Consider the following 144179-nt stretch of genomic DNA (forward strand, 5'->3'; position numbering starts at 1 on the left):
GCTTCCGTTGAACGAGGCTAGATTGCCCGACACAATATGCCCATAGTTCAAATGCTTTAATTTGATAATATTATAAACACAGAATAATTCTAAAACATCACGATAAAATACGCAGGTAGATCTTTCTACTACTTAAAATATATATTTTTTAATAATTTAATATTTTCATATATTTTATAGGATTATGAAATGGCATTATTAATATAGCTAGATATAAGATTTCCATCTGGCACATGAATAGAATGAGCGGAAACATTTTTTGGCTTATTTGAGTTGGAATGCTCAATTTTAAATAGTCCTTATTTCTTACATAAAAGACTTCTTACATAAATTTTTTTATTTAACTTTTTTCACTTCTATTCCGCATTTTTGTGCACATCTATGTATTTTTATTTTGACTTATTCTTTGTCTGATTTCTTTTCGTTATTTCAAAATAAGGGATGTATTGCATTGCACTACCCCTGCATACATTCTGGAAAAAAATCTTATTTTTACTATAAAGCTTTACGTTACAAGAATGATAAGCATAAAAATAATAACATTTTGATTGTTTTGTAATTCTTTTGTGAAGGTTACAAATAATTCTTATTAGAAACAATTTCTTTGAAAATTGTTCATGTTCCGCATTTTTTTTAAATTTTATTTTAGGTACAGAAATCGTGGAGATTATTATAATTTTACTGGTCTTCCATTAAAAGCCTTAGCTTGTGGATGGAAGAAGAGTTAACATTTCACATATTATGTACAAATAAAGTCACGTGTACAGTTAATACAATGCAGTTGATACAGTTAATACATTTTATATGATTACAATTACTATTTACTATAATCATGTATTTCAATATATATGTATGTGTAGGTAATATAGACACATGGCAATCAGACCCGTTAACTAAAATATGTAAACATATATGTATTCAGTAAGAAGAAAAACAAGTAAGATTTTTAGTGTGACATTCTCTAAAATACTTTTTGATGGAGTTCAACAATTGAATTTTGTTCCTAATGCTTCTGATTTCTATTGGTAGGTTATTGAAAAAGAATTTTCCTTGGTGAGTATAATGGTGTTGTGCAAAAGAAGTGTTTAATTTGGGGCACACAAATACATATTTAAGTCTAGTACGATTTTCAGTTATGAATGCGTATTTATCTTTTTCTTTTATAATTTGTATAATTGAATTTTTTATAAATAAGTTTTTAAATGTTGGAACTTTGAATTCTTCGAATATGCTGTCAGTTGGGAAGTCTGGAGGTTTTTTTAGTATAATTTTTATTATTAGTTTTTGAACAATTTCTATGGGGGTCAGATTAGTTTTGTAAGCTGCTCCCCAACTGATAATGGCATACTGAAGAATAGACTGTACTAATGCGTAGTATATTGAGTATAGGTTTTTCGTTGATAAAAAGTTTCGTATCCGTAAGAATATATGAATTAACTTCCTAACTCTTTTTATTGTATGGTCGATGTGATCTTTCCATTTTAGGTTTTTATCTATGATTATTCCAAGATATGTAATTTTATCCGCTATTTTCAGAAGTGAACATTTTTGTTGGCAGTGATTAGTATCGTGTTGTGCGAGAGAATGATTATGTAAGAATATTTGAAGATTTGGAGGTACAATGTTAGTGTTAATTTCGAAAGGAATGACATATGTTTTATCACTATTTAACGACAAGAGGTTATTGTCAAACCATATTTTTAGATTATTTATGTCTTCTGTAGCTTTTAGATTAATTTTTTCCCAAGTTTTTTCTTTTATTATAAGGACTGTATCATCAGCGTAAGAGATAATTTGGCCATGCAATGGTTGAATAAATATGTCATTTACATACAAAATGAACAATATTGGTCCAAGTACGGTGCCCTGTGGGATACCAAAATTTGATGTTTCTTGGTCGCTAGTTTGGTCATTTATTTTAACAAATTGTGCACGATTGTTCAAATAACTTTCTATCCATTGGACGGCTTTATCATTGATGTTATTTAATTTCAGTTTTTTGATAAGCTTTGCGTGTGAGATACTATCGAATGCTTTTCTTAGGTCTATGAATATTCCTGCGCATTTATTTCCTTCATCAAGTGCAGAGTATATAAATGATGTTACATTTGCTATTGCATCTTGTGTGCTTTTTGTTTTTAAGAATCCGAATTGATTGGAATGTAATATTTTATTGTTTTCTAGAAAATCAACAACCCCTTTTTTCACAATCTTTTCAAATATTTTGAAAACATTGTGAAAAAAAGGTTGTATTGTATTTTCATTTTAAATGGGCTATATCATTAAAATTTCATTTTCCACACACGCATTCTTTCCTACGATATAAAATATATTTAAATAAAATTATTTTTTTTATATTTTATACAATAAAATTGTTAATTAAATTATTATATTAAAATGCACGTCCCCGCAGAGTTAATTTGTCGATGGATTCGTGATTTTCTCGATAATGAAAGCATCAGTCCATGTGTCACTAAATAAAGCATATTTTTGTGCGCAGATATTGTCAAGGTTTATTATACGTAAATATAAAGCCAATTACATAATGTGGTAAACAGTATTGTTAAATAGCAGTGTTTGGCTTTTCCGTCGGATAATATTTGTATTGTGGTTTAAACGCGTGAAAAATCATGCGACTTGCAAATAAATATTTTTTAATGTATTTTCTACCTAATTTACGCCAATTTTCCAAATAATATGCCATGTATTATAATGTTTTGTGTTAAAAAAATTACATTGGACAAAACTCAATACTCAAGCGCCCATGAGAACTTAATTACAAGGAGGCCCAAGATCGAACTTAAATCCATTGGGTTTGACTATAAAATTTTAATGCTTAGCTTGGAATCGATAACACTGATGATAATGATAAATATCAATGATATATCTTCATAATAAATACGCATTATCATTCTTAGAGACAGAAGCCATTCAAAATTATTTTTGAATAACCTTATGAGTAAAATCTCAAATTGTAATATTTTATCATTTAAGAAAATATTTGCTACTATCAAATAAAAATTTGAAACAGAAAAATGTGAAAAGATACGATTGCATCTAAGAATTGAACCCAGGACCCCAGCTTTACCGGGGCTCTGCTCTAACTACTAAGCTAATTCGATTAATTCGAATTAATGTTCTCATATTTAACTATTTCATCCTTCGACTAATATCTACCAACATTATCTTTATTTATGAACATACATATCTCAAACAAAAATTTGAAACAGATAAAGATGGCCGCATCTAGAAATTAAACCCAGGACCTTATCTTTGCTCCAACCATTGCGCTAATTCGACCCTATTCCCTTCGGTCATATTTAACTATAACACATTTTTTTGGTAGTAAGCAGTCACTTTGTGGATAGATATATGAATGAAATAAAACAATAATAACTTTGTACAAAGCGACGAATTTATTTAATTTACTACGACCGACCGGTTTAACACAAACATCATCGGGAGACAAAATTAAACCAAAAATAACTATTTTGATTTTTTTTAATGCTTACCGGTTTTCTTGACCAAATAATTTTACGTACCTACATAAATAGTCTAGGCAAATCAGTCTATCTTAAACGTGTTACTGTAGACTTGATTGAGCTTATTTTTTTTACATGAAACTTATTATAAACATAGCTTGCTATTGAATTATAACATAATTACCTTTGTATTATATTAAATAATTAAGAGCTTGTTTTATTATATATTTCAACCTATCAGAGATGAGCTTAGACCATCTTTCATACATTTGTATATAAAAATATCAATTATAAAAAAATATAACATCTTAACACAAATGCATTCATTCCTTCTGTGTTGACATTTTTACGACCAATCAACCACTAGTAGTTATAGTTAATTACTAGCTATAAAACAATCCACTTCTGTTACATTCGTCCATCAGGGCCGCCTCGCTTCGAGGTACCTAGATACTTAATTTATTTGGATATAAAATATATCAGAAGGCCGATAATTTGATAGTGGCAATAAAACACCCCATAAAGTGGACGACTGAAAGAAATTTGAACGACTGGAATGAGCAAAGTAGACGGTTTGAAGACCTCCCAAGACAGGGAACAGACCTCTGAGCTCAGACCTCCGATAAGAGACGTTAGACTGTATTTAGAGGGTTGTGGTGCATTAGACGGGGTGACCAAACTTCACCAATTGAGACGTAATAGAATTTATTTTTTTGTGTGGCGATTTCAACATTATTTTTTTATTTTTGTCATTTTATTTAATAGTTTTTTCTGATTAACTTATTCTTTTATCGCATATAGAGTGATTTCATATAAAATTTTACGTATATAAACTAATAAGTACAATCTACATGGTTACATTTCGTTGTTTATAAAATTATATTTTTGAAGTGAACATAACATTTTTTCTTAAATAAATTCATTCTTCAGACGTTCGGGCATTTCATCATACATCTTGGATCCATTATACATTAAGCAATTCTGTGATTCTGTTTTTTTTCATATGCGGCAATCTAATTCTATTAACATTTCTGGTTTCAAAATTATGAATATTTTTGCAAAAATACTATTTCATCCTTAAAATAGGCATTTAGTTATTCATAATTTTATTTGCAAAAATCAAAAAATTATATAGCAGTCTCTTTTTTATTGCAATCATATTCAGCTCCTATCTAATTTAATTAACCTTTGCATTTTTGCTTTTCCTTAAAATACATCTCATTGCTATATTTTGAATAACTTCCAGCTTGTTAAGGTTTCCTTCGTTGGCCAATTGTGCTATTTTCCTAAAATATTTTTCACGCCAGGGGGAAAACGGTTGGTTCAATTGCATTCTTACCCAGGGGAGGGCTGTTACGGTTCTAGTAATGGATATAATTAAAGAACTGTCCTTAACATTAAACTTAAGGACTTTTTCGATATCTTCCGAGATAACAGGAATCGCAGTTAAAGTCGAACTCCTTGTTATTTTTTAGGTTAAGGACAATTCCTTATCCTTAAGTAGAATCTTAATCTTCATCTGGTCCATACAGTATTGTCTCAAATGTTGAAAACTCTCCGCAACCGCGTATCTAATGAACATGTTTGACTAATCCATACAGGTCTGTGCCTATACCATGTGAGATGGAACAAAGATTGTAACGTTCTGAAAATAATATGAGTCCTATTGCAATATTCTCATACGATGGGGGATGATGGATGGGGGGTGGTTAGTTTGTTTAGACACGCTGAGTGAATGTAAGCAGAATAAAGTTTCAGGATGCTACATAGAAGGTATCATAACTCAATGCATAATAAATCGGAGATGTCCCAGAAAGTCAAGCCACAATCAAGAGAATGAACTAAGATTATGAAAGATGTATGAATGTGGGTTAAGCAAGGAGTATGTGCCAAGCAATAATTGGCATAACTTCTATCGGTGACCGGATAAATCATCAAAATGATAATTCATCACATCTTTAAAAAGTTATATAAAGTCATGGAAAGTGATGAAACAAAAACCTAACTTAACTTATTTATTAACTGAGTTAAGTAGGTTAGGTTAGGTAAGGTTAGGTTTAATTTTTTTTTTATCTTTTCTTATGACTTTATATCACTTTTTAAAAGTGTGTTGAATTGTTGATGTGTTGATTTATCATGGAACCATCGTTTATCGGTCTATCCCTGTCAAGAAATGACATCATATATTATAATCGATAGTTTGATACTTTGGATAGTCTATACTATATCTATGATATTAAAATTCTCATCAACGACATAAATCACAACTTAATAAATATTGAAACTCCAGGAAATGAGCGTGATCTATTGATGGTAGGTTGAACAGCAAAACGCCTGGTCACAGCGCTATATTACTTGTGACGATATCAGACAACAGAGCGAGAACGGAGTAACGGCCCGTTAGTCTGTCATGGAGGCCGTTAGCGGCTGGTAACGCCCGTTAAAATGGAACACAACGGAAGTCACTCATTTTTGAACAACGGAAATGTGCTAAGATACTAACATGAAAATTATCTGTAATATTGTTCCAGAATAACGAAGAAAATTAGGTATAGGATATTATAATTAAAGTTAGGAGCAACATATTTGAAGGTCACTTTTGAAAGGTTAAATGATATATTTTATTTTTTAAATCAGAACAAACTCTAAAGAATGGTGTCTAGTATTACACTGTATGCAGAGGTACTGCTAACTTTAAGCAATGCAATGGTTGATAAAGTTTCAACAGGATGAAATAAACAGACAATGACTGAATTACTTCGGGTGTATTAACTGTAAGACAATGGAACGTAGAAAACAAGGAAAAGCTTATAAAGCACCTTATCCTGTAGTCCATAGACTACGGATAATAGTCTAATAACTCATTATACAGCTTACTGACTTTATATGTAATGGTAATATGCATAATGTAGCCTCCTATTCTCTAAAGTCGGAAGCATACATAACAAGTAGGTACCTAATATTGAAATTACAAAGTGGAAGTATAATTTATTTATGGGGGAGCGAAATTTTTAAACCGAGTTCAGTGGACACCTTGGAAGGCACTAAAATACATTTAAAAATGCAAATTGCTTGCGATAAATCTAATACTTATCTCGAATTTAAGAGAGAAAATTCTATTAATTTTGGAATAAATTTGCGATTTTGTCAGCATTAATATCTGACCTATATAAAAAAATGTTCAAGACTCCGTGAATTGTTTCGGTTTCTTCATTGCCGTAACTTTTTATGAAGTCATTACTGCCAACTCTAGAGCAATTTTAATTTAAATACTTTGTATTTTTCAAAATAATGTGTTCATTCATAAATCACCAAAAGGACCCATATATTATCAACCTCAATTATCTTAGCTTCTTTTACATATAAAATGTATTTAGTTTTTAAAATGCATAGCCGTTGTTTTACAAAAACTTCTCCGAAAGGGTTTTCTTTAAGGGCAACATTTCTTGTGCATACTATAAAAATGTTTATTTATTTTATTTATTTATTTGTTAAGACATACACAGTACAATAAGATACAGTTAGATATTTATATAAAAGGAAGGAAGTGTATGGATAGATAATAATAAAGTTTATAATAATATTAGTTTCATATAAAATTGTATTTACATTGTGTTTGTACATATTGTGAGATTTGAATACTACTCTTCCATAGAAGCATTCGCTTGTGGTTGTAAGAGGAGTGTATACTACATTATTGTAGTTATTTAAAAGTAATTAATAATATGTTAGATAAATTTATTTTGAGATGAAATATGTTAGATAAGAGTAAAGTCCATCTAGTATTATTTTTTTAAAAGCCGTTACGAGACGCCTGGCAGATGTGAAACATCGAAAATGATTTTATAAAAGGAAGGGAAAATTAAAGTGACAAAGTTTTTATATTCTTGATAACAAAACAATTATTTCATTGTTATTAAAATATACACAAAGAAATATATTACAATTAAAATTTTATCTTCAGAATTATTATTATTGAACATTACAGATATACATTAGCGTGAAATCAAATTGAACTAACTTTACCAACAAAATGGTTATGTATTGTGTTTATTATAACAAAGAAAACCGGTAAATCATGCAAACAAGTTGCCTTGTGGCGACTTTTATTAAAACTCAAGTAATATCCATTTTTATAATGAAAATATTAAATAAATAAAAATAATGCATTGCCAAATTCAGGGAAAATAACAAATATACCGCACAGAGTTTTGATGGCCGGGCGGAAAGAGCCTACGAGTCACAAGGCAGGCAGAATGAAGCATCTTCCCGTCCGAGAGCGTCGTCCCGTCTACGCAAGAGACTTTTTTTATAAGAATAATAGTAATACTTATTACTATAATAATAGTAATGATTTACACATTCCTATATCCTTACAACATTGACAAAAGGATCACTACTCAGCTTTACATACAACAGACGGAATACAAAAAATTCTTATCAGTGCCTCAAAACCAAATAAACTATTTATTATATACAATACGAGTTTTATCTTAAAACAATACATTATTGGCTTGGTCTTCTATGCAACTCTGACGCAGTGTTCAACTGGGGCGAACCGATCATAAATACCTTCATCTGCAACAGAATAAACCCATCAATAATACCTACACGGCCTCCCTGACTGACTAATCGCTCCGTAGTTTACTTAAGCCCCATGAATTAACGCACTAATAGTCGCTGATATTTACATTAAGCTAATTGATCGCCCTTACCAACGCTAACAATTTCTAGAATATTTATCCAAACAGAAGGATAAATTATTCAGTACTAGTGCTCTGGAATCCGTACAGGGTACTCGCGGGTCGTTAATATCAAAAGACATCGGGACGAGGCATTTACGGTGTGTTTATGATGATGATCTTGTACAACTTGGGAGTCTGATTTAGCCTCTTCAATTTGTTATATACAGTTTGTACTTTAATGGGACGATAAAACAGTGGTCGAAATTAACAAATTTCGACAGAAAAATAAAATCCGATTAAAAAAAAATCGTCGAAAAGATGAAGAAAATTCAAAAAGAAGAAAAAGATTTTTTGAAAAGGATATTGCAAATACAAATGTTAGATGGCAGTGCGCTAATATAAAAAAAACGATTATAATTAATAGGCGTAAGCGAAAATATTGAATAAAGCATGACTTATGTAAAATAGAGCAAAAATCGCGCAAGAAATATCTAAGCGTCATTTAAAGAAACACGGTTAATTTTTCATACATTTAACATGAACACCTCAGCCAAGATCACCCCAAATGGTTCGCTACGTTTGGTGACTTGGCAGGAATTCCCAGGTTCATCGGGTGAGGATTATTTAGGACTTGGAGGCGGATGCGTTTGCCCACCGGCTGTGCCAGACTCCCTTGCAACGCAGTGTGAATTCAAACGTCCGTCACTTCTGGACAAGCTGACTACCAGATTACTACCCATCCCTCTTACCCCTTTCTTTCCCAGGTCTTCCTCTCCTTCATTTTATAAACCTCCACACAGCATACCTGGTTGTGCGGAACTCTTTCGTACGCAATTGTGCGGGGGGTTGCGGTAATGCGGATGCGATATAGACTAAGACAAATAAAAACGAATTGAATTGCCTTAGTGTTTTGCAAGAGGAAAATGAGTAGGAAAGGCCAAAAGACTTACCCCGGTCTCGTTCTCCTTAAGCCGCTGGTTCTGCTCTCTTATCAGTTTGCATACAATTAACATTAACACTTAACACAAAACAAAAAACACAGTGAAATTCACTGCGGCGGGTAAAACTGTTTCACTGGACGATTGTGCTCCAAAATGATCACAGCCGAGTTCAACATATGCGGGTTTTTTTTTTGACACGAAATGTTCGCGGGTAAGATGCAACGATAACAACTGATAACAATACTCCTTGTCTCTGGGCCCGGATCAAGGAAAGGGGACAAGGGGCAAAGGGGGGTGAAGGGTACACATTTAAGGCTATTCAATTTTAAACCTCACGCGCAACTATCCCCCCCGCCTTGAAAGGGTGCGAAATCACCCCTTTTAAAACCGCATTGTCATGGCATTTATCATATAAATAAATTAACATAACCTACAGTTATCCTAAATTTCCTAACCTACATTGACTAAACCTAATGCTACTAGACTACTATTGAGTTGGCAAAGGGTATAGCCGTATTACTGGGCGAATATAAGATCCCAGCACTGTTCTGACACGAGCAACACGAATTACTCCATCTTTTGCGGGGAAAACTTCATCAATAATAGCTAACGGCCAATGTAATGGTGGGGCGTTTTCAGTTCCCACTATTACTACTAAGCCGACCTTTACTGGATTAGTAGGAGTATTCCATTTTGGACGTACTTGCAAAGTATGCAAGTAATCTAATCTCCATCGCTTCCAGAATGATTGAATTAATTTATCGAGTAAATCATGACGCGATAGAAGGTTCAAATTATCCTTCTCGATTTCCATGGCGGGCAGGTGTTTTAAGGGAGTTGTCGTCAAGAAGTGAGCTGGCGTTAACGCAAGGGGCTCGGAGGGGTCTGAAGAGAGCGTTCTACACAATGGCCTCGTATTCAGAATGGTTTCTACTTGTGCAAGTACTGTAGTTGCCTCTTCAAACGATAGAATCTGATCTCCTATTACCCGAAAAAGATGAGTCTTCATACTTTTAATATTGGATTCCCAATTTCCTCCAAAGTGGGGTGCTATTGGCGCATTCAAATGCCAGCTTATTCTATTATTGGCCAAAATACTTGCGAATTCTTCACCAAAATGTGAAGATGACGAAAATGCGTGCAATTCATTCAATTTTCTCTTGGCTCCTACAAAGTTAGTTCCGTTGTCTGAGTATAAATTTGACACAGGACCACGCCTAGAAAGAAATCGTTTGAATGCGTTCAGAAAACATTCGGTGCTCAAACTTGATGCCAATTCAAGGTGTATAGCTCTTGTTGTCAAACACACAAATAAACAAATATACGCCTTTTGAGAACGAATTCCACGTCCGCGTGATACAGTTACCCTTAAAGGCCCGGCAAAGTCTATACCCACATGCGTAAATGGTTTTATAGACTGAATGACACGACAATCTCTATGATCCGCCATTAAAGGTGCAATTGTTTTAGGGCGTAGCCGAAAACACGAATTGCATTTATGTACTCGATTTCGAATTAAACTACGGGCTGACAGTATCCAATATTTTTGCCTCAAAATAGACATTAATAATGCGGGACCCGAGTGACAATGAATTTTATGATAATGATCAACCAACAAATTTAAAACGTGATCCTTTCGCGGGAGAACTATGGGGTGCTTTTGATCATAATTTAAATCCGAATTGACTAAACGACCTCCCAACCTTATGATTCCGTCATTCAAGAACGGTCTCAAACGTTGAAATACGGGTTTACACGTTTTTCCTTGTTGTAGATTTATCAATTCCCCGGGAAAGTACGCTCGTTGTATTTCGCGCAATATTTTAAGCTCAACGAACTCTAAATCTGACCCACTTATATATTTTCGATATGGCAACACCTTAAGAAAACGAAATACGTAAACCAAACATCGTAATAATTTATTCCACGAGGAAAAACGCTTTGACAGGGTTAGAATATCATATTCTTCTAAACCAGAAGTCATTACTAACGAAATAGACTTCTGTTCGGGTAGTTCTGTCACCATAGTAACATCAAATGTGGTAAAAGGCCACCGATCAGGCCTAAATTTCATCCACGGTGGGCCATGAAACCATAGCGGGTGATCTAAAATTTGATTGGGGGTAAGCCCTCGTGACAGACAATCAGCGGGATTATCTGTGCCTGCTATATGATTAAAACAGGTAGCCGATAATTCAGATTGAATTTTAGCAACTCTATTACCCACGAATGTCCCCCAACGGTGCGGAGAAGACTGAATCCAACAAAGTGCTACAGTGGAATCAGTAAATGCGTATATATTTTCAATTTTCAAGCGTTTTTCTAAGGTTTCTATTACGTTATGCATTAATTTTGCAAGTATTAATGCAGCGCAAAGTTCTAATCGTGCGAGAGAAACAATTTTCACAGGAGAAACCTTCGATTTTGCACAAGCAACATGTACTGAAATTGCTTCATGATTTTGGACATGGAAATACACTATACCTCCATATGCCTTTTCGCTGGCATCTGCGAAACCAACAATGGTTACGATGCTGCTGGACGTGATGCCAGTATGACGCGGAATTTGTATTCTATTCAGTGAGGAAAGTTCCTCACAGAATTGCGTCCATATCCTTACAATATCGTCGGGAGGCTCATCATCCCAATCGCATTTGTGTAGCCACAATTGTTTAATTAAAAGCTTGGCATATAAAACGACAGGCGCGATGAAGCCCATAATATCCCATATTTTTGCGACACAAGACAATATATTTCGTTTTGTACAACCTGTTTTAGGTGTAGAAGTGACGAACGAGAATAAATCGGAATTTGGTGACCAGTATAAGCCCAATATTTTATGCATGCTTACTTCATCAAATTCCTTTATCGCTGATAAGCGATGCGAATCTGGAATAGATTCCAGAACATTTTGCGAATTGCTGGTCCACTTGACAAGGTCAAATTGGCCAGTCTTCAATAATGCGATTAACTGAGAGGACGTTTCCTTTGCACCCTCTTCAGTTTCCATACTATATACAAAATCATCCATATATAAAAATTCTTCAATAATTTTCTTAGCCTCAGGAAAAGCTTCTCCTTCATCGGAGGCCAATTGCCTGATAGTGCGTAAAGCTTGAAATGGGCTGGATGTAAGACCAAAACAAACGCGGTTAAACTCATAAGTTTTAATATCTTCGCTGGGCGAGAAGCGATACAAGATTCGTTGATATCTCCGATCACTATCTTTCACTCCTATACACAAAAACATTTTGCGTATATCAGCTGAAAGAGCTATTGGGAATACACGAAAATTCATAATTATATTAAATAAATTTCCCTGTAAATTTTCCCCACTATATAAAATATTATTCAATGACACGGAAGTGCTTGTTTTTGCGCTAGCGTCCAGGACTATTCTCAAACTGGTCGTGATTTTATCCTCTCGTACAACTCCATGGTGCGGAATTATGTATGAAGGCATCTCATTTCCTTCATTTGAAGTGCTGAGAGTCAAATAATCCTTCTCTAAATATTCATTGATAATATTATTATAAGCTTCTCTTAATTTTGGAGAGGCTTCCAATTTACGTTCAAGACATAAGAAACGTTTCTTTGCCATTGCAAATGAATCCCCAAGGGTTGAAACATCCCCTTTAAATGGCAAAGTTACTATATATCTTCCATTTTCAGGATCTCTTGTGGTTGTTCTTTGATATATTTCCTCACATTCACGATCTTCAGGACTTTTAATAGACGGTACGTTTACCTCTTCTAATTCCCAAAATCTTTTGAGACAAATATCATCTGGTTCTTCTAGCATGGCACAACAAGATACGCTAACATTATCCTCAACCCGAGTTGGTGCTGATCCCAAAATAACGTATCCTAGAACTGTTTCTAAAGCATGCAGATTATGCCTCTGAAAAGGGTCTTGAACCCTTTTTGACAACAGGAGATGCGGGAAGAGCTGGGCTCCTAGCAACATGTCAATTTCTCCTGGTTCTCCATATGACTCATCCGCCAACGGTAAGTCATTCAAATATGACAATGAAGGTACATCAACTTTGGCGGTAGGTAAGCGCTCTGTAACTTTATTCACAATCAATGAAGTAATGTTATAATTTATTGCTCGATTGAAACGAGAGTAAATTTCGGTCTGTATGGAGCCTGTAATGGGCTTAGACGATCCTCCAATACCCTTAACGGTGGAACAAGACGGGCGTTGATATTCAAAAAATCCTAATTTTCTACAACAATCCCGAGTAATAAAATTGCTCTGAGATGCGCTGTCCAATAAACACCTAACGAGATGTTCATTTCCCTGTGCGTCTATTATTCCCACTCGTGCGGTAGCCAGCAATACAGTACAATGAGTCTTTAGATTATGAGATCGCACAGTTGAAAAAGTACACAAAGCTACATCAGAATTGGAGCAGCCCGGTTTTGGATCATTCAATTGATCAGCTTTCTGGTTTTCAATTCTTTGGGCATTTTGAGAGTCTGACTGCCCCTTGTGTGATGCACCCTGTTCTTCAAAATGTAACATTGTATGATGAAACTTGTCATTACACTTATGACAATTTTGATTTGAATTGCAAGTCCTAGCCTTATGTCTATCACTAAGGCACCTAAAACAGAATCCCTTGCTTTTGATAAAATTGAACCGTTCCCTTACAGTCAATTTTTTTAAATTCTGAACATTTAAACAAATTTCCATGCGATAGATTATTGCAAAGTAAACATTTAATAGGCTGACGATTTTCCTCACTACCAGCGCTCATATAGGCTTGCGTCGATCTTTGTGACCGTTTTAACGTTTCACTTTTATTTTCCACCGATTTTCTTGAAGAACCGGTTCTTTGCAAGATCTTAATTTGTTCACGCACAAATTTCACCAAATCTTCAAACGAGGGGAATTCATTTTCCCGATTGTATGTTTCGAATCCTTTCACCGAGTCCATATCAAGTTTTTTCAATGCAATGTGTAAGAAAATAAAGTCACACAAATTATCTAAATTTACATTTTTAACGGCTGCCACAGCTGACGCAAAATGATCAATAAAGGATTCCAGATTATTAATATTTGCAACAGCAAAGGATTTAAAATCCAAAATTTGATCGATGTATGCAGAAGATATTACTCTTTTGTCGTTATATTTATCGATCAACGAGTTAAAAATAATTTCGTAATTTTCCGGCGATAAAATGATCCCGGCGAACGTTGATTTAACACGGTTACTGATTTTTCCCAACAAATAATATAACTTTTCTGAATTCGAAAGTGTATCGTTATTGTGTACGGTGTTAATAAAACTTGAATAAAATATGGGCCAATTTTTTATTTCCCCATCGAAATATGCCAATTCAATCGGTGGGAGTTTTACACTACATTTTTTCTGTTCACTAACCACCCGCGAAGTGTTTTCCCGATTTAATGATATTTTTCTTTTGATACGTCCGTACATATCGTCGAACTTGAACCATCTTTCAAAATCAGGTTCAAAGTTTGAATCGATTTCCAAATTTAATATATTTATTTGTTGAGATATGTCCTCATACTTACTTCTAGTCAAGTCTAGAGTTTCAACTAACGAAAGAAACTCCTCTAGAATACTCAAGTCGGAAATTTTATTTGATAGTTCAAATAACTTAGTAAGACGTGCATCTAACGCATCTCGCTGAGCCGTCAGTAGTTTCAACTTTTTTTCTTTAGTAGCCATTATGTATTTAGCAATAAATAATTAACCCAAATAATTAATTATAATTTAAATAACGCTATAATTTAATTAACGCTAGCGTAATTGATTAAAGTAAACAATTCTTCTGATAAGTGTTTCCAAATTAAACTCAATAACAACTGAATTATTATTATTCTTGTTTACCAACTATTATTAGCGGTCGTTAATACATACCTACGTACTTAACGCTAGCGAAGTATGTACTCGTATTATTAGAATTCAGTATTGAATACAAGTACCTACTTACACAATACGATTCCTTGCGTTAAACCAGGTACCTACATATACGATTAAATTATTGTCAACCTATAATTTGCCACGAGGAATTAAATGTAATTCGTTTTTAATATAACTATTTGACGGACTAAATTTTAACCCATTTATAATGCAAATGCCATGATTTTGGTACAAATAATGATTATAGATTGCAATTGCGAACGAAAGTAATACAATATAACCCGGTTCGAAATTGGACCAATTTGATGGTTGTGCGGAACTCTTTCGTACGCAATTGTGCGGGGGGTTGCGGTAATGCGGATGCGATATAGACTAAGACAAATAAAAACGAATTGAATTGCCTTAGTGTTTTGCAAGAGGAAAATGAGTAGGAAAGGCCAAAAGACTTACCCCGGTCTCGTTCTCCTTAAGCCGCTGGTTCTGCTCTCTTATCAGTTTGCATACAATTAACATTAACACTTAACACAAAACAAAAAACACAGTGAAATTCACTGCGGCGGGTAAAACTGTTTCACTGGACGATTGTGCTCCAAAATGATCACAGCCGAGTTCAACATATGCGGGTTTTTTTTTTGACACGAAATGTTCGCGGGTAAGATGCAACGATAACAACTGATAACAATACTCCTTGTCTCTGGGCCCGGATCAAGGAAAGGGGACAAGGGGCAAAGGGGGGTGAAGGGTACACATTTAAGGCTATTCAATTTTAAACCTCACGCGCAACTATACCCATATAGATGATATAGGTCTTGAGGGAAATTATTTTCTTCCTAATGTAAAAAATATGTTCGGTTGAAATTCGGAAAGCAGGTCTTAAAAAATATGGAACAACCGCTAATGAGTCATTTCTTATCTTTTGAGAGTTTGTTTCATAGCTCATAATAGAAAAGATGTTGCGAGTTAAAAATAGTTGGGTTGGTTTATAAAATGTAGACATTACAAGCTGTGCACTAGGATGGTTCCAAGGTATAAGGTGAAAAAATATTTTCGTCCTAATGCCGGCCTGACCCCCCTAATATTTGCCATTTGTCTAGAAAATAAGATTTGGAAAGTGTTAGCTCAATTGGATAATACTAACCTGTGCCTCATCGAGATTAAATATGAAAAAACGATTTTTTGCAATAAAAAAAAAACTCCGTTTAATCACCTTTGATCAAATTTTGTTTCCATTGAACATTATACATTATTGAACAATATAATAAACAACATCATATTTAATAAAATAATATAATAAAACATAAAACAAACTTTTTTTTCAATTTGCAATGTGTTTTGATACCAATGCGGTAAATACTGGTCGCTTCAACGGAACCTGCGTTTTGATGGAGCAATTATTAGAGAAAAATCTTAGCATGTCGCCACCATATTTTAGAAATTATTCTCAAATCAGTTTTTGATTTAAAAATGGGAACAACTACTGGACCCCACTCAAATATTTTTTTAAACTTTCAGACTGGGTGGTCGAAGCTAGACAAGACAAAATACAAAACTGCTATTGAAGATAAAAATATCAGACATAAAGTAGGGAATTCAGATGAAATATCAATTTTTCTTACAGAACAATTAAAAAACCAACAGCCAAGGGATGATTACAAAGAATTAATTCAACTTTCGTTAGTTGTGTCAGGACATACTCCCCCAAAAGATACTTTTTTCAAAATTCCTGGTGCCATTCATCAAGCTAGATTGATGGTGATTGATTTATTGTATCAAAATATATCTTTTCAGGGATCAATTTACATTGAAAAATTTAGAAAAAAATGCTATCACTGACATTTGTTTATTTTTAATAAAAATTTATGTAAAAGCATGATTTAACGCCCCCAAACCCACTTTGGCCCCCAACCAAGACCTACAATTTTTAAAATCTCTTGTAAAATATAGAGAAATCGATAAAGAACTTGCTAACAAGGCACTGTCTACAATGATTAATCATCTGTGGTACCTCAATTCTGAGCAAGTCGCAATTTCTTTCTTCGATGAAAAGTTAGAAAAAAGTGTCAAAACAAGCATGGCTGTAAAAAGTCTACAATTAGTTCCAATTGAAGAACAAACATGTGATAGGGATGTGAAAGCAAAACTCAGTCTCCATTAAGTGCATAATTTATTGGACAAAGGTATCGATTTTTTTGTTTCTCATCAAACTCAAAATTTTTTCAAAAGATTCGAAATTGATACAGAATTTTTAAATACGGATCCTGATATATGGTGTGAAAATGCACATTATTAAAAAGCAAAAAAAAATAGTGAACGGTTTCAAGGTTGTCAATGACACAACTGAAAGAGGGGTAAAATTAATCCAAGACTTCAATTCCTGTTTGACATAAGACGAAGAACAACGACAGTTTCTATTACAAGTTGTATCGGAATGTCGAAAATTTTTTCCTGACTCTTCAAAAGCCACGTTATCTAAGCTATTACGGCCTTAATCTGATAATTAACTGTAAATTTAAATAATAACTTCTTTCTTTCATAGTGCTTTCTTTTGTATATTTTAAATAATAAAACTTTGAAAATTATTTCTTCTTGTTTTTTATACCTTTTTGCATTTATTTTCTCGTAAATCCATCATTTTCAATTTGGGTTTTGCTGTATTTACTTTGAAAACAGTTTTAACTACACCCTTTTTTATCTACCAATTGAGAAAATAAATAAAGCAAAATCTGGACAGCACATGTAAATAACTCTTGCAATATTTGTTAGGTGTTTTATAAAAAAATATTTTTTTATAGAAAGTTAAACTTCAACCTTGATGAGGCACAGTTTAACCTTATCCAATTGAGCTGAAACTTCACCAATCTCATTTTTTAGCCAATTGGCAGCTTTATGGGGGGTCAGCACAAAAAATTCCAACATTGGTTTTTGTAACCACCCTACTGTGCACACAAGGACTAAGCACCAGCGCTCACCGTTCAAGAGTTATATAAGATTCAGAAAAGAGATTTCTGCTTTATAGCTAATTTTCGTTTGAAGAACAGTTTCTCACGAACAACAGAAAATGTCGCATCGATCACGAACATGATATTAACAATTTTATTTTAAAAATAACGAGGGAAATTAAAAGATAAAATTAAACAACCTTGATTTCAAAGTCAAATGAAACATTACCATAAGAACTGTACTGACACGAAGCCTCCGTATGAAATCATTGTGATAAAGAGACCATGACGTAAGATATTATTTCATTCAACAACTTAAACGGACCACTTGTAATATCAGTCATTGAAAATATTGTATGAAGTAATCCTCTTATTGTGAATTTACACCTGTGTTTACTTTAACTGAATTGGTACAATAAATGTTTCTCTGTACGAGAAAATAACCAAGCGCTTAATAATAGTCTAAGCACCTACAAAAACTCGCGTTGTGGGTTAAGATAAATTTGGTCAGGTGTCACGAATGCCAAAGTAATTGCAACTGAATTAATATTGCATGTTTACCGACGGAGGAATTTAAATTGATTGATTGAATAACCATACCAATGATATTTTCTCATTTTTTTGAACTCGCTACATTCTTCTAGAAGTCAATAAAAAATGTATGTAAATAAAGTATTATTTGGGGTTTTATGAGCGTTTTGAAAAAAAAACTATCAATCTTTACACGTTTTTGATACGTTGACGAGGCATTTCAATGGGCCATGGAATTGTTTCACACTTTCTAAATTCTGTTCACCGAAAATAAGAAATCAATTAATCGAGTACAGCAATTCGTTTCATTCGCTTCCCTCTTTTCGCCGCCTGTAAAGTTAAGTGTGTCGAGTCTTAGACGCATTTCGTGAAAGAAACTAACAGTCATCATCTGTAACCATTACAATATCTTCAAGGAAGTTTCAATAGAAGCTTAAATATTGTGTTCAATATAAGTTGAGACATCCTGTATTTGTTATATCTGCTAGTAGAATATACTATTCTACAAATAGAATATATGACGCAAATGTGAATGGTATCAGAAGTCGGGGACAAGTCGGTCAAGTGAATCAGATACTTGAGTCAGAATAACAATAGATGTATGAGACCATGAATAAATGTGAATGAGGCAAGGAGTGTGTGCCAAGACCGAGTTTGTTTGGCGGTCCGTCCTCTCTGCCTACCCCTTCGGAGAAACGGCGTGATGTTTGGTTAGTTAGTTAGTTAACATTAATAATTTATCTAAAACAACCCCTACTTTCTACCGGGAGAACCAATAATGATATTTTTATGCTTTTTAAATTACTGAAATAACTTCGTATACACTGCCCTTGTTAAAATTATCCTTGTTCCTGTTAAATCTACTTAACTCTACCATATTTTCAACTTTGACAACCATGGAACTAGGATTACTCTTTGGTGATAACCATAGCATTAACTATTCATATCACTCCCCACTGGCACGATATCATCGAACTTCCAATACATATTCAGACCTTTTCGATGTATTCAAAACCGCTCTGCCTACATCAAATCAAAAATAATTATTGTGAATAAAATATATTTACTGTGGTGATATGTATAATATTTATATTATGTGGGTACTGATATAATATATTTCTATATTATATTTCTATATTATGTAAATTTTCAACATGCATTATTATGTTTTATCAAAGCCCTGCGGCCTTTTAATAAATAAATAAATGCAGAAATGGGAGTTTTTACAGACCATTTCCACTATTCTATAATTCGATTTGCGCTGCTACGTGTTTACGCCAAAGTTATTGAACTTAAAGATTTTGTCCAACGGTTTTCCATTCTTCGAGCGATGTATCGGTACTAGGTACTGCACAAAGCCATTTTATTGTATATATTATTAATACTTTTCTGTATAGTTATTCTGTTCTGCATTATAAATAAATTAAACCATTTTTCTATGTTTGAACCACTATTTATATACGCCGATAAAAAATATAAAAAATATAGTACTTCAAACAATATATATATTGTTTCATATATATGTATTGTTTCACTGTGAATTTTTTCCAATCTCTTCATTTAATATCATAGCACGTATTTTAGCAATCTATTCTGCGATACTTTTAACCAAGATAAATCTATTTTAATTTTAGTATCTACCTACTGAAAATAAGTATGGCGCCCTTGAGGGGGGTTTTCACAAAACGGCGGTATTCAAATCATTCTATTATTGTTATTATTATTGCCAGAAAACTTTTTTTGCGTTAACTAAAGCAGAGTTATAATTTGTTATTACAGGTCTTATTACAACTATTTCGAGCCAATTATTTTTATATGTCTACACAATAGGTATACACGAAATACGTTATTTACGTTTGAACAGGGGATGTGTATTACGATATCATATATAAAAACATGTATCGATATTAAATTTATTTTATAGATGTCCTATTCTATGGAAAGGTTTGTTGGTAAGTGCAATAGTATGGAAATGCGGGATTTGTTTGCTAACATTGGCAAATATTGACCAACAGTAGGTATGTAGGTACATAATATGTAATGTCGTATTTGCCCTCCTCCCAGACATTCGCTTCACGGCTGATGGAGAAATTGAAAAAATACACTAAATAAACAATATTTTTTACTGATGAGATTCTCAGGACAAACAGTGCCGGCTGATGAATTTTTAAATGTCGAAAAGTAAAATTTTTAAATGAGATTTTCAATCTACTCTATTCAATATGAATGCTGCAGTATACTAGTCATAATCCCGGACAAACCTATAGTTGAAACGATGTCAGAAACAGTACGAAGCCTGAAAATTGTTTTATCTCGTTCCTGTGCATTATTTCGAATGCAAATTTTCAAAAAACCACGAAACGAACTCACACGAGAGAAAGATAATTTGAGCACAGATTAAAAAAACTATTCTTCTTTCTAATAAATTGTCGCTTATCAGATATAAAGATTATAACGGAATTAAGCACCATGTAATATATGCAGAGAGCACGAAGCAGAAGAGAATCATAAAAGAGTTTTGACTAAGGGTTGAAACTTTCTCCCCAATGACTGGAGCTAACAATTGAGCCAAATCCCAATTAATTAGGAGCGTCATTAATTTTGAATATTAACTGCCGTAATGTCATACATTTTCGGATAATTTAGTGATTGCCACCAAAAGTTAATAGAATGCATTATCATCGACAACAAGACTGTCTGCCGTTTTAGCTCGATCGGATGTCGAGAAGTTGGGTTAATTTCCGCTTCCAAGATATCATTTGATTCACGCATACATTCAAGAATACAAAATCGAAATTCAAGTAGATATTTTTGTAATGAAAAACTAATGTGTACGTTTTGTGCGCATAGCACAAAGAATAACATATTATTTCTTAGCAATAATTATTAGCCTGAAACACTCATCTGCGATTTAACAGACTCAATTGAAAAATCATCTGCGAAAAAAATACCGGCCGGAATTGAAGCAGCGGCCTTCTGATTACCGGTCAAGTGCTCTACCAACTGCGCTACATCGGATTATTCAAAACCCGCTAATTTATTCAATATCTGCTGGTATTTTTCATTCAACATTTATTTCTTATTAGTTTCTTTTTGTTTTTGCTGTCAGTGGCATGTATTTTTTCTTTTATTTAAATATTTTTAAATTTATGTAGGTTTTTCGGGCTAGTAATTATTGCTTAAAAATAATATGTTATCAAATAGATATATTTTAAAAGAATCAATTGAATAAAATAAGTACGGTACCTACTGTAAAAATCCTTTGATTTTACTAATCTGGACGACATTTAGGACGGATTGCTTTAGAAAATATGAATAATTCGAATGTTAATTTTCATGTTCTGTGAAAGTTCTTTTCAAGTTCTGTTATGATTTCAGTTCTGTCAAGTACCTTTAGTGATATAATAACATAACTTAAATAGGACTTTCACGGAACCCAAAAATGAACGATGAAATTTGATGAATTGTACAAATTCTAATATATCTACAAAACAAACTTAATCTATATTCACCGTCCTAAAAATAATGTTGGTCCGGCTCTATTGCAGGAAAGCCACCCCGCAATACAACAAAAATTCTGAAAGTTAACATATTGATGGCTATTTCTCAAAATTTAAATCGTTTAGTAGTTTATTCTGAGTGCGTGCAAATAACGTTAGATTACTATAACTTGGCTTGCGTACGTGTAGCGCAAAACAGAACGTCGTACATTTTAAGGTAGGTACAAGTATCTCTCACAATATGAGTACAATCAACTTCCGTTCATGGCAGTAGGTATGTGGGCTAAGTTTAAATCATTTGAACATCATGGCAAATATTGACACTGGCATTAGGTGCGATTAGCAAACTTTACAAACACAAGACCACATTGAGCGCCAAAGATTACAAGTTAACGACAAAACATACAACATGTTTTATTTGTTCAGCGATACGGCCATACTGATTTATTGGATTTTATATTAGATATGACATCTAGCGGGCGAAATAAAAGAGAAAAAGAACCGTAGTTATCTAATAAGTACATTTTTACTTTGACAATGACAGATGGACATTTTTTTAAACCTGACAATTTATTTATGTAAGTTGAATGCATGTTTTCTAAATAAGTGTACAATTGTACTTCGTTGTTATTCAGAATTTATTAAAAAATCGACTTATGTGGCTCCAAAAAATCATAAATAGTCGCTACACAAACAATATGATCCTCAGAATGTGGAAATTTGTACAAATGTATAAATACATAAATTTGATCTCAGAAATGAATTTATTATTATATGTAAAAAAATATGCTAGAGAAATGCCGAGCAACGTCCATCATGTATTGATCGCATATTGTGTAAAACAAAAGATACCGACAAATTACATTCAATTGTGAGATCGCGAACATAGATATATTTTGCTATGTAAATATATTTTTTATGTACTCATATAACATCCTGTACCCTCTTATATATATTAAATAAATAAAAAAACAAATAATATTACTGACCATCACACTTGCAACCATATACAATAAATCAATATTTAGAATGACACAATTTCAGATAGCAGTACTTCCAAAAACCTGGCAACCCGTATTAGAATCTTCATGAGCTGAAAAATGCGCAAATATTTTTGATAATATTCTCTGAAATTATATCACAATATCAACTGATATTAAAACTATAAAAATTAAAGAAAAATTCAAAAAATTAAAGCCATGGATCTCACACGGCTTAATTGTGTCTATTAGAAAAAATAGGAGTTATAACTATATTGCTTAACAGAAATATTTCCACTAGATAAAAAATAATCATATATTTAAAAAATATATACTTTTTTGTATTTCTTGGGCATTATTTATGAAACAATATCCAAACATTTTTGTTTTTGTTTTATTTTCCAATGTACATTTGATACTTAAATTTTGTTTACTTTGCTACCGGTTTCGACACAACCGTGTCATTAACTAGCAATCTTACAAAGTTTTAAGATTGCTAGTCAATGATACAACTGTGTCATTGACTAGCAATCTTACAAAGTTTTAAGATTGCTAGTCAATGACACAGTTGTGTCAAATAAAAATCAAATAAAACTCAAAAAAACAAAAACAAATTAACCTCTTTAATTAAAACGAATACAAACATTATAAAAAGAACTCTTATAAAAAGTCAATGAGTGCCAATAATTTATGCTATATCGGCACCTATACCTTCTGCTGCTATATTCTGATTTCTAGTAGTAATCTTTTAAAATTGGACAATCGAGCTAACGTCCAGGATACTGAGATATGTTCTGGGGATTCTAAAAGGATGCGAGAATAACCTATTAATTGCTACCCAATTTTTAATGCACAAATTATAATCTTGCTATGAATTAATATTTGTGCTGGAACCTACCCTGATGTATGGAAGTGGGGAATAAAACTGGCAGAGATAGGATGAAGGTAGACTGAATGCTGTTGAAATGATATCCCTGAGGCGCATGTGTGGTAAAAACATGTATGATCGTGTGATAAATATGGAGATCCGCAAAGAGTGTTAGGCTGATGTAAGCGTAATAAGTAAGATTAATAAAGGGACACATAGATGGTTTGTGCATGTAGAGCAAATGAGCGAAGAAAGGAGTGTAATGATAATATATGATGCGAATGCGAATGGTAGCAGAAGTCGGGGACGCCCGAGGAAAACATAGCACGATCAAGTGAATCAGATACTCGAGTCGAGCCATTTCAAGAGTCAGAATAATGGAAGAGTATGTATGAAACGATGTGAATGAGGCAAGATCGAGTTGTTTGGCGGTCCGTCCTCACTGCCTACCCCTGCGGGGAAACGGCGTGATGGTTAGTTAGTTAGTTGGCCTAAGGCAAATAGTAGGCAATGAATCACTCAATCGGTGCTCAGTTAAACAGAACAATTTTTACAACAAAATCTACTCTTTTTTTAATATTTTAACTACTGCAATTTTACATCTATAGATTTCTATACGAGTACCTGTTACAACAGCTTACGGTGCAAAAAATAGACCCATCTATGTATAATATTCAACTGGCAATGCTTTCGCCTGAAGTTGCAAAAGGTATACTTTATGACGTTTAATTAAGTTCCTAGCATGTTACAAAGCTGGCTCGATGCGTTTCCTAGAGCTTATTGCCTGCCGGTCACTTCCTAGTACCTATCCACTCGAGAGATTAGTGTCATATATATGTACATTTACGAAATTATTTTATTAACACCATTCCTCATAATATTAATATGGAAACATATGAAACTGCTTGCTGCATTTTGTGGACAGTGCAGAAAATGAAATTAGTAATTTGTTTACCTACTATCGATATTTCGGTGACCGGATAAATCATCACAATGATTATTATTCACATCTTTAAAAAGTTATATAAAGTCATGGAAAGTGGTGAAACAAAAACTTTATTAACTGGGTTAAGTAGGTTAGGTTAGGTTAAAAAAAAACTTCATTGTTTCCAATGACTTTATATCACCTTTTAAAAGTTTGTTGAATTGTCACTGTGTTGAGTTATCATGGAACCGATATTACTACCTATAGTACTTACTAACCAATGTTAAGAAATTAATATGAAAAAGTATTGAACATTTTTTCTAAATATTTTCACAAGCGTAGGTGCATTTCACTACCCCTCAACAATAGCACAATCTAAAAAGGTACTTTCATTATTTTTTTTACTACACAAAAACTTTTGTTGGAGAAATGAAAAAGGATGATAAAGGTTTTTTTATGTTGGCAATTACATTTTATATAACGATTTAAAATGTGTAATTTTTTATTAGTTTGTTCATGACGTTTTGATTAGCTTGTTCATGTTCACTATTCAAACGACATGTTCGGTTTTTGTTGGTGAATATGGCGTTATTGACGTCACACAGGTCAACTTCGGTGAAAGCCGTCTTACCAGACAATAGCGTTTACATAATGACGTTATAGTCAGTTGATACCGTTTCGGAATGTGCGGTTTTAGATCGTTTTTAAAATCAAAAATTATGAATGAAAATATCAAAGTTACAAATTTATTGTGCGATCGCCAGGATCAGAAATATAAACTTTAAATTAAATTTTAAAGTCCATAGTTAGTGAAAATATCCCATTCCATTACCTAGTCGTTCACTTTTCGTTTCTTGGGAAATATCAAACCAAAGGGCTTTGCAATTCATAGAGGAAAATACAACATTTCGTGTGGGATTGCACTAACCTCCCCACATTCTGGAATAAAATTATTATTATTATTTTTCGGAATTACTTTTATTGAGTAAAACCTCAAATTGTAATATTTAAATATTGAAGACAATATTAGTGATTTTTAAACGAAAATGAAATGTAAAAAAAAAAATTAAAATAAAATGTCCCAGATGTGACCGTTTCCTTTTCTGATTTTTCTGTTTCAGATTTTCGTTTAAAAATCACTAATATTGTCTTCAATATTTAAAAATTATTATTATTATTTACACTAATCTAACAAGAACATATTATTCAATTTTCACCTACTCATTGATAATAACACTTCTTTACAAGAAAAATATTAATATTTTTAGTATTTTTACCCCAAGGGCGCTTAATAAGGCTACAAAATAACCAAGAACCATTTTTAAATTTACCCAAAAAGCTTGATTCGAATGTAAAAAAAATAAGTGTTCTTTGTATTTCCATATTTCTTACTCAAATAAAACATGCATGTCGATCAAATATTATATTCGCTAAGGCTCGGTATATCAGTCAGTCCGTATCCTCGCTATGTACGATATTCCTCGCTCAAAGTAAAGGAGGCTAAATCTGCCGCTCAATCACGCTGAGGCTTTAGCAGTCACGTGTCAAACTTGACGTTTATATTAGTAATTTCATACTTCCATCTCACCGAAATTTACATAAAGTGCCTAATTTCATCAGTGTGGAGTATTACATTCATCGGGCGTTGAGGAATGTCAATGTTATTAATTGATAATCAATATATAATTGTTTGGTAAGGAATTTTAAAAATTTTGACGTCAGGACAGTTTGTTTTCGAGGGTTATTTCGTCATACTATCATGGAGAGTCCAGCAACAAGCTTTTTAAATGATATCCTCGCATACAGAACCTGATTGAAGTTGGGAAATTTATCAAAAATAACTTGTGAATGCTGCCGTCGAAGTCGTTGACATTTTTAAAGCTCGCGATCATAGGTATACTACTCTTAACAGTAGAGTGCGTAGATTTACCACTCACGTGGATCCAAAAATGATTTATATTGAAATCACAGACAACACGTGTAATATTTGTTATATCTAGGCTTATGACCTATATACGGTTTATGTTCTTAGCCGCGCTAAGCTCGACATTCCAACCAAGTCTAGTTTTAAATCGGCTGATCTACCGGGGCCAAGTGGATTACAATTTTGTTATTATTTTTTATTAAAGAAGTAAATAAATTACATATAAAATCGTGTGTACATAGGGTTTTTACATATTAAGATATTTGAATAATACTCTCATAGAAGCGTTAGCTTGTGTTTGGAGAAGGAGTGCAAACTACATTATTGTAGTTATTTATAAGGAATTAATAATATTAAGTAGGTATATTACCTACTTCATATACCTACTTAAGTGAATTTAGGTATTGACGGGCTAGTCTAGCAATGAAAATTAGGTTTGGATTTCTTATATCGTATAAGGTTTATATTCTTAGCATATCTATTGAAAACCGATAATCTATTTAACAACAACAAGTACAGCTGCTGACCGATCAATCATCAACAGAAAATAATATTGCATTATAGCAGATTAATGCGCTTGATATTACACGCAATATGACGCACTGTGCCCCGATGAAAGTTCAGTTGTATCCAAAACTAATTGACATCAGATGCAATAAAGCGGTATGGGTTCATATTAATTTCGTGATATTAAACATAGGTAATCATTTCGGTTGTCTGTGATGTGAAATATTCCTGCGTAATTAACTCAAATTAGCATAGATTTACTTAAATTTGGAACTTACGATTGTCTGAATTCAGACAAGCAATAAACTAGGTACCTACATATAAACCGAAGATTATTTTTTTTTATTTAATTAATAATACTATGTATTAAATGTGTATTGCTTATGTTTTATTTGTATTTTTGACAGATATTTTATCAAGTTTAACAAATTATTATAAGTCGCCTGAAATATCAATACAAATTGAAAATATCTTGATATGAATATTAAATACCTTATGATGTCCGGTCAGGTGCTCTACACCACTGAGCTACTTCGGCTTATTTCCAACACGCCACATAATTCAATATTTACTAGTACTTCAATCAACAATTACTGCTTATTATTTTTTTCAGCTGTAAACAACCATTTTTATTTTTGTAGGAAAGGCTTTGTTAGGGCTAAATTTCCCACTAGATGGCGTCGAGACATATTATATCTACATTTGTCGGTGAAATATTTTGACTTGTCAAATGTTATTATATTTTTAATGACAAACTAATGTTTATAAGACAAGGTTATATGACAAGATAAACTTTATTTGAGATATTTCCAATTTTTATTCTTATTTCAGGCGACTAATTATTTCTTATAATAATTTGTTATCCTTTGTGCTTTACATAAAATCTTGTCTTATAAACATTAGTTTATCGTTAAAAAAATAATTTGCTAACGATGTTCACTGGAAAGGATAATTTCTGACGTCTCTCTAGTTTGTCACCATATTATAACAGAATGCCAATATTTGTTTTTGAAAGAAAATGTGATCCTGATTCAAACATTTTATTAATACAATTGATCCTGTTAAAATAGTTATAACATACAAATTTCCTGATAAAATATTAGTAAAATATATCGAGACCACGTGTTCTTTTCTGAATAAGTATCATGACGGCCTGCGATAATATTAGTTTTCCAATATCTATAACAATATTTTTATGAACACGTGTTCCGCCGTCCTCATAAAACATTCGCTTTCAACTGATTCGTTGTTTGGAACTCTGACAATTTATTCAATAAAGGCCTGCACTCGAGTTTTTAACAGGAAAATAAATAAGTTTGACCAGGTTTTTTAAATAAATTAACCGTATTTTATATCAGTAAGTTTTCTAGGTGTACTTTCAGGTTCACAAATCTAATTATTATAATATTCCGTGATTTGTTACGGGAACCAATTTCTGTGCGAAAGTGTACAGAAAACAAGGCGATTATTTCTGTGTGACTAAACTGTGTTGTACTATGAATATGAATACTGCGTGATGCGCAGATCGCTAAGCACAAAGAGCACCATAATGCCTGTTATACACCCTGTGTAACCCAGTGGCGTGCGAGTGCATTTGCTCTATGGGCAAAGTGTTTCTTAAAGCTATGACAAGAATTTTTTTAACTCTTTAATTAACTCTTTACATTTTAGATGTTTGTTTTGGTCAGGTGAAAATATTAGCTTACAATTTGCCTTCCTAGATATACGAGTACCTATTCAATAATCCAATGACAATTTTTTTCTCCTACTGTTATATCTGCCTTACTTTGCAGATTTAAGTGTTGGGAACTCTTTGTTAAAAAGTAAAAGTTTCTACTTATAATTGTGTTTATTTACGTTACAAATAATAGGTCTGAATTTAGCTACACTGTTCATTACCCGAGGGTTGGTAATTCTCTGTCAATCTCACAAGTAATTGTTACACTCTAGCGACATCTGTCGGACTCTGGAGTAAGCTTTATGTCTAGCGCCATCTATAGCTTAAATACTCAACTTATTACCATACATCACACATATAAAAAACAAAGTCATACAAAGTTTCTGGTAAATAAATCATTTATTCTGATTTATGCGAAGTTTGGTTCATGATTTTCTTTCCTTTTTATCCTAATAACATTTTTTTTCAACCTTGGTTTTTGCCATGACCGTCTTATTAGGATTTGTTCCTGTGTCAATACAGATGAAATACTTGAGTAATTTTGTTTATGGAACTACAGATACACAACATACTTAATATTTAGTAAAACACTGAATCTGGGACAAATGTATGAAGGAAGGGAGGGATATATCAGAAGAGTGGATAACTCTCAAATAGAAAGGGCCAGATTTTAGTTGACCAGTTGCTAATCCTGTGCAAAGAAGAGCAGTCCGTCTGATTGAGAATTCGTTGTTAACATACCAATTGCCTTGTCTAATGCACATACGTAATGTAGCCATGTTAGGTTTATTCTACGGGGATTTTAATAAAAACCTGCTCTGGGGAGCTAGCAAAATTGATCCCATGTGCAACGGTGCACGTAAACGAAACTCGGCGTACAGCAGCGGAACGCCCGTTCAGAGTAGTTGATGTTGGCTTCGTGAGAACGAGTTGTTTGTTATAACCGCTTTTATGCAAGTCGGCCAGTATATAAACTGAGCTAGTATCTGTTTTTTTTCTACTTCGCTTAATTCCTTCCTGCAATCTCTACCCTAACCCGTCTCACAACGCTGCCCATCCGGTAGCGATATAGTCCACCTGTCTTTGCACTGTACAGACAGGGGGCTCTTGTGAGATGTCACATATAAAGAATTACAGAATTGAGGTGTGCACAGGTTAGAGACATGCAGATTTTCAACCTTTACGTACCGGACGCCACTGATACAACGATAACATTAGCAGCGCGGTCTATTCACGAGGCAGCCACTAAAGAAAGCCGTAACTTCATTAGTTTAGCATTCAGCCCCACAAAGCTTAGAGGGAAACTGATGGGGTGGAGATATCCCACTATATACCCCACTAGTACATTGAAAGTGCCAGACATTTAAATTCGATTTACCTTTTTACATGCATATTGCATCCAGGCATATTAAATCGCTGTGCAAATGTTTGCATAAATTAAGCATTGTAAAAGATGATAAGCATGTACTGTCTTCTTTTGACATAGTTCAAACGTATATTCAACTTGTATTTTAGTTAATACTAGCGCAGACCCGTGAAAAATCACAGATTGTTATAATTGCAGGAGACGCTTAAGGCCCCGTAGTAAGCGTTCAAAGATGATTTGAAAGGGAGATTTGTAAATATGAATGTTAGAGGGAGCGCGCTAATATTAAAAAAACTACAATAATTGAGCGAAAATGGTGATTTAATAAAACACGACTCGTTTTAAATGGAGCAAAAATCGCTCGTCAGGTGCTTTAGTTGCATTTAAAGATACACTGCGATTTTTTTCATGCCTATAACATATTAAATAACATAAAAAACGTGTTTTTAATAATTTTCGGAGCTCACTTTGCGATTTTTTTCTGTCCAGGCAATTTCATATAATTAACGTTTTGGAATAACAAATGTTTAGATATTATCATCAAAAATAACTTTATTTTGGAACTTAAAAACTTAAAGAATTGACGAGAAACTTGTTATGAATTTTTAGAAATTGGATATGCGAGGGCTTAAAGTACATATTTTTTAAATATGCGCCTCAGGGTCATTGCCATTCAAAAACAAATACATATTGCAATTTTCCATAAAATAATATTTTATTTCGTTGACAAATTAGAGAGAAGTTCAGAACTTTTCGAATGAACACCGTAAATAAACTATAAAATCATGAAATCTGTCAAAAAATTTAACAAAATAAATACATACTTCAAATATAAAAATAAAATTAAAATTAATAACTAACATTTTACACGCAGGCAAACGAAATTAGTATTTTCAATAACCTCCTATATAATATATGTATTTACTAATTACTTCCCAATTCTAATGAATATCGACCAAAAAACAGTGAAAATTTGCTCACTGATCGAGAATATTTCCTGCCTGTAGTGGAGATTTTGAAAAAAATATAGGTATGCACGTACCTATGTATATATTTTGTTGTGAAAACTTAACCGAAAGAACAAAAAATCTCTAGACATAATATTGGAAAAACGTTGTTATAATATGTGTGAGTGATTTTCTCAAATGCATAATTTGTTTAGCTTATCAGTACAATGAATAATATTTATTAAAAAAATACTAATAATTAGGCTACTAAATCAAAAATCGAATGGCAAGATGCAATTGATGAATTTTAGCCAAACTGGCATCAAACAATAATTTTGATTAAGTATTAACACCGAAAAAACGTGGTTCACCATTCATCATTCATGTTTGGGGAGTTAACACCGTACACATAAGGTATTTAAGAATATTGCATAATATCACTAATAATCGTTGAATTTCATAGTTTTTTTTATGAGAAATACCTACCATCCTTTTTATCGCCGCACAAACTAACATGAAAATGGAAAGTTGACTTATTATTATTATAGTTTGAGCTACAAAATACAGATGGCTCTAGTGTAGATAGATCTTAGAGCTTACATACTTATCCAACAGATGTCGGTAGCATATAATGTCGCCCAACCATGGTGCGTATCAAGGTCTTAGAGTGATAATTATTACTCTAAGATCAAGGCTCGGGGAACCTTAAAGTTTCGAGAATCAGAGAGAGGTTTTAAGAACATACTAGAGGAAATTTTAGCCCGTCCAGGCCGTCCCATACACTTGTTCCTGATAATAAAGATTTTTAATGTAATTAAAGACACAGTGTTGTGTTATGAAGAAGGGGTTACTACTTCAAGTATCCATTCACAACATTTTTTTTTAATATTTTTTTTTATATTAACTCCACACAGGAGGCCCTGAAGAAAATAATTTCCCTCAGGGCCTATGTCATCTTTGGGGATGCTGGGTGGAGGGTCTTTTTGTGGAGAGGAAGGAGTGAACATGGGTCTTGAAGAGTCCCATGTTGTAGGAGGGAGGAAACACAGAGGCCGGCAGTTCGTTCCACAGCCTAGCTGTTGAACTTAAGAACGAATCGTAGAAGCGACCCGTTCTCATGTGACAAATGTCAACTGTGTACAAATGTTGGGCGCGCGTTTGGCGTGTATCACGACTACGCACCGGTGTCGAAGGGATCAATGACGCTAGTTCCTCAGAGCATCTTCCATTGTAATACCGATAGAACGAAAGATATAATAAATTAACAATACTGTAGTCTTATAAAAATATAGGTATATCGCACAAGTTTTATCGACACTGCTGATAACAAAATATTCCGATATAATTTCTCCATCCAAAGTTACTTTTAGGGTGCTATCCACAGAATTGTTAATACACATTAGAAATGCCTTCCACATAGATTTGAATGGAAATCAACATCGCCACTGACTTACCTTTTGGTTTATAGCCCATTTAGCTCGCGCTCCCTCTAACTCTCGCCTGATATCGTGTATCGCCATACATTAGAATTGTAACCATTATTTAAGGCCCGATTGGCCAGACTTTTAGATCACGAAACACGCCCAAGTTGTATTTCTTCTGTTCTTCTTTATTCCATGATGTTATCGGTAGAGGGAAAGTAACATTAGTCTTCCATAAAGCGTCATATTTGATTCAAATTGACACTGGCAGAAGGGAAGTGACAGCGACGACGTCGGCATCTGACCCACCCCTCGGTGCGGTTCTGTTGGGGCCTGGATAGGGGGAGGGCGTGAGTGACACATCGGAAATTACGCCGAATCGAGTGGAGGGTGGGGTGGGTGGGTAAACTGAAAAGCTCAAAAATATCTATCTAGTTTTTAAGAGCATCATAATTTCTAAAAGATTACAAGTGGGTATATCTGTATTGTCACCATGTCAAAAATCGTAAAACATATATCACATCTATTACATTGCAAACGCAAACTTAATATTACTTTGGGGAAATTTCAGTTCAGTGCATTATTTAATTTCCAATTGAATTGAACCTTCCTACCCAGGAACTGTAGTCGACAACTCCACCATCCTCGCCAAATTCTGATGAGTTAGGACCGACATTTATTTCGTATATTAACTGCTGCGATGTCATCCAATTTCAGAAAAACGCGTGTAAATTTCCGTGTGTGTATGTTTGATTGCCACCCCAATCACAGTTGATAGAATGCATTCTCATAGAAAACGACTCTTCTGCCGAGTTTCAGCTCGACCGAATGTCGGAAAGTGGGTTTATTTCCACTTTCAATATTTGGATTCATTCATTCCCAAAAACTAAAGTGAAATTCAAATATATGTTATTGAAAATAACAATATTAGTAGGTAGCATAAATATTTAATTATTTGCTCAAAATTTCCTCGCTAGGTGTAACCTGTTCTGAGGTAGGTATGGCAGGACACAGGAAAGTACTTACAATATAAATATTTAATTGCAATGATATTAAGAGATTTAAAGTGTTAAATATAGAGAAATATGTGAATGAAAAGAATTAATTAAGTATGTAGTGAGTACAAGAAGACGAAAAGACTACATTTTTAGGTTTGGTTAAAAAAATGATTTTTTTCTGAATATTTTCAAACAAATGCCTATTACTTTATCGTTATTTTTAAGCAAGGGTTTTTCTAAGTAGGCACAGACAGATCTACAGAGCTTTATATTTAGTTTGGGACAAGACTGTTTCAAATACTTCAGTATTAAGAAAATAATTAGTTTGTTCGTCTCTTTTGCCCTCGGAATAAAAATAAGCATGACTTAATCTGTAATGCATTATTGTTTCAAATAATGCATTACACCTTACAAGTTAATAATATTATAAAAAAACAAAAGAGGAGCTCCAACACGGCATGACGCGAGAGTAAAATGAATGGATGTACTCAATATTTATTACACTTAGTTAATTACGTGCAAAATTCTTGAAATCTTTTACATGTCATTTACGTAATATTTGTGATATATTCAGTACAGCGTACGATACACATACACGTTAAAAACGCAAACATACACCACACACACAAAAATACGTCATAGACCACACACCAAAACAACGTGACATTATTGTGATTATAGCGACAAGAAACTAGAATTATTATTTTTATTTTTAAAATCCAGTGGAAGTGACACTCAACTTACCTTTTCATATATATAGGGTTTTCCAATAAGAGGTGTTATTTTGATATTCAATCGTAAAAGATCAATGGTTTCGTTGCTTGTGTGGCACGTAGCGCCGTATTGTTAAAAATAAACGTTGTCCAGATCAAAACCATCCAATTCCGGCCATAAAAAATCAATAATCATCTCTCGATAGCGCAATCCATTCACCGTAACTGTTGCTTCAGCCTCATTTTCGAAAAAGTAAGGTTCAATGACTCCGCCGGACCATATCCCGCACCAAACAGTCACACGTTGAGGATAGAGAGGCTTTTCAACAATAACTATTGGGTTTTCCGAGCCCCAGATGCGACAATTTTGCTTGTCGACGAAGCCACCGAGGTGGAAATGGGCCTCATCACTCAAGATGATTTGCATTTGATTCGCTCAAGTTAATTTTAATAATTTCAATGCGTTGTTGAAGCGTGTATCGTTCCATTTTTATTAATGGCGTAGTTTCTATTTGTCAAATGTTAAAAAATGACAGCTTCAAAAGTAACATCTACCGAAATAGCGGGCTATTCAAAATAACACCTCTTATTGGAAAACCCTGTATATATATCGTTTTGCATATTGCAGCGAGGTAGTGTGTTGTTAAAAGAATTCATAACCTGTCCTTTCATAGATGTCACTAATTTCATTATTGTATCGGTTATTCAATCCAATATTATATTTGAATGCCTTTCTTGAAAGAATTGAGTTTGCACGCAGACAAAACTTTTTTTCAGAATCATACCGTGCATGTAGGGCGCAAACAATTAACTCTCAATATCTTAAAGCATAAGTCGCGAAAGTATTTTTTTTCCTAAAATAATTCAATTAGAGACATCTATGACATAGCAGATTATGAATTCTTTCGAGAGGCCAAAGTATACTAGTATATATATGTAAAGTGATTTCGCTAATAATTCGGAATAGAAATCAAATAAAGAAACTAATACTAATTTACTTCGGTTATCTGGGACACCACTGGGTAAGAGAGAACATGCATAGATCTTATGGTTTTTTTCATAATTAACATAGCTTTTGAGGTGCTGTTTTGGAGACAGACGACTTCAAATATGCACAAAACCAGGAAAAATTAAAATATCCCTCATGCCTACTTCCGCAAATTTCTATCCGAAATCGATGCAAAACGTAACGTCGATTTATTGAGAAAGTTTTCTTGAAATATCTAGATGATCCGGCCCTGAACCAAATGGTGCCTGGCGTTAGTAAAAACCTCAAGGGCCCTTTGTAGGGTCCTTGGCTCCTTGGCGCCTTAACTTGTCTGAGTCCGGACCAAACTTTTTAGATCACAAGGCCGGGACACGCATTCAAAGCAGCCTCCTAACTTGTATGGGATTTTACAAAAAATTTCGTTTAATTTCTTTTTTCAATTTATTAAAACATCTCAAAATGTTTTAGTTAATTTAAAAAAAATAATAATAGATATTTTGAGGTTCCAAGTTAGGAGGCGGATTTGATTCAGTATCCCTGCCTTGTGATCTATAAGGTTTTGGCCCGGAGCGGCCTGAATTCATACAACATCAAAACTAAATTGAATAATCTTTTTGTACCCAAAAGCAAAAGCAATATATATCTAGTAAGCGAACGTTAACATGTAGGTACCTACCTACGTTGATTTTTGTTTTTATTTATAACACAAAGACCACACAGATTCCGATTTTTACATGATTTAGGGGCAACTTTGTCTATTATCATTTATGCCGCAAATTATTGCAAATTAGAAGTAATAAATTATAATACAATGTAAAAAAGACGTTCTCTGGGACGAAATTTGACTTCAGTGGCAACAAACTTTTATAACAACGTAAGTTCGCAAATTTGTTGTTTTTGACCTCAACAAAAAATGGCAGTTTTTAATTTGCCGTTCACAAGAGGTATAGAATCACACGTCACATAAAAATCCTTAATAGATGAATGTATTAAATAAGAGGGTGCACTAGCCAAAGATCAGATAACAAAATTCACAAATTTGTTTTGAAATGCATTTTTCATAATACGTACATTCAAATTTCAACGTCTGACGCCCATTCGTTATAATTCCAATAACTCCTCACACTCCTGTCTTCCTGTCACTTGTTTGTGAAATTAAACCTTTTACGGGGAGCTTATTGCTGATTTTATATTCACCGTATTTACATTTCTAGAGGTCTGGATGAATACATTTCATACCCCATACGTGCGGTCCCTCTCCAAATTGGAGTGGGGAATAGTGTGTGTGTGATTCATCCCTACATATTTCCCCGGCATAAATTTATATGATAATGCGACCGAGCAATCTGAATTATTCACCTATCTATCAGATGTTCTATTTAATGACTGTTTATTTGGTAGATACCTACAAATAATAATTATTATTATTGCTTGGTTAAACGTGACGCTCTATCTATTGTACGTGTTCATAGATGGCGCTAATTAATTTATTATAATTATTATATTAATTTTACAATATTGACACATTATTTGCCGATGATTCAATCCAAAATGGTATTTGTATGCTTATCTTGAAATAATTGAGTTTAATACGGACAAAACAATTTAATCATATTTATATTGCGTATGTACGGGCGCAAACAAATAATGCATTAATTTTAATATTGTAAAGCTTAAATCGTAAAAAGTTTATAACAAAATAATTCAATTAACGCCATCTATGAACTTGTATATTATAACGAACGTCGCATAATATAATAAATAAATGTCTTTGGGTACTCCCAATTGTCTCATAAAAGGGTAGGTAGGTACCTATAACAATGCATTAAATACATATACGTTTACCGTGATTTTGGCAAAGTTAAATGCCCTAAAGTTTATGTTTAGACTTACGGAATTCAATTAGTTCAATCATTTTACGTAAATGAATTCACCTTCCTATAAAAAGTGTATTTTCATAAAATATTTAAATTAACGCCATCTATGAACGCGTATAATATCACGCACGTTACTTTATGGGCTACGTAATGCTTGTTAGATGAATATTTACTAATTTTTTCTTTCAAATCTCAAATCAAATCCAAGGAAAATTGGTATAATAATACTCTCCTTCATGATTTGCGATGAAAGAAAACAATAACATCATCGGTAGCTCTTTGGATAATGTATGTATGTATATTTATATTATTCAGCTTCGATCCCACCGATATATTCTATCATAGAATTTATGAAATATAGAAACGTAGATCAATCATAATATCATTGAAGATTTGGATAATGCCATTGGTGAGAACATGCTTTCTAATCTATAGAAACCCAAAGTTGAACCGACTTTGACTTAATTCTATAGATCAACCAGCTTTAGACAAAATAATAATGTTCAAATACAATTTTCACAAAAAATTAAAATGAACAAATAATGTTATGTTGTTTATTTCGGCGCATCATCAACATGCCTCGATAGCCGTGATCGTCTAGTGGTTAGGACCCCACGTTGTGGCCGTGGTAACCCAGGTTCGACTCCTGGTCACGGCAGCGAATAATTATCGCTGTCTCGGCGGGGCTTTTTTTTTTCTTTTTTACTTTTAATTTTTTTAATACATTTGCAAAAAAAAAGTTTTTTTCCTATTATTATAAATAATAAATAATTTATTACATATTATAATGATCAACTCTATTATAAAAATAATTATAAAATAATTTGGTAGCTACCCCACATAACAACTTAAATTTTAATTTAACAACCTGTTGCCTTTGACTCCTGGTCACGGCAGCGAATAATTATCGCTGTCTCGGCGGGGCTTTTTTTTCTTTTTTACAATTAATTTTTTAGTACATTTGCAAAAAAAAAGTTTTTTTCCTATTATTATAAATAATAAATAATTTATTAAGTACATATTATAATGATCAACTCTATTATAAAAATAATTATAAAATAATTTGGTAGCTACCCCACATAACAACTTAAATTTTAATTTAACAACCTGTTGCCTTTGTTGATAAAATTTCTTCAATTCTGCCGACTGAAGTCTCGGGCCAGGAATTTTACCTGTTATTCGTTTCACCTGTGAATTGGCAGCACTGTCGGGGCATTGACCAATCAAAATAGTTTTTCAGTTCCGCCATCTTTATTATTGTGATATTTTGATCCGGCAGCAGGTCATGGTTTCTCAAATATAAACAAATCTGTTTTATCGTGTTTTTTGGCTGACCATGAATTGTAAATGTTGTGTTTTACTGTTATTATCAATTCGGTGTTGAATATTTCGTGATTTTTAAATTTATTTTCAAATTAAAAGCAATATTACCTAAGTAAAAGATCGCCGGTTAAAAAGTTGTCTTGATTTTTTGTAGTGTACGTGTTTTATTTAAAAACAGTGAGTATAATTCTTATTTTTTATAAATAACACATCAGTTTTAAATAAATATGTTATCCAAAATGGTATGCTTGCAATTTATTTATTATTAGCCTTCACAAAATGTTTCCAAATAATATAACAACTAAATTAAAATAAAATAAGTCGCCCATCTTAAACATTGAATTGCTAACTTTTTAAATTTAATTACATTTTTGTATCCTCAAATATACACCAAAACTATATTCTTTGTTTTTCACGTAACCTCGAAAGTGTATCGTTCACAAACGCATACTACCGCCACCTCTGTTACAATAGAAAAGATAGCGGAGCTTGACCACCCATGCTTGAAAAAAACGTGACCAATATAACAAACTAAATATTTTTTCTGCTAAATTTAAAAGTAAGCACCGAAATTGTTTATAATCTATCTTTTTTTCAGCGGTAACACAAAGGTATCATCATTTTTTATCCAAATCACATAAAATCGGCGGGAAGGATGGGCACTCGTGTGGGTGGCGCTTGTTGCCCGGCCATGGGGGCCGAACGGGCTGGTCTGCCGGGGCTGTTGAGGGACCTTCAGAGACTCTCAGAGGACCAGGACTCGGCTGATGTCGTCTTTCTTTTGGGGCAGCAGGAGGAAAGGGTTTACGCGCACAGGCTCATTTTATCTGCGAGGTTTGTTCATTTTATTTAGATTTTTTAAACAAACAAACATTTTATTGCTATTATCGCTAAAATTGTTTTATATTTTTTTATTGCGTAATTTTTGTGTATTTTTAAAAGCCTTCCATGTAAATTTTATTATATAAAAGTATTATCTGTGAAAATGATTTATCCGTGATTCACACTTTACCTCATAACTAAAACTGTCGCTAGGTGCTCCATGTATTTTCTTTAAAATGTTTGCTAGAATTCGGAACTGTACGAGGAACTGTCACGAACATTGTCAAGAAAGTATAGTATGTGTATGAAAATTTGTATGAAATAGTGTATGAAAATTTGTTTGGGTCTCTATAGGTACTCATATTTTGTTACAAGAAAGGTATTTTTGAAGGACAAGGGTGTTTCGATGTGAATTTTTATACCACGCGTAGTCTAATTCGCGTAGTCAAATTCGACATATAACCACTATTAGCTGCTTCAAGTACCCTATAGTGATGAGATGGTGATGAGGGACTTTATGTTACACTTGAGCCTTGGTGAAATCGAAATAATACATTATCCTATGTATAGTGCTTCTGACAGCTTATGAGCAGGATGGTGAAATACCCCGTGATTTCTATAAAATATACAAACTTTGGTGACTATTTTACTAATGTTTTTGTTTATTTATTGGTAGTTTCGAAAATCTTTTCTTACATCTTGTAAAACTACTGTTTTACAAGAGCTTTTTTTTGACAGTACAGAACAAAAGACTTTTTTTAGGTTCATTGAAAATTTGTATATAGAAAAAGATGGGAAGAAAATTGAAATTAGTTCGAATTCGGGGAGTGCTTTAATTTTTTCCAGGATATCCTTAATTAATTACGTTTCGAAGTGATTCACATTCGTACATTCATAGATCCTTAGATCGCCAATAACGGCCGGAGCGCCAAAAAAGAATTTAGGAACTTGAAAGGTGGGCGGGCCGCCCGCCGTAATGGAAAAGTTACTACAATGCCCCGCTGGTCCGGAATTACCGCCCTGAACTGTGAACCGCCCTTCGTTAGTTGAAACAAAAGATTTACAACACTTAAATAAATGTAGTTAATTCAGGAAGTTTTTCTTTATCACTCTGGTAACGTATGACATACCTACCGTTAAAACGAAACGTAAGTATGCGTGTCTATCTGTATATACATGAACGTTTCAGAGTGGAAGATACTCTCAGTATCGCCCAGGTGAAAGACCACCGTTCAGAATTGAATCGTGGCTTGAAAAGATGTAGCCGTGTTTGGTTACCAGGGTTTCGATTTTTCCATCGTAGTGTCGTCGAAGGTACATAATTACATCCGCCAAACGTCCTAAGTCATTCCACTCGAAGGTGGGCCGAACCACTCGTTGTAAGAGTGGAATGACTTCGTCGAGAATCGTGGCCCAGAAATGAATAGCCAGATTCTTCCCTACCTTCCTCTCCTCGTCTCCTTCCCTCCCCACTACCTGTATATATGAGGATGCCGCTGATATAGTTCCACCGGCTCCAAATGGTTTGGAGCAGTTCACATAAAAATACGAAAATCTTATTTTATTTTCTTAATTTATAAAAAATGGTTCAAGAGGTCTAATATATATTTATATAATGGAGCGTGTACTGGATTTGTATACACATCTACAGTATTATTCCGATTTTTATTAAATTTTGCATACTTCACCTTCAAAACAAGCAGAAGGTCACTGTCTACACCCGGTTCAGAAAAAACTGTGTGCAACGCCGGGGACTTCATCTAGAAAACCCACACATTTTTACATTTTTAGTTTCGTATTGCTTATTTTTAACATTTATTGCGCAGATGATTTTAATATTTTCCTTTAAATATGCTTTAAGTATACAAGCCAAAAAAGGTATTTTCTTATTGTATTGTATGCCACGAATATGGCATAAAATGGCTTGGCGAACGGAGTCTAGAAATGTTCGATTTAAGCGGAAAAAATTATTTTTTTTATTTATTTTGTTAATAATATTAACCTTCCAGCGGGCGCGCTGTCGTAAAATTTACGACAGACGCGCATTATAGCTTCCCCCACTCTTTCCACTTAGTTGTAAGCATCGAGCTTCGAGCTATGCTAGAGTCAAATCAAATGTCAAACATTTACCGCAAGATATAAATGTTTTTCTCAAAGTGAGTTACGGTAGGGCGGTTGAACCGATGACAGAAGAAGAAAACATAAGCTTTCCAAAACGCGGTGTTTGTCGGTTATGTGCACTGGATAAGAAAAGATCCTCAGCATCAATGAAGTATTGCCGTTGCCAGTCCTTTACATGCAAGAACCATTCTTCAGTTCAGGTGGTTTGTAACAATTGTAAGGATGGGAATATTGATTCTGACTAAATAGGTCGATAACAAATTTTGTTTTGAAATATTAAAATGTTTAGAGTGTTGCTTATTTTTTTTTAAAAGTCAAATTTTTTTTAAGTAGGTACTGCCTATTATCATTTTTCATATCCTTGAAAAAATTCCCTAACATTTGTATAAAGAAAACACCACTTACATGGAGAAAACTTGATGACGTAAAATTTACGACAAGCGCCCGCTCAAGGGAAATTTCTCAACGCGCCCGCTGGAAGGTTAAAATAATCAACGGGCTATCGTAAAAAATCTTAGCCATAAAAAAGTTTTTTCTTAAATGCTTTCATAATTTCCTAATTAAAAAAATACATTATTTAGTACTTTAAGCTTACATTTTTTTAAAAGTAATTAACAATTTTATTTTCATTCTACTTAAGCAAAACGATAGGAAAAGCTTCAATTTATCCAAATGATATATTTTTAGAATTCATAATATAAACCGATTAGTAGTACAGATTAAGAGGAAGCTACAAGCCAAAAATGTGCATATTCTTGGTATACCTTATATTGTAGGTAATAAGCATTAAAATCGCTTGAAGAACGGAGTCTAGAAACGTTAGATTTCAAGCACAAAACTGGTTTTTATTTATTTTGTAAATAATTTTATAAGAAAGCAAAAAAGTTAATCAAGTGAAACTGTCACAAATATTCTTAGCTATAAAACATTATTTTTAAAAGTTGTTTGCTTTACGCGTTCATACATTTCTGTTGAATAAATATTTTTTTTGGTAGTTTACATTTATATTTTTTATTGAGTAATTTATTTTTTTATTTGTATTATACTCTAGCGAAACAATAGGAAAACCTTCAATTTATCTAAAGTATATTTTTGGTATTCATAATGTACACCAATTCGTTATAAAGATTAATCAAAATAGTGATTTAGCATTAAGCTTCGCCTGAATCAAAAATAATGATTTCACTGATAGCTTCATCTTAAACTAAGTACATTACAGCGTAAAAAGTTCAGAACTTATTGTTTTTCTTTTTCTTGTCATTTGTATGAGGTTTTTTATCCAGTTAAGAATTTTTCCTCATAAAACTCATTAATGTAATATAAAATCAGTCAAGTAAATACAACCATCAGATGGTAATAGTAATAAGGCCAAATGAGCCGCAGTACTAGTCAGCTAGAAACATGAAAGGGTATTGTTATAAGCCCTAGCTAGTTAGAGGATTACGAAAGAATCCATAAAATCAAAAAAAAAAAATATACATTTTTTACTTCACTGGGAACTTTTAGTAATACATTTGAATACCTTTATACAGTTAACAACTGTATGTTTTTGATTTTTTCATTATTTACAGCCTAATATTTTATTTCTATCTTGTAAGGCGTGTATGGAAGTCTTTATTGTTATGTAGTTTGTGTCTGAAGTAAGTTGGTAGTAAATGATTAAAAACTTCGTAGATAAAAATTGAAATTCTTTGTTTTTAATTCATTAATCATTTTCTGTATTGAATTATTTATCTTTAAATATTTTAATCAAACAGAATAAATTGATGAATATTTGAAATTTTGGCTAGAGTAAATTCCCCCAATGGAGATACAATTTGGAAACACCGTTCACGGTTTGTACGATGTCACCGCGCTTCGCAATAATCGAATCATGGATGTATTCTCTTAATGCTCTCAGCAGTACAACTAATGAGATTAAAATAGACTTCATTACTGGTAACACTGTAGCTATGTACGGATACAGTGTGTCCCAAATTGAATTAACAAATACGTTGAAATAAGTAAACATTTTTCTAAAAATGTATTCTTACAATTTTTACGGTGACCCGACTCTTGATCCCCGACAGTTGGCCCCGACAGTTGACTCCCGGGACAGTTGATCTCCTGGACAGTTGATGCTGCCAGTTGATTCCCCGAACACTAAAATTTTTCCTGCTTTTCGCCTTCATTGGCAAAGTAAGTATACAGAGAGGACATACGGCCGTACAAAAAAAGTCGAAATAATTATATCTGCAGGCGTCTTGAGTGAAAATCCGCTGAACAAATATTTTTTAGACAACAATAATGCTGTGTCCCCGAAGGAGTATGTAGGGAAGATGTACCGCCGAGTAACAATTCGGCCGTATATAATCTATGCATACTTTCTTTACCAATGGGGGCGTACACCCGATACAATCCTTTGAGGGATCAGGTGTCCGGGGGATCAAATGGCAGAGGGATCAACTGTCCGGGGATCGAATGTCCAGGGTGTCAACTGTCCGGGGGATCAACTGTGGGAGGGCCAACTGTCGGGGGATCAAGTGTAATGGAATCCATTTTTACTTTACTTGGACCACAAACATGTTCACAGCCGGCTTTAGTTCCTAGCCATTCTTCTTCAGTCTTCAGTGCTTTTCATTCTACCCCATTTTTCTTCCACGCAATGATCCAACTCTTCCTCGATCTTTTACTGGATTTCATGGGAACCTACAAAATCTTACAATAGTATCGTGCTCAAAAAATTATATTCTCTAGTGCAGGGGTGGTGAACCTTTTCCCTGAAGTAGTACCTATCATCCCCGGGCCGCACTTTGATTTTGTTGGCGTGAGGGGGAGAGTAAATATTATTATTATTATTTTACTCCCAAGTAGGCAAATGCCCGTATCATAGTGGTAACATAAAACAAATAAGAACATAAAAAATTACAATAATATAATAATGTGCATATTTGTTTTAAAATATAAAAACAAAAATAATATAAAAAACAAGAACAAAACGGATTTTGGTGCGGAGTCCTGAGACGTCATGTTGTAAAACAGCAGACTCTAAATCTGCTTCTCCAGTCCAAGTCCAAGATCGTAAGACATTTTAAATTGTTCAATTTAGAGTGTATTAACATACATTTTAAACATCTCTGTTTATGATTTACCAAAAGACATTTAAAGCTGTTCAATTTAGGATATATTGAAATTAATTTTTAACTCGTCTTTTGTTTTTCTGGAACACTCTCTACGCACGTCTGTACAATTTAGGAGGGTTAACTTTTGGCTTTAATGCGTTTCACTAATTCGCTGTCAATCATAGCTTATTCTGTTAAACTCTCCCGGGATGTTCTTCGTAATCGTGTTATGTGTTCACAAAGGATAGAAAATTATTCTCTACGTTTTCAATAAAGGAACAAATACAACAAAGTTTAGAAAAGTAATAAGGCCGGATTTGACGGTGGATTTCTTTTTTGTGGAATGAGAAAACCTTAAAGAAGGAAATCGAAAGTACCTACCTAATAACATCGTCAATTGGAGTAATGAATTATTTGACGAAATTAGATAAATATCATTTATTACTAGTTACCACCTACTTATAAAAAACGTTAAATGAACTAAATTGGCCAACAGTGAAAAAAATGCTGGCTTTGAACGCGATGATATTTATTCATAAAATAATAAACAACCTATTACCAAAATACTTTTGGAACAAATAATTAAATTTAATAATGTATGCATGTACATATCAAAGGTATCACGGAAAACTTATATATTTCTTAAAAAATCTAAGAAATGTGGCAAATAAAAAGGACATTCTCGTATGGAATATGGAATTGTACGATGGAGATCTGCTGTTTCTAAGTATATACATAACCTGAACACAATTCGAATAGAAATACTGAAAGTAACCATAAGAACGCCTTCGATTGAAATTTTCAATATTTTTGATGTACTAAATATACAACAAATATATGCTAAAAATATACTATGAAACTATTCAAAATTACTGAATTCTCTAATACCGCGTATTCATCAAACTTGGTCAAATCACAATGACATAAAAATATTCCAGGTCATAAAACCACATTCGGACAAATAAATTATATTTATTTTGCGACAAAACTCCACAACACTCTTCCTCCTGATATAAAGCGAATAGAAAATTGTAATGATTACAAATCAAGAATAAAAATCTGGCTGAAAGAGATTAATGAAAAAACTCTGAAAGAACGTTAAAATCGACATAGAAAACTAATAAAACAGAAATGAATAACTTTAGTCCGCCTCAGTACAGGTCACCCTAGTGAAGAGGACTAAGAAATACAAATTACTATACATATATTTAATATCATATTTTGTACGTACAATTTTTAAATAGTCGCTATAATAAAAAAATAAAAAATAAACAAAAAAATGTAAGTTATTATAAATAAGACGTTTGTAAACTTGGACGTACAAATGGCTAATAAAAAAATATAATAAATATGTAAAATAAAACATATCGTTCCATGGTAGATTGACGCTGGCCTTTCAAATTATAATTTCGTAATAATCTTAAATCTCAATGAGGTGGTTGCCTGGATGGAGTCCCCCCTGATTGCCCTCTGGAGACGGGAGATGTTCAAATATCCTCCACAAACGGCTGCTTGCACACATTTTTGTGTTGTATCTAAATTAAATTCTGCTTTTTTGGGCCTATTGCGCAATTTTTATTTTATCTTATTCTAATTATTTTATATATTATTTCGAAATATGGAATGTATTGCATTACACTATCACTGCATACATTATGGAATAAACTCTTATTATTATGAAATCAATAAGTAAAATTATAATAAAAGGATTGTCGATCAGGGAGGTCGCCGCATCGTATGCACCCATCGCTCATTAAGTGTAGAGCTGAGCCGCTCGGATACAACCACGACGATGACGTTTGTTGATTTTATAGTCGGTTTCGAAGTAAGCCGGGGAATGAGTGCATCATACCTTTTGTGAACATCGTGGAAGCACTGCAGAATCTTGGTAGTTGTATAAGTTGCCTATGTGCGTTGTTGAAGCACACCTTCAGCTTGTCTCATTACGCTACTGGACATTGTATCCACAGTTCAGATTTATATGAAGCATAACTTAAAAAGCAATTTTCTAACATTATCGCTACAGTGTTTTAGAACCGCCTTATGATCATTCCGACCAGTATATTAATTGCTCTCCTTTGTCGTTCCATATCTTCTGTATCGTTCATGTCTTCTGTCAGGATATGTCCCGAGTATTTAGCCTGTGAGGCCACAAGCAAAATACCTGCTTAAGGCAATGCACTACGTCGTGTAATATTTTGAATCGAGCCGCTATCAATAACACACCTTACGTAGATGGTGATAAGGCTTAAATTCCCGCTTAACACCATCCAGCTGTTTTGATTTATGCAAGAAAAAAGCATGGCCAAAAAGTGCCTTTAATTTTATTTTGTGAATGTTCAGGCACAAATATTTAAATGTTTTTCGATCATTTTATAAATAACTCAATTTTCCACTTTATACAATAAAATCATAACCGAAAATGGGTTCGTAAGTAGGAGATTTTGAACTATAAAGCAGTTTTCATAGGCCTATACATATTTTTTTTCTGGGCTTATAAAAAGACTTATCTAAAGAATACTCGATTATTTCAAAGGCCGGGATGTATTCTACTCGCAGTATTTAATTAAAGCATCTGAAGCATTTATAGGCGACCAAATTTTCAAACCAAAAAAACATGATTTTGCATTACTACGTAGTGCATCGCCTCCGTTTCTTTCATTGAACCATTAATAATTATTATTATGAGGCAGTATCAATATTAATAAAGAAAGTCTTGAAATCGAAATAAAAGTAAACTCTATTTACTCTTCTCCCATTGAGAGCAGATCTTTCAGCTACGCGCTACACTGCATCCTTTTGTAATATTTTGTTCAGTCGACTAACTTCGTAAGATTTTTTTGTATTTGGACGAATCAAACAGTGATTTTGACATCGGTCAACAACGTCCCCGGCAACCGTTGAACCCCGGGGCTGTGGAAAGCAATCGTTTCTGACGTGGCTAACCCTGCCTTTCCCACCCCTGCCTTTCCAACCGCTACCCTCGCGCACATCCGAAATGATCCAGGGATGGACTCGTTACTCATTTATACGAATAATAATGAGTACATCCGCGAAAAATCGCGGGATGTAACATGACTTGCCAAGAATAAAATCATATCACATATTTCAAATATAGGATAAAATTAATTATCTGGTAAAATGAATAATAAATTGTACTTTATCGCTTGTCTGAAAATATTCCTAACACATGAATAATAAATTATCTACATAAATAAAAATGTAAGGATGGGTTGTTTCAGAGAAATTGAACAATTTTTCAAATTTCAAAACGAATTTTCAAGTTTTGTGAAACTTTTTTTCAAGTTCTTTTATTATTTAAGTTTTGTCTATCGCCAGCCTACTATAATGATATAATAACAGAACTTGAATAAAAATTAACTTTCTGACTTTCAAAGAACCCGAAAATGATCGTTGAAATTTTATGAATTGTTTACATTCTGTGAAACAACTAATCCTCGATGTTCGTTTGAAATCTCTGAAAGTTCTTCATCGATTGCTTAGAAATTTTGACAAAACGTTGCATTCGAATACGTGTGTGTTTTTATATACCCATATTATATAAATGTCACCTGTGACAGATATAAACATGCTTTTTGTCATCTCTGACATGTAAAAAAAACATGTTTTGTTTTTAAACAGCGCCATCTGTTGGACGTAAAAGCAAACGGCGCCATTATTTCTCTTTCTGCACAGACATTCAGAGCCACAGCAACGCGTGGCGGGGCACAGCTAGTAGTAGGATAAAATAAAAGAAAAACTATTACATATGACAAGAGGTTGCAAAATATCCAGCAAGGAGGTAGGCATCTGATGTAAGTATACTCCAAAGTAAAAAATTAAATATAGATTTCTTCTGGAAGCTTATCACTTTGTGATGGCATTATTTATTTTATTAAAACATAAATAACTTTATTTACATCACTTAATGAAAGTTATTTGTGTTTTTATTAAAAAAAAGTTTAATAAGATTACATTATTTTGTCTATTTCCGTTGTATATTAATGCATATATTATGTACCCATATGTATTTTAAATAATAAAATAAAGAGATCTATGGAACTGATAAATCGAATATTTTTCCAACCGAAACTGATACTTTTGTATGTACTGTTCGACCACCGTAATACGGGAATGAACCTAGTTTATTAGGTTGAAAAAGATTTTTTTAATTTGTAGCAGGTATTTTGTGTTAAACCACGAAATGAAACAAAAAACAATAAGGTAATTATGTGTTAGCGTGTTTCGTAAGAAACAGCGGAAATTCAACCATTGAAAGTTCCAGTCAACAAAAAATATACTCTTATGTTGCAAGCGAAAGATTAAAGATGTGTTAAACTCATATTTTTATAATAGTATCAACAATACGTTTAACAGTAGAATGATCCTTAGAAACTGTCTACTTAGATAAAACATTCAATTGTTATCAGATAAAACTGCCTTGTTTCTATAGTTTAGAACATCGCGATCTGATAGGACCTCTGCGATTCCAAAAGTATTCCCCAAGGATTCTCTCCTTAGTCCCTCCCTGCCCACATCCTTTCGGAGTGACTATTTGTCCAGGGGGTAGGGATCGCCGCTCGGACCCCGCGCAGATCATGCGACGAATATTCCTGCCCCGGAGCGGTCCAATATCACGTCCTCGGCGAGGGTTAAATATTTACGTGACTCCTTAGTCTCCCAGAAGTTTTGTAATGTTTGCACGTGAACAATCATATTTCTGGATTTTGACAAATTTCTACGGCCAATTCTGAAAAATTGTATAGGAATATAATATGTAGGATAACATGTGTAGAATCCATACGCCTAGCGATAATCCCATAGAACGCCGTCAGTGGTATGTTTGCACACTCAATGCTAGGTGATATTTTTAGGATAAAGGGTTATGCAAGAGAAGTAGACTAAGACTAGGAATTTAAGGCTATGCACCACGTCATTCAACATTTGGAATCGGGCCGCTAACAATAACACTCCTTATGAAGGTGGCGATAAGGTTCAAAATACCGCTTAACACCAGCTGCCGGATTTAATTTATGCAAGAAAAAAACATCGCCAAGCAGTGTTTTATTTTATTTTACGAAGTTTAGGCACCAATATTAAAAAATATTTCAGGATAATTTTATAAAAAACTTAATTTGCTACGTTATACAGTAAAACCGTAACCGAAAAGGTCTTCGTAAGTACGAGATTTTGAACTTTAACGCAGTTTTATAGGCCTGATACTTAATTATTTTCTGGGCTTATAAAATTATTTTCGTAAAAATGCTCGATTATTTCAAAGGCCAAGATGTGTTCTACTCGCTGTATTTTATAATTTTCAAACCATAAACACATGATTTTGAATTTCTTCGTAGTGCTTCGCCTAAAGGAAAGATCTGCAGACTGTACTAGTTATTACATTCCCAGTTTACGATTAATCTAATCAACATTATGAGCGGAAAATGTTTTATCAGAGGATTAGACCCTCTACGCCTGGGTAGGTTCCCGACGCCTGGATTGACTTGACTACTAACGTGTTAAAATGTTTTATAAATTTGTATTAAAATGAAGTTATTTCACCATAGGTTAATTTTTCATATAATTATCTTGTTACCTATAATGAATGTTTATTGAAGAAAACGTGACAGTTAGAATTTTATTCGTTTTTATTATTGTTAAAGCTAGTATTTCATCATGCACGCCAGTCACGATGTTGACATAGTAGATAAGTTTGTGGGTTTGACACTATTTTTCACCGGACACAGTTGCAGTTTATAAAAAAACATCAGTCTGTTTTAAAGTCTCGCTCAACCTATCTAAAATATTATTATAATTGTTCTCTGAGCTCTCGTCATGTCGAGTACAATTTCAAGCACAAGAAAGGTTGCCCTCATCACAGGAATAACAGGACAAGATGGATCTTACCTTGCAGAGTTTCTTTTGCTGAAGGGATACGAAGTCCACGGAATCATCAGGAGAAGCAGCACATTCAACACTGGCCGTATTGAACACCTTTATGAAAATCCACAAAATCACAAAGGGGGGAAGATGCATCTGCATTACGGAGACATGACTGACTCTGGAAGTCTCGTCTCTATAGTGGCACGAGTTCGCCCAACTGAAGTGTATAACCTTGCAGCCCAGAGCCACGTCAAAGTTTCATTCGAATTGAGTGAGTATACTTCTCAAGTTGATGCTTTTGGAACTTTGGCCTTGCTGCAAGCCTTAAGATCTACAGGAGTCCATGCCAGGTTCTATCAGGCTTCTTCTTCTGAACTCTTCGGAAGTGCTCCTCCACCTCAAAGCGAGACCACGCCATTCTACCCAAGATCTCCCTACGCTGTAGCCAAGATGTTTGCTTACTGGATCGTCATAAATTACCGAGAGGCTTACGGAATCTTCGCCTCTAATGGCATCCTATTCAACCACGAATCTCCAAGACGTGGAGAGAATTTTGTGACCCGTAAAATAACCCGCAGCGTCGCGAAAATCAGTCTTGGTCTTTTGGAATTTATGGAGCTTGGAAACCTGGACAGCCGCCGTGACTGGGGACATGCCAGAGATTATGTGGAAGCGATGTGGACAATGCTGCAACAGGAGAAACCTGGAGACTATGTCATAGCTACTGGCGAAGCCAGGTCAGTGAGGGAGTTCGTAGAAGCTGCCTTCCGTCACGTTGGAAGAACAATCTGCTGGCTGGGGAGTGGCACTGAAGAGGTGGGTGTTGACGGGAAAACCGGCGATACCTTGGTCAAAGTCAATCCGAAGCTCTTCCGACCTACCGAAGTTGATTATTTGCTGGGCGATCCTTCTAAATCCAAAAGGGAACTCAACTGGCACACAAAGACGAGTTTTGATGAACTTGTCAAGGATATGATGGATTCTGATATAGAACTGATGAAAAGAAATCCACTGGCTTAACTGTTGTTAATTATCCATCTTTTAAATATATATATATTATTTTCTTTTGAGATGTCTTACCTACATTAGGGAAAATAATACGCAAAGATGTTGAATTATCAAGAAAGAAGTTAAGAATTTCTAATCTTTGTCAATACAACGTCATTTGGTTGTTGCTCGCACACACAATTTGATTTAATGTTTGCAATAGGAAATTTTCCTTGCACTATTTCTTATTATTATTTATTGTTATTTTTACAAATATTAAATAAACTCGATAGAAACAACCTTGCACGTCTCTTGAACTAGCAGAACCGATATAAAACGCTTCGCTGCCTTATTCGCAATGCCTATGTTATTGTACCTACTTTTTTTCTATTTTACTTAAGGCTATTGTTTTTACCGACATTTTCCGGGGAATGTTTACGTTCGGCCGCGTACATAAAACGAGCCATTGGACGAGCGTTTATGGATCATTTTCCTCCGGTAGTGGAAATAAATGATCCGTCAAGAAATTCACAGCTCTTTTGACCGTGAGTCGGTTCATTTCCGAGTTAAGTCGCCTTCTACAACCTTCTGTTTTATGATCTCCCATCACTTTAATCGGTCTGCGGGGGGGAGATTGATGTTGGGGGAGGCATACAAATCTAAAATATTACGGCTGTTTAGATTTTTGGATTAAGTTAAATTTCTTATTAAATATAACCATCTCTTTAATTAACTTTTATTAATTATTATTTTCGTGATTTATTTCTGAGTTATTATGCCGTGTTGATCTTATTCCATCTTTAATGGGACAGCGTTTTAGTATCCATCGTCAAGGCAGATGGAAGTACCCAAATTGATCTGCCCTGATGATTTTTATTTATTTATTTATTTATTTATTTGTTAAGACATACACAGTACAATAAGATACAGTTAGAAATTTTTTAGTTATTACATAGTTGTAGTACCTATTACGTATGTCCATAAAATGTCATTACGTAATTTCGCCTGAGATTGTTATAAAAGGAAGGAAGTGTGTGGATAGATAATAATAAATGAATTGAAAATAAGAATTATAATAAGCTCACGAATTGTAATTGACTGTTAATACATAGGAGTTTTGAAAAATGATGTAAAAATATTTTTGAAATTTGTCATGCTAAGAAATTTAATAAGTTAGTTTTGTATGTTAGAAAGGAATCATGAAAGATGTCTAAATGTAGTAATTTTTCGTAATGGGTGTATGTTGTGATTGCGCGAGTAATTACTGAGTTGTTTGCTGCATTGGTATTGTTGGCTTCAATATGAAATAGTGTAGTGTGCCTGGTACGCCTCGTTGGAACATTTAAACCAATGACGGATAGTAATTCGGGACTATCTATTTTATTATTTAGCAGATTATGTAGAAACAACAGGTCTGACAATGTGCGTCTTTTTTGTAAAGTCAACATATTATTTGTAGTATTGTTGTATTTCTTGAGTAAATGTTTCGAAAATTTATTCTGTATACTTTCTACTAAGTCTATGTATACCTTATATTGAGGATTCCATATTGTGGAAGCATACTCCAGTGGACTTCTGACCAATGAACAAAACAAAATTTTCAGAGTCTTAGCACTTTTGAAAACTTTGCATATTCTTAATAAGAAACCTAGCATTCTGTAGGATTTAGAAATAATGTGTTCAATGTGCTTGTCAAAAATTAATTTGCTATCTAAGTAAACACCTAGATCTTTACACGTAGACATAGGTTGTAAAGGTTTGTTATTCAAGTTGTATGGATAGATGATTTTGTTTTTATTTCTAGTAAATGTAATCGAGTGACACTTAGATATGTTTAAGGACAATAAATTTGATTCACAATATACGCACAAATTATCAAGATCGCTTTGCAATTCCATACAATCGGATAAACAACGTATAGCTTTATAAATTTTCATGTCATCCGCGTATAAAACAAAGTAACTATTTTTAAAGCATACGGAAATGTCATTTATATAAATATTAAATAAGAGTGGTCCAAGATGCGATCCCTGGGGCACACCTGAGATGATTTCCGTTAAGCAAGATGCAAAACCATTGACAACCGTGATTTGGTGCCGATTATTGACGTATGATGCGATCCATCTATAGAGGTCACCGTGAATTCCTAGACCTAATAACTTTTGTAAAAGAATATAATGATTAACACGGTCAAATGCTTTAGAATAATCCGTATAAATGGCATCTACCTGGCATCGCATATCCATTTGAGCATGAAGAAAATTTGTAAAAAATGCAAGATTTGAAGTTGTTGAGCGATTTTTCATGAAGCCGTGTTGATTATTTAAGAGTGAGGGTGAGATAGTAGAATATAATTGATCGTAAACAATTTTTTCCAATACTTTACTTAGTATCGGTAATTTGGATATAGGTCGATAGTTCGAGACATCATTTTTACTGCCATTTTTATATATTGGGGTAATCAGGGCTGTTTTCCATTTGTCGGGAAATGTTCCTTCGGATAGCGATAGTTTGAAAATAACAAAAATGGGGGGTGTCAATTGTTTACTACAATAATTTATGAAGATCCCTGGAAGTTGATCATCCCCTGGTCCCTTTTTGATATCAATGGACTTAAGGTATTTGAATGTGATGTCTTCATTGATCTCGATTGAGTTGATTATGCTATTTGAATTAGAGCAAAGACTGGCATTGCTTGTATGTGCAGGTTGAGCATTCGAAAATACAGATCCAAAATACTCAGAAAATAAGTTGGCTACTCCTCTACTGTCATTAGCAGTTTTTTCACCGTAAATCATATGATCAGGGATGGCAGGAGATTTTCTTTGAGAATTGACGTAGGACCAAATTTTTTTAACATTGTGCTGTATACCGGATTCTATTGTAGAAATGTAGGTTTTGTAAGCTGCTGAAGCGACTGTTTTTTGCCTTTTGCGAAGCAATGAAAATGAGAGATAATCAAGGGGGTTCCGATGGCGCTTCCATTTTCTAAAGAATTTAAATTTTTCGTTTGTTATTTTTATTAAGGCTGCCGTGTACCATAGTGGGTATTTTCCAGATTTCACAACTTTCTTAGGAATAAACGCTTCGATAATCTGTTCAATTATAACATAAAACGAATTTAACGCTGTATTTACATCCAGTGCATTTATAACGGTTGACCAGTCGGTTTCTTTCAGTCTCTCATTGATCTCTGCATAATCTGCTTTATGGAATAATTTTATTGTTCGAGGAGTTGAGAGGGTTGCAATAGTGGATGGAAATTCTAGTTCTACAATCAATGATTTATGATGAGCATCTTCTTTAACTAATGGGTGGTCGGCAAGCGACACATTAACTGAAGTGTTACAGAAGACGAGGTCCAAAATTCGACCGTATTTGTTAGGTAAATGGTTAAATTGGGTTAAATTTGCAAAAGATAAGCAGTTAAGTAACGCGAGTGCGCATTGATCTCTATTACTTGGCATTTGTTGATTATTCCATTCGATATTGGGCATGTTATAGTCGCCAATGATTAAAAACTTGTCATTGGGAAAACGGATTGTTAAGTCAGAAATAGTATTGGTATGACTAGTAAATAATGCTAATCTTTCTGATGATGTTAATTTTGGACCGACGCTAGGTAAATACACGCAGCACATATGAATATTATAACAATGACGATTCGATTTTGATGTATTGACAGTTATCCAGATATCCTCAGCGTCTGATTTCCAAGAGCGAGGGGTAACAAAAAATTCTTTTTTAATTCCTATGAGTACGCCTCCGCCAGTTGATTTGCTAGTGCGGTGTATATCCCTATCATTTCTGTAAACAGAATAGCGATTATCGAATAATTCCTCATCTCGGATACTATCAACCAACCAACTTTCGGTAATGAAGATCAAGTCATAATTATTGAGCAGTATATTTTGATGAAATTCCAGTGTTTTCGAGCGCAAACCTCTTGAATTTTGATAAAAAATTATTAATGAATCATGCATTGAGAATTTTCGATTGATGGATACAGTAACGCTCTCCGAAACGTTTCTTAAAGAATGAGGAAGCACAACACCCAAAAATAAATCACATTTCTTATCTATGTTAAAATCAATTTTTTTTAAGATCCGTTTTAGTTAGTGTTGTATCCACACCTTTCCTTGGTTTAAGTCCCAGAATATCGGCAGATAATTATTGTCGCGTTAAGCACGACATGCATGGTTGCTCTGCAAAGCTCCTTACTTAGAAGCGTGATGAAGAAGGAAGAAGAAGTCGGAGGTATTGAAGAAGTAAAGCAATTTCGCTAAGCCGCGGGAAGGGCACGGATTCCTATGGATCTTAAAAACTTTCCCGCCACAAAGGGCCGCCATTTTCCGGCTTAGACAACACAGCCGTGGAGGATTGAACACATAATGAATGTCTTATCAAATTAATTTAAACCTTTATAATTTATTTCCACTAATTATTTTGGAAAGGACCAGTTTCACCCTGCAATAAGCGTCTTCAGACTGGATATGATTTGAGATTTTCACGGTCAAAAGTAACAGCAAAATGACATCTACAATTTTTACCCCAAATATGCAGAAAAATCGCTGGTTAAAATCCTTCCGGTACGTGCTGTTACATCCTGTGTAAAAAATCTTTAATTTTAGGATTTTTAATCTTGTTTCGCTTGTAGACAGGACAGATTCCCCGTTGATTGTTGCAACACATCCCCTGCAATTATTTCACCACTTTCCGTGGCGTAGAATTCCGCAACAGAATTACGAGAATTTAAGTGGATTTGATAGCACGCCGAGGAAACCTTGTATTCCCTCACTAATGGAATTCATTCAACACTCCAAAGGGTCGTTACGGGGTGCTTTCATATAGAAATCTCCGCGGGCGATACATTTGGCGCCGAACGTGGTACCATTATGTGCCAACTAAAAAATATATTGCAAATGTCATTCGTATGATCGAATTGAACTGAAATTGTAAGTAAAAAGTATGTAGAAAGTACAAAAGAATAATTGATCCAAGAATTGAAGTTGAAGTTGGAAAAGGTTCCACCAAAACGTACGGGGATACGTATCAATTGTGAAGACGATAAAAAATTAAAGTTCTGTTCTGTTCCAATAACCTCTGTACTGTTTTCGAGACAATCCAAGAACTATATTTTAATCAACTTTTTTGAACGGCAATTCATTTTCACCAACGAAACTTTTCCTTTTTTATGCATATATTTTGTTTTCGTGAATGAATGAATGCAAATCTTGGTCGAGCTGAAACTCAGCAGACAGACTCGTTGTCAATGAAAATTATTCAATCGCTATATAATTTTCGTAGCAATCGTACACAAGCGGACATAAATGAATTTCTCTGAAATTGGATGACATTACAGCAGTTAATATACGAAATAAATGTCCGTCCTACCCAACCGGATTTAGCTCAGTTGTTAGCGCGGTTTACTCCAGTTCTTGGGGAGGAAGGATCAATCCTCATTCAAACCAATTTTTTTTCTTTGTTTTTAAAAGGCATTTTAAAAGTTCACATCAGTTAAGAGGCAGTCCCTGGGGAGGAAGATTCAATCCTCGGTAAAAAAAGGAGTTTTTAATTTATTTATTTATTAAGACATACACAGTACAATAAGATATAGTCAAGGATATTTTTCGTTATTACATAGTTTTAGTACCTATTACGTATGTCCATAAAATTTCATTATGTAATTTCGCCTGAGATTGTTATGAAAACTAATGATTTTAAGTTAAAATCAATGAATTTAATTTTAAATTTATGTATGAGTAGGTAATAGTTATAAAAGGAAGAAAGTATATGGAGAAAAAAATCAAGAATTGTAATTGACTGTTAATACATAGGAGTTTTGAAAAATGAAGTGAAAGTATTTTTGAAATATGTCACGCTAAGAAATTTAATAAGTAAGTTTTGTATGTTAGAAAGAAATCATGAAAAATGTCTAAGTGTAGTAATTTTTCGTAGTGGGTGTAAGTTGTGATTGCCCGAGTAATTACTGAGTTGTTTGCTGCATTGGTATTGTTGGCTTCAATAGGAAAAGGTGTAGTGTGCCTGGTACCTACGCCTCGTTGGAACATTAAAACCAATGACGGATAGCAATTCGGGACTATCTATTTTATTATTTAGCAGATTATGTAGAAACAACAGAATATTAAAATAAATGTATTGTAGCTTTGTTTTTTATGGATTGTTTATTACTGACTAGGGTTACGTTCATCAATCGTACTATCAACAAAATTTCTTCTGAAATTATAATATTTGTAAGTAGGTACTTAAATACCTTCCTATAAATACCTAGGTACTTAATTACAAACTGTCAGTATTTTGTTTTATTTCAAATAAGGAAGTATACGATAATTTATCCAACAAAATCACAATCTCAATGACTATTCTTTTTTCAAACTTTTTTCATGCAGGTTACAAAAATATTGGAAAAAATACGAATAAGAAATTCCAAATAAGCTGGATGATTTCGCATTGAAAAACAGAACATTTACTGAACCGTTAAAACGGTCATCATCTTGAACCGGAAACGGAACGTAAAAACAAATTTACAAAATTAATGAAATAAATGAAAAATGGTGGAATTAAAATAGGACTTCTCTACTCTCAATCATCATCATCTATATAAATAAAAATGTTTGTTTGTTCAAAATCTTAAATCTCCGAAAGTTATTCACCGATTGCTTTGAAATTATGACGCAACGTTGCATTCGAATGTAATACTGTAATCTCAAAAATCCCACATTCGAATGTAATACTGTAATCTCAAAAATCCCACATTCGAATGTAATACTGTAATCTCAAAAATCCCACATTCGAATGTAATACTGTAATCTCAAAAATCCCACATTCGAATGTAATACTGTAATCTCAAAAATCCCACATTCGAATGTAATACTGTAATCTCAAAAATCCCACATTCGAATGTAATACTGTAATCTCAAAAATCCCACATTCGAATGTAATACTGTAATCTCAAAAATCCCACATTCGAATGTAATACTGTAATCTCAAAAATCCCACATTCGAATGTAATACTGTAATCTCAAAAATCCCACATTCGAATGTAATACTGTAATCTCAAAAATCCCACATTCGAATGTAATACTGTAATCTCAAAAATCCCACATTCGAATGTAATACTGTAATCTCAAAAATTCCACATTCGAATGTAATACTGTAATATCAAAAATCCCACATTCGAATGTAATACTGTAATCTCAAAAATCCCACATTCGAATGTAATACTGTAATCTCAAAAATCCCACATTCGAATGTAATACTGTAATCTCAAAAATCTCACATTCGAATGTAATACTGTAATCTCAAAAATCCCACATTCGAATGTAATACTGTAATCTCAAAAATCTCACATTCGAATGTAATACTGTAATCTCAAAAATCCCACATTCGAATGTAATACTGTAATCTCAAAAATCCCACATTCGAATGTAATACTGTAATCTCAAAAATCCCACATTCGAATGTAATACTGTAATCTCAAAAATTCCACATTCGAATGTAATACTGTAATATCAAAAATCCCACATTCGAATGTAATACTGTAATCTCAAAAATCCCACATTCGAATGTAATACTGTAATCTCAAAAATCCCACATTCGAATGTAATACTGTAATCTCAAAAATCCCACATTCGAATGTAATACTGTAATCTCAAAAATCCCACATTCGAATGTAATACTGTAATCTCAAAAATTCCACATTCGAATGTAATACTGTAATCTCAAAAATCCCACATTCGAATGTAATACTGTAATCTCAAAAATCCCACATTCGAATGTAATACTGTAATCTCAAAAATCCCACATTCGAATGTAGTACTGTAATCTCAAAAATCCCACATTCGAATGTAATACTGTAATCTCAAAAATTCCACATTCGAATGTAATACTGTAATCTCAAAAATCCCACATTCGAATGTAATACTGTAATCTCAAAAATCCCACATTCGAATGTAATACTGTAATCTCAAAAATCCCACATTCGAATGTAATACTGTAATCTCAAAAATCCCACATTCGAATGTAATACTGTAATCTCAAAAATCCCACATTCGAATGTAATACTGTAATCTCAAAAATTCCACATTCGAATGTAATACTGTAAACTCAAAAATCCCACATTCGAATGTAATACTGTAATCTCAAAAATCCCACATTCGAATGTAATACTGTAATCTCAAAAATCCCACATTCGAATGTAATACTGTAATCTCAAAAATCCCACATTCGAATGTAATACTGTAATCTCAAAAATCCCACATTCGAATGTAATACTGTAATCTCAAAAATTCCACATTCGAATGTAATACTGTAATCTCAAAAATCCCACATTCGAATGTAATACTGTAATCTCAAAAATCCCACATTCGAATGTAATACTGTAATCTCAAAAATCCCACATTCGAATGTAATACTGTAATCTCAAAAATCCCACATTCGAATGTAATACTGTAATCTCAAAAATCCCACATTCGAATGTAATACTGTAATCTCAAAAATCCCACATTCGAATGTAATACTGTAATCTCAAAAATCCCACATTCGAATGTAATACTGTAATATCAAAAATCCCACATTCGAATGTAATACTGTAATCTCAAAAATCCCACATTCGAATATGAGACTTTTGAGCAATAAATTTACCTGTTTAACAACGCGAATGTAAAAATTATATTATATTGATCAATCCAAAATTGCATGGTACTTGTATATTGCATATACGTACTTATTTTTATTTTGTTTTGTTTATCATTTTTTTCATTGCATATTCGAATAATTAATCGTGGTTCTGCATTTTAAAACTATTATTTCATCAGTTTTTGAATGCACTGATAGATGTAATTGTTCTTCGTGACTGAACCATAACTTACCTCACGAAATCGTGCGAGCTTGCTGGTCCGAGATTTTCTAACACGTAAGAGAATGGAAATACCTAATATTGCCTTCAACGTACCCACTATTTTTTTTTACTTTTGACGATGAAAGAATTAATTAATTATTAATCAGTTCTTATTGGTGATGCAACTAGGTAATTTCTAATTAATACTCGAACGGTTGCATTTCAAATTCAAAATCTCTCAATTGTAAAGAAAATCATGTGACAGGCTTAGCTAATATGATTTTCCTATTTCTTATAGCTAACTTAACCTTTCCCTTACTGTGCTAAAAAAATCCACGCGTTGCGGTGCTGTGTAGTCAATACACATCTCGAAATAAGCGATTTAATATCGGAAAAATATGAATATTCATAGCTAATCGCTTATGTTTATTATATTTTATATCAAAAGTGATAATAATTGTAATTTAATTGCTGAAAACATGAAAAAACCATCGGCAGATGCTAAAAAAACGTGCGAGGGGTCCACATCTAACGACGGTCCGCGACTGACTAGCTGGCGGCTCGCACACAGACAGCTATGCGGTCGAAGGTATCGATGGTCTAAATCAAAACACAACTGCGGACGTGTGGATTTCTCATGTTCCCGCATAGCGAACTAAAGCGGGACATCAATAGCGTGTCATTTCCTCGCACACTCTTCGTGTAGCAGTGTCACACGGTTGATTGTATTGGTGTATTTGTTTCTGATTTTTAACAAAAATATGTTTGACGGCCGACATAGTCCAGTGGTAACGCATTGGACTGCCATTCCGAAGGTCGCGGGTTCGAACCCGGCGTGCGCAAATAAATTTTATTTGATTAATTTGTGTTATTTCACAATTAATTAATTAAAATAATATATAGTATATTTGCGGCACGTTCCAGAGTGGAAGATACTACCAGTATCGCCCTGGTGTAAGACCACCATTCAGAATTGAAACGTTGCTCCAAATGGCTTTAGCCGTGTTTAGTGACTAGATCTGAATAGCCAGGTACTTCCCCACCTTCCTCTTTCCCTTCCCCACTTACCTTCAGCCTCACAACATCCCCCAATCGGGGATGCCATAGTCTCACTGGCTCCAGACGGGAGCAGTTGGGACTCTTGTGAGGTATTCACTATAAAAAAAAAATATGACTTTTAATTGAATTTGAAAACAATGTAAAATTTTAGTTTTTTATTCAGTGCATAAATGTATAACGGAGGAATACCTAAAATCTGAACCCAGAATTTATTATATTTATAGAGTAATTAAAGTTATTAGAAGCAATGTGTAGTAAATACACACCACAGATAAGGAAAGGTTAAGAAAATTTTACGAAAAAGGTAAAATTTAAAAAAACACGGAGTGAAAAAGGTGAGGCGAAAATTTTTATTTCATTTTTTAAATTAAAAAAAATAAAGTTTTTTAAACGAAGTTTTAAATTATTTATAACTAAATATTTGAAAATAAAATGGTTTGTTTATAATCATGATTTTTTTTTATTTAATTTTATATATATTTTTTTTTTATTTAATATTTGTATGTTTTTTACAATAAATATACAATTATACATATTATACAGTGTTATCAAGGTAAATAATAATAGCTTTTCCTCACCATAAAGAGACGAGGCTCTTGTGTTTGGTGAGTGAATCCTAGCTCAATTATATGGAATCATGTAAGTAAGTAAATAATATATTTGCAAAACCAAAGGGATAAGTAAGAAATAGGCAAGATTTATCAATAATACAGTTTCAAGATTTGAAGGAAATAATAATAAGAGTAAGATATGGACTTTTATAGTAGTTTTAGGTAATTTTTTAATTTTATTTTAAATTCCTGAATATCTTCAATATTTTTTAGATATAATGGAAGGATGTTAAAATATGTTATACCTAGATATATGGGTATAAAATTATACTGAGTTTAGTTTTTGAGAAGGGCCTTAAGATGCTTATAATAAACGAAACCGGTCGGCCGCTGCAAATTAAATAAATATATAACCCTACCCCCATATAAACAAAATTTAGAAACCCATTAAAAATATCAATAACAGTGCGTACGAAGAAAGTACCGCATGCGCAAATTAACTAGGTACAAGGACCAACATTAAATGCTGTTGATTCTTATCTTTCGTAAAGACACATTACACAGAAATAAATTACATCAAACATACATAGATATCAAAGAAAAAACCGTTAAATTATGTGATTATAACAACGTCCACTTATGGAGGATTTTTCCCAGGTTGGGAATCAATGGTTTAGTAAGATATTGTTTTATGTTTTAAATATGAAATGATCATTTATTGTTTTTTTTTAATAAAATTTTTTGGGCAAAATACTTTTTTTCTGAACACATATGGCGTAGTCATTAGTTCTATTGTCTTTTCATTATTGCAACTTTAGTACCTACCTACGCTGGTATAGACTTATCCTGGCATGAGCTAAGCTGACAAGTATATGTAAAAAAATGACTATTGCTAATTCATTGAGAATCTCTTAAAATTATTGTTATTACGGTTATAAATGGGATTGCAGGCCCTACGAACGATTAACAGATTTGCTGATAATGTTTTAATAAGTTTACCAATACATTATCATGATGTCGGAACACTAGTTGTCCAGTTAGTTAAGACATCGTGATAACATATTCTTAATTTACTAAAAGCATATCAGAAAACCTGTTAATTCATTCGTAATTCCTGCAATCCCGTTTTTAACGGGATTACCAATAATTTGAAGAGATTCTTCAATTCTCTTTTTACTTTTTTTCTCCGTGTTGAACATTTAGAAACGTCCCACTTGAACATTTCGTTTTTGAATGTTACGAGATACAAACCATCGCTGTGCTGCATCCATTTCCAAATATAAAACTTGTATAATCTAGTTAGGTATACCATGTGTTGTGATGACTTGCGTGTAGGGCCGAGATTTGAGCGAAAAACCTTTATTCGCCCGCAAGTATTTTGGAGAATTTCCCCGCATTCAGCGGAGATTGATTGTAATTTCAAGGCGAACTGTTTGCACGCTCTCCGAATTTTCCGACGGAAATGGCATATTTTCATTTCCCGCTTTTCCCTTTGAAGGTGCTTAACCTCACACCTGTTTTTTCACACCTGTGAGCTTTTTCGCGGCGCGCTTTATCTTATTTCGAATTGAGTTTTCCTCTGGTAATTTTATTTTTATTCACTTTTCCTTTATATTATTATCAACTTGCTTTTCGTACGAGTTTATAAAAGAAATCATTTCGAAATGTTTCGTATGTTTGCTGCACATTATTTACTAGCAGTTAGCAGTTCGGTTCTAATGACATGAATCGAATCTAAAATGACAATATTGTTTCCTTGTTTACAGTAGTGATAAGCCGATTTAATAATCCGAGAAGCCAGTGCTGATTATTAGCCATTCGATACACTGATGTGACTCCAATAAAGACGTTGATATGAACGAATAATCTCAATTTTATTCACCATCAACCCGAGCAATTTTGTCTTTGAAAATCAAATCGAACGTGTATTATGATTGAATACGTCTCGTCATTTGGCGAAGAATGGAAATTTGAATCATTTGATTGGTTGGCTCGATTCAAGTCGAGTTTACAAATATTCGATTGGAAAAATCAAATCGTTCAAACTCGAGGAATATTATGTACCCACTGAAAATGTTCTTAAATTCTAAATAAAAAATAAATAGCAACTGGTACCTACCTATATGTATGGAACAATTCCCTAATCGTTTTCTAATAACTTATATTTTGACTAAAACTTGATATAAAACACTTATTTTCACGTGAATTTCATCTCTATTTGGCCAACTAACCCCTATTTATCGTCAAAGGGTATTTTTATTCCAGCATAAGTTTCTCCGTTATCTTCGAGGTGTCCTTGTAAAAAGCAATTAAGAAATCTGATAACGAAATAATTTTACGAGTAACTTTAGCGGCGTTAACTTTGAGGTTAATGGCGTACTTAATCATAACTAATGTTTTAATTGCTCCGGCGGTGTTACGTTTCCACTAAGTTGAATATTTTACAGGGTTGGTGGTATATGACTTGTGCAATTTTGTAAAGTAAGATATGCATATTAATTTGTTACATGTGTGATGCACGATACACTGATTTACTGTAGGCACACTGGAGGAAACTTTATTTTAGAAAAAACCCTTAGTAAAAGTATTGACTATACGAATTACTTTAATTTTTCAGATGGATTGGTGACATTTTATAACCCGTTTTACGTAACCTAGTTGCTACGTTGAAATGGGATCCAATTAAATATAATACAAATAAACTAGCCATATTTTATTTATTGTTATCAAGTTTAATTTGTAGAACTCCATTTTAATTTTAATTTTTTATATATTCAATAATATTGTTATTGGGTTTATAAAAACAGTTTATTTTTAAACAAGTTCTGCTGTGTAATTATTATTACGCGTGACAGCTGTTTCGCCCTCTGAAGGGTGATAGTTTGATAGTTGACAGTTTGATAATGCCTTCAGAGGGCGAAACAGCTGTCACGCGTAATAATAATTACACAGCAGAACTTGTTTAAAAATAAACTGTTTTTATAAACCCAATAACAATATTATTGAATATATAAACAATTAAAAAATAAAAATAAAAAAGCCATATTTTCTAAAAAAAAAAGCGGAAAAAACTGTCTACCTGTAGTCAGCTCTCTGGAATTTCTAGGTCAATGTACCAAATTATTTTTTTGCTTCCAACGTTATTTTTATAATGAGCTATGGTGCTTTGAATTTTCCCAAAAAGAACACAAAACACCATGTCTATTGTTTGTATAATATTTTCGGTCTTTTCATTTTGATAAAATATATAGTTGTAACTCGGATGAAGATTGGAAATAACTAGTAATTACTAGTACAACGTACCTACGTTGTTTTGCAGATGCAATAGTTAGTATCGTATCCTTTGACATGTCACACCATCTAACCATCAGTCCTGTCATGTCACCCTTCTATAGAAATGCCTACGTACCGAAACTAGTAATTCCTCTACGTATCTCGTATCAAAGTTGGGAGACGCTTGATAAGATCGTGTCTCGTCACTAGCGAGTTACCAGGAGAAGAGAAGCAGTGAGATATAGGATGTAGGATATAGGCGGTAAAGTTTCCAGAACATTTGCCGCAGTAACAGCTGACGTGTCTGGTCATTCATCAGCCGCTGTCAAGGTTTTATTTCCTCCTTGTTAAACATGCTGCCCTGATACCCTGGTACCCTGGTCCCTGGTAGTCTGACACCCCGATGTATTTTACATTACACGAGGGTTGTGGGATGCAAAAATATGATGGTTTAACATATTTTTGATGATATCAGATACGTTTTTTGGTGCTTTATTTTTCTATAATAAAACCTTTTTTTTATCAAATCGATGGCTTCATCTGCACTTCACTCAATTTCATTACAAAAATTGCTTGATCTTTTAACTAAAATTTTGAAGACAATTTAATCGGTTCTTATTAATTAACCCTTCGATACGTTCATCACTCACTACAATTTGCAATGTTTTCTGTGTATTTCAAATGCGCTAAATACATTTTATTTATTTTTAATATTCCGTAAAAAAAAATACTTTTTTAAAAACTAAATAAAGTAATCGTCCCGGTGTATGCATTAAAAATAAACATTACTATTTCTAAATAATATTTTTTTTTTATCAAACGTGAAAAATGTTGTCAAAAACGCTAACCACATTTTTATTAAATCTTTACTCTTATCATAGAAAAATTGAGAAAACTCGATATTTCGAAAACACGTTCGTTTTGTTTGGGATATGTTTAAAAAAACTGTACCATCACTTTTATCTGTTTCATATAATAAAAAAATAATAATTTTTAAAGTTAAACCAATTATTACGATAGTGGATAGATAAATATGAATTATTAATTTTGGTTATTTTTAGTATTTAATAAATGGATTCTAGTATAAATAAGGCAAACTGGAAAGAATTATTGTTTTCTATCCAACGTAAAGAAAATTATGTGTTTCCTCATGATAGAAAAAAATATTTAACTGTTTTTATAAAATATGTACGCCCGGTCATATATGACACTCCGCTGGAGGGATTAAAAAAATCTATTACGGGCGCAAACAAATAATTCGTCGTTAATATTTTAAAGCATAACTTGCAAAAAGTGTATTTTCATAAAATAATTAAATTAGCGCCGATTATAACGAACATTCCGTTTAACCATTAACAATTCCGTGTTTCAGAAGATAATACCATTTCATCTAAGTGCATTCGGATAAGTCTTTAGGTGGTCCCAATTATCTCATAAAATGGTAGGTATGTTTTTTTTTTTTTTTTTTTTTTTTTTTTTAAATTTTTTTTTAAAAGAAAGACAAACATTCCCGGGTTACGAATAACCCAACAATGTTTGAAAATCTCCTACTACCACCACAGAAAGCCGAAAATGTTGCTTGTGTTGTGATGGAGGACTTAGCCAGCCGAGGAATCGAACACGCGACGCTCGGGTGAGACCCAAGCGCTATGCCCACTCAACCACTGACCGGTCAAACACAACCACTGTACATTTAACATTACATTATCTGTTCGCCGTGATCTTTGCAAAGTAGAATAGAAACATTAGTTCAATCCTTTTACATAAATGAATTCCTCTCCCTATGATGGCGATGTGAGATTGCACGCGCAAGAGAGCATCCTTGTTCCCGATGTTTGTTTCCAATTTAACTCTGCGCTATCACAGACATAACATTCACAACCCTTTTCAGGGCCGCCACGTCACTCCATATGGGGGTTGACGTTGACTAATTGCTCCCCTCACGTCATTGGCTGCCGACGAGAAGCGCCGATAATGAAGATTGATCGGCGAGAACTTGTGACGTCATAAGTACGTATCGCTCATCCTCCGGGCGTAGATGTCACTTTGCGAATTTCGCAAAATTTTATCGTTTTTTTCTGCCATCCCTGGTGCGCGCTGCTAATGGGCCAATTGGAAGAGATGGCGAAAGGAAAATTCGGAAAATGTTTTCGGTAATTACGGGATTCTGCTCGTCTGGAAGATTACCCCGCGTCCTTGCTGGGTTATCATCAAAAGAGACAGCTGTAGCTGTATCATCTAATCTGACGTTGAGTTTGCAAATTTCGGAGATAAAGCTGTTAAAGTACGTACAATACTTAGTGTTGTGTTCCCACAAACAGTTTTCCAACTCGTCGTGGAAAGAGATTTTGAAGAATAAGTTTTTATATGTTAAGTCAGGGATTTATTCTATACTTCGCGAATCACAATAGTGAGTCTAACTAACTAGGAGCTGGCTAAATGAGATCTGCAAACACCAAGTTTGTCTGGAAGCAGCCTTACTGGCCATAGCGACTACTGGCTACTTGCTGCCATCTTGCGGACTTCCAAGCAAGCTCTTTGCACTGCCCTCTATGAGTGCACCTGTGAAGCTCTTCGCTAACTCACTTCCCAACAGTTAGTAAGAGAAATTTTTTTTATTTTTTATTTAGTGATAAAATATTACAAAATAATTACAATACTATTTATAATATATTATTCTCAATACGTTTAAAAAAACTCATTTCAGCAAAGACAACATTGATTAACAGTTCTTGATAATGGAATTTTATAAACTGGAAATTTAAACAGTAAGAATTATTTTTTCTTATGAAGCAGACACTTTGTGATGTGACATTATAATTAAAAATAAAACAATTGCTTGGCTTACACCACTTTTATTTTTGTATACTTATCGCCTTAGGTTTCACTGCAATCGTAGCTTCTAACCGGGCTATTCTATACTTATATCTACAGTATTGTGTTATACTGTCGTGAAGAAGCCACTGTTGTAGCGAAACCTGGTCGGTAACAGACATGAAAAATAGTGATAATTATTAAGTTTTCGTTTTATTTTAAATTTCAAGATTATTCCAAGACACGGTTGTACGATCAATACACCATAAAAATAATTAGTACCTGTTGTTGTTGTAACAAATTCTAAAATTTTATATATCATACAGGGTGTTAATAAGAGACGTACCTGATTTACTCTAACCAGTGAATCCTGACATTATATGCAGTAAATAAAATTTTCTCATTAGGTGACATGTTTTGTATGTGTTTTTTTTTTAAATATAGAACAACAAAAAATCTTTTACAAATCGTCACTAGTCTTCGTATTTAGTCGAGTAACCGCCCTACCCCTAACCCCGACCATAACTGCCCAAAACCAAAAAGTTTTTAGGTTTTTAGTTAAAAAAGAAAGTTATCGAAAACTAAAATTTCATGTACACTTTTTACGCGCAATAACCACACGAATCATTGGAAACTGTACGATTCTAACCACCCTGTAAATAGTTTAAAATATCTTTCTTTACACACTAAATCAAATTTTAAAAATTATGTTCTATTTTCGACAGCTAACCTAGTTCTATAAATGAAATAGACCAGTAGTTCTGTGTACGTGTATGCGTACCTCGAAATCCAAAAGAGTATTCTAATTTTCTCTAATTCGAAAAAAATATCTTTACTGAACCATTAAAGCGGCTACTATCTTGAATCGCATCCGGAAAGTAACAAACACATTTACAGACGGATGAAATGCCAAATGGTTGAGCTGAAATAGGACTTCGCTGCGCTGAGTCAATAAAACAATACTTAAAAATTGGTACCTAATATATAATGTAACCTTTTTTATTTCAAATAAGGAATTATACAATCTGTGACAAATGACGAATTCAAACTTTCTTCAGGCGAGTACTATAATATTTAATAAAAATGCAAATAAGAGAGTTCAAATAAACACAATGCTTTCACATTTGAAAAAAGAATCTTTAATGAACCATTAAAACATTCGACGGCCGGCATAGTCCAGTGGTAACGCATTGGACTGCCATTCCGAAGGTCGCGGGTTCGAACCCGGCGTGCGCAAATAAATTTTATTTGATTAATTTGTGTTATTTCACAATTAATTAATTAGAATAATACATAGTATATTTGCGGCACGTTCCAGAGTGGAAGATACTACCAGTATCGCCCTGGTGTAAGACCACCATTCAGAATTGAAACGTTGCTCCAAATGGCTTTAGCCGTGCTTAGTGACTAGATCTGAATAGCCAGGTACTTCCCCACCTTCCTCTTTCCCTTCCCCACTTACCTTCAACCTCACAACATCCCCCAATTGGGGATGCCATAGTCTCACTGGCTCCAGACGGGAGCAGTTGGGACTCTTGTGAGGTATTCACTATAAAAAAAATATTTTAAAAAAAACGTCCACCATCTTGAATCGCAACCGGAACGTAACAAACACATTTACAGGCAGATGAAATCCCAAATAGTCGAGTTAAAATAGGACTTTGCCACGCTGAGTCAATAAAACAAGACTTTAAAATTGGTACCTGTTATTATACTTTTGTAAGTTCATAATAACATCAAAGGGAAGTTAGAATGATGTTTATTTGTATAATATAGTAATGTTTTGTTAATTAGTATATGGTGTAATAAAATTAATTTAGTATAGTTTTTTTTATCAAATGTGTGGTCTTTCCCAAATATTTAGTTGTTTAAAGTTCTCCATCATCTCAATCTCAAAAAATCTTCCATCAATTATGAATGAATCTGAAAGCAAAATTATGAAAAATTTATTTTTAATTTGAACCAACTCATTTTTCACAAAGTCCAGCTGATGTGCAAATTTTTGTCCAGCACAATGAAGATAATATATTACTCCGCTAACAATGCACCGGTGACATCTGCTTTGTCCATTAGCCTGGTCCCTTATATGCCATGAAGTATAATTAATATTGAAACCACCTCACAAAAAAATCATCATGATTTTCACCGTAAGTGTTTTTTTCAGTAAGCTTTTGAGTGGTTCTTTTCTATAATTTTCCACGTCTTTCTGGGAGAGAAGGGTGATCAGAAGTTTTCTCTTCGTCACAGTGTGTGACCGCTTTGTTTTAAAGTGATGCAATTTCCATAGAGGTTTTTTGCCGCTGCTGGTACAGGGGGAGTATTGTGTTCTGAAATTTCGTCAGCTTTTTGCATTTCTATTGCTTTTTAATTAGATTTTTTATGTCTGTGATACGAACTGCCACCGGGGTAGGTCTGGCAAATTTTTTTCTAGTTGGAACCTGCATATAGAGCCTATACCGTATAAATATCCTACCATTTCGTACCTCAACAGTGGCATTTTTAAAAACAGTTTTAAAGCTGAAATGAAAATGCAAAAAATTGTTTACCAATATACACACAGTGTAACAGCACGTACCCGAAGATTTTAACCACCGATTCATGAGCATATATATGGAGTAAAAATGTAGACATTATTATTATTTTCGATGAAATATTTTTTCTTATCCCTTTTAATTTTGTCTAATATGTTTGCTTCCAAACTTATAAAAATGTGGATACCTAACAAACTATTGAAAAAGTCCCTATTATTAAAATTAAACAAAGTAAACTAGCCGACATCCTATCTCGAATATCCCTAGTGAGACAAGCACAGTAAAAGAATGTATTAACATTACTTATACACTGTGTCCGGAAACTCGCAGTGCAAGCGGGAAACCGGTGAATCTAAACCACATTTGGAGTCGATTTTGTAGTATAACTTTTTTTTATTCGAGCTTTCATTTTAGAGTGAATCGAATCCAAAGCTGGATTTTTTTAGGTCAAATTTGACATAAAATGAGGGGGTAAATATCAGCTGTTTACAGTGCCCTTGAGCTGATTTTTCACGAAAACTTCGCTATATAAATTAGCCAAATATTATTTAATGTTTTTTTAATGCGCCGAAGCGTAGACCCTTTAAAAGTTTTTTTATCCCTTTAGTTCCCGAAAAAAATTTAAATACTCAGATCGAAAAAAAAGTTTTTCTGGGTTTTGCATGTGTAAACTAGTTTCCTGCTTGTACTACGAGTTTCTGGACACCGTGTATAGATGTACCTAATACATAAATATAATCTTTAACAGATATTATTACTGCTGATAATTACTTTATTTATTGCTACAGAAAATGCTTTTTCTTATTTTTTTCGTTTTTTTGATTTTCCCTTAAGTTAACCTGATGATGCAAATATCGACTAACAAAGTCTATACAGGGAATGGGGGATTCCAAAAATTGGGTTACGAAAAAATGTATCAAGAAGAAAGTGCATCATTTTGTAGTCAAGAGATCGCAAGTATGGCTTTTTATATGTTGTTGGTCTGGAAGGACCAAATTTATCTCCCAAGTTTATTATGCTTAGGAAGTGAGGCGACGGAATCAGATGGGGAGTTTTGTTACTCATTGCCTTATCTAGAGTTGACGTATCTATGGATGCATGATATTATCAATAGTACTTACCAACCCTGTAATTAAAATACATAAAAAATAATGTCTTTGATATATATTAAATTTATAAATACCACAATCATATACTCACATACTGGCAACTGGTTTTAAGGTATTTTTAAACTAAAACTACGTTCATTTAAGTATCTACAATCCCCGTATTTAAGTGTCAAATCCACCGGACAAGCAATTATTTTCTGTAAGGTTTCCCACATTGCGCCGTGGTTTATTTTGAGGCGGACTAACAAACTTGCTGAAAGAATTTTCCAATCATGCAGGGGCCGAGGACTGGCTTAGCGTGGGAGGAAATAGTCGGTCCTTTGTCCAACTAGTGTCAGGGGCCGATGGCGGGCGGGAAATATTCTTATATGTGGCAGATAAATATTGGTTTTAAAGGGAACATATTATTTGGCAATAAGAGGCGGCTGTAGGGGTCCAGAAGTAGAAAGTCAATCGAAAAAAAATGAATATAAAATGTTAGTACTTATTGCTAATAAATGTCTTGTGAATATTATAAAAACGCCAATGTTTCTAATTAATATGGTGGTACCCAACTATTCTAAAGCCGGTAGTTTAATTAATATTGTTTAATTTAATATTATTTATCTAATTATTTACACATATAACTAATTAATGTTTTTTCTGTTAAAATATGTTTTCCTACAAAATGTTTTGTAATCACTAACTCCGATCTCAGTGCTTTGTTAATCAGTAAACTTAAAAAAGCAAACAATGAAAACAAAATTACCTATACTTTCATTTTATCACACCCGCAAATCCACAGACAAAATTTTTCGTTTTTACCTCTTTTTTTGTTTTTTGTATCGTATACTAATTATCACTTTATTTGAATACGTTTGTCATGATTCAATAAATAAATGGTTTTCGATTTCTTTCGATACGATATCCACAGAATTTGACATTTTAAATTATTCCATGCAATATTCATTACGTCCAACAATGCTAAACACAATTTCACGAACTTATATTCAAGTTCAAGATGGCTATCGTTTATCACATAAAAAACTTTCGACTGACATATTTTCACATCTCCCTCTTAATACCTTAATAATCTTAGGTCGTAGATATTTCTATCTTACCGAGGTCATGTCTGAAAACCCCTTTAAAATAAATTTTTGTATGATCCTAAGCATACGTCAGACATTATTATATACTTTGTACAGCGAAGGGAAAGGAAACAAAATTTAAAGTGACAGATGCTAGGTACATACTACAGCTTCTCGTTTGGATGCTAGCTGTTATTAATTATTTATATTTTTTTGTCATTTCTTAAACCATTAAAAACTAATTATTCTGACATAATAAATAACTGATTATTCTGAAAAGTGATAGCTACGCTATTTGAGTCATCCTGTAATTTGATGATCATTTAGGTTATTTATGGATGTGTTCAGATTGGCATTGGTGATGGAGGAATTGAACACACTACGCCTGGGTAGTGTATAAATTGAATAATAAAATTATTGAATACCTATATGAAAAAAAAACTATAAATTAAAAATAAATGACTTAACTTTTTTATTAAAGATTATTAACTCCAAACTAGACTGTTGTGAACTCCTGCAATTCATAGATTTCAGAGTACCTACTCGAGCAACTAGGCAAAATATATTATTCGGCAACAATAACTTTAGTACCAACTATCACATACATGAAAATATAATGGGGTTGTCCAAATTAAACTTGATAACATGTTTTTTGTATTATACGTGTTTTGTATTTGATCTAAATTGATTTGCTTGCGCTGTTTAATTTAGTTTTACCCCAACTTATTTCGTATTGAATTCTCGGAATTTATATTAGGTATAAAATTTGGTCCACGTTGCCACAATCGGAAAGTGAAAACTCACGACTCGAAGAAATGCAATGTTGCCACATACAGCTTAAGAATATTCTGACGTTAATATCTGTCAAGTAAGCTTACAGTAGGTACTTACTCCCTATAGTGGGTGGGCGCAATGGGTTTTCTTATCCATTGTTGTGAAGTCTTCTCCCTTCGCACCTTGCTTCCATTATTATTTCCTCTCGTAGCACGCCGCGCCGTACGGACAGGACATACCCTTAAGTTTCCTTTGAGGCGTCTGCTCTCCTGGCAATTATTTTGAGGATACGTCAGCCACACTCTTCCTCATTTGTCCAGTAATTGCGAAAAATATCCTTTGTCCGGCTTTTCGAAGGTGTTCTCCGACCGTTATAAACTGGACCCTGGGAGATACCTGATGTGATATTAGGAGTATTTTTGTTTTTAAATTCTCATTTTGGTAGGTACACATTTCCTACTGACCATCATTTTCGTCTCCTTTATGTAATTACTGCACAAGAGTTTCAACTGCTCCACACTGGAATATTGTGAAGCTGAATGTAGTGGGAGAGGGAAGGAGATGGGGGAGATGAATATTGGGAAGTAGATACCTGACTATTCATATCTAGTCATCAAACATGGCTTTTCACAAAAGCAAAGGCAAAACAACGTTTCGATTCTGAATGGTTGTCCTTCATCAGGGTGATACTAAATATCGAGTATCTTTAGCATCAGTGATATTTGCAACTTTGAAACGTATTTCCTAGCCACAAGACATTGTTGCAAAAATAACTAGTTTATATTTTGGATCTGCGGGTATCTCTCAATATTTTATATATTATAATTGTTTACTCGTGTTTTCAATGGACCTTTTTTACCTCCATATTCTAATTCTACTAATTTCTAGAACACGGTAAATTTTTTTCATCTGGTCGCTTCGTCTCCAGTTAAGCGGGGCATTACACCAACCACCTGTTTTTCATGGCCACTGAATAAATAATCTCTAGAAGTAAGTTCTATACTTCTTTACCGATATGAAAGATAACGGTTGTCGCTTACCCTTCGACTCACGGACCTCGGACTGGCCAGTGAAATTGATTATCCGCTCGCGAAAGAATTTCTATATTTAAAATGTTTGATGAATTTGGTCAAAAGTAAGCTAAAATTTAGCTCACTTTGGGTACACGGACATCACATCTACACAATACACTTATATACTTATATTTTCAGTGTTTGTGGCTATTTGGCCTGCCCATTCCAGAAATGAAGATGGCACCGGTGAGGAGAGATTGAGTAAATTATCACAAAATCTCTCCAATACTCTGAAATTTTTGAAATTTTTGGTATCTTCATAGTATTTTTATTGACGAAAAAAATTACGATGTTAATAGCATTTTTATTTTATTTTTATGTTGACGAATAAATTTTCTATAACGACTTGAATTGTGACATTTTTGATTTGCCGCCAAAACGGCCTGCTCGTTTTTTCGTGAAAATGGCGTTGTTGACGTCACGACGACAACGTCGGTGATAGCCGTCTTACCAGCCAGTAGCGTTATCTACGTCATAATGATGTTGTAGTCATTACGAACTGTTTAGAAATGTGCCGTTTTAGATAGTTTTTTAAATCAATAATTTAATGAAAATATTAAAATTACACATTTGTAGTTCCTTCTCTAGAATCAGAAAATTATATTTTATATCTTCTACACATTTTTAACGCTTTCTATAGTTTATTAAAATACCTTATTCTGGGATGGTGAAGATACCTAATACATACTAATAGTCCCGCCGGAATCCAACAAATAATGGTCGGACTATACCTTCGCCTGTCGGCTTTGGTGCAGCTTGTTTTGGTATTTGCGAAAAATAAATTGACAGCAATTTTTCGCCATTAGGAAAATAATGACGAAACTGCAGCTCAAGTCAGTAAGAAAGGATTTAACAAACGTCTCTGCATTTAGTGACTAAGCACCCCTCATATCAACAATTTTATTATTTTAATAGTTCCATAAAAAAAAAATAGGTTACTACACACATTTTCTAATAAAATAACGGAGCCTTAATAGTCTCACATTAGACAGATTGAAATGTACTACTTAACATCGTCAATGAATAAATATTTTTTACTCATTCAAGGCAATATTGGCTACTCTGAAATGAAAATTTGAGATCAGCTAATAAAAAACTGGGAAAAAGCCTTGCGTTACTTTGCTCTCGGCTCGGTAAGAATAAGGTCCTTTGTTCAATTCAATTTAATTATTAAATATTACAATTTGAGGTCTTACTTATTAATTATATAAAAAAATAAAATAATTTCTACAATGCAAAAATTGACTCATCGGCCCTCGGAATCTCTAGTGAGAAAATACAATTGTTTCAGGAAACTGACATTATGGAACTAAGGCGGATCTACTGTGTCCAATATCTTAAATTTATATACACTCGTCCTTATAATTTCTGTAAAAATCCAAATCGTTCTAGCCAGAGACACACCATATGCGTGTACACAGTGCCTCACTGCAAAACTAGGCTAGCCCAAAGACACATTAACTATATTGGCCCAAAATTGTTTAATTCCTTGCGGAGTTCCATCAAGATGTGCTAAAACCTAATCTTGTATAATATAAATGTTAAAAGCTGGGTAAGAAAAAATCTGGAAGTGAGATAATTTTTTCTATAATTTGTACTACGAATATGATACCTAAAATATGCCACTACCGTCTACATTTAAAAAAAATAACATTTATTTAACTTCAACTTCAACTGTTTTTTTTATTAAATACGCAAAAACTCCAGTAAAATCATATTAATCTAATCATAGGAACTATATATTTTTTTTCTTTATCAACACCACTGTTTTGAATACATAACTTATAATGCCCACGCACAGGCTTCGCCTTTGTGGGATTTTTTTGTTACTGTCTTATGTTTTGTATAATTATATATGTACCAAAAATGTATCGAAAAAATGCCAATAAAAAAACGTTAAAAAAAGTATTTTCTACATGTTATTTGCTATGCCATGATTATGATATGAATATGTTGTTTAGGAAGTCATTTATAAAAATAAATTTCAGCCTTTATGATAAGAGATTATAAACGCAAGCATACAGGTACATCTGGCTACGGTATCAACAGGAAAACATAATATTATACATGAATGCGTTCGTTATTTTCCCGACTGCATTATGTACGGAAATAAAATAAACGAACAGTGGCGTCTTATCTATTTGAGCAACAAGAAAGCAATGTTCATCATAAAAATAAATTGTTGGTTGGTTTACGACAATGCTCTACGTTTAATTAGCAACTAAGTCAATATCAAACATAGACATAATTCGTGTGCGAAAATGAAATAAAATAAAATATTTCCTGTGAAAAAAATACTCTAGTTTCTAAATAATCGTTTTCTGTTGCTATATATATATTTTTTTAAATGAGTGACTAAATGCAGAAACGGCTCTACTGCATATTATGATTAAACATATTTTTAACGGTTTCTTGTTATTCGTATGTAGACAAACAGATCTGCAAAAAAATCCGTTTCACGAAAGTAGTTCTCTGGAAGTTCGCTTTTCTTCAGAAACGATTTATTGCTTATATTTAATTAATTTTTGGAAAATCGTTAAAAGTATGTAATGAGGGCCAATAAAATACGCTTAACATCTGGTATACACGTTTTCAACTACATTTTCGGTGTACATGGGTCTTATTGGACCCGAATTCAATTATGTAGTGTATACATTGGATTGGGTAATTTTTGTTTGTATTTAAATTTATTGTTATATTATATTTTACACCAAATAATAAAATAATCCAATATTAAGGTTATTCATACAATAAAACACGGGTGTACAGGAAGATACACTTTTATTGATTCGGACTCATTAATTTATTGTGTTTCTAATAAAAACACAAAATAACTTCTTCTCTAAACTAAAATTAAGACTTATCTTGAAACTAAACGTATATATGATTTTTTTATGTGCTAGATATAAGAAAGCATTCTTTAAATATGAGCCAAAACTTTATTTATGTAACAATGTTACAAGCATAGTGCATTGAACTTTACATAATATTTCACATTTAGTGCAGATAATGTTAGTTTTATTGTTCTTTTTGAGGGAAAAAGGTACACTTAAGGTTTGCATGGGTCAAATCTGACCCGAGAGTAGATGTAGCACGACACTGGACGCACGTGCACCTACATTGCAGTATTCTGTGGCGTTACGTGCGACTGAGGAATACTGGGCACGGGGTGTGTGAATATCGAACGATTGTTGAGTTACATTTGATCATAGGTTTGTCCGGGTCTATTTTGACCCATGTATACCAGTTATGTGTTTAGTTAGTTTACGCCTAAGATTACACATTTTTTTCTGCCAGCACGTTTTAGTTCAAACAACAACAAAAAAACAACTTTAAATACTTAATTAGTAAAAGTGGATTACACCCCTTTCTGCATTTAGCTACTCATATATTTATCGGTGTTTTCTGTTAAACTTTGCTTTTTTGACGTATCATCGCATAGATGGCGTATCTAGCAAAATTTATAGCTGCGGAGAATTTCCCGATAGCAGGGAACACAACCCTCACCCCGTATCGTAACCAACTAACCAGCAATTTTCTGAGAATACTCGCCTGATAGGGGCGGAATTCTTTCGTGAGAACACCGCGAGGTCTGCCGCTGTGAGCTCCGTTGTTACCTCTCTTTCTGTAGTATGCGTTGTTGGTGGGGAAAGGGGGAGACGTTGCGATGGGGATATCAACGGTACGGCGATAGCCGGTGGCACGCCACCCGGGGCGCCAACATCGACTTGCAAAAAATAAATACTACTTCGAAAACAGTATCGGGTGGTAATTCAATAGAAAATATTCTTTGTGGAATTCGTTATACTCGTTTCTAACACTATAATATTAGTTCATTATCTACTACATAATACTAAGGATACCATTCTGATATTTAATAAAAATAGATTTACCTTAGGTCCTCATAGGAGGCCCTGAAGAAAATAAGATAATGTTTCCGAATTCCGCCTCACACTCTTTTTTTACAAGATTTCTACAATTTCTACAAGAAACAATTGTTTACCTCGGGGTTATGGAAAAACGGGTTTTATTGATAAATACTTAATAAAAATAATTACTTTGTTAACTATATATACATATATGGCTTTATTAATTATTTAAAATTATAAAATGTGTGTAAAAGTGATTGTGGTTGATTTTATAAAGAGTTTATATATTTTGAATGGTTGGTGAATGCTAATAATATAATTATGTGTATATTTTAGGAGTTTTTATTTAAATGTATTACATAATCACAATAAAGTCCCGTTAAATTGCTAGATAGCTGTTTTTCCAAAGGGTTTTTCCACCTTAATTGCTCGAGGACTTAAATTTCAAATTGTTTGGTACTAGCATTATTATCTGTTTTCAATGACTTGTTAAAATTTCGATTTATTTTACTAATTACTATTGGAAATAACCCATATTATTAGTATATTGTGTTATTCCCTTAATAATTTACATTGTTGCCTAATGTTATTTTCCAGGTATTAATTTATATTAATAATGAATGTGATATTTGCCAATGCAGTAGAGATACTTATTGTCTAATTTCTCAAGTAATGGTTTATTGATTTTTTTGGAATTATTCAGTACGTAAACTAATAACTAATTACTTAAATAATTTTCAAGTACTATGCATGGAGTGTTTATTGCAATTGTGAAGGAATTTATGGTAATAGAGAAGTTTAATTTGGTAATGATAAAATAATTGATAAAATTAAGAGATTTTGCCTTAAATTCTAATCGTTTATTTTAAATTCAAAACTATATGTACATATGATTTTTACGTAGAACGTCGTAAACCGGCGCGCGGCGCTTGGATGACGCGTACATAAACCAATTACCAACCATACGTATGTTTTTTCGTAGACCGTAACTTCTACGACGGTTTACGAACGGCGTAGATGACCCATAATTAAGAACATAGCATGAATGTGCGGTAAAAAAAAAGTATCTCCTAAACTGCTAATTCTAAAGAACATTTTTCATTAAATAACACTAGTGGAATCGTTTGGTAAAGTAGTTAAAAGTTTATGGAAACACAAATACAAATTTAAATATAACCAAGAAATTTATACGCGCGTAGCAGGCGTATAATTCAAAATCCTATCTATTAATAAATTTAAAAATTTTTAAAAATAATTTAACATACCTACAACTTGAAATTCCATTATAAAACAACACTCACTAATAAAAAATTACAACAAATTAGCAACGGTAAACACGGTGACTAATAAGGGCTCTGATAATAGTAATTTAGCACTTCCAGCAATCAGATCACTTTCGAAGCCGAAATACTAATAAAATCTTTAGCAAACCGGGATTGTATTTATACATGCAGTTAGTTTGGTAATTAGGCAAGACTTACGTACAGTAAAAATCTTATAATGAGGTCATCAATATTTTATGGCTATGACCTACCGAGGGACCACTGTGCAGTGGTGTCACGTGAAATTTTTAACATTGAAATAAAATGGAAGTTTAATGCATCTTTTACCATCTCCCCGTAATTACGTTGAAACTAAGTATATATTTCTTACTAAGCTGAGGTGGAATTCGGCAACAACGAAAATAATTTCCTTCATCTTTGGGGATGCTGTATGTGATGCTGATCTGAAGGTTTTTAAAAGAAAAGTAGAGAAGGTTCTGAGAAGGAAACGGGTATGAGGGGTAAGTGTGGTAGGAATCTGGGGGTCAGTATGTTCAGGTGTGGCAGATGTATGAATAACTAAATATTGTATGAACCACCAAGACCTGGACAATCCCAATCACATGAATCTGAAGTCACCAAACGTAGCGAACTACTTGGGTTGACCTATGGCAGAGATAATGGTTATATAATTAAAGGTTCATGGTGTGCCCGTACCCGCCTCCCAGAATATTGCCTCTGTTTCGAATTTTTAGAATCAATGAGACTAATGACACTCATTAGTAATGACTGTAATGAGTAATGACATCTTGTTTGGAAGGTACAGGATCTACCAAAAGCTAAAGCATATTGAGGACGGGTTGTTTCGGAGAATTTGAACAATTCATCAAATTTCAACGTTCATTTACAAGTTCTGTGAAAGATTTTTTGTGAAGTTCTGTTTTTATTTCAGTTTTGTCCAGCAATTAGCCTACAATGATATAATAACAGAACATGAATAGGACTTTCACAGAACCCGAAAATGAACATTGAAATTTGATGAATTGTTCAAATTCTCCGAAACAACCCGTCCTTAGTCGACGAGAACTATTGTTTTTTTTTTTTAATTTGTCGATCTGCAGTCATGCTCGGAACGAAAACGAGTTTCGTGCATAATGTTTAAAAATATTTATCAATGTGTTCGTGGTTGGGGGTCTGAGTATGGCTTATCGCAAATAGTTCCGTATCACCTCCGACATATTCCATTCTGAAAATATTTCCACGTTTGTGAGCACGGCGGCGGATTCCGGAATTCCTTGCAATCTTTTTAATTGGCGCAAATCACCCCGATGCACTCAAAGGGCAGAAACTTCATTAACTTTCCTGCAATATAATGTCATTATGCGGCTGACGGACAGAGCGGGCCTTCCGGGAGCTGGGATTTATAATTGACAAAGGGAAATCTGATCACAGGATCGTGGCTCATTTTTATAATTTTTCTATGAAAAATTTATGCACGAAATAGAGACTGAAGGAATTTCAATAATTTATCTAGAGTTCAAAGTTTCACTCTAAAATATAATATCGGAGATGTTGTGAAGTATTAAGATGTTATTTAGATCAGGTTACCCGATTAAGGAACTGCAGAGAAAAATATTATGGCTTAAAACTTATATTCATATAGATCAACAAATGGTGATTCGGAATACAGATGTTTTTTTTTTATATTAACATAGAATTTAAAAAATCGTCATTTTAAAACGAAGAAAGCACCATGTTATTAAAACACACCGTTTGGTTGGTAAGACTGAACTTGCAGTTTCATCACAACCATTCTACGTTAGTAATATATCTATGGTCTAAAACATTCACATCAGCGTTGCCACTTCGTCGATAATTCCTCGAATTGCTGGGAATCTCAAAGATTTTCAAGAATTTTGTTTTTTGCGGGGAGAACCTTTTTGTGGGAAAAATGCGTGGATTCTGGGCATTTCTTAATTATCCAATCATATGGAAAAACGATATTTTACAACAATTGCAGCAAATTCTCAAAAAATCTGTTTTTAAATTCTGAACGAAAAAGAAAATCATAAAATGATTAGATGATAAAAAAAACCATGCTAATTTCAAAATAATTTTGTTTCATTTTGAAGGTAAAGGAACTTGTGGGGAATTTGTAAATCTCTTCGTCTCTTGTAAGTATTTTCGAGCATATGCAATGGCAACTCTGGTCCACATTCACATTTGAACCAATGAATATATTTAACACCGGTAAATTGTGTATCAGTTGCGGTCAAAGATATTAGAAGAACTAGATGTGCTATGCGCAGTTCGTACTGAGTGGAATTGTTTTGCCGAGTGTCGCCGGTTTTGTTCACCAATACTACTGCACACCTTCGCTTGCGCTAAGGTATCCGCACTAATACATAGAACAGATTTCTGTGCGTACACGTCCCGATACCGTTCAAAGTACCCTAATTAGGTAGTACTCCGGCTACGGTCCGGCGGCCAACATAGCATATCTCGTTCTTCTAATATCTTTGGTTGCGGTCATGAACGCATTTTTGCACATTGATTCAACACCATAAGTTGAGTGACGAGATGCTAACATTTTACCTAGTGTTCTTCGATGTTATAAGCGGGTAAAAGCGTCTCGACTCCCATACAAAGTACAGCGCCGGTAGAAAAGAAAGTAAGCTTTTTGAGACTGGTCACCGCCGCTACCGGTGACGTCACGGGTCACGTCAATAGATTCGATCCGTTTTTTGGAGACCCGACCCTATGAAAACTAACTATGACAATAAATAAAAATTTATAGGTATTTAAGTTAGAAGGTCATTATTAGGCCAGTGCAAATAGCGCCAAAAAGGGGGTCGCAGTAATTCCGGTAGTCCCAATTTTTTTACATGTTATATAAACTGATCCCCTGATGTAAAATCTGAGTTTCCGACCTTGGCGCACCTGTGCTCGCGCCGCCATTTTGAAAAAACTGGCCGAAATCGGGCCAAAATCTAGTTTTTCCCAAATATCTCATTTCCAATGCAAATTTCAGCTAAATTATCTTAACAAGTATAATAGAACATAAAATAACCTACAACTTTTGTAAAAAGTAGGTACGCACAGAAAATCTATCACGGTTTATTATCACGTTATAAGATTTTTGTTTGCATTTTTAAATACATACATCTATAAATTTACTAGAGGGCACTTCGGTATGGAGGGGCTACCCCCCCACCCTTCTACTCCTCACCACCGGTTCCCTTCAGTTGCCGCGTGTCACGTCTTGAGCCTATATTATAGTATTATTATATATTATATATTATAGTATAGTATAGCCTAGTCCATATTTTATTCATCATTCAACCCTCTACCAAATAATACAGAACTGGGAAGCAGTAAAATACACGTAATTGGTGGAGGATATTTACTGCACAAAGTTGTATGGGGTGGTGCTCAACCTTTTTCAGTAATTTTCCAGCAATATGTCAGGTATGTACAAAATCATTATGGATCCAATGCAGTAGTGGAATTCGATGGATACCCAGATTCTATGGAAAAGAAAAACACTAAAGGGGTGGAAAGAGCCAGTTGGAGAGTGCCAGAGTTACAACTTCTGCTGAAGTTTTGTTTTTTGAAAGCATGCACCCACAAGTGCCACAGGAAAAGTTTCTGGAAAATGAGAAGAACAAGTTTCGTTTTATTTCCCTACTCAGAACCTAATTTGCACGATCCCACATAACGACAGTACAAGCTGAAGAGGATGCTGACGTTCTCATAGTGAACACAGCAAATTCGTTATCGTCTCAACATGATGTAGTCATAATCGTTGGTCAGGATATTGATATGCTGGTACCTACTCCTTACAGCTCTCTCACCTCCCAACGTATACTACCAAAAAGTTGGAAAAGGTAAATCACCTAACGCGTTGTACTCGAACAATTGTTTTAAACACATTGAAATAGTTGAAAACATTTTATTCCTTCATGCCATAAGTGGTTGCGATACAACTGGAGCTTCGTTCGGTCAAGGCAAACACAAATTTTGTAATATTCTTCTCAAGAACCACTCAGTGAATGAACTTGTTCGTGTATTTCAAGACCCAAAAGCAAAGACAGAAACAATCACTTTGGCTGCCGAACAACTATTTGCACTTTTGTATGGCGGCAACGAGAAATCAAATTTGGAAAATTTAATGTACATCATTTTTGTCAAAGGAGTAAAAAAGAACAAATTCAATTTATCCAGGCTACCACCCATCAAAGATGCAGTCCAGCAACACGCTTCAAGAACATACTTGCAAGTGCAGACTTGGCTTGGTAACGATAAAGATCCGACTGAATGGGGGTGGAAAAAGGATGCTGTTGGATTACTTACTCCAGTAACAATGTTGAAGGAAGCTGCACCTCAGGCCTTGCTGAACTTCATATCATGTCAATGCAAAAAAGGTTGCTCTGGAAAGTGCACCTGCAGAAAGTCGGGTTTGAAATGTTCCCTACTCTGCATTCATTGCAATGGCAACTCCTGCGAGAATGCTGTAGAAGCCTTCGTTGATGACGATGACGAGGAATATGATGACCCAATCGCCACAAATTAGGGTGATAAGACAGATGAAGAAGCTATTCAGGGCCAGAAGTAAGAAACTATAGTCAAGGGCTCGTACTTCTGTCTAAACTGATCTACCATTAATTTTATTTTTTGTTATGCTGACAACTTAACAAATAAAGAAAAGAATGTCAATAAATGTTAATTTTACGAAAATACCAATTTTTTTATCTTTTTTATGTACTTTATCATCTTAATTGTATTAATAATCTTAAATGTATGTTGTGATTACGTTGATAGGCATGTCAGACCAAGCTGCGAGCACAAATGTAGTGGCTTGGCCTATTTTAGTGGTCTTCCCATTGGGAATGTATGGCGACCGATATGCTGAAATAGTCTATCTACTATATTTATAGCTAGGTCTGACACATGACGATTGTTGTCAACGTATATGTTCTTAGAACAATAATTGTTAAAGAAAAATAAAATCAAGGAATGCCAAGTTTAAAACACCTAACCTCTGTTTCAATTTTTGGCCTGGTTTTGGTGGATGAGAGTTTGGATACGTAATGGAGATAAAAAATATAAATTATATACCTATTTCTATAACGAAATTTTATTTTCTACAAAATTATTAACAATAAATTTTTCACAAAATTGTACTGGAAACGAGGTATTTATAAAAAACCAAACCTAGTCGCGCAAAAAAAATGTTTTTTCAAAAATATACGCACCTTTACGACTTTCTACCTCGGTACCTACCTATTAGAGATAGAAGAAATTTGTTTCAACAAAAGTTGTAGGTTGTTTTATGTTCTATTATACTTGTTATTTACTTTAGCCAAAATTTGCATTGAAAATGAGATATTTGGGAAAAACTAGATTTTGGCCCGATTTCGGCCAGTTTTTTCAAAATGGCGGCGCGAGCACAGGTGCGCCAAGGTCGGAAACTCAGATTTTACATCAAGGGATCAGTATATATAACATATAAAAAAATTGGGACTACCGGAATTACTTCGATCGCGAATCGCTAATTGCACTGGCCTATATAGATTTTTAAATGGATTGCAGTTACTCATTGCCCTACCTACCTAGCATATCTACGTAGGTACTGGCCTACTGGTATTTTTTTCTTTGATCGGGTAGGTACTTTTAATTTTTCTGTAGTGCTCTACTCGAGTAGGTACTTTTTGCAACGGTGACCTACTCGCTGAGCCTAGAAAAGTTGGTTGGGGAGAAGCGGGTTAAGTAGAGCATCCGACGATGGTAAATGGCGCAAGCTTCCGCCATGGCATCTAGAATTTGTACTGCCAGCGCCATAAAGACAAATCAAATACCGGAAATGTTTTGACGTGGTGAGTTCATAAAATAGCTGTGTTATTCTCCCTGGACCTATTTGCGCTATATTCGTATCTGCTGCAGTGGAAAATACTATTTATTTGTTTACAGGCGATAAATCTAAGCTTAAATATTTTGACTAACCATGCGAATAAAGCTCTGGAATAAATTTTGATCGTAAGCTAACATTGCTCGCGTAGAAACTCGTAAATTTGAACCGTACCTTTGAAATTTATTTATCGAACTAAATTCATTCATTGAACTGGAGCACACTTTTCTGCCGTAAACCAATGACTCGGATAATATTTATTATAAAAATGACATGGATATGGATAAGATAGACACGTAACTAAATTATCCACGACAATAATTCATTTGGTATTTATTTTCAAATCATTAATATTTTTAGTAATTCAGTAGAAATACCAGAATTCTACTTAAAGATAATTTTCGGCTTCTCGATTCAGAACTTCAATATAACGAATTTCACATGCGACTCATTTGTCTGGAAAATTTCCATCGTCTTCAGGAGCTCACGATCGACGAGACGCGACGGTTAGATGACCGCTAGTTCAGGATATGGATAAGGTGATAAATTTTTTATCTTATAAACGTAAACTGCAAATTTGTACTAATTCAGTAAATAGTGTGTTGTGTAGGTATTTCTAACGATCACCTCTAGTTCATTATTATGATTTATTTGAGAAGACACCAAATTTACATGAAGAAATGAAATTGTTTGTGGTGATTTCACGTCGATACAATCTGATAGTTTTTTATTATTATTTATTGAGTTAGTTTATTCAACATTTGAATATAAACTAATATTAACAAGATAATATTTCATTTTGTAACTTTAAATATTTTTACAATAAACATAAGATTTCTTTTTAAATACATTTATTCTTCCTTAATTCTTCAGACTTTCAGGCATTTCATCAAACATCTTTAGTCCTTTGTACATTAGGTAGTTATGTGATTTTGATTTCTTCATATGTGGCAATCTAATTCCATTTACATTTCTGGTTTCGTAATTGTGAACATTTAGGTTGTTGTTCATGACTTTATGCACAAAAATTAACACATTAAATAACAGTATTTTTTATTGGAATCCAATTTAGCTCCTCTCTCATTAGATTAATGCTTGCGTATTTGCCTTTTCCAGTATACATCTTATAGCTCTATTCTGTATAACATCTAGTTTGTTTTAAGTTTTCTTGAAATACATTTATATGGAAGATAATGTTACCAAATCCTATATTATCACTCTCTCTATGATATTACTTTTTACTCCTATACCAATCCCAAGAGTTAATTCTCTTCATTGGTGTAGAAATACTCAAAATATATATATTTTTTAAATTTATTTTTTGTCTTTTTTATAAAAAGTACTAATATAAAAAATAATTGATAATAAATGATATAAATTTTTTTATGAAATGCTTACGTTATTTCAATTTAATACTACACAATTAAATTCTATCCCGCAATCCTGGGGGTTTGAAAAGGGTGCGGGATTTGCAAAACCCATATGTTACCGCCTCACTAGACAATATCTCTATTCTAGTAATGGTAATGTTTATAAATTTTGAAATTCATCAATTTGGGAAACCTATGAGTAACAATTAATGAAATTTGAAAAGCTTCTTACGCGTTATATTGTTCCTCCATCCAGTAATCCAACAATCTAGTAACGGCGCGGTTATCACGCTTCAGAGTACGTAATAATCCCGCCTCATTGTCACGTGAAATCACTTTATTTGTTCAGACTAATGGAAACGAAATTGTGTGTGCCGGAATGTTTCTTCGGATTCGAGTGTTTTTATAAGGGCGGCAAACAGTATACCGGAAAATAGCGTGGAAATACTGAAAATGTTTCAGAAGTCGTTTCCGATTTTGTAAATATGCTTTCATAGTGTGCTCGAGATGTTTTCACTAAAGTGTGTAGGTATTGGAGTGCTCTCTTCTGGGGAAGCGAATTGACAAGTCACTCGTGTTAGGTGCTCGCCGGTGATTTCTTTGCTACAAAGTAAACAAACTACCAACACGTCACTTGCGCAAGCATTTCCCCAGGAAAACAAACACAGCCTTGTTGGCTTTGCAGAGTGGTGAGGGCGTCGAGGAACGGCTGCGGTGTTAAATTATTATTTCCCGTCATCACACATTGTAAATAATATGTTAGCGGTAGCGACCTGCTACATTTGCTTTTCCGCAGTAGCCCATCCGCTTGAAAGGTAACATTATATTATTACAAGAAAGCGCAAATCTAAGAGGTACAGTACCTGAGTAAACAAAGATATTCGTCGTATTAGGGAACCTACCTACCTACCTTAATTATCTTCTTTATCATTTCATCTTCACGATGGAATAGCAATTATGTACGAACGCCTACCAAGTTTATTTTTTAATGGAGAAATATTAATTTTATCTTTACAATGCCTGTTTGTCTAGTTAGTACTGGATCAACATTTTCATAACTCAGCAATGTTAAAATTCATAAAAACTAATTAATTTCGTATTTTTTACGTGGGTAAAGGTGTCTACTGCCGCCTGATAAAGATAACCCAATTACTTTGATAATTTGATTTGTTTATCTTGCTTAATTAAGATAATTTAATAATATTTTGTTATTTTGCAGATGTAAGAGTTTCCAAAACACGAAACGAGGTGAAATATGCCGGATTCCCGGTTGCACGGTGTCGCCATCTGCCCCGGGTACCCCGACTCCGATACGACTGCAGCACACTCTGCCGGACACTTTCAAACAGTTCATTCTATACGTCTACACTGGAAAGGTTTGCGTCTTTGATATAAATTTTACGCCGTTATCGCCATCTGTATTAGACTAGCTTATATACTGATTTATGTTATTCTCCAGCTGAAGGTGGTGAGTTCAATCCTCAACCGAATGAAACCTTTTTTAAAAGTTAAGGTTAAACGCAACGCTCGTTGTATTCTACGTGTTCACAGATGGCGTTAATTAATTAATTTTGTTTAAATACGCTTTTACAAGGTATTGCTTTACAATATTAAGACAAATCATTTGTTTGCGTCCGTATATACGCAATATGAATATGAATCAATAGTTTTGTTCGTTTAAAGACTTAATTCTTTCGAGAAAGGCACACAAATACAATATTTTACCGATGATTCAATCCAATATTGTATTTGTATGCCTTTCTCGATAGAATTGAGTTTTTATATGGACAAAACTATTTATTCATATTCATATTGTGTATATGAGGGCGCAAACAAATAATTTGTCTTAATACTGTAAAGCAATACCTTGCAAAAGCGTATTTAAACAAAATTAATTAATTGACGCCATCTGTGAACACGTAGAATACAACGAGCGTTGCGTTTAACCGCATCAAAGTAAAATTTAAAAAAATTAAATAAAAACACTTACGTTTGTTTTTGACCACTTATATTAAAAACTGTTTTTAATATTCTCCTGATGAAGGAAGGGTTCTTCCGAAACCGGTAGAATTTAAATAAAATTATAGTTGTCAAAAACAAATGTATGTGTTTGTATTATAAATTATGACGAGCCCCAAAGTTAATGCTTTTTACAAATACGTAAAAAATGTTATTTTGGAAATCATTTTACCTTTTCCTTGTTACCTCTAGCTATTACTTCAAGATTCTGGAGTATTTGAAATGATGACCTTGGCTGCAGACCTCGGAGTAGAAGAGCTAAGGTCTGCATGTGAAGATCATGTAACTTCCACTCTTTCCGTTGCAAGCGCCTGCACTTTTTTGGCTGCGGCAATGGATATTCAAGAAAGACCATCAGGTTTGAAAATTGATTATTTTAAACAAAGTCCATAATTTTTGTTTTATTCTTTTCATATTGTATTTATGATTTTTCGTGACGTATTTGAAATTAGACCATTTTAGAATTTCGAATCATAAAATTATTTTAATGATTATGTCTCTCCTCATCATCGCGAAGTTAACATCACTCTGACGTTCGCGAAACAGCGGAAGTCGTTGCGAAATGAGCAATGCAGCCAATGTAATAGTATTTTTTTTATGATTTATTATTTAAATTGTCTCTGCTTCTTTTAAGAATCAATAAATTTATAATAATTGTAATGTTAATTTAAACATTATTTATATATTGTCTAAAGCGTTTCGTTATCTTTATTTCTAACTAGCGATGTGCAAAGGCGATGAATTATCGATGATTTCCTCGATCTTTTTGACATTCGAAATATTTTGATTCATTGTCATGGACAAATCGGTTCTGTAAAAAATCTTCATTCAGTCCAAGATAGTGATCGGCAGTATCGAAACATTTACATGATCGAAATATTTTGATCGAAACATCAAAAGAATCGATTGATTATATTAAAATGTTGCCATTCCAATATACCATGCTTTGTACATGTGCCCCCTCCCCCTCCATACCCCGACAAAAATCTGCCTCTGTCAGCAGCTACTGCTCCCTCTGAACTCCGAGCGATTAAATGGATTAGTTGATGATTTGATCAAAATATGTAAATGTTTCGATCCCGCCCATTACTATTTCTAGCTAAAATTCAGTTTTTTTTGTTGCACAATCTATGTTTACCAAAATTTATCGGAATTCGTTTTTTTATGGTCAAAGTATAGAGATGTTTGAAATGGGTTGTCACTGCAGTTCCAGTTACAGGAGAGATGTCGGAGACCGATGTGGAACTGATTCTTTATCCAGTTACTTCTGGAACTCGTTCCTCAGAAAAAAAAGCTGCGAGGGGTTGGGGAAAGTTCCGTCTTTACAAATATTACATAGGCCCAGAGGGAAAATACTTTGTGTGTGTGGTTAATGAAAAAAAATGTTTTGCTTTCGTAAAGTTCTCGTGTACAAACAATAATATAAAGTCACAATCAGAGGCGGTTCTTGGGGTCCAGAAGTGGAAGGTTAATCGAAAAAAAAAATTAATACTTGCCAATGTATGTGATTAATTTGCTGGTACTCACCCATTCTGAAGCCGGTAGTACAATATTGTTTATTGTAATATTATTCATGTAATTATTTGCACATATAACTAATTCATGTATTTTTTTCTTTTAAAATATCTTTTCCTTTTGTTTATAAAACCACTAGCGCGAATCTCAGTCCGTTGTTTATCAGCTGTCTTAAATAGTAAAATCAAAGAAAACAGTTATAATACCTTAATAATCTAAGGTCGTAGATATATCTAACCGCGGTCATATCCGAAAAAACCTTTCAAATAAATTTTATATGATATATTACTAAGTATTTGTCAGACCCGAATTGATTAACAAACTTAATTATTAATAATCGGGTAATTAGCTAAATCTTTATTTTTTAAATTAAATAATATTTCAGTATATTTTTGGGAGGTCTTTGACCAAATGACCCCCATAGAAGTGCCGCCACTGGTCACAATCAGTAATCAATACATATTGTAGTGTTTTTTATTAATACCTATCTATATTAATAAAAATGTTAATTTTCGTTCGTTCAAAATCTAAAATCTCCATAAGTTCTTCACCGATTGCTTTGAGATTTTGACACAACGTTGCATTCGAATACGCGTGTGTTTTTATATACCTAAATTATTTAGAAGTCACCTTTGACATGTTGTAATATGTATTTTTAAAACAGCCCCATCTGTTGGACGTAAAACCAACAAGCGCTATTGTTTCTCTATCTGCACAGACAGACTGAGCCACAGCAACGCGTAGCAGGATACAGTTAGTTTTAAATATAAAATTGAATAAACATGCAACATATTCAGTAATATAGTTAAGTAAATCAAAAAACGGCAGCCATAAGGCAGGGGGGGTTGCTAAAGAAATTCTGAGAAAAATAAATAGGTTCCTAAAAAAAAATTTTCCTTTTTTATAATTTTTCGATCATTTTTTATATAATAAAAATATTCCAAAAGGAGCTAAAAAAGAACCGGTTTCAGAGATATTATGTATATCGAAAGCTCCAGTGAAAGCAAAGGAACCGGTTCCTTGTAGCCGAGATAGGAATATCGACCATCTCTATCAAAGTTTAGTTTCCTCTAGTAAAGTGGTTTATTTATGGTACCGCCATTTTTCTTAACGCTTGATTTTATCTGTGGTTTATACACGCCGGTCGTTCGGAAACGTTGTGAAGTTTCAAAATTATACGAATTTGAAATCATTCAAAATGTCTTACAAAGGACCACCGAAAGTTCAAAAGGTGATGGTTCAACCCATCAACCTTATTTTCCGATACCTCCAGAATCGCTCCCGAGTGCAAGTTTGGCTCTATGAAAACATAAACCTACGAATTGAGGGGCATATCGTCGGCTTTGACGAATACATGAATCTTGTTTTGGACGAAGCTGAAGAATACAACGTCAAGACGAAGAACCGAAAAACCTTGGGAAGGATCATGATGAAAGGCGATAATATCACGTTAATACAAAACGTCAATCCATCCGCCACTAAAATAATGTGAACATTATTGTGATCGTGAATTTTAGGTTAATGGACTGTTGAATAAGTTTAATATGATCCGAGAACGATCTGTACCTATTCATTTATGGCGCCCGATTTTATCAAAAGAAATGGAACAATACTTGAAATAAGTTTAGTGAATTTTGTGAGATCATCTTTTTCACAATACGAAAGTTCACACATTGTGACTACTGTCAATATTTAGTTTGTGTGACTGCAATAATCAAAACATTATTCGAATAGTTCTTGTTATCTTCTGTATGAAAATATCCCGTGCTTATTCAAGAATTGTCAAAGTTTAAAAATATTTTCATACATTTGAAGTCTGATATTATACAATAAATGTGTTAATTTCTACAATTAACATTGTTTTTGTGTATAATAACTATTCTGATAAATTCATATAAAGTAATCATTCGAACCTAAACTAGTAGGTATATTCAACTAAGATATTTTTCAGTGATGAGGAGTGGGTATTATTTATGGATCGATTCTAAATGATATAGTTATTATAACATTTTAGTGTAATTTTTTTTCAAAATAAATATTTCATAGTAAAAAATTCTTTGATTTTGCATTTCCCTCTTTCAAGAAAATTATTTATGTTTTAGCTTGTCATCTCAATTGCGCAGAAAGGTAAAGTTCACCACGAATTTTTCTGCACAAGGTCTTCGCCGAGCTAGACGAGACGATTTTCTCATATAAAGATTACTACCAGTGCTGTGCCCACCTATGCTAGATCGTAAGATGAAGTCAGTTAAGGAATAAGTACACATCACAATAATATAAATTCTACACCTTGCTGATAAAAGTTTTCATTTCTATTACATGCTGTTTAATGTCATCGAAATTATTTGATAGGCTGATTTTTGCAGCATTGTGGCAGCCCTGCTGTAGACTCCAGCATTGCGGCAACCCTGCAACTATGCGGTTAATCATCGGCCGACTACCGACGAGAAAATGCAATAGTATCAGATTACAATGACCGGAATCCTCTAGACGTTTGAGAGCCTGAAGACTATTCGGAAACAATCTCTAATACACTGCATCACGGGAGCGCCTTTATAAACGCTGCGTCTGCAATCTGCAAGACAGATTGTAGACAGTACGGCGCGACTTCTAGTACAAACTCAGTGATTAACAAAATCTGCTATTTACATCTTGGTGTACTCAAGTAATTTTTGTAACAGTGAATAAATATTCAAGTTAATTTGATTAATAATCTTTATTATTCTCTCTAACAGCTTAACTTCAACAGCATCTACAGTTGAGCCAATACCCACAGCATTATTTTTTTGTGAAATGTGTTTGATCTTGTACCTTGTCTTTGTATGAAACAGACACACTGCTAGTCTACTTTCTGACTGATTAAATTGAATTGATTGAAATCTCCGTATAGTTAATCAATAATTTATTTGTTGTTTTTCCTTATGACACATTTAGAACCATGTTTATTATATTACAACACCTGAACTTGCAGCTCTTATTTATAAAGTGAAAAATCTATTTTAATGTATCTTTTTGATGTGTGGGAATCTAACCTGCACACTTATAGGGCCATGTTAGTCATTATTAGTTTACGGTTTATTTATTCTATCTTGAAATGATTACAGAGTTTCTGAAATAAATTAAAGGAAATGTTATATATATAAACACAGTTTTTTAGCATGCTACCTTGAGTTACCAAATAAAATACTGCACAAGATTTCTACTATCCTATGACACCAGAGGTATGTCGTTCCACTGATATCACGGAGTCAAATCTGATTCCGAGTTTAGCCAAATGGACCAGATCCATCAGACTCGTTTTTTTGATTCCTTTCGTCCTTTTTGGTCTCATCGCCGAATCCAGTGGAATCAAACTCATTGTGCAGTTCTGCCGGGCTCATTGAATCAGCAGGGAGGAAACTCATTGAGTTCATTTCGATGGATTCGCAGGATTCGGTGGAACGCCTCAGAGTTAGGAAGCGATAAGAGTTACAAGAGTGAATAAACTTATCAGATTTATTTACCTTAGACATGAAATCTGAATCAATACAGGTCATGGTTGAGGGATGTTTGAGAGGGGACGGGGGAGTTAATTTTTTTGTGAACACTGCACAAGAGTCCCAACTGTCTACAGCCAGTGAGATTATGGCACCCCCAATTGGCATTGGCATGCTGTTGGTGTGATTTTTCTGGAAGGCAAATTTGTTCTATGCAGACCAACAAAAGGTAAAAAGGAATGCTTTTTGCTATCTTTTGACTATGGGGTGATGCACTTTCATTTTGAAAAATGTTTTCATCAACCAACATGTTTGGTTACAGCATCAACTTCAGATCCACCCATTCAGAGTGAATCCGGGTTCGTAAGACACCCTTGATTGTGAATGTTGGTGGAAGGAAATGGTGAGGGGAAGGGCCTGATTGTTCAGATCTGCTTACTAAACATAGCTAAAGCCTACTCAAGTAGTTTCGAATTTGAAAGGTGTTCTCTCGACAATACTCTAGGCAGTACTGTATTTTTATCTGCCACTCTCGAACAAAGTGGAAATGAGTATTGTGTTTGATGTGTAAATATAATTTGTATCACTACTAGATTCTTATACGCCGTGTCAACGTTGGTACATTAAATCCGGACTTGAGCTTGGTTTAAGGCTGTTATAACCACTCAAAAGGCTTGGTAATAAGTCAGATTTTTTTTACTGTTGTCGCGTTATTACACTGCATTTATAGGTCAGGGGGAATATATTTATTTAATACAATTTTAATTAAATGTTTTCAGATATCAAAGCTACAATCTTTGGGCTATGAGCCATAGATGTTACCAGCTCTGATTATGTATAGTAACAAATAGTCTATAATATTAATTATAGGGTATTTGATAGTAACAACTTGATGTGGTTTGCACTGTATAACGTGGGTACATTGTATTTATTTTTCAGGTAATAAGAGCGCTGCATCCTTTATGGAGAAATGTATTTCATACATTGGTGAAAATGCTTCCGAATGTGTAAAGACAAATGCCTTCTTGAATCTGCCTAAAGATGCTCTCGTCAAACTGATTTCATCAGATTACGTAAGTATTTTTTCTGTAACATCAATCAAAATGTTCCTGAACCTACGACAAAGTAGTAATAAGTTAGATCATATTGTGGGGAAATTGCTACAACTAGGTAACTAAGAAATTGGCTTCTTCGAGTTACACACAAAACAGGAGGATTAAATGGTGGAGAGGAAGGTGGAAAAGTACCTGACTATTCAAATCTGAAAAACTAAAGCCATTCCAAGCATCGATTCAATTCTGAAGTCTGCTCTTACACCTGGGCGATATCAAGAGTATCTTTGACTCTGGAATGTGCCGCAAATATACCATGTATTATTTTTATTAAATCAATTGTCAACAACACTAATTAATTTACTTGCACACGCCGGGATTTGAACCCGCGACCTCCGGATTGCTAGTCGAGAGCCTAACCCATCGACTACGGAGCCTGTTACAGCCCATTTATGCAACAAACATAAAATATGTGTTTGTGTCGAACATGTATGCCACAAACGCAATATGTGTTGTGGCATATATGGGAGAGGAGATTTTTCAATTCAATTTCAGTGCCGGCAACCCGGGCGTTTATTTATTATTAGTTATGTACATACATGATTAAAAGAAATGTTTTGTGTTAGAAGAAGCTGATTTTGAGCTACCTAGTTGTTTTATTAATTACCCCACAGTATATTGTTTGATCTAAAATCCAATACAATTGGCTTCCTGAAAACAATCTTAACCCTTAAATGCATGATTTATTAATTTTTCTGGAAAAAAATATATTTTGTAGATATTTACATGCATATGCGAGGAAATATAAAGAATTTTATTTTTTTGTAATTTTTTAATGATATTTGATTAAAAAAAAAATTGTTGCAGGTTTACAACACCATGTATTTAATAAAAATTAATATGAACCATTTACGTATGAAAAAAAAATAAAAAACCTAAAAAAAATTCTCAAAACTTGTATCAGACGTAATCGTGTGACACACAAGACTGTAAATGGGGCCGGTGATCCCAATCTGTGGAGGCGTGAGATGTCTTCCTTCAGTGGCGTGGAGGGGTAGAACGGGCCGTCTCTGAAGCCGCTGTAGAGCTGGTCCGATCGCTTGTCGCTTGTTCTTGATACTGATTCCGTCTGGTCCGAAGGGGTAGGCAAGTCCGTGGTCCAGGGTGAGGCGGGGGTCAGAGTGAAAGAAGGCGAGCAGAGTCAGAAGTCGGAGCGAGGTAGAGGGCAGAGCAGAGTGAGAGGTGTAGAGCTGGTGGTGGTTTCTGGAGATCTCACGTTTTGAGGGCCTGTTGCCCGTTTTATACCCGCCAGCGGGCGCACGACGCGCACACGGGCCCACTTTCTCTTTGATTCCTGGAATCCGTGAGCTGTGTTTGCGACGCTATCGCGGCGCCCCGCCGGACCGTCTACCGCCGCTCGGCCGGTAGTTTCGGGCCGTGGTCGAACGTGACCACGGCCTTCCTTTGTTTGGGCACGATCCTCAGAACCGTGCCCGTGGGACGTAATGACGGCGTACCGCCGGTCATTTGTGACGCTATGACGGCGCATTGCGCACGGCACGGCTTCCCACTACGTTTTGGCACGGTTCTAACAACCGTGCCCGAATTAAATATGATTATGATTTTACCAGCTCTCACAATACTTCTCTGCCCGTATACCTCTAGCCAAGCTCCGACGTTTCATTTATTATAACAATTTCTTAGGTTTTACATTACAATTTCACATAATTTTACATACATTTACATTTTATATTTCGGCAGTATATTTAATTAGCAGTATATTTAATAGATAGATGATGTAGATCATGGGCGATCTTAACATGGGCGACCGCGTCCGATCCCGGAGCAGTACGTCCGTTACAAAACTAATAAGTGTACGGGAAAAATACGAGTTATTACATATAAGTATTATATTATTGTATCTACTTACCTTATCAAGTTCACGGTAATATATTTTATCGAATGGTATCACCTTTTTTTTCTTTCGCGAATGTCAAATGTCACTTTTTCTTTAACAAAGTGAAGATTCTCGAAAATTGGTTGGAGGTTAGAATTACAGTTTTGTTTTGCTGTTATTATTTTGATTTTCAACGGCATGCATTAAGTATACACCAAAGAGTTAAAGGTGGTTTGAACGGTATGTTGCAGTTTTGCAACAGTATGCATTTAAGGGTTAACTCAGAAAAACTCTGGCATTATGAAAGCATCTGGCTGGATTTCTTGGTAGTTGACCAAGAGCTTTTCAGCTTGCAACATCATGACCTGCTTTGAATTTATATCCAATTAAGCGTAAACGAAACACAACTTATGATCACCAATACAATATTGTACATATTGTATTCCGTTCTTCAAAGAAATGCGTTTTTATACAGACAGAACCACTCATTTTATTTTCGTATGCACTAGCAACACCCCACAAGAGTCCTAACTGCTCCCATCCATCTGGAGCCAGTGAGCCTATGGCATTACCATTTGTGAGGCTGAAGGTTGTGGGGAGGCGTAGGACATGGGGAAGAGGAAGGTAGGCGAGTACCTGGCTATTCAGATCTGGTCACCAAACACGGCTAAAGCCATTTCAAGCAACGTTTCAATTCTGAATGGTGGTCTTACACCAGGGCGATACTGAGAGTATCTTCCTCATATTCTATATCTTACTCATAATATTTTAAAGCAGAATGCGTAGAAAGTATATTTCCAAACTATTTTCAGCGCCAACTACGAATGTGAAGATTGTAACTTGTGTTTCATTTACCCGATAATTGACATAACATAAGACAGTGCGTCATTTATCATATAGCTTACTAGTCCATCAAAAAAACATTTTATGTGTCAATATAACATATATTAATAAAATTTATATCCATTTTAATAATTTTCCAGCTATGTTTGGAGGAGGAAGACGTATGGCGCTGTGTCCTGGCCTGGGCCAAGCACCAGGCGGGTGTAACGCAGCCCACTGCCCACTGGGCCGAAGAGGAGAGGGCCAGGGTGTGCCAACATCTGTCTCCTTTGATGGCTCATGTGCGCCTACTGCTTATTGGTAAGATATAACCATTTACTACTAAACTCATACATCTCATTTAAACAGGATTTTCCCTTACTTTGGTTTACAAGCTGCTCCTAAATCTTGTAAGTCAATAAGATCCCTTTTAAAGTGGGGCCCACAAACTTAATTTAACCGTAAATCTGAAACTCAGCAATAAATGTACATGTGCTTGGTTTTGTGATTGTATGTTGTATGATCCTGCCACTGAGAAGTCCCCCATAAACTCTCTTTCTGTTGCTTGCGTCATTTACGAGAAATGTCAAGAAGACCTTTAATATTTTAATAAAGTATTATTAGAAAATTATGCGTGTTTTATCACAGAAGTATTCCAATTTTCTCAATTCAGAAATTGGTATTCCGATTATTGACATACCTAACTGTTTTGATTTTGCCTAAAGGTTGTCACTCACTTTTAAGCTCGGAATCGGTTCATCATCGCCTCCTTTCACAAGCTTGTCCGTTGCGAGACGATGCCGTTACGATGCTGATAGGTGTACGTTGCAGTATGGAGTTTCTACAAAAAATTCTGAACGGCTGATATATTTATTTATTTATTTATTACACGCCTATTAAGGCTTTTACATACATATATATATAAAAATATTTACGATTTTATACATGAAAATAGTGCAGGCGACTATTTAAAACAATTGCAGAAAAATAACTATATAGTCAAAATATCACTGAACTTGATCTACACAGCATGCAGGCACAAAACATAAAAATCCATTTCTGTTTCAGTTGACAAAATTAGTCAAATCAAATTAAATACCTTTATTAAAATATTCCTCTACTTGATGAGAAAAACTTCAATAGGGTATGCTTATATATTGAAATTGATGTACTAAATATATCAACAACATCATAGTATTTGTTTCCTAGCTGTTGAATCCGTCGCATAGGAGTGTGATATTGGGACGTTGACATAGAATTGCTACAATAATATGGTAGGTACTGTCTTGTAACCGACCTGCTTGGAGGATGAAAAGAGATTACAAATAATAAATCAGGGGTGTCAAACATTGAATTAATGATTTTATACAAACAGGTTAAATCGGAAATAATTCTGCGATCAGATAATTTTAGCACCGCAGTGAGTGGGCTGGAACCAAACGCTCATCACTCCTGGACAGCCTGATCCCCAGATTCCTACCCACCCCTCATACCTTTCCATTCCAGACATTCCTTTCCCCTCATACCCTTAAAAAAGAAAATATTAAAATCATGAATATACAAAAAACCAAACGTAACATCATTACAGCGGCGAGTAGCAGGCGTCCCCGGTGCGGGCCAAAACTGTTGGTAAATTTTGCCAACATTCGCGGCCTGCACACAAATTTAAATTCCGTCCATCACCATCTTTTGTCCCAACGTCCCAACCTTCTTTTCCTATCCGAAACTCAGATAGCCGAGCCGCCAGACTCCTCCTATCTGGACTGCCCGGGCTTTACCCTCGCAAGCAAATTTCGACTCAAAGGAGGAGTCTGCCTCTATAGTCGAGCTGACGTCAACTGTGTACGACTATTGAGTCTGGAAAATTCCAGATTCGACGTAATGTGGGTGCGCGTCAATCTTGCCAGTACGGCAAGATTCTACGCATGTTTATACCGCTCACCGAACCAAAGCGAATCAGACACTTCCGAGCTCTTCAAACATTTGAGCGATACTATTGATGATCTCTTGCCCCGCTACCCTTCGGCCGAGTTTGTTGTTCTGGGGGACTTCAATGTTCATAACGAACCATGGTTGAAGTTCTCAGGCCCAACGGACTCGGCTGGCCGACAGGCGGAATCCTTTGCCATTTGCTACGGATTAGAGAAATTAGTTCAGGAGCCTACAAGGGTTCCTGATGTCCAGACTCACCGCTCCAATCTGTTAGACCTATTCTTAACTACTGTGCCACACGGTTATAAGATTGACGTCACAGCGCCTCTGGGATCATCTGACCACTGCCTAGTGACGACATCAATCCCTGTTAGCTTCAGACCAACCAATGAGAGACTGAGGAGAAAAGTGTGGCACTATAGGTCAGCAGATTGGTTCGGTATGCGGGCCCATTTCAACGCTTTTCCGTGGTCAGCTGTTTGTTTTCGGACTTCGGACCCTTCAAGATGTGCCCAGGAGATTGGTGAAGTCATCAAATCGGCGATGGATGGCTTCATTCAATCGACTACTAAAGAAACTGGTGTGGGCTCAAAGCCGTGGTTCAGTCGACAATGCTCCGAAGCAGTTCGACGAAAAAACGCGGCTTACCGAGCCTACAACACATCTCGAACGCCCGAAAGCAGATTAGCATACAACAAATCGGCAAAGGAATGCAAGAGAATCATTAATAGGTCAAAATTCGAACACGACCTGCAGACCAGCAAAAAGCTGGCTGCCTGCCCGCATGGCAGCAGAGCATTCTGGTCGCTTGCGGGCTCAATAGGTCGAAATTTTTGCAAACCCAGTTTGCCACCTCTTACCAGACCTGACGGCTCACTAGCAAACACCGCCACCGAAAAGGCTAACTTATTAGGGAAAATGTTTGCGGAAAACTCGACCCTCGACGACGGGGGTGCTGTTCCGCCGTCGGTTCCTCACTGCGGCTTCTATATGAAAAAGCTGAGGATCCGGCATCGGGATGTACTCCACGTCATACGGGGGCTCGATGTTAACAAAGCTAGTGGACCTGATGGAATACCTGCCCTGGTATTGCAGAGGTGTGCTGCGGAAATAGTTCCGGTTTTGACAAAGCTCTTCAAAATGTCCCTGAAGTGTGGCACTGTGCCCTCTGGTTGGAAAAAAGCGGTAATTCACCCTATTCCCAAGAAAGGTGACCGCTCCAACCCGGCCAACTACCGCCCCATAGCGATCACATCAGTTCTGTCCAAAGTGATGGAACGTGTGATCAACGACAAACTGCTCACATACCTCGAGAAGAACAAAATTATCAACGACCGTCAATACGGATTCCGGCGGAACCGCTCGTGCGGTGATCTTCTCGCGTATGTGACGCATGTTTGGGGGCGGTGCCTGGAACGTCACGGTGAGACCCAAACGGTCGCACTAGACATATCCAAGGCTTTTGACCGGGTCTGGCACCGAGGACTTGTCAACAAATTGCATTCTTACGGACTTCCCGCATCCCTGTGTACGTGGATTGCTAACTTTTTAAGGGATAGGTCGATTCAGGCGGTTGCTGACGGTTTCACCTCTTCCTCGCACTCCATAAATGCTGGCGTCCCACAGGGATCGGTTCTGTCTCCGACTTTGTTTTTGTTGCACATCAATGACCTTTTGACATGTGCACCGATTCATTGTTACGCGGATGACAGTACAGTTCATGATAGCTTTTTGTTTGATAAGCCCCCAAAGGGCACACAAACTCCAACGGCTCGGAGGGCTTTGAAGCAGAGAATGGACGGTTATCTCGAGAGTATTTCCTCCTGGGGTAAAAATAATCTCGTCGAATTTAATGTTTCAAAGACCCAATCCTGTCTGATTACGTCTAAAAGGGATCCAAATGATAATCTAGTCTCCTTCAACGGAAGCAATCTTCCGAACAGGCCTTCCATTGATATGCTTGGTGTAACTATAAGTGACCAGCTCAGGTACGGGGGCTCCATCGAAGCCAGAGTAAAGTTGGCCTCTCAGAAGCTGGGCGTACTGTACAGGGCCCGCAGATACTTTAATAGTACACAACTGCTCACCCTGTACAAATCGCAAGTGCGCCCTACGGTCGAATTTGGCAGCCATCTCTGGTCTGGAGCCCCTAAATACCTGAAAAAAACCCTTGACTCTGTGCAGAAACGGGCGGTCCGTTTGATAGATTCCCCAATCTTAACAAACGGACTGCAATCTTTAGAGCACAGGCGTCAGGTGGGTATGCTGTCCTTGTTCTATCGGTATTACAATGGAAGATGCTCTGAGGAACTAGCGTCATTGATCCCTTCGGCACCGGTGCGTAGTCGGGATACACGCCAAACGCGCGCCCAACATTTGTACACAGTTGACACTTGTCACATGAGAACGGGTCGCTTCTATGATTCGTTCTTAAGTTCAACAGCTCGGCTGTGGAACGAACTGCCGGCCTCTGTGTTTCCTCCCTCCTACAACATGGGACTCTTCAAGACCCATGTTCACTCCTTCCTCTCCACAAAAAGACCCTCCACACAGCATCCCCAAAGATGACATAGGCCCTGAGGGAAATTATTTTCTTCAGGGCCTCCTGTGTGGAGTAAATATAAAAAAAAAAAAAAAAAAAAAAAAAAATTAAATTATCTGATCTCAGAAAAAAAAAAAAAAAAAATCGCAGATAATAAACACAATCTTTCACAATTTTATTTGTTATTTCATGTAGCCTTTATTATACATTCATCATTTCAAGGTTAAGTTAACAACAATTATTTACAATACTAGACAGCCAAGTATTCGCCGAAGAAGTAGAGCCTACCGGAGCTGTGGCCATGGAAGTATCACTAGAGCGGTACCGTCGCGCAGCCCTAAGGGGTGCCGGTGGCGGAGGGGGAGGGGGTGCAGGGATGGGGCCCGGGGGCGCGCTGGGGGCCCGTGGCAGGAACCATCACGCCGTGGTGGATCAGGACAAGAGACTTCAGCCGAGGTGAGTGATTTTATTTTTGTACCATTTTTCTAACATCAATTATTGACCCTTTACTGACTATTTATTTATTTATAGAGTGGAGACGGTTTACATCCAGTTCCCATGAGCAAGTAGGCCATAGGCCACATTGTGCTATCTCCTATTTTACCTCATTCCTTTAACAGTCACACGGTTCCCTTTTGTATAGTTCACCAGGGTTGTCATTGGATATGTGGCTATGTCTTCTGGTTCCACAATGTGTCTTCCCAGGTCTCATCTCTCCTCTCCAAACCCCCTTGGTTCCCTGAAGGCCTCACAAGGGAATAGTTCACGGAGGTGGCCACATCTCTCCTCTCCACTCCTCCTTGGTTCCCTAAAGGTCCCACGAGGGAAGAGGGTCTCATCTATCCTCTCCACTCCTCCTTGGTTTCCCGAAGGCCCCACGATGAAAGAGTCCACTCCCCTTTGGTTCCATGAGGTTCCCACGAGGGAAGACGGTCTCATCTCTCCTCTCCACTCCTCCTACGTTCTCTGAAGGCCCGAGTGAAAAGAGCCCCATCTCTTCTCGCCACTCCCTTTTGGTTCCCTGAAGGCCCCACAAGGGAAGAATTCATGGAGGTGGCCTCAGCTCTGCTCTCCACTCTTCCTTGGTTCCCTGAAGGCCCCATGAGGGAAGAGGACTTTTTCTTTCCTCTCCACTCCTCGTTTCCCTAAAGGCCTCACAATGGAAGAGGACTTTGTCTCTCCTCTCGACTCCTCCTTGGTTCCCTGTAAGCCCCACGATGAAGGAGTCCACTCCTCCTTGGTTCCCTGAAGGCCCCATGTTGGAAGAGTCCACCCCCCTTGGTTCCCTCTTTATTGACTAACTATCTAACTAACCATCTCGCCCTTTTCTGCAGGGATAAATTGCAGAACATCTCGGTATTGGCACACACTCCCTGCTTCATTCACATTAATATATCGTCTCAAGCATACCTTCTCTTAATATGCCATTATTTCCTTTTACAGATTATGTAGCTTATAACGGTTTTATTTATCCCCTTTCTTTACTTATCATTATACACACTCATTATTATTTTTCTAAAGCTATAAAATATGGTTGAACTAGAAAATAAATATTTTTTTCTTCTTACTAGACAAATTCTAATTCCATTTGATCTAATCGATGTATCTGTTATCTTTCCAAAATGAAAAATATAAAATTTCATTATTTTATAATATGCGTAGTATAAATCGTTGTTATTCCTTCATTTTCTTTTACAGGTTATCATTGAACCTTTATCCTGGATCAGTGATTTTGCAACATGAACGGAGTCCTTTGCAGAGTGTTTTGAATAACTGGTATGTTATCCACTTCATTATATTATACACATTGTTATACTGTTCACTTTTCGGCCTCTCCTGGCGAAGCAGCACCTTGTCAATGTTTGCAGAGGGAATGATACATGGATTCTCTGCATTGATGAGTCACAGAGTAGGCTGAACGAGTCAGCGCTTCTGTAAATCTGAGAACACTCATCTAGGCTGTAGTATACTGGTACAGCGCACCCCTACACCATAGATGGAGAGTTTCCCCAAGTGCTATATGTACACATACAGGGTGTCCGGAGGTAAACTGCGCTCTCTTCGTGAGGTGATTCATAATGTGATGTTGGAAGTAAAAATGACAAACAATTCAAATTTTGGAAAGGTTGTAATTTCGAAAATAATTACTAATCTTTTTTATTTGTACCATTATGTGGAATCACACCCTGAAGATAGCGCACTTTACTCACAGACACCCTTTATAATATATGCAGTTGCCACGTTGTGTAATCTTACATTGTATCATTTTTTCTTTATTTGGCTAGCAGAGAATTGCGCACACTGCTCTGTTCTGCTGAATTAAACAAAAAAAATATTTCAATATGCCTGTTGTCCCTTTGGCTCGGTAAGGGTAAGGAATCAACAAAAACCGAAGACCCTGCGCAGAAAAAGTCCCACAACGGCTGCGCTTCAAACCGTAGTGAACTTTACTTTTCTGCACAGGGTCTTCTTATGCTGTCGATTCCTTACCCTTACTGAGCCAATGGGATGACGGGCTAAATAAGATGTTTAGGAACTTGGGTATATTGTTTTTTTGCAGTCCTTTTGAAAACCGAATGAATAAAATGGTCTACATTGGAACCCACATGAAAGATTAAGTAGTATTATATTTTAACTCTTTAAGGTATGGAGTGCCCAAGCAATCATGGAGACTGGTGTTTCGAGCATCTTCGCACGCGTATTCTGCCGCTGCTTTCCACGCCCACTGCGATGAGGTGGCTCCTGTAATGATTGTCGTTAATGTAAGCACCAATAAAACCTCACCATCTTTGCTACAATCATAGACATTCAAATTGATAGACCAGCCAATCAGAGAAAGGGGAACAAACCAGCTCTCTCCCTTTCTGTGCATTGTTCTCTCTCACTCTCTCTCAAGCTCTCTCACTTTTTCACAGATAAAATAAATATGTTTGCAAGTGATGAAACGAAAAGCTATAATAATACAAATTAAGATTTAATATTTCGTTAGTAAGCGAATAAAATATAAAAATTTTATTGGAACAACTTTTCTATAACTTTTGACCATTGTGTTTTTATTTTCTGTGCTTTGTTCTGTTTCATTGAGATATGTTAGTATTATCTTCTTCTTCAAGAATAAATATTATTTTAGTATATACTAGGAGCATTTTTTAAGATCCAAAATGCCATAAAATCGAGGCAAGTGCGGTGAGCTATGTACTAGCATATATCTGCTACGGATACCCTGGCATTCGAAGGGGTTAACCAACTCGCACTATAATGAATTTATTTGATTAATAAAGAATGTCTTATGATTTTTCAGGGTAGTCGTGGAGAAATTTGTGGAGGATTCAGTGATGTTGCATGGCACAAAACCAGTCACAAAGGAGGCTATATTCTGTCCGAGAAAGCCTTCCTGTTTGTCTTGCATGGAAATCCAGAGGCTCCTGCCAAATTCAACATTGTGAAGAAACCTTACGCAATCTGCTACCATCCAGAGTAAGTATAATAAGTAATCATAAAAACAACACGAGAAAGAAAGAAAGAACAGAGATGAAGAGAACATATATTAAGATAATGATTTTACCTACGTATTATATATCATTTCTACAAATATTTGTGCTACATGGCTGTTTCCAGAAGTACATACTAATGAAAATATTCACCGACTATTTAATTTTTACCAGCGGCTGATGCACACATAGTGTTTTGGAAAGTAAAGCCTACCGCACAGCTGATGCATACATGTGTGATTGAGTGCCACCCAAGGTTCAACTCAAAATGTCACACAATGTATAGGCCAAATGGTAGATTTAAAATGTGGCTTATTCTTAATTCCATTGACATCTCTGTTGAAATATTCAAGAAGAAATATCTTTAATTATTGAAGACAATATTAGCCATTCCTAAACGAAAATCTGAAACAGAAAAATCAGAAAAAGATACGGTCACATCTAGGACTCGAACCCAGGACCCTTGCCTTGCCGAGGCACAGCTCTACCAACTGAGCTAATGGGACCCTATCTACCAGTCACATTTAACTGTATCGTACTTCGAATAAGAACTACCAACTGTCTTCATTTTTCTCACTGCACATTTTTATGTATGATCGCAAGATTCAACCCGAACTAAATGCAATCTAGACAGCATCTTTAGAAAAACATATCTTATTTTTATTTTAATGTGTGACATCTATTGAATTTTCCGCAAGTCTAGGATGAATATTTAGTTTTTGGAATAACTTTGAGTAAAACCTCAAATTGTAATATTTAATCATTGAATACAATATTAGCGATTCCTAAACGAAAATCTGGAACAGAAAAATCAGAAGAAGATACGGTCATATCTAGGACTTGAACCCAGGACCCTTGCCTTGCCAGGGCTAATATTGTCTTCAATAATAAAATATTACAATTTGAGGTTTTACTCATTAAGTTATTCCAAAAAATTAAAGAAATATCTTTACTTCATCCAAATACCTAATAAACAACATCGTCAATCTTCTGCCATTTAGTTGATAAGTACCTATATCTCTCTTGCTTCAGTTTCGTTTATTTGATTTTATATTTTATTTGTATCGTAAATTACGACCATAGTTTTAGTATGGGATGAGGTTGTAGCTGTGTTTGGTTGTAGATGTTTATGTTATTGTAAAAAAAATTCAAGGTTTCAGAAGAAGATGACTGCTTTAAATGCTAAAATGTCAAGATCGAGCTGCGCACTTTGGATGTCTTAGCTGATTTGTTAAGTTGTGTACAAGTTAATTGCTTCCTTAATATACTTACATATCGTCGCTGTGAAATCAAACCGGCATATCTGCAAAATGCTTGTTTTTCACCAGAGCGCTTTAAAGATTTCGCATATGATATTTTCCTTTTAACCTCCGTTTGGTTCACCTCAAAGGCACCTCATGAATGAATAAAATTTAGACGAATGCTGCTTATTGAAGTAGTAGTTCCAAATACATCGAAAATTGCTTAAATTAAGAGTAAAATGCAGATATGCCAGTATGGCTTTAAAATCAGTGTAATATTTGCATTTGTGTCATAGTGGCTCCTTCTTTTGGAACCTGTTTTAGGTATAAAACAAAAGATAATGTTGTCAATGAAAATATAATTTATTGCTTCACAATTTTTTTTATAAACAATTAACGTAAAACTGCTCTTCCCTTTGCTGGTAACTTCAAAGTTTCCCAATCGTTTATGGAAATCTGAATAAATTGACGGTATTATCCCGGCGGTAACTAACTTTGGGATACCATTTTTCTTCTTCTCATCAATGGTCTCTTGGAATAAGCTTGCATCAGAACAGGATTCACGCTCCCATTGCCCCGTTTATTCCTTTTCTTCGCCTCCTCCCATTCTGTCGTATTTTGTTTCGTATTTTGGTAAATGAGACAAACATCACACTGATCTTTCTTCGGTGTGAAAGTTGGTATGACTTGAAAAAAACTCTGTACTGGTAGTAGCTGATTCCTGCAAGGTTTGACTCCTTTCTTTCTTTTAGATAATCTCTGTGATCGGCGATAGATTTTTCACCATCGATATACTCCTGAGAACTCTGAGATCTGTAGTAATGACTAGGAACACTTGAGTTTACAGTTGTGGAAAGGAGGCTTCATGCTTCGTTGGTTCACTCTTCCACGGGTTTTAGACTCGTATTCCTCACCGCAGTTTCGCATCTTTCAGTTTGATAAAGTTTTTAAATTATTTTTTTAACCGGGAGAAATTTGACCCTGGTTAGACATTTTGGCATATATGCCGGTTTGTTTTAGTTGAGGCTGCTATAAACGCTTTTGTTAAGTGCAAACCGGATTATCTGCCAATAAGTCATACAATAAGTCATATCTGGGTAATAATACAAATGTACTATTGTGAGATAATTCAGTTTTACTTACATGATGGACGCATTTCCTCTTTGAAAATTTTGAAGCAACTGGCGTATTGCGGAATAGGTCTGTCTTCTGCTTAAAAAAATGGCGATTCCCCCGTAAATGCATACCGGCCCAACTTTATCTGACAGATTTTTATTCAACTATACAACATGCCGGTTCGACATAAGAATAGAAGAGAAAAAAATAAATTTTTCGACACCAATAACTCAAAAGCTCCATTTTTGCACATATGCCGGTTTGATTTAACAGCGACGATATATATCCACTCTATGCCCTTGACAGTGCACAATTCCTTTAATAAAGTTCACCAGGGTCATTCTTTGGTATTCGGCAATTCCCTTGTGCTTCCCTTTCAAGCTGTCTGAGCTGTCTTCCGATCAAAGCTGGACATTAGCACCATAGGTGAATGACTTTGTTTATCCTCTTCACATTTCTTGCAGCTATTGGTTCTTCCCAAAGATATTAGAAGAACGAGATATGCTATGTTGGCCGCCGGACCGTAGGCGGAGTACTACCTAATTAGGGTACTTTGAATACTATCGGGACGTGTACGCACAGAAATCTGCTCTATGTATTAGTGCGGATACCTTAGCGTAAGCGAATGTGTTCAGTAGTATTGGTGAACAAAACCGGCGACACTGGGCAAAACAATTCCACACAGTATGAACTGTTCATAGCACATCTTGTTCTTCTAATATCTTTGGTTCTTCCACTCCCAAAAGCTGCATGTTTCCTGATGTGAAAATGTTTTGTAATACTTCTTCTAGATCCTTCAATGGTCTATGTATGCTTCCTTCGCAATAAATTATTTTTTCATTTTGTCCCAGGTGTGGTCCAATATTCGGCGCTGGAGCAGATTTGCTTATCTCGCACAATTGCAACACAAACATGGAGAGCTACTCAAACCTGCCGCACTCCTACGATGGAGATGGAGCCAGTTCTGCCAGCCTGATGGGAGATTACAACTTTACGGTGGTCAACTATGAAGTCTTCACCGTGGACAACTCTGTTCTGCCACCTAATAGGCCCAAACATGAGAGATATTAGTATAGAACTTGAGAAAAGTTAATGAACTTTTCTTTTTTTGGAGAGTAAAATAATATGTTGTGAAGTTGTGAATGCATATGTAACTAGAAATTTTGTCACAGGAATACAATATTGTTGTAATCGCCACTGTCTATAAGCCTTTTACAAAGATTCTATTACCATTTATCATGCAGGGTGTCCGGGGGTAAAGTGCGCTAACTTCGTGAGGTGATTCTACATGATAGTAGAAGTAAAAAAGATGAATAATTTTGTATATTTTCCCATACAAAAATATTTTTCCATAGAAGAATATTTATTTTCCCATAAAAAAAAATTAACGTTTTTTTACCTAAAAACTACCGTAAAATATTAGAATTTCGAAAAAAGTTATTTTTCTTTCTTACTTCTATAATCGTGTAGAATCACCCCCCGAAGTTTTAGCGCACTTTACCCCTGACACCCTGTATTACAAGTTTAAAAACTAGTAGTCTGTGAACAAGACACCTCGCATCCAAAAAAAGGATGTTTCTTATTTTCTCTTCTCTAAATAGCATAAAATAAATCCGCGTCTATCTGTTTGTGCGCTTAGTTCTTCTAAACTACGCAATGGATTTTATTAGGGTTTTTACTATCATTTAGAGAATTTCTTCCAGAAGGTTTACAAATATGATTTTTTTTTTTTTTTTTTAAAAGAAAGACAAACATTCCCGAGCTACGAATAACCCAACAATGTTTGAAAATCTCCTACTACCACCACAGAAAGCCGAAAATGTTGCTTGTGTTGTGATGGAGGACTTAGCCAGCCGAGGAATCGAACACGCGACGCTCGGGTGAGACCCAAGCGCTATGCCCACTCAACCACTGACCGGTACATATACATGCATATTATATTTATAAAAAGTAGAGAAAAGTCAATGTTTTAAAATCAAGTCTTAAAAATATATATTCAGGTGCTACATTGCTAACACTGGCTAAACCTCATGAGATACGTCAAAATGTACTAAGGAATTGTATATACACAAAAGGCCTACAGCAAAGTCCACGATGGTATATGTCTATCTCCTAAGGACAACCCCTAGCAACGCCGGGTACTCGTCAGTTAGTATTTAATAAATCAAAACCAAAATTACTTTTGAAATCGTATATTGTAAGTAGGTACTTATACCCACCTACCTAATTATAAGGTATAAACAGGGTTTTCCAATAAGAGGTGTTATTTTGAATAGCCCGCTATTTCGGTAGATTTTACTTTTGAAGCTGTCATTTTTTGACATTTGACAAGTAGAAACTACGCCATTAATAAAAATGGAACGATACACGCTTCAACAACGCATTGAAATTATTAAAATTCATTTGAGTGAATCAAATGCAAATCATCTTGAGTGATGAGGCCCATTTCCACCTCGGTGGCTTCGTCAACAAGTAAAATTGTCGCATCTGGGGCTCGGAAAACCCAAGAGTTATTGTTGAAAAGCCTCTCTATCCTCAACGTGTGACTGTTTGGTGCGGTTTATGGTCCGGCGGAGTCATTGAACCTTACTTTTTCGAAAATGAGGCTGGAGCAACAGTTACGGTGAATGGATTGCGCTATCGAGTGATGATTAGTGATTTTTTATGGCCGGAATTGGATGGTATTGATCTGGACAATGTTTACTTTCAACAAGACGGCACTACGTGCCACACAAGCAACGAAACCATTGATCTTTTACTATTGAATATCAAAATAACACCTCTTATTGGAAAACCCTGTATTTAATGTAACTTTTTTAATTTCAAATAAAGAATTATACAATTTGTCAAATGACAAATTCAAACATTCTTCAGGCAAGTACCATAATATCTAAAAACTTCTAATAAGAAAATCCAAGTCCAAGTCCAACACCACGCTTTCATATTTGAAATAAGAATTATTACTTAACCATTAAAAAGGCCACCATCTTGATTCGGAAACACAACATACAAAAAAATTACAATTCGACGAAATCCCAAACGATCGAGTTAAAACAAGACTTCGCTACACTCAGTCATTTACAACATTCTTTCTCATTTCAATTCATTATGTAGGTACTTAAATTTTTTCACTATGTTAATTTATATTAATTTATGGCTTACAGCAGTATTGCTTTTTTGGGCCGACATGTTTACAACATTATGAAGCGAAGCATGACATATTTTTATAAGAATATTTTGAATAATCGTGAGGGATTTTATAACAGAAGCTTTTTTACTATTTATGTTTTTTTTTCCAAGAACATTTCTTTATACACTTGTTTAATGCAATCAATGCAAGTGTTTCTTTAGTTTTAAATACATATAAGTTATTTGCTACTTTATTGTTTTCAATTGATAAATATAATTGAGTAAATATACATATGTCACAAACTGAAAGCTTTTGATGGAGATTTTTAAGCTACATAGATCTGTCTGTATGTCACAAACTGAATGATTTTGATTGAGATTTTTAAGCTACATAGATCTGTCTGTATGTCACAAACTGAAAGATTTTGATGGAAATTTTTAAGCTACATAGATCTGTCTGTATGTAACAAATTGAAAGCTTTTGATTGAGATTTTTAAGCTACATAGATCTGTCTGTATGTCACAAACTGAAAGATTTTGATGGAGATTTTTAAGCTACATAGATCTGTCTGTATGTAACAAACTGAAAGCTTTTCATTGAGATTTTTAAGCTACATAGATCTGTCTGTTTTGGTGACAAAGGACCAGTATTCTGCAGAATCCACTGTGACATTAGCTTTATAATAATAAATTATGTTCTCTTGCCTACCGAATTTCTTACCTGAAATTAGTATTTTACACATAAGTATATATGCAATATGTGATGTAATAAATGTACCTGTGAATGGTAAATAGCAACTATATACTCGTAAATAAAAAATTTCAACAAAGGAATTACATTCCAATTGTATACAATATGATCAGTATTATTAAGCCTGCATTTATATCTTGCCATTTTTTTTAACTTAAGATTTATTTTTCTCAAAATAAATATAAAATGAATCTCATTTTACATTTTTTTTTTCTTCTATTAATTATTGAAAGTAATATAAAATGTTATAATTTATTATGTACTAGCTGAAGATATCGTCGTTGCCCTGGCTTTACTTGGAGTTTTCGAAATCGGATGCGGACAGTAATAATTTTTCTCTTAGCCTTTTGTCCTGTGGGTCGGTAAGGGTAAGGGAACAGTAAGGAATTGACGTAAACCGTAAGACGCTTTGCAAAAATGTCAGTGGTCACAATAACTACACTGCAATGAACTTTACTTTTATGTGTTGGATCTTATAGTACTCGGTTTATGCTTTTATCGGACTGTGGGACAGTGGGCTTGTTTTGAATGTCAAGTGTGCAAAATTCTGCTGGGGTGAGAAAATGAACTTTTCAAAATATCATGTATACCTACAGTGACATTTCTCTTGTTTTGAAGGTGAAGTGTGCAAAATTTCATCAATATCCGAAATTAAACTGTAGATTTGTTTGAAAAAACAAAACCACCCAAAGATGCTCTTCTAAATTATGATAATATGTTTCATTCACACAAACGAAGTACGTTTTGAATTCCTTAATAGGGGATTTGAGTCCATTTAAATAAATATATTTTATCAACATCCACATTCAAACGTAAATACTGGTATTTTTTTTCCATGGTTTAATTAATTCTCCAAGATCGTAATCCGAGAGGTAAGAAGAGGGATGGCGCGTGACGTCTTCCTTGCACTGAACGTCCTGTGTTAGTGCATTTTGTATGGAGATTTGTAAAATTCTTTAGTAAGGAATTCCAGTACATTTTTTTATCAATGTTTACTGTCTAACTAAATAAATGGTATTTTAATTTTTTTTTTAATATTATAATTTTAGACTGAAATTAATTGTTAACCCTTTTGCTGCCCGAAAGTAAACACAAGATAGATACTCCCACGCCAAGGATTTTTAGAATATTTTACATTGCCTCATTATTTATTATCCTCAGCACTTAGAGATTGTAAATTATTACTAAAACAAAAAAAAACTTATATATTATTGTAGAAAGCAATCACTTTGTGGTTTGACATATTTAATAAAATAAAATACTTTTTTGTTTTAAAACCACGATATTTATTAATTTAAGAACCGACCGGTTTCGCTTTACTTAAGCATCATCAGGGTACAAATTAATACTGAGTATTAATTTGTACCCTGATGATGCTTAAGTAAAGCGAAACCGGTCGGTTCTTAAATTAATAAATATCGTGGTTTTAAAACAAAAAAGTATTTTATTTTATTAAAAAAAAACTTGTTTACGTTACACTTTTGAAAAGTCTAAACAAGATATCTTTATGAATTGATGCATTATTTGACGAATAAAAACTACCTATGAAACATCAACAAACTTCGACCCGCCGCCATTATCAAATCAGTAATCTCACCAACACATACAGACATACTATAGTAATATCAGTATTCACGTCTCCGAAGTGGGACCTCTGCAACGGCTCACCATTAAATTTCTCACGATACAATTGTGATAATATTATCGTTTTAAACTTAATTATTTATTAAACTTTTATTTACAGTTTCTTATCGTATTATTTATGTTAATAGTTTTTATTCGAATGGTAGACTTTAAAACAAGAATGAATACACAATGCCACATTACACTGGGAACACATATCAAGCCATTTTTCTGCAGCTTTGTTTAAGTTTTGTATTCGCACAAACATGGCAGGCTCTGTATGGCTTGGATTGTTTTGATGTTTACAACCTCTTTTGAAAGCAGACGTAATGGTGTGTCATGATGAGACGAATGAGGAGTTGAGTAGAGTTGAGTTTTTTGTGGTGTTTTGCGATTACTTGTCTTATCACACATAACTGATAATCGGGGAAGCTCATACCTGAATTTTTTATGGTGTTGTGTACAATAAAAGAATTTAACAGATATAAAATCGAGACAATATTCTCTTATTTGGTCATCAGACAAGTCGCGTCGAGCCATGATGGAGGGTTACACAAAAAAAAATATTAGGAAAAACGACAAATTAACACAATAATTAGTTTCTAAACACAGATAATTAAAATAAAATGTATATTATTACTTTTTCACTCGAAAGGCGGATATAACAACTTATTTCATTTAAAAAAACAAAACATGTTGATTACCACAAAACTTATTTGCACTAAAAATATGACCACTTAATAAAAACAATTTGTTAAAATAATAACGTTAGAACCACGATTCGTTGCAGATTCTAAGTATTCGCGAACCGTCGAGATAAGAAGGAACCACGTGATACACTAAAGGTGGAAACACATTATTAAAACCCGACGCGACCCGATGAAACGCGATGCGTGTTGAGTCGAATCAAATGTATTGTTTTCTTATGACTAGAATCACACTATGAACATCCGACGCGATGCCATGTCGCGTTTCATCGGGTCGCGTCGGGTTTTAATAATGTGTTTCCACCTTAACACAACTACGCGCGCGCGGGGAATTCAAACACTGAGAGGGGAAATATTGTAGTCTCCAGTTTGACGAGGTCTTTCATAATATAAACAAAATCATTTGTCACATCTGTGTAGAGATGTCGCTAGATAAAGGTTCAAATTATTTTTTAAGCCTGAGTTTTGCGCCATCTATACAGAAAGTCCCGAGATATCGCAAGATGAAATTAAAATCATGTATGATTGCGCGCGGCAGCGAGGGCCCGGAATCTTGAATCAAACATAGATGCGCACGGCAGCCTCCGGGTTAACGATAGAATTTTTTATTCTCGACCAAAACATAGCCAGACAAAGCCCATATACTGAAGTCTATATTTTATCATCGATGTACCTACATAGCTCACGCTGCGGCAGTAAGGCGGGCCCTCGCCAGCGGGGTTAATGTCATTGCTGTTACGTAAATTTGGAATTCGTTCCTACTTACTCATTTTTACAAAAACTTTAAATTAACATGTAGGTGATTATAGTCGCGGTCGCGCTACTTGTTTGAGTTGCATTATATTATGGAATAGCTTCAATTTTACAGTTTTGAATTTGACAAAACTTTCTAAAATGCCAGGAGATAAGTTAAAGCAATCGATAAAACTAAAAAGACAAACACAAATCATCTCAAAAACTCAGATCAACATACCTAACTACACATTAACTGTATAGAGACCTCCCTCTCTTATTATCAAAGTACTCATGTAACAGAAAATGTTTGATTATTACGTCGTATAAACTTTACATGGTAATCTTTACTCTCCATTTATATCAGATTTCGTTCTACCAATCATGGAGCGTATATAAAGTAAAGCTTTTAAATCTTTTTTCAAGAAGGATTTATTATAGAAATATACATAAGTATATTCAAAATATATTCGGTGTTTTTTAATCTACATGAATATATATTTTTTAAAAGTCTGAATACTTTTTTACTCAAATTCCTTATAGAACTGTAGTGTATTATAATATACATTAAAATACACTACGGTTATATAATATACATTACAGTTCAATATTATTACATTTAAGCCCACAGCTGCAGAGGAAAGAAATTCGCAAAAACAATGATACAAAAATTGCGCCCTCTGTTGTAATTTTTCCAAAAATGTTTGCAACACCTAAGATTCAAACCGGTCTACAAAAGCTTTTAATAGTAGACAATAGGTGGTATTCATTTATTTATTAAAAAAATCAAATGTAAATAATATCAATAAAAAGATACCAAACATACCAAATTACTTTCATACCAAATTTATCTTTCTGTAAAGCACAAATTCTGAGCATGTTTTTAGTACGAAAACAAACAAAAAATTAAAACTGCCATTGTTGATGTGACTTTGTTCCGACGCTGAAAATTATTTTCAATATTTTTGTAGGTAAAAACAATGCAAAAAAAGGATGCTGGGAAAATCATGTAAAATTTATTAGGCAGGCAATACCCACCAATCTCTGAGAATAAATAAACTGAATTTAGTTAGATAATTATGGATTATTTGAAATCTATTTATACCGGTAGAACTAGAACTAGGAGGATTATTTATGAGGACGAAATTCCCACCCGACTCCTGTGCGTACTGCAATCCTATTTTGGGGCTCCAGACCAGAGGTGGATGCCAAATTCAACCCCGGGGCGCACTTGCGATTTGTACAGGGTTAGCAGTTGTGTACCTACCTATCTGCGGGCCCTGTAGTCTATAAGTACCTAAACACCTCGCCTGAGCTCCTGGGTATCGATTCTCCAATTCAGGCCGCTCGCAATCGCCGTCGAAAGTACATACATTACTCGACATTCTTATTCCTGAGTCTCTTCGAAGGTAGGTACATACTTACATGCGCCAAACGTCAAAAGTCGAGTGGTTCGACCCACTCTTTGTTCGAGTGGAACGACTTTTGGGAGCTGGTCACTTGAGCTACACATGGCCGGCCCTATGCGGGCGCAATTGGAGCAGTCCGCTCCGGGCGCCGAATTGTTAAGGCGCTTATAATACCTAACACTTAACATTCCTAACAAATCATAACATAACATTCGCCATTGAGATTATTTTTCACGAAAACGGCGCTACACAAATAATTAGAATGTTATTGATTACAGTGACTACCTAGGCAGACGCCGACTGGATTTGACAAGGGGCGTCAAAATTTTAATCTCGCTCGGCGCCGTTCCGCCCAGGGACGCCCTTGGAGCTAAACAAAGCATACCAGTGGAGTTGTTGGGAAGTTAGCTTCCGTCGAAGGACACTAGATTGTCATTTCGATCGCTTTTAGACGTGATTGGCCCAATCATGTCAGATCACTGTAAAAACTGTGCCATTTCCTATTACATGATTTTGGATATATTTAACCTGCTGACCAGTGCCTACAATTTAATTGCACTGGGATATAAATTTCTACTTAGGTTATCATTAAGCCAAGTGGCACGTGAACGATCATTTTCTGCGTTAAAATTATGAAAAATTGTCTGAGGAGCAGTTTGAGTTCCGATAATCTGAATTCTTTCATATGGCCATAGAGAAAGATCTCTTGATGAATACAGATTCCGACGAAATAATTGACACTAATAATTGCCACTAATTAATAAGCAACATACATCCGCCCTGTGATTTTGTTGATAATAATTAAAATAATATAATACATCTAATTATTGATAAATAATATTATTGGTATATATTTTTGTTGGTTCTACCCACAGTAATATAACAAAAATAAAACAACCTAAAAAAATTGAAGTTATTCTTCATTTGGAGGGCTAACTAGTTTTAAAATGTCCGGGCCGATTTCAAGTCCCAGTTAGAACCCGTGATTAAGTCTTTGAAACATTAAATTCGACGAGGTTATTCTAGCCTAAAGAGGAAACCCTCTCGAGGTGACCGTCCATTCTCTAGCATCAAACCATCTGGATGTCTGGTGTATCCTTTGGAGGCTTTTCAAACAAAAAGCTATCGAGGAATGTACTGTCATCCAAACGACAAAAGGTAACCGATGTGCAACAAAAACAATGTCGGATACAGAACCGATCCCTGTGGGACGCCAGCATTTATTTATTGAATGTGAGGAAGAGGTGAAACCATCAGCAACCGTTTGAATCGACGCAAAACGCAAAACCCAGCAATAAAACACAAACGTAAAAAGTATCGCGAAATAATTTATCATTTTGTTATCATAGTGAATTATGAAGTATGTGATAGTAATCATGTTTTTAAAGTTGAGTAAACCAAAAGGTGAACAACAGCTAGGTAATCAATGATAATTATTTAACACCCAGGGATTCGTCAATAAACAGTGTTAACATAATTGTCCAGCATTTTTAGAACTACGAATAGCAAAAATGCCATTTTGAATAAAACGGAAATCAAAATGACTCCAATTTTACTTCGCTTTATAACCATCTACGAATTAATTTATGGTGACATTGAAGATAATAATAATTACAAAGCTATTAATTTTAACTGGTTATATCTGACCTTAAATTTAACATTACAGATAATAAAATAATATCGTATTTCAACCCGTTTTCTCATAACAAATTATTATTGATAAAGCCGTGGTTCACTTTTAACTGTGTGTGATTTATTTATTGTACCAAAGCGAGTTGTTACAGCTATAAGCAATATTATAAGATTCGTTATACGGACAACCCTTGAAATGATTTCGATTGGAATAAATCAGAGGATCCCCGCCCACAAATTAGTAGTGTTTGTTCAACGGAGTTTTCAATCTTCTACGACGGAATTTAAATACATAAATTTAAAAAAAAAATCGAAATGCGAAATTTTATTCGATTTGACACGGAATTGAGATTATAAAATGTGATCTAGAACTTGATTAGATATGTCTATTTCAGAGTTATTATCTAATATTATTATTATTTTTAAAAAAGGAAGACATTGGTCCTTGGGTTACGAATAGCATAACCAAATTTGAAATCCTCCCACTATACCCAAATGTTGCTAATGGAATGATGGAAAACTTACCTGGTAGATAATTGAACCCGCGACGCCTTAACTAGACGCATTTGTCCACTCGGTTACTAGAAGTCTTCTAGTGTCTAATCTCCCCAAGCTCTGTTTCATCTTCTCTAGACTTTGAGATCTTCTTGTTTTTCGTGAGCCCTCTGTCGTACAGCTTGAACATCCATAAGTATCCCTCAAATTTGTTCGGCTCACCCATCTGAAGCCGGCAGTTCTGGCAGGGCCACCTCTCGTACTCTTTTCCAACCAAGGAAGCCCTCCGATGACATTGTGATACCAACGATGATCTGTAAGTTGTGTCACTTGTTTAGCATACGTAGTTTCACTTGAGGTTTGAGATTGTAATGATAGTGCCGGCCCCTTTAGACTTATTTCTATCTCAAAGGGAGGTCCCAGCATTAGGACTTTGTGTGTGGATTATTAAAAACTTTTTTTCCCACAAACATCATCCAAAACAGCCTCCTCTGCATCTTTCCTACCTTATTCTACAATTACTTACCACCTTCGTACCATCAGTTCGTGTATTTGAGAAATGGTGACTGGCAAACTCATCAAAATGACAATTTAACACACTTTTATAAAGCGATTAAACAAAAAACTAGGTAAAATTGGTTGCATTGGTTAGGTTTGTGTGTTTGTTTTTTCATCACTTTTAATTACTTAATATCATTTTTTAAAGGGGTGTTGAGTTATCGTGGAACCTTGAGAAATATGACCACGAGAGAGAGAAAAACTGATAATGGCATTGTAAGAAGGAAGAATTCAGGAAATTCTATTAATCAAGGACTGAATGCTGTCTTAACTAAAATAAGAATCTAAAGAAGAGATGCTAGCAGGGCACCATTGAGTACTGATACAAACCCTATTGTGTGGTAGTGATGCATGGAAATTACACAGTAAAGATGAAAGTAGACAGAATGATATAAAAATGAGATCATGAGGCGTATTTCCAAAAAACCTCTCTTATACTGTCACTGGTTCGATTAAAGTGATTTTTTTCGTTAATTATCGGACGTGTCCAGTTGATTGAATTCGTGAATCTGTAACATGTTTTCCACTACCAGATTTTCTACATAAAATAAACTATAATTGTGGTTTATATAACATTCGTTTTAATAAATAAAAACATTTGGGAAGCGTTATGACTTTTGCCCTGTGCCGGGGCGTTACCGATTGGATCCGATAATTTTTCTGGCCATATTTTTAATTGATTCTCTCTCTCAAGTCGAAATTAACGAAAGATTAATTATTAAGCACAATTTAATTTACAAAACACGTTCAATTATTCTTATTTTCAATTACAGTTGCTGAAGAGAAAACCATTGCGTTTTTAAGACCTCCGAGAAATAATCATGAAGAATCATTTTATCGTTGTTTATCGCGTTTTTATTGAATCTGTGTTTATTTTATAGAACGCCATATCATTTTAAATTGAACACAAATTGTTAATTAATTAATAATTTAATCATTTTAATTTAGAACCCACATACGTGTAGTTATGTATGTTTTCATTGAGGTTATAATGTGTTTAAAATGAAATGATGCCAATAAATAGACAGAATTTGTTATTCCTTTCACTCTTTTCTTCGTTCATCACTAATATTTAACCACAATGAATTATTTGAAACATGTCTTATTCGGGCGTCCACGACTCTTTATATCATTCACCTCTTGTGGTGAAATATAAAATCCATATTGTTACTGCTAAAAAACTTAGTAATGTCGACTTTAATTTGACACTGTATCTCATTCCAGTGGAGTGCAGTAAGTAAGTCTTCATCGGGCGTCACCGACTTTTTGTATCACTAAAACCACTCTCCAAACATTCCTTTCACTAATAAGAACAAACTTTGAAAGTTTCATCTCAATTTTTTGAATGGTATAGAAACACATACGGGATAAACAGAGACACATTAATTTTTATTTATGTACAGGGTTTTTCCAATAAAAGATGTTATTTTGAATAGCCCGCTATTTCGGTAGATGTTACTTTTGAAGCTGTTATTTTTTAACATGTGACAAGTAGAAACTACGCCATTAATAAAAATGGAACGATACACGCTTCAACAACGCATTGAAATTATTAAAATTCACTTGAGTGAATCAAATGCAAATCATCTTGAGTGATGAGGCCCATTTCCACGTTGGTGGCTTCGTCAACAAGCAAAATTGTCGCATCTGGGGCTCGGAAAACCCAAGAGATATTGTTGAAAAGCCTCTCTATCCTCAACGTGTTTGGTTGTTTGGTGCGGTTTATGGTCCGGCGGAGTCATTGGACCTTACTTTTTCGAAAATGAGGCTGGAGCAACAGTTACGGTGATTGGATTGCGCTATCGAGAGATAATTAATTATTTTTTGTAGCCGGAATTGGATGGTATTGATCTGGACAACGTTTACTTTCAACAAGACGCTACGTGCCACACAAGCAACTAAACCATTGATCTTTTACGATTGAATATCAAGATAACGGCTCTTATTGGAAAATCCTGTAGATAAACCCTGAAAAATGTTTGCCTCAGGCTCATTGCTTTTCAAAATAAGAAATTTAACGTTTGATTGTTAGTATACTTGAAAATTGTCAACATCTTTAAAAAAAATTAACAAAAGAAATACTATAATAATTTTGGTAGGTATCTACCTATTTTATCGCTATTTAGAATCGTTTCCTCAATCAGTTCTAATTTTGAAAACCTCATCACTTCTAGAGGTCATTGAACCGAGGTTACACAGATGCACACCACCGAATATTATTAAAAAAAGAGTTACCGGATGAGTTGTACACATAAATATTGCGCTTAGGATCAGTGCCCCAGTTGCTCTACCTAGTCCCGGCTCTTTACTTGAAGTTGAATGGCCACCCGGCCCTGATAATATAAAATATTTTATTATTATATATGTAGAAACATTAACGATGGTCATAAAATTAATAGCTTTATGTATTTTACAAATTGATTCGTCCCAGGAATATAAATATCTATTTTGATAATATAATTCACACATCCATTGTTCCCCGTTTGTAATTCACCATAGATCTCCGATACGACGAAAATTAGTTTTATTACCGACTGTTTTTAATACCCTGATTCGTCCGTGATTTGAATTCATATACATACACATGTCGCATTCCCTTATTGCTTATATTCTCTATTATATTATATTCTACTGAAAATTGTGTTTATATTTTACACAAAAAAGCGCTATAAAACTATTTAACATAATCCAATATGGAAACGTTTTCACGAAGGGAAATATCTACAGTCGTAAATAATCAATCACCCGGGGTTGATATTCTATTAGACTTGATGGATAATAAGAAAATTCAGCACATTCTAGAAAATCCATCTTTATTTAAAAATAATTCGAAAATTATGAATTTTTAAAAGCTTTTACAAATAGAAATATTTACTTTTCTTATTATTTACCTGTTGCCTTTGTGTTTAATTCGTAGAACTCCATTTAGTTATAAAAATATTTAAAATCAAATTTGATAATATAATTATTAAGTTCTGCAAGAATTTTTTGGTTTTTGTTATTGTTAACTGTCAACTGAAAGTGGCCTTGAAAGACGAAACAGCTGTAACAATAACAAAAACCAAAAGATAATAAATAAAAAAATATACATATATATTTACATAATATTTGAAAATATAAGTTTTTACAAAGAGGAAAATTTTCATAATATTTGAAAATAAAAGTTTTTACAAAGAGAAAATACTCACATAATATTTGAAAATAAAAGTTTTAACAAATAAAAATACTTACATAATATTTGAAAATAAAAGTTTTTACAAAGAGAAAATACTTACACAGTATTTGCAAATAAAAGTTCTTACAAATAGAAATGGTTACATAATTTTTGAAAATAAATGTTTTTACAGAGAGAATTATTTACATAACATTTGAAAATAAAAGTTTTTACAAAGAGAAATAGTTACATAATATTTGAAAATAAATGTTTTTACAAAGAGAATTGTTTACATCATATTTGAAAATAAAGTTTTTACAAAGATAAATATCCTGCGTTTCTGTTCAGCAATAAAATTGTTGTGAAATGAAAATTTAAAAAAATATGTTTGTTAATGTTGTTTTATACCTGTTTTATCTAAAAAATAATTGGTAAAATACGTATTAACACAAAAAATAATACCTACCGTTAATAAGTAGACACTGAAAATGCATAGTTAATACCTAGGCAAACAAATTGATAGGGAATCAGATAAAAAGTTTCTTTGGTGTAAAACTTGGGGCATACTCAGAAGTGAGATAATAATGGCCCTTAAATAATATAACTATCTAATTATTTCACTTTTAGATAGATGTAGGTAGGTAAATGTTTCACTTTGTGATAATTTAAAGCAGGTAAATAAGCTGATATAGCTATTTAGATAGCTGATTTAGATTTAATCTTTATAACGAATTGGTGTACATTATGAATACCGAAAAATATGCTTTAGATAAATTGAAGGTTTTCCTATCGTTTCGCTTGAGTACAATACAAATAAAAATAATAACTTACTCAATAAAACATTTCAATGTAAACTACTAAAAAATATTTTTTTCAACGAGTAAAGGAAACAACTTAAAAAAATACAGTATTAAAGCTAAGAATATCTGAGACAGTTTCACTTGATTAACTTTTTTGCTTTCTTATAAAATGATTTACAAAATAAATAAAAACCAGTTTTGTGCTTGAAATCGAACGTTTTTCGACTCCGTTTGTCAAGCGATTTTAATGCCTATTACCTACAATATAAGGTATACCAAGAATATTCAAATTTTTGGGTTGTAGCTTCCTCTTAATTGTTGATGCTGTTGCCCCCCTAGCAATTGGGACAAATAGGGTTGGAACAATAATATTATGGCATCTTGTCGTATTTTTTTACAGATAGTTAAATAGATATTTCAAAACTTCATAATACGAATTGACGTTGCGAACTGAAATTAGTTTCGTTATCTTTGATTTTTCAGATACAGAAAGCTGTGTAGGAAATTTTTTGCCGTTTTCGAAACAAACCAACTGATTTTCTACATTGTAATAAAGATTATTGTAGCATGGGAGTTATTATTCATACTTACATTATTTATTATACCAAAATACCGGTGCGTTTACAAAAAAAAATTTAACCAAACAACAAACATTTTTTTGGTACAGAATTTATTTTTCAAAAAACATTTTTCGATACTCGTAAAACATCCGCGATTTTCACCAAGTTTGGTGATGGGCGTCATTTTAATTTTCGTAATCAAAATATTGCGGTTTGGAATAAGAGTTTTTGATAATAAATCTTTTGAGTCACATATTCCAAATCCCGATAATGATCCAAGTAATGATAAATAAAGACGTGTTACATGATTGGTTGTATAAAATATTTCACTAGGAAAACGTTAATTAAATTATATATTATTAAGCAAGACAAAATATTTTAATTTTTTTTTCTAATTTTCATACGTTACAAATTTTTTCCACACCGACGTTAGTGTAGGCACTATTGTTATGTTTTAAATATTTTCAAAAGAAATTACTGTTTGATATTTTTTTCTTTTTAATTTAATTAATATAAGAATTGTGAATAGTCCCATTTCGCGATCGTCTCTATTGTAACATGATTTGAAAGAAATTTTCATAAAGGAGACTGACACAATATTAAATTATCTTTAAGGCGATGCCATACGTAGTAATGCAAAATCATGTGTTTTTGGCATGAAAATTTGGTCGCCTAGAAATGTTTCAGATGCTTTAATTAAATGCTGCGAGTATAATACATCTTGACCTTTGAAACAATCGAGTATTTTTTATATAAGTCTTTTTATAAGCCTAGAAAAAAATAATGTATAGCCATATAAAAACTGCTTTGAAGTTCAAAATCTCCTTCTTGCGAACCCATTTTCGGTTATGATTTTATTGTGCAATTTAAGTTATTTATAAAATGATCGGAAAAAAAATAAATATTTATGCCTGAACATCCACAAAATAAAATAAAAGGCACTTTTTGGCCATGTTTTTTTCTTGCATAAATCAAAACAGGCGGATGGTGTTAAACGGGAATTTAAATGCTGTGGATCACATCTTCGGATGTGATCCACAGCAACTCTTTAAATCAACTGCTTTAAAGATCAAAATCTCCTACTTACTAATCCATTTTCGGTTATGATTTTATTGTATAATGTGGCAAATTAAGTTATTTATAAAATGATTTTAAAAAAATTAAATATTTATGCCTGAACATCCACAAAATAAAACAAAAAGCACTCTTTGGCCATGTTTTTTTCTTGCATAAATCAAAACAGGCGGATGGTGTTAAGCGGAAATTTAAACCTTATCGCCATCTACGTAAGGGTTGTTATTGATAGCGGCTCAATTTAAAATATTACACGATGTAATGCATCGCCTTAAGAGAAATTTTGATTTTGATTTATTAAATAAGAGATAATTAGAATCATAATGTGTTTAGGCCCGAGGACTACTGTTGACAAAACTACCTGTCACGTGGAATGTGATGTGGCAAGAACGTCAAGAAAAAAAAAATAGATTTATTTTTTTTTAAATTAAAAATGTCACTTAGTATCCACTGTCACAGCTGTTAACCTCCACAGTTGTTTAATCTCGGATTAAGCCCAAGCGATTTGTAAACCGTTTCAATTATAAATCACGGATGAGTCGGGATTTATGACTGGAGGCCGAGCAAATTATTCCAAGTTACCAAAGCAGGTGGATCTCACATAATTCTTAAAAAATTGGTTTAGATTAATAAGATAAATCAACTTTTATTATACGTACTAAAAGCGTATTTACGTTCAATTGAAAACATGTGTTTATATTGATTATCGAAATTGAATTACTGTATGGGCCACACGCAGACATGCACACAGCCATTAGTGTATTTGATTTCTTGTTTTGGAACCCATCTAATCGAAAACTAAACGATAAATTGTTGAAATAATATGATACTTGTTAAGGCGTGGGGAGGACAGAATGGGATGTTAGGGGAGGTATAGAAACATAGAACATCTGTGACGTTTAGTGCTTATGTATTTGTGTTAGTATAAAGTGATTACATAATCTACCAGAAGATGGCAGCAGCGGACTGGAATGCCGGGTTTTTCCTGTTGTTTACATCCTATAGAACCGAAATATCCAGCGATTTCAGACGATGAAAGGTTATTAAATTCATTTAATCTTTATTCTTAAACATGACCTGAAGTTACTACCCGGGTTTGCCTAAGTTTAAAACTGATGTTTTTCTACCTTTCGGAGCTCCATAGCTCACGATAAAAATCAAGTTGGGAGTTTGAATGTAGACTTTCTATACAGATAGGTGCAAAGTTCACGTCAAAGCTCAACATTTTGGTGTATCGATAAGATATTATTTTACGCCTCTGGAATAGTGGATACAGAATGCGTAACACAGCCGGGTTACTAAAGACTAGAATCCAGGTCTGCAGCACCATTTAGGTAACCTTTTGTCCCTGAGAGATAAACCAATATAATAGTATGGCTTGCCATTTGATAATAATATACTACTTAACCCGGTCCTAGCTTCAGTGCGTATTAAAATCACGAATAAAATTAAACAATTAATATCGCAGGAACACAGGCATTTCTCACGGATAACTTAATGTATTTTTATGCTACAACAGGAACTCCACACGCAATATTTGTACTCTAATGCGTAGAATGTGGAAGATACGGAGGCCATGGCCAGAGGCGATCATGGGGATGAAAGGAAAAATTCTGTATTAAAGGTAGGTATTTTATTTTTTTAATGGATCAATACAAAAATCACAATCAATCCCAACGTATTTCCTCGGAAACAAATCGAGCCTCCAAAGTTATCTAGAACATATTAGTAAAAGGGTAGTCACAAATTAAAAGTATTTCATCAACTTACTAGCCACGAGGACACAGCCATGTATTTTAAAGTAAATGGAAGTAGGTACTCACCTAAAACAAAAAGAGAAACTAAAACCATATAAAAATAATCGTCATGTTTCTTATAATGGACAAAGTTTAAGTGAAGAAAACACCTTGTGATTGATGCACTATAAAGCATTAGCAAACATGATGAAGTACGGCGTGAAATTGTATTTGATATTAATTTATTGTGATGGGATAAAAATCGATTAAGGATTTTGTGATTTAAGATTTTCCATTTAAGATGTGATATTTCAGCGTACCGTAGCATCATGAAGATAAAGAATTTTCTAAATTCAGATGACATTCGATAAATATTGTACAAAATAAATGTACAAAAAAAGTAGAAAATAACGAAAGTTTGTAAAGTTTGGAAGTCGGAAAACCTTTTAGAAATTTTTTTTTGGATGCGGATATGGTTACCATCACTGGTACCTCAAGTGGTTCACTACGTTTTGTGACTTAGCAGGGGTGCCCGGGTTCACGGGTTGAGGATTGTATAGGTCTTGGCGGCGGATGCATCTGCCCACCTACTGTGTGGCGGGCCGGATTTGGAGAGACTGGAAGACCTTTTGACTTCTCCAGCCAGACTCTCTCGAGCCATCGCTATTCATACGTCTGCCACTCCTGGACAAATTGACCACCAGATTCTTACCCACCCCTCATACCTTTATCCTTTCCAGAACTTCCCCTCCTTCCTATTATCCAATTTATGTTGACATTAGAATCCGGCTGGCTACCTTTTCAACCTATTCGAGGTGTAGAGAAATGACAACACGTCGATTACGTAGAGTGTGTTTGTTGACAGAATAATATGAACTGTATTACACGAACAGAAATTATGCCTTGTATAGTAAAATTTTTTTTTTTTTAAAGAAATACCCGGGTCACGAATAACCCGAAAATGTTTGAAAATCTCCTACTACCACCACAGCAAGCGGAAAATGTTGCTTGTGTTGTGATGGAGGACTTAGCCAGACGAGGAATTTACCACACTACGTCTGGGTGTGACCCAAACGCGATGTCAACTCAGCCACCGTCCCACTCTTCAGCTATTGAGGTTAGCCTCCATTCAACTCCAAGATTGTGTGAGCAAAAATAGAATTTATCCCAAGTTCCATCGCCCTCTATTGAACCCTTCCACTCCGTCAGCAATATTAGGAGATTCCTCCAGCCAGCAGATGGCAGCCATCGGTCGTCAATCTGGTAAATTCTATAAATCAGCATATTATTGGACATTGACTTCTAGAATTTGGTCACGCAGAAAAATGTGTGTTGCTATTTTATTAAGAATCTCTTCAAATTATTGGAAATCCGGTTGAAAACGGGATTGCAGGCCGTTTCCTGATATATATTTTTAAAATTTTCTAATGTATCGGAATAATTGTTCATGCATATGCATAAGCAAGTGATGTTGAAGAAAATATTATGATTTTCCCGTAACCGGTTTTGTAACCGGTTTTCCAATAATTTGAAGAGATTCTTAACTCTTAAACCCTACCTGGGGTACTGGAGTACCCCACTGATGTTTAAAATATCAACAATTTCAACAATATTGCACTGTTGCAAAAATTGCTCTAGCTAATCTACTCTCGATAATTGGCGCGTAAGTACGTCAGTAAGCCGTAACCGCCCGGCAAGTGTTTTCGCGTCCACAGGTGTTCCGGGGTACCCCAGTACCCCGTGGTAGGAATAGTGTTAGTTCTTCCTTCCAGTTATACTTGAAGTACTGAAGTTGTTTTTCGACATTTCTCTGGTAAGTTTACACATTATTTATGATTTACTTTACTTTGTGATAATGGTTAGAGTACAGTGTTGATAGACAGGGCTTGCGCCCAATAACGAGACATTCATGGACTAATAATGTGTTATGAATGTAATGAGAGTGTATGCAGTGTAGAGAAGTATTGTTTTCAGATATGGCATCCCAGACTCGAAGTCTTGTGGAGGGGGGGGTGAAATTGCAGCCGCTTTGTTGGTTTCTGACGACGAAGAGCTAAACCTAGGAGAAGATTCAGAAGATGAGCCCGACGGTGTTCCAAGGATTTCCGGAACCATTTTGAAGTAGCATCTCACGAAGACGGTGATCAAGATAGTGTAGAAGAAGATGAAGAGTATTTAGTGCCTGACAATGACGGGGCTGGTGTGCTAGATTATCCATTAGTTCTGTACGGAAAAGGTCATAATAATCGACATAAGTGGACTAGTGTTAAGCCTTCTCGCTCATGAATGCCTCGCCGAAATATTTTGTTGCACCCACATGGTAACGTCTTAACAGAAACCTGACATGTGACAATTGGTTCACGTCTATACTCACAGCCAAGAAGTTACTGGAAAAAGGTATAACATTAGTTAGTAAATAACATTACTGTAAAGTAAAAATAATTATTACTGTAAAGAAGAATAAACGAGAAATTCCTCCTGTTTTCTTGGACACTAAAAATTGAGAGAGATGCACATCAATGTTTGCCTACGACAGACCTCTCACACTTTTGTCGTATTGTCCTCTGAAGTCAGCTAAGAAGAAAGTTGTAATCATGCTGTCCACCATGCATGACAGCCCTGACAAGGATTATTAAGTGTACCTTCCATAAATAATACTGTTCTATGATAAAATCAAATGCGGGGAAGATGTGTTCGACCAACTTTGTAAGAAGTACTCGACGTCCAGGAAGATCAAAAGGTGGCCCGTGTGTCTCTTCTATGGGTTGCTAAATGCCGTTGGTGTCAACTCTTGGGTCTTATTCAAGCTGTCAACTAACATTGATAAAGAGAAAATAACCAAGCGGCGTGAATTTCTTAAGAGTTTGTCAATGGCACTCATAAAGCCTCATAGGAGAGCAAAATTACAATAGCCAAGTTTACCCCGGGATATCGGAGAAACTATACATGCAGTCTTGAATATTCTTAATGAAGATCATAGGGCGGTCCCTGATAATCCCAAACCTGGTTTGCTGCTGTTTTTGTCCGCGCACAAAGGACAGAAAATCTCGATCTGACTGTAACACTTGTCGCCACCATATTTGTGTTGACCATCAATACAAAATCTGTCCTTCATGCAACAACAAAAATGTATTTTAGTTTTAATTAATAAATTTTATTGTCTTTTCTTATTACTTTGCCATACTAAAAATAATTTTCAAAAAAATATCAAAGACTTTTATTTTATTAATTTTTTTTTGCGCGGGGTACTTCAGTACCCCGTGGTAGGAATAATTACATTCCCAGAGTGGTAGGGTTTAAGAGTTAATAAATTAGCGATACTATTTTTTCTCCCTGTAAAGCGCATGTACCGATATTATTGACTTCCTCAAGTCGATCAATTCTTGAAGGTTTTTACCCATCAGAAGCTGACAGTTATTTTCGGGTTGTCAACCCATCTCTTCTTGGGGCTACCTTTGCTTCTCTTACTCACCCAGTACGATGATATTGTACTTAATTCAAATGGTAATTTATCAGTAATTCTAAATAAAGAAAAAATGGAATTTTTGCGGCGATAGAAAAAGCACGCGTTCATAGCGATGGTAAGTGCTAGGATAACCAAAATATGGCGCAACTAAGATATAAACAACTAATATAAACTATGCATGTAAGATATAAGATAGATTAATTATATTGCCGCCTTACCAGGAGATAACAAAAGACATGACTGATTGAAAATTTATTAACAAAAAAAAACAATAAATTTCGACAACAGCGAATTTTCTTTATAAATTAAAACGTGAAATTCAATACGCCGTACTTCGGTTGTTGTCTCACCTCGGAACTATGTTAAATGTCGAGACAAATTAATTTATGTCCAAAAGTGTGTCTAATACCTTAAATATTCATGGCAAACGCATGATTGTGTGTTGTTGATTTATAGGCAAGTGCCTCGGAGGCATTTGGAAGAGTCTGTGAGGTGATAAGAGATATTTATAAGAGGAAACTATGCCTTGCGGGTGGGTACAAGCCGCCTTTTTTCTATCGACCAATTTCAACAGTTTTTTCTCTCCTCGCGTCGGAGAAGTCGATCAAATGGAATTATGCGCGCGTGCAATGTGACGTTTTAATTAGTTCTGGTTTCAGATTAATGGGTGATTCCTGGGGACATATCAATTGACAAATTGCTACACGTGACCAAACAGGTAATGTCGTCTCTCTACGGGTGGATATTGGATATACTCGCTTCGGCTTTATTATGCGATGCGATCAGTTAACCAGTAAACCAAACGTACGAGTGATTACGAGTCAATTATTTGGTAAAACTATCTGTATTGAAATTTGAACCATAATTAGGATCACTCATTAAAAAATATATTTCAGTAAATTTATCAACACAGTGATAACGCTTAGTTTTACTCAAATACATTTTTTTTTCTTTCCTTTATTCATAAAATATATTTGTATACAGTTTTTAACATGCTTATCGACTACCACACTAGACACATGTCCGTATTATGTTAGTTGAATATATACTTGCACCATTTGACAAAATATGACTTACCAATAAATAAAAAATTTTAAACAATAAAATCGAACGGTGTCACATAAATTGCACAACATTTTTAACAGGAGTTTATAGGTGACAGCAACTAGTAATTTCACCTTGAACAGGTAGCTTTGCAATATTCATTATTTAACTGTCACAAAAAACGGGATATCATAATTTGTTTTATAGTGCTGAAGTTTGGACGAAGCGGGGTATTAAGTAGCAGTACGTAAATTATAAAATAGTATTAATTATACTCCATCTTCATTTTACTCTGCATCACTTACAATAATCCGTAACTTTCTTTTTAAAAACTATCGATCGAAAAAACACGAAAAACAACACACTCACAATTTTGATTGACGGCAGACACACACATGACACTTCGCTAATAACTTACTTTGTACGTTAATTATATAAATTAAAAATAAAATAAGATTCTTTGTGCGTCGTTTCATCGGACACACTATCATCCGCGGATCCCATCAGTCACAAAGAGGCAATGGTGATTTTTCTTCCTATCGGGACCTGCCACCAAGTCGCCCGGTTGAAACGCACACCTCTCTAACTGAAATGTAAATCTCTTCGTTATTAATTTATCCACGTTAATGCCGACACGTTTGTTCAAAACTGTAAACTCGTTATTCTGTGATAGAAAAACTATGCGGTGATTGATCGTAAAGGAATGGGGAAGCGCTGGGGTTTACCGAAGATATTGATGGATCTAGTGTGCAAGTGTTACTGCACAGTTTATTACATGGCATATTCAGTGATTAACTATTCTAGGGAATGTAATTTTGTAGAGAATGTGGTGCGTAGAGTGTGACAAAGACTGCTCCATAATGTTTGCTGAAGGCACCGTGCTTTTTGACGATATTGATGCATCAAGTGTGCAATTGATACTGGACAGTTTATTACATGGCATATTCAGTGTTTAACTATTCTAGGGAATGTAATTTTGTAGAGAATGTGGTGCTTAGTGTAGGTGACAAAGACTGCTCCATAATGTTTGCTGAAGTCACCGCATTTTTTGACGATATTGATGGATCAAGTGTGCAAGTTAAACTTCACAGTTTATTACATGGCATATTCAGTGAGTCTAGGGATTGGAATTTTGTGATTGTGATTTTGCACAAAAAAGGCGCTATACAAGTCATCAAATTATTATTATTATTTTAGGCACCGCATTTTTTTGGTTCACTGATTAACTATTCTAAGGAATGTAATTTTGCAGAAAATATGGTGCTTAGCCTAGGTGAGAAAGATTGATCCGTGATGTTCGATAAAGACACCATACTTTTGATGATATTTATGGATCTAAGTGTTACTGCACAGTTTATTACATGGCATATTCAGTGTTTAACTATTCTAGGGAATGTAATTTTGTAGAGAATTTGGTGCTTAGTGTAGGTGACAAAGACTTGTAATTTTGTGGAGAACACGACGCGTAGGTGACAAGGACTGCTCCATTACGTTTGTTTTTGATAAGCTTTGGTTTTATAATAGTTGGGAATCTTATCTCTTGTTATCAATGTCAGAAGAACGCTCCGCGCTGATTTATACACCGTATTCATGGTCAGCGAAATTTCTGGGGGTGATCATTCGAGGAAATCTAAAGGAAACATATATCAAAGACTTTTTTCCATTAAAAAGAACGTACTCGGTTTCTCGACTTGTTTCGTAATATGCATTTCATTCCGGATTTAGGCTAAAATACTTAACCATACTGATTATCTTTAAAAAATTCAAAACAATCTCTTCCAATTATTCGCTATCCCGTTAAATATTGATGGGTTTCCTGATAAATTTTTAGTAAAATACCAATGAATTTTCATAAAAGTCCTAACATTTTCGCATTTCGTGATTATATATTATTAAGAAAAGTGCAGGTGCATGAACACGTATTCCAATATAATTTCGAATTTACAAAAAGTTGCTGAAGCCCACAATAATTTTAAGAGATTTTCAATAAATAAACTAGTTAGTACGGCAGATATCTAGCAGATACGCTATTTTGTTTTTCATAATAAAATAAAGGCCATATATGATTTCAAAATAAAATTTAATATTAAATTATAAAATTAGCAGATTAATTGATAACGTTTTCTCTAACGCAAAACTTTTGATGGTTCTTTAGGATTGAAATAGTGCCTTTAGTACCTTCAGTCGACCGGCGACGTACCGCTGACGAGCTGGGCCGACGGACGCAGCGCTTAGCCAATCGCGTTGCACTATAGTTCTTCATTCTCCTGCGTATTACCGCAAGTGACTGGCGTCGCACTATTTCCAGCCAAATAGTTAGGATTATAAAAGCAGCGCTTTTTATCTCTTGAAATATACATTAAGACGAGACAATACCCTAAAATTAAGTCGGAATTTTAACGTCGTACGTGAAGCATCTATGCACAAAAATATACGACGTGCGGCCTTGGTGTATTGGATAGACCTGCCATTGAATGTGCCCTAGCAAATCTCTGAAATAAAGTGGGAATCTTAACGGCATAAGTAATGAAGTCGTGTAAAAACAATACTCGGCCGGTGGCCCGGCGTAATGGACGGATCTAATGGTCGAATTTGCCATAGCAGGCCTAGAAAATTTGATCTTTCCGTGGGATTTATTTTAATTAATTATGATGAACGTATTACTAAAATATCAGATGTTTCTAGAGAAATCCCTAGGGAAGTTATCAATTTATCGCCTAGAAAACTAAAATCTGGTGTTTACCGCAAATTTTTTCATAAAATATTTTAATGATAAGGAACTGTTTTCATTAAATTAAAATATAAATAACTTACATCCATAGCGATCGCTTTATATATTATCGAATATTACTTATTCGTCAGAATTAATTCAAATGTGAGCCTTGTGCAAACCCCCGTTATTATAGTTTTGTGTAGCCTTAAGTACAACGTTTTGCTAACATTCTTTCATACTAACACAATATAATGCAGAATTGTGCTTCGGCTTGTATAAATTGTGCTGTTAGCATTAAGAAGACGACCACATTTCTATAATCTTACTCCGACCTGCATGATATTGGCTAGGTATATTGATAAAGTGCATTAGTGCTCGAATGTGAACGATAGTGTTTTGAGAAATGTTCGCGTAAGAAATGGCAACTTTCTCATTATGAAAACAAAACAACATACATTCTCTTCGGGTGAAGGGTCAGGTGTATGATGGAATCTGAACGAATCACTCATCACCTTAATGTCCGATCATGCAAGGTAAAAAAACGGAGCAAACAGCAATTAATTACAAAAAGAAAGCACACCGTATAAGGCCATTTTTTCGCCACAAATTGGGATTTAATGCTACCTTATAGCATTTTTCATTTCGACGAAAACCTTTAACTATATTGTCGAATTGTAAATTAACTACCTACTGCTATTTTATTTTTAACTACCTACCGCTCCCCGGTAACCGGACCCAACGAGACAACGGCTACCCCAATTGGCTGTATTGTGAGGCTGAAGGGTGTGTGGAAAGGATGGAGATGGGGAAGAGGAAGATGGGGAAGTACCTGGCCATTCAGATCTGATCACCAAACGTGACTTAATCCATTTTAAGCAACGTTTTTATTCTGAATTGTGGTACTTCACCAGGAAGATACTGAGAGAATCTACTATTTTGGAACTTTGAAAGTATGCTATAATATTATTTTATCTGAATGAAATGTGAAATAACACGATTTAATTAAATAAAATTTACATGCTCACATCGGAATTCGAACCTGCGACCTCTCGATTCGTAATCGAGGACTTTACCCCTCGATCACAGAGGGAGCCAAAAAACATTCAAGTATATAAGCATAGTTTATCGAGCGGTACAAAGCTTGGGGTTCTCACTCTCACTCAGGTGTCGCGTCGTGCGTCAAATCCTCCAGGTACTATATAATTTTCAGTAATTTCTCAAGTAACAATTTTCGTTTATTATACATACATGGTAGTAATAAGAATTTTAATATTGTCAGGTTATTCGTAACCCGGGAATGTTTGCATCTCCAAATGAGGAATTAGAAGAATCGGTACAATTTATTTATTTATACTGGGTTTTTACAGACGATCTCATTTACGTGAGAACAATCCAGTTATAAAAACTCAGTTAACATACAAATACATATACAAAGACACATTAATTTTCATATACATACCTAAATAAAGATTAAAATATAAAACAAATAAAAATTCAAATTTAAAAATATATATGAAATACAAATATTACAGAAAAGTAAGAGACGCAAGTAATACATAATATAATCAGTGCAACATATTATTTAACAAGAGCAATTTTTTTTCTTCTGAATCCATATAAATTATCAACAAAAATATCTACTTCAGCACACTCAATCTTATTATACAGTCGACACATTTGGGTCAGAGGGCTAAAATAGGCGATATTATTTTTGAAAATATTCAGATGAAAAAAGCTATGGTGTCTTAAACAATGGGAATTGTGGACATTTATTTCAATATTGCTAAAACATAACGAGGTATCAAGATGGCCGTGGATAATTTTATGCAAACATATTAGGTCCGTCAATTGCCTTCATATTTTAAGTGTATTAATCTTAAATTAAATTCAATAATTTTTTTTTTTTTTTTTTTTTTTTTTAATTTTTATTGAATAAATAGTTAATACATAATATCAAAAAACAAGTCCTGCTAAGCCGATTGAATTGGCTTGTCAACAGGTGCTTAAAGTTAGTTTCAAATACATTTTTTAAAGTTATAATTTACATCTTATATCTACAGAATTAACAATTTTTTCATACAATATTTCATACATATTAAAATAAATATTTTTTTTCCGATAGCCAATTTTTCACCATATATTTAACCTTATTCATAGATTTACATTGCTTTATAGTGTCAGGTAATAAATTAAATATCTTCGGTATGTTGTATTCAAACGTTCTCTGTCCGTATTTATTATTAAATTTCGGAACTATTAACCCGTCATTGCGCGTGAATCTAGTACTGTATTTATGTTCTAATTTTTCTTTATGCTGCGGGGTAAATATATACTGAATTATGATTTTTTGCCATAGTATAGCCTTAACAGGTAAAATTTTGGCACTCTGAAACAGCAACGGTGTATTATGTCTCTGTTTAAAAATATTAGGGACGACTAGTAATTTTACAATTGCGTTTTGTACAACTTGGACTTGTTTCAGATTGGTTATACTAGTATTTCCCCATATGGTTAATCCATATCTTATAATAGATTCTGCCATTGACATATAAATTATTTTAAGTGTTTCAATTGATAGGAAAAAATTTAATGTGTACATTCTACCAGCAATTGATCTGAGTCTTTTACAGGTTTTTTTAATATGTTTGTCCCATTTGAAAAAGCAATCTACTGTAACACCAAGATAGACATATTCTGTAACTAATTCTAAGCTTTCACATTTACAATTAGTCGGGATATTTTTATGGATGCAATTAAAACTATGAGAAATAATATTAGGATTAAATTGAAATCTGGCATTAGGTGATCTTATATGCATAACTTTGGTTTTTTTAGCATTTATTAATAGTCCTGCATCATGTGACCATTTACAAAGTTGATTAAAGTCAATTTGCATGAGTTCAATTGCAATTTTTAGATCTTTATGTGATATGACCAATGCCGTATCATCTGCAAATACAAAATGTTTAACAAAAGAGAAAAGTTTTTTCATTATAGTTACATAAATTATATATAGTGTAGGTCCCAATATGGAACCTTGTGGAACTCCTGCAGATACATTCTTTGTTTTACTAAAAGTATTATTTATTTTGGTACATATTTTTCTATTTCTAAGATAATCTTTAAATAAATTTAACACATTTCCTCTTATTCCAATTTTTTCTAAGGTTTCTAGCAGTTTTTTAGAGTTAATTGTGTCAAAAGCTTTAGAGTTATCGATAAATAACACAATAACATGTAATTTATTATTTAATTGATTATTTATGTAATTGGAAAAATCTTGCAGTAATTTTTCAGTATTTTTTTTTCTTTGAAAGCCATATTGATTTGGATCTATGATAGCGAATTTTTCAATGTAATTATTTAATTTATTTGATAAAAAATTTTCGAGAATTTTTTCTAACGCAGGTAGTATACTAATAGGCCTATAATTTCCCAGTTCAATGTGTTTTCCACCTTTAAATATTGGTCTAGTAATGCTACATTTAAATTCTTGTGGAATTTTTGCTTGCTTTATTATCGTATTGATTAAATGAGTAATTATTGGCCCAAGAGTTTTTATATTTCTTTTTAAATCAAACATTCTTATATTGTCAATACCTGTGCTTTTAGAGTTTTTCATTTTTTTAACAATGTTTTCAATATCAGTTATAGTAGCTCTTGGTATAAATAAACTGTGAGGCAGTTCTTCCAGTACAACATTAGTAGCTTTGTGATTGCATTTATGTAACATGTTGCTGATGCTATCCGAGAAGTAATTCACAAAATCATTTGACACAGAATCCTCAGTTCTATCTTTTAACATATATCGTGTTATTGTTTCATCACAATCGTTTTTGGGTTTACGTCCTAAAATATTATTTATCACATCCCAGGTTTTTTTTGTATCATTAAAACAGTTTTTAAATTTATCATTATAGTAGTTAGTTTTATCTTTATTTATAATTTTATTGACAAGGTTTCGTGATTTTTTGTATTCTGTTTCATATGTTTTGTTTGTTGGTGTACTTTTCCATTTTTTATATTGTTTATCCCTTTTATTTATTTGACATAATAATTCACTGCTTACCCATTCATTTATTGCATAAGGTCGTGTTTTCGGGTTTTGCACTATCGTTTTAGAACTACTCTTGTAAAATTTATTAAATAAAGATTTTATTTTTTCATATAATGAAATACAATCCTTATCCTCTATAAGTTTACTCCAGTTATAATCTCTGATATGTCTATCAATATCCTTTTGTGAGATGATTTGAATATACTTATTTGCAAAGTCTACCTGACGTTTATGACATTTTATATTAATAGCAGTGATAAAATGATCGGCAATATTATTTTCACAGACGCAAGCTGTTATTTTCTTGCCTCTAAATTTGGCAAATATATGGTCAATACACGTGCGAGTAATTTGTCCATTTGATACAGCTTCTCTGGTTACTACATTGATGCATTTAGTTAAATAATGGTTAGTAAGTAAGTTTTCATACGAAGTTACAATATTATCTTGTTCATCAAGCAAATTAAGATTTATATCTCCAAGTAAGATAATATTTTCCTTACTATTAATTGTCTCAAGATATGATGATAATTCCGTCAGAAATGAAGATTTACTGAAATTAGGAGGTCTATAGATAGCTATTATATTGACTTGAGTTTTGTCCTGGAGTATGAGCTTTCCTGATATATTTTCAAAATGTATTGATTTTAATGTTTTTAGTCTAAATTCAAATTTGTTTCTTATATACAATATAATTCCTCCTCCTGACTTATCAGTCCTGCAGTAGTTATATGCATTATATCCAGGAATATTGTAAATACACATACTTTCAGTTTGAATAGATGTTTCACATAGCATCAGAATGTCAATATGCTTCAAACAATTAATTAAATATATATGCAATACATCCCAATATTTTTGTATAGATCTAATATTTAATTGAATACAAACAAGATTATCAGACGAATTTATGTTTTGTTTTTTTATCCAATCTTCTAAATTATTTACTGTACTACTTTCTATTTCATTATCATTATCTATATAAGAAAAATTATTCTGCGCCATTTAATTCGTGATGGTAATTAATTGTTTTCTTGTTTTGTTTAACAGAGATATTTTGAGTATAAATTGAACAATTTAATGTTAAATATTTAACAAAATAAAAGTGATTGTATTTGAAGCTAATTGGTACAAGTAATTTTTGATAAAGGCTTAATAAATATAAAATAAACTGTATGTTCACATCTAGTGTTATTTCAGAATATTTTTCATATTTAAAAAAAAATTTAAAAGCTGTTTTTATAATTATGAATGTGAAATATAGTACACAGTGAAAAAATGCATGTTTAAGTAAACAAAAAAATGTTTTTGAAGGTGACGTTATGATGTTACTATTAAAAAAATTATGTAATATAATAATGTTATTTTTGTTAGTTAATTTGTGATTTTTTATAATTTTTATAACGATATTTATGTTATAAAATGTAATAACACTAAATCTATTTTGAGACAGGTTTAATCTTATTTCTAGTCAATATTCTATTTTTTCTGTTGCTAAAAAGCTCATTTTTTTATACACAATACATTTCGTTTTATCGTTTGCAGAATGCCTGATGTCAATATTCCAGTTCATTTTTTTATTTTTTTTATCACAATTTTTACATTTAGGTTCTTTATCTTTGTTAGCACAATCTTTGTAGGAATGATCACCAGCACAGTGTGTACACAATGGTTTGTCCTTTTCTTTATGAAGACACCTGACAGAAGTATGTCCAAAGCCCAGGCAGTGATAGCATTGCACTAGAGGATGGGCATCCTCTACTTGTATTCTCTGGTATCCCACATAGATTTTACCGGTATATACTAGCCTTCTTCTTATTTCAGTACTAACTTCTATTATGTAATAAGATGTGTTATTATATTTGTTTTTCAAGATCTTTTTTAACGTCATCTCAATTTCTGGTTTATCTATCATCACATCCTTGATATCTTCATTCTGTTCGATTATATCTTGTATAATATCATCCTTATTATAGTCATTAGCAATGCCCTTAAGTATTATAGTTGGTCTTTTCTTTTTAATTTCTGTAGCGCTGATGTCTTTGAACTCGTCTCCAATAGCTTTACTCATTTTTTCCGCATCGTACTTTGTCGAACATTTTATAAGTATTCTATTTTTAGATATCGCATTAACACCAATCACTTTTGCACCAATCTTACTTAAGTTAATTTTCTTCCTGATTTTATTTTGTATATTTTCTGAAGATTCGTCAGCATTGTTCGATGAAACTATTAATTTGTAATCACTTTCCAATGTTTTATTTTGGTTTTCAGCTACTTTGCCGTATCCAAATGTTGGTTCGACTATTTTTCCCTTTGCTTCAGATAACTGAAGAGTTAGATGTCCCATCCAGTTAAATATAGCACTTGTTTTTGTTGTAATTAAGTTAATTTGTTCTTTATTAAATTTATTCACTTTATCTTGAACACAATTCAATAAATCATCAATTGCCTCCTTCGCAGAATCCATGAATTGATGTGGATTCATATTTTTTTAAAGTAAAAAACACCGTTTTTTAATAAAAACCTTAATAGGTTCTAGATATTTAGGATAAACTTTAAATTTCGTTATGTTTCACTGTTTGTTAATTGTTTAATTCACTAAATTGTTGTGTCTTATTGTCCTTTTTTCACAAACAATGAAATAGAGCACAGATTCACTTTTTTTAAGTTTGAAAACACACAAACAACACACGATCGTGAAATCAATGTATTCTGCACTTTTTTACTGCTTAAATATAGCTTTATTTGCGTTTATTTCTTTAAATTAGTATGAGCAAGGATGAAACGTCAAGTCTGTAGGTAGATAAAATTATTGTTTATAATAATCTTAAATTAAAAAAATGACAACAGGTTGTCATTCCAAGGAAATCAATGGCTTTGTTTTACATTGGATTTACAGATTTAGAACGACGGTAATAATTTTCTTCAGTTATAAATAATTAATTTTAGTACAATCAGTAGGTACAAAATAGTACTCGGGGTGAAAATAATGTACAACTAATTTGTCTATTTTACTGAGCTTTCCTGCGGTAAGCTTATGCACCTTACAAAGCTGTCACGTTTGATCATAAATAAAAATTATTTGCATTTGTTATATGTTAACTACTCCATTATATATGTATATATATTACTTCGGTTTAGATAAAAATTAAAAGTCTAATGAAAACTTGTATAGGTATTATGTGTAGGTAAAAAAAAGAAACAGTTTTGAAAACGAGATATGTGCTCAGTTTCAAAACGTTGGCCTTGATTGAAATGGTAATAGCCATGTTTGGTAAACAGATTTGAATAGCAAGGTACTTCCTAACATTTCTCTTACCTATCTCCCTCCCACAACTACTTCTTTCAGCTTTATAACATATCCTAATTGGGGATGCCGTAGTCCCACTAGCTCAAGGTGGTTGGGACTCTTCTGTCATGAAAATGGATTGGTGGTATCGTTGGGTGACACAAGGGATAGGTTGGATCTGGAACAGGCCTTATTTCTACAAATCTTACATCGGCAAGAGGATGTTCAAAACTTTCGTTCCCTCTTGTGATAGATATTAATTAATTACTGCGATTTACTACTTTTTTATCACCCGAGCGTACAAATATGAATATTGGTATTTAGGCACTGTTTGTACACATCATCACAAACCTACCTTGGTACACTTCTCTAGCATCTTCAGTTTTGTAAAACATTTATTTATATGGCAGGTAGGTACTCTGTTTCTTACAAAGAGTTGTGGATTAACTCGACCTGCCAGTTGTTGTCAATCAAAACGAACATCGCGGATAAAAAAACAGACAAAACAGTAAACGCTCGACTACTTTCACAAGTGTTTTCACTATACGACGCGTTGTAGTGATGAGTGCAAATGCAATAACTATATTTAACACCTGTAATATACTTTTCACAACATCTAGTATTACAAAAAGTTGTTGAAATAAATTGTTTGGAGAAACGCACAGCCTGAAGCCCACTTCCTTTAATCATTGTTTAGAGAAACGCAAAGCCTGAAGTCCATTTCCTTTAATCATTGTTTGCCTGAAGTCCATTTCCATTATTCATTGTTTAGAGAAACGCAAAGCCTGAAGTCCATTTCCTTTAATCATTGTTTGCCTGAAGTCCATTTCCATTATTCATTGTTTAGAGAAACGCAAAGCCTGAAGTCCATTTCCTTTAATCATTGTTTAAAGAAACGCACAGCCTAAAGTCCACTTCCTTTAATTATTGAAGAAGAATATAATGTTAAATTGTTTAGATAGAAGCAGAGCCTTATGTCTAATTCCTTTAATCGTTGTTTAGAGAAATGCACAGCCCGAAGTCCACTTCCTTTAATTATTGAACTAACTAACTAACCATCACGCCATTTCTCTGCATTGGTAGGCAGAGAGGACGGACTGCCAAACAACTCGGTCTTGTACACACTCCTTGCCTCATTCACATTCATACATCGTCTCATACTCATACTCTTCTATTATTTGACATGGCTCGACTCAAGTATCTGATTCACTTGGTCGTGTCAAGTCTTCCTCGCACTTCTTCTACCATTCACATTTGCATCTTATATTCTCCTTAAACTCCTTTCTTCACTCATTCGCTCTACATGCCCAAACCATCTAAGTGTCCCTTTCTTGATCTTACTCTTTACGCTTATATCAGCCTTGCATTCTTATTGAAGAAGAATATTTAATCGCTGAAGAGGAAGATAATATTAAATTGTTTAAAGAAACGCACAGCCGTAAGTCCACGCCCTTTAAAAAAATGTTTGGAGAAACGCACAGCCATTCCCTTTAGTAAATGCAGCCTGAAATCTACTTCCTTTAATAAATTGTTTAGAGAAACGTACAGCCCGAATTCCACTTCCTTTAATCATTGAAGAAGAATATAATATAAATATATGCAAAAAATAAAATAAAAGGTTACACAGGATCTTTGTCTCGCCGGGACATATTTTTATACTTAAGTCATTTTTGTCGATATCATATTTCAAATTCAGAATTAACAATAAGTATTATCTTTGACTATTTTTCCCATATTTTTTGGCTGCTATATTTTCCATTATTATGAAGTTAGTTCCGAATTTATTTTTAACCTAGATAGTGTCTTTGATAATACTTATCCGATTTTTATTTATACGGGATACCTATTAAAATAATATAATAAAGTCAGGTCTAAAAAAACCGTAATTATATTATTTATTTTATTTTTCTTCTTCCTTTATTTACTTATTTATTTATTGTGCTTGAGTGTTGCGATTTCCAGGACACTATTTCGGAAATAAAAGCTTTCCTCGGTTTAGCCACAGAGTTTTACTGGTAACTCATTTCTCTTAATCTTCATGAAAAATTTCCTACAATAATAAGGTCCTCTAGAGACATTTCTCTGAAATCGGATAAAATTACGGCAGTTAATATACGCAATAAATGTCGGTCCTACCCGATTGGCATTTGTTTAGCTATCCAAAAAAAAAATTTCAAAACAGATGTATTGTATTCAAAAAGCTTTCTTTTTACGAATAATTTTTCGTATTTGTGAAGTTAAATAAAAAAAATGTTGTTAATAAACAAAAATCAGAACGGAAGATTTTTTTTTTAAATTTATCAAATACGTAATTGTTTATATTTCGAATTAATTTCATTAAATTTATATGAATGGTTACGTGAATCGATGATATCGTGTGAGAAGAGAGTTATGGATATCGCAAGCGGTTAAATCGAGAACAGTGGGCATTGGTGAAGCTAATCCCAGCATCCAGGATGGAAATGGAGCTGGAGAAGATATTTATGGACCTGCAATCACCCATCCATCAGGTTAATAGTTAATAGAACTCTTATAAGGAGCTCATAGAGAGATCGATGTGTGTGAACCTTACACTACTATTGTGGAATTGACTTCCATGTTTGAAGTACAGTAATGAATCAAGCTCCGGGTTTAGAAATTAGATTCGTGTTTATTTTTGAGTTTGAAAATAAGTAAAACCAATAATGTTGTCAATTCGTCATGATCTGAGTGTTAGTAGCATTATTATAACACTAATATGATCCAAGTTTTAGTAACAATATATATTTTTTCTTCTCACAGAATATAAAATCAACCTCACTAGGACTAATAAATAGCCTGTATCGGAGTTAACACTTTACACATTTGACTGAAGCAAAATGAACTAATCACTACATACATAGACAAAAATAAATATTACAATAAGAAATAAAATATAACAATAAGTTACGTAAGTGGTCCGTTGGGTACTTTAAAAATGCATTGTAATAATTTTTGAACCGTAAGTAAATCATTATTCCCAAAAAGAATCAAAGTAAACATGAACCCAAATATGGTGACACTTTGTTTTTAGTAAATAGAACCTATACGAAATCTTATTATTTAACCGTTTGAGTGCAAAAAAAATTCATACAGTTGCTTGTAAAATGCCACCAAAAAAACATTATTTTTTATATAAATATATATATTTTTTTAAAACCCCTTAAATTCTTTGAATTTTCAAGGATTTCGATGATTTTTTCGG

The 144179-nt window shown here is 34.2% G+C and overlaps 2 protein-coding genes, 1 non-coding gene and 1 pseudogene across 3 annotated transcripts; all 4 read left to right on the top strand.

Moving 5' to 3' along the window:
- Positions 1–37753: 37753 nt before the first annotated feature.
- On the top strand, positions 37754–37825 carry TRNAH-GUG (transfer RNA histidin (anticodon GUG)). The gene has a single exon. It is a non-coding gene; the product is annotated as a tRNA-His (tRNA).
- Positions 37826–38439: 614 nt separating this feature from the next.
- Positions 38440–109820, top strand: LOC149422461 (uncharacterized). The gene is made up of 11 exons (XM_089633819.1): positions 38440–38667; positions 39089–39324; positions 88141–88297; positions 89133–89298; positions 94871–95004; positions 97864–98023; positions 102431–102632; positions 103875–103952; positions 104821–104938; positions 105478–105653; positions 108876–109820. The coding sequence occupies exons 2-11, from the start codon at positions 39146–39148 to the stop codon at positions 109093–109095; spliced, it is 1590 nt and encodes a 529-aa protein (XP_089489945.1). The 5' UTR covers positions 38440–38667; positions 39089–39145; the 3' UTR covers positions 109096–109820.
- Positions 50367–51434, top strand: LOC149422462 (GDP-mannose 4,6-dehydratase pseudogene; annotated as a pseudogene).
- On the top strand, positions 91579–92445 carry SmE (Small ribonucleoprotein particle protein SmE). Its single transcript, XM_089633817.1, has one exon. The coding sequence runs from the start codon at positions 91654–91656 to the stop codon at positions 91945–91947; it is 294 nt and encodes a 97-aa protein (XP_089489943.1). The 5' UTR covers positions 91579–91653; the 3' UTR covers positions 91948–92445.
- Positions 109821–144179: the final 34359 nt, after the last annotated feature.

This window comes from Hesperophylax consimilis, chromosome 7 (genome assembly GCF_061612785.1).
Source record: "Hesperophylax consimilis isolate HC1 chromosome 7, BYU_Hcon_1.0, whole genome shotgun sequence".
In the NCBI taxonomy this organism is placed as follows: domain Eukaryota; kingdom Metazoa; phylum Arthropoda; class Insecta; order Trichoptera; family Limnephilidae; genus Hesperophylax; species Hesperophylax consimilis.

Coding starts and splice junctions, on each gene's coding strand:
- LOC149422461 (XM_089633819.1), top strand. CDS start 39,146: ATGGGCACTCGTGTGGGTGGCGCTTGTTGCCCGGCCATGGGGGCCGAA. Junction 95,005..97,863: donor AACTGATTTCATCAGATTAC/GTAAGTATTTTT, acceptor ATAATTTTCCAG/CTATGTTTGGAGGAGGAAGA. Junction 104,939..105,477: donor CTGTAATGATTGTCGTTAAT/GTAAGCACCAAT, acceptor ATGATTTTTCAG/GGTAGTCGTGGAGAAATTTG.
- SmE (XM_089633817.1), top strand. CDS start 91,654: ATGTCTTACAAAGGACCACCGAAAGTTCAAAAGGTGATGGTTCAACCC.